Raw genomic sequence first — 121,896 nt, forward strand, 5'->3', positions numbered from 1 at the left:
GTGTGTTAAAATAGGTTGGTGTCTTTTAAGGAGTAGAGGTCCCTAAATCCCAGTAGAATGTTTAATAAGAGGAAGCCACATTGCTGGTATTATCCCCATATGATTTCAGGAACAGGTGATGTCTCTATAAAAGTGAATATTTAAAGGGTAATTTACAAACACCTACAAAAGTGCAGTTGCACTAAAATCAATGCAAATGATGCCATTAGTTATAGTTACTTGTGTGAAAATACATTTGCACCGAATAATGGGAAATGTGGTTCATACAGATGAATCGGGGTAAGATAGTGACATCATACTCACTCGCTTTAAAGCATTTTCTCTCCTTTTGGTTTCCTGCGTTGCTATTCATGGCCCTTAGAAAGATTCCTTTTAAAGGTTTACTAGATATAATTTACCATTTAAGCCCTGCTTCTTTGAAAAAGTCCATATCTATTGTAATGATTTTTCTTCTTTGCTTCTGTGTATGTGATCACATACTATATAACCCACAGCCTGCAAAAAAAATTGAACATTGACAGTACTAACATTATGGGAGCCCAGGGATGTAGCCACGGGGTGAGGCGCAATATTTGCTAAACACGCCAGTCTACAACAAAATCCATATATCCAAATAATTCTTAAACATATTTTACAGTGATATACATGAAGCTGTGCAGATTTGGCTTACAAAATGGATTGCATTAAATTCAATGTAATGATACATTTTTAAAGTACTGTGTTTCCGCTTGTTATGCTTATCTCTCTTCACTATCATAATCATAAGAATTATCAGGAACTGAAGGTCTGGTCCTAGGGCATCATGCCACCCAGTTACATCTGTATTTGCTCGTTCCTACAGACTCCTACATTTGTGTCTACTGGTGCCCATCTGTACTAGCGATGTGCATCAGTTTTATAATTGCACTCCCTCAGATTCAAAGCGAGTAGATTGTAGTAGAGTAGATTGCATACAGAAAGAAGCTGGGGGACTGCGGTATATAAAAAAAAAACGCATTGGTGTTCAGTGGAAATTAATTTATGTTCTTCTTCCTTGTTCTCGGCAATGACAGCTTCTTTGGGTGGATTCAGGTCTTTTCTGGGCTTCAGCTTTGGCTCCTTGACTTACGTATGATTTGATGTCGGCCCCAACACCCACCTACTCCTCCAAAAATACTCAGACAATCGTTATGGGTGAAAAGGCCGCAGCTTGTTTTATTGCTTTACCTTATTAAAATATCTCCCAAACAAAACCTCATTATTATTATCACCAAAATTGAGTAACCTGTTAACATGCATAAAAAACTAAAGGCTAAAGGCTGCATATATCAAAATAAATAACATGTTGATGAGTGTGAACTCTTAGCCACTGAAGGCTGCATATAACATTTCACAATAACTTGTAATAACCTACAGTATTCCTGTTAACCAACCCTTTTCTCTAGCCTAAGGCTAAGCCTTGATCACTTCCTTCCGAGCCTGCTGTGCCTAAGCCTAGCCCCAGGTCAATCTCACCTTAGCACTACAACGCCCTTTTGGCTACCCATTAGGGGAGCCCCACTACGCCTGAGCTGCGACTGATATCCCAACCCTCCTTGTCGGGCAGGTGGGAGTGAAACACCTTCCTCCTGCTGTTCCCCAGGTAAGACTCTTACTCCTTTATTTATAGCCTAAGCCCAACCCCATTGCAGCGCTTCCTCTATTCCTACAATCCCCATAGTGCCTAGCATTCAGTCCCCTTCTTTAGGCCTGCTCGTCCCTCAGTCATGCCCCTCTCTGCTTCACCTGTCCCAGGGGCGCTTTATGGGCTTCTTTAGCGGTTTCAGGTCTTTTCGTGGCTCCATTTGCAGCTTCTGGTCTACGGGTCTTCAGGACTGCGGATCTTCGGGTCTTTGGGTCTTCTGGGTTGCTGATCTTTGTGGATCTGAGGACTTTGGGTCGTCAGGACTTCTTCGTGGTTCTGGACTTTGGCGCTTTAATTCGGCGCTGTCAAGGGGGGCCAGCGCAGTGTGAGGGAAGGCATTTGGGGAGATTGGTCGGCGCAAAAACGAGGCGATTAGTCGCCAGGCGACCAAATTTCCCCAAAACGCCCAGTGTAGCCTGACCCTTAAGCCCTTTTTTTAGCCCTCTTCCTACCAACGGCTCAGCATTTCAGTCTAGACATTCAGCCATTGCTGTGTTACTTGAAAAAGAAAACTATATTTTCTACTTGATTCACTTAAGAGCACAGCAGTGGGAAAGGATAAGAGGCAAATAAATAAGCCTGTCCTGAAGCCCCTACATTAGCGGCTATTCTGTTGCTCATTACTACAGAGTCTTTCCCTTCTCTTTTCTTATTAATGATCTTTTGTACAAATGGCATTTGCCCACTAAAACCTCACCAGCAGAAATATGACATCACTGGAAAGCAATTTACGAGTTGGGTTTAAATGAATACAACTGGTAGCCCTTATGTGAACAAAATAAAGATTCCCATCATTTAAAGCAGTGGATAGCTGGAAGCCGTGCCAGTAATTGCTGAGTAATGTAATTTAAATGTTCATAAAATAGCACTTCTGACTTGTATTCTCACTGACTGCTGCTGAACTCAGCCAAACACTTTGCAGATTGTCATGCGATGGGATGTGGGCATTTCTTTTCCAGCAGCAGAAAGTACTTACAGTATATATATCAAATTAAAGGTGAAGTAAAGTCTAACTATGGATATCGCTACAAATACTGTATTTTATATATTAAACTTACTGTTACCAAAAAGGAGACCCAGCAGCCCTATAACAGTAATGATCCGGGCCTTCAAAGTTGATCACAGGAGCTCACCATATTGGCATCTTCTTTTAAATTCCAGTGACACTGTAAATGCTCCAGGGTGTTGTCCAGGCAGTTGTTGAGAAGATTAGGTAGATGTACCATTGAATCTGGGACCAACAAGGTCCAGTAAAGCTGTGCTGCCCTAGAGAGACCTTACCTTTAGTGAAAGTCAGGGAGCAGGGACCCTGGGAATGAGGCTTAGTCGGTGACAGGTTAAATATTGTAATAGCACTTTCTAGGAAAGTGACATAGAGAGATATTATAGGAAGAGCAATCTGTGCTCCAACAAGGATTCATTAGAAGGGTGTAGCTCTCTATTAAACTCTAGGGACTACATTTTTAAAGAGATTAAGGCATTGTCTTCCCCATGATGCATTTTGCAGTACGGGATCTGGACCAGCAATGGCATTGAAATCCTAGGGATGACCTTTTAACTTCCCTAGCTGTCTCTACATGGCATCACATTGAGCTGTCTTTACTTTTGAACACAGTAGACTAAAAGAGTTGCAGTTCAACTAAACCTCCCCTTAATATGGGAGAAGGCCCATAGTTTAGCCTCTATGAGGACAGAGGGTTAAAAACTGACTTGTTTGGAACACACACCCCAGAAACAGTGTTATGTTATTAGGCAGGTATTTCAGTTTATTAGAACTTCCACATTGGAGGTATAAGCAAATTCCAACTTACCCCCATGAGACACAGGAATGGTGCTACCCGAGACTTTTGAGTCTGCTGTTTTAGTTAAATAAATATCTGCTACTACATTGTTTCAGGAGTCAGAACAAGTAGAGCAGAGAATATAAGGGTGGTGGCACACATGGCTACTTGGGGAGATTAGTCGCCCAGCGACAAATCTCCTCTTCTTCGGGTGACTAATCCCCCTCAAATGCCTTCCCAAGGGCTTGGATGTAAATCCCCGGCATGATGGCACTCGGATCGCTTCGTTTTTCCGAAGTCGGCCGAAGTTGCTTTACAAGGAAACTTCGGGTGACTTCAGAAAACCGAAGTGATCTTAGTGCCATCCCGCCAGTGATTAACATTCTAGCCGGCGTGAAGGCATTAAGGGGAGATTATTCGCCCGAAGAAGAGGAGATTTGTCATTGGCCGACTAATCTCCCTGAGTAGCTATGTGTGCCACCACCCTAAACAGCCAGACAGATACTGATTTCAGGAGCAATTCCATTTACAAATCATTTTAAAACCACAGAAACATTTTAATGAATGTATAATGAAAAGTTGTTACAGTTTCGTCCATGATGCAAAAACTGGAATTCTCCTTTAACCATTGCAGCATGACACATAACACGTCAATTTCTTACACACGCAAATTGTTCATACAACATATGTTAATATTAATTAGACAGAACCCTCCCATCCCTCAGAAAGAGCAGGAAATACATTTTTTTCATATTACTGCTGCTTTTGGAAAGTGGATTGAGGGCATTAGTCATGGCAGTAATTAAGAAAAGTACATTACAGTATGATGAAATATCTCATAGATTTAGTCAACTTTTTTCCTTCAGATTGTAAATAAATCACTTACCCAATGAGTTTCTTTTACAGAAATAGTACTTTCCTGCAATTTACTGGTATTAGTAATTCACCCTTGCATTACAAAGGCCTTTCATGTCTTTTACTGGATATACAAACTTACAAATGTAGAATTATATGATTTGTATGTGTTCCCTACACCCCCCCCCCCATAGATGTAGCTTCAGGCAGAATAATGGTTACACAGAGGTCTTGTTGGAAACAGGTCTCCACTACAGGGGGACAGTGGCAGTGGTTATTTGGGTTGTATTGATGTCACTGACTGATGGTCAACTGAATTCCATTTTCCTATATTGCAGGCCTAGTGCTTTGGAAGAGAACCATTTGTGCAGTGTTATGGGGTATCTTTAGGATAGGAAACATTATAATATAGGAACACTATAGACAGGGAATTGTAGTCCAACATCAAACAGCAACTCACCAAGTAATGGAAGAGGCCCAGGTGCACGGGGAGCGGTCCAAAACAAAATAGTGTAGAGCAGGCACTCAAAAGAAGGCAGTCTTCCACCATTAAGTAAAAATGTATTATGTCAAGTAGGTGTAGCAGATTTTCCTAAAGTGCAAGCCTAGAGCTTTGGAAGAGGACCATTTGTCTAGTGTTATTGGGTATCTTTAGGACAAGAAACAATAGTCTTGTCTTGTCATGGAGCACAGGGATTGGTGCGTGAGAGCTAGCAAATCTTCTGCATGTCCCCAGTGCTTCCAAACCTATTGCGATTTGTCTAGGCGGCATGCTGTCCCTAAAATTCTGCTGCCCTAGGCCTGGTTGTAGAGTAGATGATTAGATCAGATACGTGAGCAAGCAGTAATGTTTAAAGCTCAAATGGTTCTGGGGAAGGGAAACTACCATATAGCAGACCCCACAGTCTAGGAGGTAGAGGCAGCTCCAGGGTTCTCCAGCGTCAATAGTCGTAGCAGCACCTGATTTAGAACAGCTTCAAGGAGTACTGCTCAACTACACGCAGGGTTGGACTGGGCCGGCGGGACACTGGGAAAAACCCGGTGGGCCCCTCCAGCCCAGATCCGCACTCTGCCTTCTTTTTCCTTTCTTTTCGACATAGTGAATACAGTGCGCTCGTATGCGCATGTGCGCTCACGCATATGCACATTCAGGCTTACTCGCATGCACATATGCGCATGCGTGCTCACTCGTACTCGCATACGTGTGGGTTATATGGGTTATATAGGTGTTTCACTCTGGGCTCTCTCTCTCTACATGTGAGCTTAGGACATTCCATCCATATGATAATAATATCAATTATCAGTAATTATTACTTGCTTAAGTGCTTGCAGTTTGCTTTGGGGAGTAACAATACAGACTTTTTTTTTTCTTTTTTGCACTTGAAATGTATAAAGGGTAGTTCCCCTTTGCATTAACTTTATAGGGGCACATTTACAAAGCTAGAGTGAAGGATTCGAATAAAAAAAACTTCGAATTTCGAAGTGTTTTTTGGGCTACTTCGACCATCGAATGGGCTACTTCGACCTTCGACTACTACTTCGACTTCGAATCGAACGATTCGAACTAAAAATCGTTCGACTATTCGACCATTCGATAGTCGAAGTACTGTCTCTTTAAGAAAAACTTCGACCCCCTACTTCGGCAGCTAAAAGCTACCGAAGTCAATGTTAGCCTATGGGGAAGGTCCCCATAGGCTTGCCTGAGATTTTTTGATCGAAGGATATTCGTTCGATCGTTGGATTAAAATCCTTCGATCGTTCGATCGCAGGATTTGCGCTAAATCGTTCGACTTCGATATTCGAAGTCGAACGATTTTAGTTCCTAGTCGAATATCGAGGGTTAATTAACCCTCGATATTCGACCCTTCATACATCTGCCCCTTAGTGTGATGTAAAGAGTGATATTCTGAAACAATTTCCATTTTTTTTTATTTTTTATTATTTGTGGTTTTTGTTTGTAGTTTTTTATTCAACAGCTCTCCAGTTTAGGCCGTCTGGTAGCTAGGGTTCAAATTACTCTAGCAACCATGTATTGAATTGATTAAGAGACCGTAATATGAATAGGAGAGGCCTTAATAGAAAGGTGAGTAATAAAACGTAGCAATAACAATACATATGTAGCCTTACAGAGCATTTGTTTTTTTTAGATGGGGTCAGTGACCCCCATTTGACAGCTGGAAAGAGTCAGAAGAAAAAGGCAAATAATTCAAAAACTACAAAAATAAATAATGAAGACCAATTTAAATATTACTTAGAACTGGCTATTCCACAACATTCTAAAAGTTAAATTAAAGATGAACCACCCCTTTCGTGGTCAGAAATAGTGATGAGCTAATTTTTTCATCAGCCATGGATCCACGGTGAAATTCTGAATTTTACCATAGGCAATTTTTTTTTTTTTTGCGAAACTGCGGCAAAAGTTCACCACGACAAAAAAGTCACCATAAGAAAAAACGCACGTTGACTTTAATGCATTTGGAACTAAAAAAATTGTCTCGCGCATAAAAAAATATTGACAGCCATTAACTTCAATGCGTTTCGCAATTTTTTTGCAGTTTTGTATATTTTTCAGCAAAGCGAAAAGGGGACAGATTCGCTCATCACTAGTCTTAAACTTTCATTAATTTTCATCAAACTATCATTACTGTTGGGAAGGAATACTGAAATACAGTCTCAATGTTTGCATGGTTTTAGGGCATCTTAATTTACTGCCCATCCATTGTGATGAAGCGCCAGATGTGGGCAGTTTATCTCCACGCTAACTATGCATCTACTTGACTGCAGATTAACTTGACTCGGATGTATAGAAATGTACATAGGCATGAGGGCACGGGATAATAAAGATTATAAAGTCCCAAGCTGAAAGATAAATCCCCGCCAGCCCACCAATAGATCTTATACTGCACATCATTTTAAATTTTCTGACAATATTCTATTACCTTTGCAGAAGATTTTATAAGTTTAACCTTCCGGCAGGTACTCCATAAAGCGCACAAATACAGGAATTCAAAAATACAAATAGCAGGTTTCCAAGTAACATGCAATTTATTCAAGCAAAATATAAGATAGTTTGGTGGCAGATTAACGAGTCTATTTGGAAGTCAGCAGGCAGTCCGGCTTGCCAGCTATTCAGATTGTTTCTGGGTAATTTGGCACATTTCTGCTTGGCAGTGCTATTTCCTCTTGATCGACTTAAAGATTTGATTGTTCCCAAATGCTCGGAGCCCAAACATGAGAAAATAATCATAAATGTTGACTTTAAAGAATATAATTGAGAGTTATTATTTAACAACCTTAAGAACACAGTAAGTGCCTCTGAAACAATTGTTTTGAATCCTCAACCCATTATTTTTTCATATCCAGTTCTTTATGACTCAAACATCGCCTCTTCTTCTCTGCAAAATACAGCAGTCACTAGATATAATTTGGCGGTGTTTAGGAATAACTGGACTTATATTTTGATCCTTTTCATTACATCTACAGGACTGTCAACTCTCCAGCCTCCCCATACCTCCCAAGTTTCCATCAACAATAAGAACCAGTCTCCTGCTTCCTCTAGTTTGCACACAAATTAATTTATAAACCTATAAACCCTCCCTCCCAAATGACTTACAATAGAAAAACTGTTGGGTAGAGCGGGCGTTACGGACATGGCCAAAATACAGAGTTAATGTCAGAACACACCATTTATTCAGTAACTTAATAAGGCAAACAGCATTTCTATTGGTGCTATTGTCAGAACAGACCCCATAGCAACACTGCATGGTGATACCTTCTGAGAAAAGACCCTCAGCATTCCAGAGAGAAAGTTGCACCACCAGTTCCATAACTTTCCAAACTGATCTTTAAACAAACAAGTTCCATACCCCTCCAAACATTACCACCCCAGCTGTTACCAGTAATGCCACCAGTTAAATGAACAGTCTACTCTGTGTGAACCCCTTCCCTGGAATGATGTCTCAAGGGTAAAAAGCAGGAAGGTCTTCATGATCTTCACTATTCAAACACAATCTCCTTTTTATCCTTACCATTTATTTTGTTGCAAAATAATTGAGCCTACCTTACTTTTTGAATGACTAAAAGCAACTGGGAGAAAGGGGAGTGTTAATAGTGAAGATAAGGGGGATAAACAAGTTATTGGTGACTGATGAGGTATAATTATAGGATACTGAATAGTAGGTTTGTGGGCTAATAGCATTTCCTATAGAGCGGGGCAAGTACAGCGTTGGACTGGGACACCAGGGGCCCACCCAAAAACCTTACACAAGGAGCCCACCAAAAAAACTTAGACAAAGGGGCCACCCAAAAAGCTTAGACCAGGGGCCCACTCTTAGTACTATTATTCTTCCTCTCCTCACTCAACCTCTATTCTCCTAGTCTCTTTTCTTTACATACTATAATCTATTATTCCCACTATTTAGGCTCTTTGTTCTTACAGAAATAGGGAATGGCCATGAAATATGCCAAATGTTGAGCAGCATAAGGGTCCACTGACACCTGGGCCCACCGGGAGTTTTCCAGGTCTCCCGGTGGGTCCGACACTGGACAAGTAGCACGGTATAAGGAGGACAGAATGCAGCCTGGTAGGCATGGTTGAACTAGGCCGGCAGGACACCAGGAAAAAACCTGGTGGGCCCAATCGACCCAGACCCACGCCATGCCAATTACCCTAGGTGCTGATCATTGACTTCCCCCACCAACCCTAGATCACACCATAATAAGAAAAAAACAAATATGTGTGCTAGGGAGGGGTGCCAGTGTATAGGGAATTTATGATGGTTGGGACCCCTGAGACGGAAACCCGATGGGCCCCAGACCCCCAGTCCCTCAGTCCGACGATGCTGGTAGGAGAGGATATAAGGGTCAGAGCATAGCAAATTATTGTTGGGAATCTGGAAAGAAGGTATTTAAAAAGGAAATGGTTATCAATGTAGAATAGAATATGATGAGAAAAAATGGCATAAGTGGGTCAGGAGAAAAAATGGTAGGAATGACACATGGAGGTTAAGGAGAAAAAGCATCTGTCTCACAAACCAGAGAAGTTAGGCTCCTGTGGATGACATACTGATCATTTGTAAATACATGCCATTATTGCTTTAAGCTTTGTGCAAATGGCTGGAATTACTGCAATTGAAAAAAAACCTCAATTACCAAGACATTATAGGAAAGGAAGGGTTGAGTCTCCCGCTTTGGAGCCAAGGTTTTAAACCATGTGTAAAGCATATTGCAATTTGAAAGCTTTTCATTTTCCATTTTTCTCAACTTGAATGTATCATTTATGAAATGATGAATTAAGGAGCTACACATTCGTCCCAGGCTCTTTCAAAGCTCATGAAATAAGAATCTATGGTGCACTTTTTTTCTAAGCCATAATGGCACCCTCCAAATTACAGAACAGCTTCTGACATGAGTAACTGTATAAGATTAGGCGCCCTTGAACAAGGATGGAAGTATTTTATGACCTGATATTTATGTGAAATAATCTTGGTTTCAGATATTGCGTGCTTAGTTTGTTAGATTGTTCTGGGGAGATAGAAGAAGGCAAGAAAAAATATTTGGCTGATATTTCTGTTATCCTACAAAACAAATTCACTTCTGCAAACTCCTTAAAAGATCCGGCTAAATGCAAGCAGTAATATTATGGATAACATGGCAGCAGTAGGCATAAATGTGTTGATTACTGGATAAATTCATATGACTAAGATCATTAAAAGATAAGTATAAACCCCAATGTTGTCATCTTAACCCATACACATAGGGGTTTATTTATCAAAGTACGTATTTATCTCAATATTTTCTGCTACAAACTCCAATCAAATCCGCTCTAGTTTTTTACGCTTATTTTTTATTATATTTTCCCCCAAAATGTGCTTTGCAGGAAAAAAATCATATTTTCATGTTTTTTTTGATTTTCATGATTTTTGCGTCTTTTTTTGTAATTTTAACCCAAAAACTTTGTGGTATTTGCCGAAAGTGCACATAAAAAAAATCATTGGGACTTCTCCCGTTGACTTAAGGTGGCCATACACGGATAGATCCGCTCATTTGGCGATGTCGCCAAACGAGCGGATCTCCCTCCGATATGCCCACCTTGAGGTGGGCAATATCGGGCTGATCCGATCGTGGGCCCTAGGGCCCAACGATCGGATCCTTCACGTTCGCAAACGGGCGGTCGGATCGCGGGACCGCATCAACGAACAGATGCGGCCGCGATCCAACGGGATTTTTAACCCCATCCGATCGAGATCTGGCCGACTTTCGGCCAGATCTCGATCGGGGAAGCCCGTCGGGGGCCCCCATACACGGGCCAATAAGCTGCCGACTCGGTCTGTCGGCAGCTTTTATCGGCCCGTGTATGGCCACCTTTATATGCAACCTCGACAGGTCTGAGATGCCAGATTTTCAGATTCTGACTTTTCCATCCTCGGAGTTTAATAAATTCCGGAAAATTTGTGATTTTTTGGGATTTTTGCATTGGGAGTTTAGTAAATAACCCATATAAACGATGCTGAATCTCACCATTGCATCATTACTCCCTTACTTTTTTCCCTGTCGATATAGTACAGGTATGGGACCTGTTATCCAGAATGCTCAGGACCTGGGGGTTTTCCGGATAACGAATCTTTCTATAATTTAGATCCTGATACCTTAATTTTACTAATGTAAACATCTAATAGGCTGGTTTTATTTCCAATAGAGATTAATTATATCTTAGTTGGGATCAAGTACAAGCTACTGTTTTATTATTACAGAGAAAATGGAAATCATTTTTTTAAAATTAGGATTAATTGGATACAATGGAGTCTATGGGAGACTGCCTTTCTGTAATTCGGAGCTTTCTGGATAACAGGTTTCCGGATAACGGATCTCATACCTGTATTCGGGTAGATGAGGTTGATATAATTCTTCCTTACCTTCCAGATCATCATTTTTTGCACAAAGGAAGTGAAAGAATCCTTCCTGACTCCATAATATTCATCTTTATTCATCATAACATTTGCATAAAGAAAGCATCAAGCAAATTTCATTTTAAGCCAACAATTTAGTATATACCAATAACACATTTTCAATGATTTGAAATTTTTTGGTAAATATAATTGCTGTTGAAAGCAGTACTTCAGTCATTTGCTGCATTGCTTGTTCTGACTACATGTACCATTGATACAAGTGTAACTGTTTTTCTAATATTGAAGTGTAAATTTTTCACCTTCTGAAGCAGCCCGGGGAGGGGGGTCGCCGACCCTGTAAACTGTTCTAAATTGATACATTTAGTTGTTATCTCTGCTGAGCAGAATCTCTGGGTTTCATTAAAGGCAGCTGTTAGAATTGATACAATAGTTGCTAATACTCCAGAGTTGCTAATACTGCTGAGAAATGTATCAACTCAATGTTGCAAAAAGTTGCAAAATTGTAACAGTTTAGAGTCTGAACCTGAATTACTGAGCTGCCAGAGACAGGGACATTCAACTTTTAACTTAGATTCTGGAAAAACAATAAAAAATAAATAGTTTTTATTTCTGGGGAACAATCTAAAAACAACTGAATTGAAAAAAGTGTTTGGAAGGAGAACAAACCCTTTAACTAAAAATTGTATCAGTATGAGAAATTCCTCATTATTCAAAAGAACATCAAGGGTTGATTCTATTGAGATTTTTTCGCCGATTTTTTTCAAGTTATTTTATTGATAAATAAGATAAAATCGTGGATGGGAGTTTAGTCGATCTTGGTTTAATAAAAAAAGTGAGATAAATTCGAGTCTTAGTATATAATTCCCCCAAATGTATTATCAAAGATAATCTGCTGGTATTAAGGGGCAAGGGTTGATTTTCGAATTGAAAAATTCGAATTCAAAAAGACCAACCGAAATGAAGTCGAAGTTTTTTTGGTCGAATAGGTCAGTTTTCGATTTAATAGGTCCATATTCGGCCAAATTTGAATAGTCGAAATTGAAGGAATAGCGCATTCAATTCAAAGTTTTTCACAGAAAAAAACTTTGATTTTTCAAAGTCCACCAATTGACTCCAAAGTCCACCAATAGGTTCTAGGAGGTCCTCCATAGGCTAAAACAGCAATTCGTCAGGTTTTAGATGGCGAATGGTTGAAGTCAAATTTTTAAAGAGACAGTACATGATAAATTTCAATATCTACATTTTTAAATCTGCCCCTTAGTGTGCTCAGTAATAGCGATGGGTGGGTGATAAATTTCAATATTCGAATTTTCAAATTTTTTGCAAAATTCTTATTGAATTTGGACTATTCCCTAGTCAAGTACACAAAAATAGCTCAAAATTTGATTTTTTTCAATTTGAAAATTCACCTCGACCTTTGATAAATCTGCCCCTAAATGTTACTTTCTTATTTCCAAATGTCTGGATGTGTGCAGATATCGGCACTAAAATATGTGTAGAAAATATGATGTCATTAAGGTTGGTTGATCGCAATACAACAGTTAGATCAACTATCCCAAGCATGAGATGCATTGCTGTGGGAGAGGACTCAGATATAATTATTGGCAAGGATGGATTAATGTATAGGCTCCCATAGTGGCCGAGTGTGATTAGAGGCCAATTAGATTTTTTCAGTAATTATATCTGTTTAGTTTTATTTCTTTATTTTTTTGCATTGCTGATTCTGGTCTGGAGCACCTGCTGGGAGAAGAGAGGCACCTGAACCGGACCCAGTGTAGAGATCTTGGGTGCTCACATGCCTGGATTTGCAACTGGACCCAGCAGTAGCCTAGAAGTGTGGGGGGGGCTGTGGATGAAGCATAGGGACCCCATATCTCGTTAATCCACCACTGATTATTGGTGTTAATCGGCTAAGGCTACAATGGCTGGACATAACGGTGGATGGTCCAATTTCTGGAATTCCAGGGATTTCCTGGAAAATATTTCCACATATTTCCTTAAAGGACAAGGAAGGGCCAGTGATTATAATCACTAACCTCAGAAGTACATTTCTTAATGACAAGCAGAGTTGCACTTAAAGGGATCCTGTCATCAGAAACATGTTTTTTTCAAAACGCATCAGTTAATAGTGCTGCTCCAGCAGACGTCTGCACTGAAATCCATTTCTCAAAAAAGCAAATAGATTTTTTTATATTCGGTTTTGAAATCTGACATGGGGCTAGACATTTTGTCAATTTCCCAGCTGCCCCCGGTCATGTGACTTATGCCTGCACTTTAGGAGAAAAATGCTGTCTGGCAGGCTGCTGTTATTCCTTCTCAATGAAACTGAATGTGTCTCAGTGAGACATGGGTTTTTACTATTGAGTGTTGTTCTTAGACCTACCAGGCAGCTGTTATCTTGTGTTAGGGAGCTGTTATCTGGTTACCTTACCATTGTTCTTTTGTTTGGCTGCTGAGGGGAAAAGGGAGGGGGGTGATATCACTCAACTTGCAGTACAGCAGTAAAGAGTGATTGAAGTATATCAGAGCACAAGTCACATGACTTGGGGCAGCTGGGAAATTGACAATATGTCTAGCCCCATGTCAGATTTCAAAATTGAATATAAAAAAATCTGTTTGTTCTTTTGAGATATGGATTTCAGTGTAGAGATTAACTGATTCATTTTGGAAAATGTTTTTTTCCCATGACAGTATTCCTTTAATGACTGCAGCAAGGGAACATCTTTCAAAGGGACCAATGGTGAGTAAAGCTCAGAAACCCTAACTAGCCAATAGTGCTACTGCAATTTTAATCCCTGGAGACTAAACTTCAGCCTCCTCAATCTAGCAACTACCCTGCCTAGCACTCACTTAAGTCCACAGTAGTTCCAAGCTATGCTCTCCCACCTGTACAATGAAGGGCAGACCAATGAGAACTTCAGCACCTACAGCTATAGGTTAAAAACAAACACTACACGTATGGGACCTGTTATCTAGAATGCTCTAGGTTTTCTAAATATCGGATCTTTCCACAATTTGGATCTTCATATATTAAGGGAGTTATTTAGTAACATCTGAATTTATCACATTGTCCCAATAAAAAAAACTCGACCAAACTCCCATGCCCGATTTTTGCCTTATATATTAAAAATGTACTCGATTTAATAAGATCGGTAAAAAAAATTTAGGGGGGTTATTTACTAAACTCCAAATGCAAAAATCATGAAAAATTTGTGATTCTTTTTTTTTATAAAATCTGATTTTTAAAAAATCTAATAAACCCCGAGGATGGAAAAGTCAGAATCTGAAAATCCGCAATCTCAGACCTGTCGAGGTTGCATATAAGTCAATGGGAGAAGTCCCAATGATTTTTTGATGTGCGCTGAGTTTTGTGCAATACCCCGAAGTTTTCACGCAAAAATCTGAGTTTTCAGATGAAAAATCCTAAAATATCATGAAAATCTTTTTTCCCGCAAAGCAAATTTTCGGGAAAATGTAATAATAAATAAGCGTAAAAAACCAGAGCGGATTTGAACGGGGTTTGTAGCAGAAAGAGATAAATTTGGACTTTGATAAATAATCCCTAGTTGTATGATGTTTTCAGACTTTTCTCCCGAAAAACGTTATTTTATTTTTTTTGAGTTTTGACCAAAAAATCCTGAAAAAAGTCGTATTTAAACTAGGGATGCACCGAATCCACTATTTGTGATTCGGCCGAATCCCTGAATCCTTGGTGAAAGATTCGGCCAAGTAACAAACCAAATCCGAACCCTAATTTGCATATGCAAATTAGGGGCAGAAAAGGAAAAAGTCGAAAAAATTCTTCTTTTGTGATGAAAAGTCATGTGAGTTCCCTTCCCACCTCTAATTTACATATGCAAATTAGGATTCGGATTCGGTTCGGCCAAACACAAGGATTCGGCCAATTTCCGAATCCTGCTAAAAAAGGCCGACTCCTGGCCGAATCCCGAACCGAATCCTGGATTCGGTGCATCCCTAATTTAAACTAATCGCTGCGCAGACCAGGATAACTTCAAATTAGGATAGGTGCCTCTTCCATTGACTTATAAAGGACCTCGACAGGTCTGAGATGAAGGATTTTGAGATTCGGGCTTTGAGCTGCATTCGAGTTTTTGCCCCAAAAAGCTCAGAAAAAATTGAGGTTTCATAAATAATCCCTTAAGTGTGAATGACTTTTCCAAAAGTTAAACATTTGACTGTATTAAATATTCCTCCATGTTATCAGACAAAGACAAGAGTATCCCATTCATTTAACAGCTCTATTAATAGGATGAAAAAAAGCATAATATTTATTTCCAGCATATGGAAATTAAAAAATATAACTTTCCCTAAGTCACCGGTTGTCTTCTGGCTTTAGATAAATCATCTCGAATTTGGATGCCAAAACCTGAGTCATAAGAGATTGTCCTGCTGAACAGACATAAATGTGTCAAGAAATATAAAACAGGGCAAGTTAATGAGAAACTAATCACACATCATTTTTCTGCAATCATGACACTGTTGATAAATAGTTTAATATCTGACCAAATATTATGTCAAATCATTATACATGAGCCGGCTCCATAAAGGATAAAACAGTGTGCTGGGCTGTGGAGCATGACAGCAATGAAAGGCAATACACTCGAACACTGTAGTCACAGAGATGCCAAACATTGATGCCTATTACACTTAGAAGGGTTGTTCCCCTTAAAAATCTTAGTATGATGTAGAGAGTGATATTCTGAGTCAATTTGCATTTGGTTTTCATTTTTTATTATCTGTGTTTTTTGTAGGGGGCTGATAGTTAGACACTGCACTATAGTACTGTGGAATTACTCTGGGTAGTTGTTAGGAGGTCAATTCTACCGGGAAGCAGGTAAAGAGCAAGAGATGCCAGAGAAAAGCCATGGTTTGAGATATATATATACACACTAGTCGTGGTTGAATAAATTCGCCATTCGCGAATTTGTGACAAATTTCCGCATTTCGCCTCCAGCTAATAAATTCACAAAACTGTTGAAAATATTCACTGGCGAAAAATCCGGGCTCGTGTCAGAATAGTCTCGCAAATAAAAATTGTTGTGCGGCCAAATTATTTAGACGCCCATTGACTGTAATACATTTGATTTGGACAAAATAGGCACACGTATAAAAATTGTTGCGGGTGTAGAAAATGACGTATGTCAAAATAATGTAACGCCCATTGACTTCAATGCGTTTCGCAAATTTTTAGCCGTTTCGCAAATTTCGCTGGAGATTCGCCAATTTTTCTGAGAAACAGGACAAATTCGCCCATCAACAATACACAAAATTTCGCGGGAGATTCGCCAATTTTTCTGAGAAACAGGACAAATTCACCCATCACTAATACACACACTTCCAATAACTATCTATCTATATATATATATAGATATATATTCAAGTATAAGCCGAATTTTTCAGCATCCAAAATGTGCTGAAAAAGTCTACCTCGGCTTATACTCGGGTCAGCGGGCAGTAGCTGAGATTGCAGTCACTTTTAATCATTCCTATACCAACAGTTCACTTGGGGAGAGACTGCAATATCCCACAATGCCCTCTGTTGGTTATATGAAAGAAGAACAGTGCGCCCTCTGTTGGTTATATCAAAGAATAACAGTGACTGCAATATCACACAGCACCCTCTGTTGGTTATATGAAAGATTAACAGTGCGCCCTCTGTTGGTTATATGAAAGAATAAAAGTGACTGCAATATCACACAGCACCCTCTGTTGGTTATATTAAAGAATAACAGTGACTGCAATATCACACAGCACCCTCTGTTGGTTATATGAAGGATTAACAGTGATGGCAATATCACACAGCGCCCTCTGTTGGTTATACGAAAGATTAACAGTGACTGCAATATCACACAGCACCCTCTGCACATGGTAGTGGGACAATGCACACAGTAATCCGTTTGGCAATTCTCTGTCACCATCAACTTTGCAAAGAAGTCCGGTTGGGGGGGTCGCTTTGGCAGAATGTGCGCTGCTGGTAGACAGGGCTGTAGTTGTGTCTAGGCTTATACTAGAGTCAATAAGTTTTCCCAGTTTTTGTAGGTAAAATTAGGTACCTCGGCTTATACTCGGGTCGGCTTATACTCGAGTATATACGATATATATATATATATATTTGGGTACATATGCAATAGCATTTATTATACTTATATATATACTTTAAAGCCTTTAGAGTGCTCCCACAACCCCCCTGTTTTGATATTGTATATTTAGCCAGGAGCTGTGGCATAGCTTCAGTGGTTGTAGCACCCCATACCCCCCCTTTAAACTAGTGGTGATCCTATGCTTTTAAAATTGGGCGTTTGTTTTGGGGATATCTCTCCTTTAAAAGCCTGATTGCTGGCTGGGGAGGATTTAGCCCTTAGTGAAAAAACAGCGTTCAATGGACATTGATTACAGGTAATGCTAAAATGCACATAAAATATAAAACAAGTTAGGGACCGCCATTCGGGGTTTACCTTGACGTGGTATGGTGGCTTATCAATTTTATGATCATAACTTTGTAACAAAATAACCCCTGTTTTGGGTACATATGCAATAGCATTTATTATACTTATATATATACTTTAAAGCCTTTAGAGTGCTCCCACAACCCCCCTGTTTTGATATTATATATATATATATATATATATACACACTAGTTATGGTCGAATAAATTCGTGAATTTGTGACGAATTTCTGCATTTCGCCTCCAGCTAATAAATTCACGAAACTGTTGAGAATATTCACTGGCGAAAAATCCGTGTTCGTGTCATTATTCGGACGCCCATTGACCGTAATGCATTTGGGCAAAATAGGCATGCGTGTAAAATTGTTGCGGGTGTAGAAAATGACGTACATCAAAATAATTTAACGCCCATTGACTTCAATGCGTTTCGCAAATTTTTAGCCATTTCGCGGGAGATTCGCCAATTTTTCTGAGAAACAGGACAAATTCGCCCATCACTAATACACACGCTTCCAATATCTATCTATAAATATATATATATATATATATATATATATATATATATATATATATATATATATATATAGATATAGATATAGATATATAGATAGATATAGATATATATAGATCTGTTGTGACGTATATAAATATAACCGGATGATTCACAAAAGTCTCAACGTTTTATTCTTCACTCTCTGATCGTGTGCAGTGTAAAACCTAACGATCCAGCGAAAAGTACAAATAAAACTTCGGTAATTAGGAATATGTATAACCATATTAAGGAATAGAATCTGCTCCCTGATTAACTGTTCTCATCATCCCATTTTTTTTTTTTTTTTATACAGCAAACTGCCTATTGTTCCTTTAAGACAAAATCTCATCAATTACCTAAATGGATATATCTATATCCGTGCCCTGTCTTGGGAGCTGAAAGGGAAAATTAAAATTTTCTATTACGACCCACTACGGGGTTTGCTATCATTGGAATACACGGTCCAGTACACATAGAGCTTTGTGCTACATTTAACAAGATTAAGCGATTACACGCCGTTTCATTTCAACTCTTTATTGGAAATCAGGAGACAGGCTTTTTTTTTTTGTTGCTGCAGCTTTCTCATTTTGTCTTTTTACCTGCTGTTAATTCCATCTGAGCTTTATAATCATTTTACATAGGCATTACAACAACAAAAAATATGTTTCTTTGTAGCCTTAAAGTGGACTTGTCACCTACACATAAAAAGCTGCATAGTGAAAGTCCTTTGCAAATTAAACATGAAACGCAAATTCTTTTTTTTCAATAAAACATCCATACCTGTTATAAAGGTGTTTAAATATCTGAGCTGTCAATCAAATATTATCTGCCCCGCCTCTATGCCTGAGGCTTTCACTTTCCATTCAGCATTTCCTACATGCTGCCTGCTTGGTGTAAAAGTGTAATTCCAAAAGTGAATAAAACATGAATAAATCATTATTTGATATAGTGACTAACCCCATTTAAATAACAGAAGCCTGTAAGGCTACACAGGGGCATATTTATCAAGGGACAAATTTCGAATTGAAAAAACTTCGAAATTCGAATTCAAAAAGACCACCCGAAAGTAAGTCGAAGTTTTTTTTGGGTCGACTAGGTCAGTTTTTGATCTAAAAGGTCCGTATTTTGGCCGAATTTGAATCGTACACGAATCGAAGTAATATCACATTCTATCGAATTCGATTCAAAGTTTTTCCCAAAAAAAAAAACGAAAGATTTTTCAAAGTCCACCAATTGACTCCAAATAGGTTCTAGGAGGTCCCCCATAGGCTAAAAAAGCAATTCGGCAGGTATTAGATGATGAATGGTCGAATTTGAATTGATAAAGAGATATTCTGAGACAATTTGCAATTTGTTTTCATTTTCTATTATGTATTTCAGTTATTTAGCTTTTTATTCAGCAGCTCTCCAGTTTGCCGTTTCAGCAATCTGGTTGCTAGGGTCCAAATTACCCTAGCAACCATGCATTGATTTGAATAAGAGACTGGAATAGGAGAGGGACTGAATAGAAAGATGAGTAATAAAAAGTAGCAATAACAATAAATGTGTAGCCTTACAGAGCATTTGTTTTTAGATGGGGTCAGTGACCCCATTTGAAAGCTGCAAAGATTCAGAAAAATACGGCAAATAATTCAAAAATTATTTTTTGCACAGGTCCACCTTCCTGCTTCAATACGTGAGTGCCTTTTTCTTTTTCCTTGTAGAATACTCCATATTCCAGGACCCAACAACAAGATTCTCTAATTAAATCTAAGAGGTAATGATGGGCAAATCTATGGCGTTTCGCTTCGGCTTAAAATTCTCAAATTTATTGAAAAATTTGCGAAACTGCAAAAAATTAATGAAACGCAGAGAGAGAGAGAGAGAGAGAGAGAGAGATTCACTTATTTAAAAAATAAAGTAACTACCAGAAAGCTCTGAACTACAGAAAGCCCGTCTCTCATAGACTCCATTTTATCCAAATAATCCAAATTTTTAAAAATTATTTCCTTTTTCTGTGTAATAATAAAACATTACCTTGTACTTGATCCCAACTAAGATATAATTAATCCTTATTGGAGGCAAAATCAGCCTATTGGGTTTGTATAATGTTTATATGATTTTCTAGTAGATTTAAAGATTCAAATTACAGAAAGATCCATTATCCAGAATACCTCAGGTCCTGAGCATTCAGGAAAACAGGTCCCATACCTGTACAAAAGAACTTCCCTAGCTTTTCTATAAATACATTTTATGGTGTTCATTTAAATATCCTGTTTGTTTATGATGTGACTCGTCCTGAGCTCTGTGCATCATACTTGGTATCGGCGCAGAATAAGGGTAAATAAAATCCAGAACACTCGCAGTGCATGCAAAATGCACATTAAGAAAGGTGAAATGAGAAGATGACATTTATTCATAAAATCAATCCTCCACAGTGACATGCTAGTGAAAACTATCAAGCAATAAATGTCAACTGACTCCGGAATCTCCCAGCATGATCACTGAACACTATACACATGATTAAACCCAATCATTTTAAACTTAGATCTCATACAGGAACATTTTTAACATGCTGCAGTCTTCTCAATGTGTTTAGAATTTCCAGCTTAGTATTAACCATTAGTTATACAATTAACAACTTTATTTTGCTGGGAGTTTTAGGGCCTGCGTTCCGTTTTTCTGCGTTCAGCCGCAGGGGGAGCGCAGGGATAGACGCATTACATTTTTTCCAATGGGGCTGTACTCACACAGGCGCGTGTAGGCGCAGAAGGCAGGTTGAGACGCAACATGCTGCATTTTTCCTGTGTTCGGCGCCTACACGCGCCTGTGTGAGTACAGCCCCATTGGAAAAAATGTAATGCGTCTATTCCTGCGCTCCCCTGCGGCTGAACGCAGAAAAACGGAAAGCAGGGGAGCGCAGGTAAAAACGCTCATCTGTAAGAGCCCTTAGGCATTCGGATAAAGGGGTGCTTGTTTTATATGAGTGCGGCCTTAATGGGTAAAAAAATGGTACAGTACATTTCATTGGAAGTGATGTTGTACTGATCAGGACCCACAGGTAGAGAAGATGGAGTACTTTGCAGTGCATTAGGGGCACACATTACAGCCTTCATCTAATGGGGTTTGATGGGAGCCGCAATGTAACGTCCTTGCCTGTTAGGAACCTTTAGCAGCCGTGGGTACACTCAGATGCACAGGGCACCCCTGCAGATTCCGGTGTTCACCGACACCCTTTTGGGGCCCACGGGCTTTCTGCTGCGGAACCAACAAGGAGTAAGTGCATGAAAAGGTAACAGTCCGTAAACAAGGTTCCGGCAAGGATTAGGCAAAAACGTGTTGAAGATCAGGCGGAAGGGTCAAGGAAGGCGGCAGGAATCAAAGTCAATAATCAGGCAGGAGTCAAAAACCAGGAATTTAAGCACAAAATAATGCTTTAGCAGTATCTGTAAACAGAAGCCAGCTTGGGCACTGTTAACAGGAAAAACAGGGCTTAAAAAGGAGAATTGGCAGCAATTTTCGAAATCTCGAGGCGCCTCGATGCTCTTCGACAAAAAGTGAGCGTCATGACGTGCACGGACGCCCGCAATGACTGGGACCGGGCGCCGGACACGCATGCACTGTGGGACACGAAGACGGAAACCCCGGGAAGTAAGGGAAGGCACTGATATCCCGGCGCGTCTTACATGCGCATAATGCTGATGCAAAAATGAATCATTTCCAACAGTTGTTGCACAATTTAATGTCTTTTTGTTTAAAGGGCAACTGTCGGACAAAAATATTATCCCCAACCAAAGTTGTAGACTAATAGAGCCCTCACTCCGGTTGGGGTTTACAGTAGTTTTTTTTTTTTTAATTGCCCCCTGCTAGCGCTAGGACACTCACACCTTACCATGTCGAAATAATCGGTGCATTCCACAGACTGTTGGGAAAAAATTGTTGTTTTAGCATTTTTAATAATACATATGCAAATTTCTGAGAATATCAGATAAATTAATGGATTAACAAGATTAATTCCTACTTAATTTTACTACTAAAATTATCAGATATCTAAAGACTCAGTATAATAAAGAATAATTAAGACCAATATGGTGCCTTTCAGCTACCGTCATTGGCAATATGACTTTACAAGCACACTACAAAAGATGATGGCATTGCCTCTCTTTTTAAATACAAATATAATATATATATATATATATATATATGGATTTTTATTGATTTATTGGTTAGCACCCGGCGAGTAATCCAATGATTGGTGAGTGCAGTTTGATCCCACATATAGATATATATAGATATATATATTTTAATGGGGTCATATATAATATATACTGGGACCTGTAATCCAAAATGCTCAGGACCAAGGGTTTTCCAGATAATGAATCTTCCCTTATTTTGGATCTTCATACCATAAGATACTAGAAAATCATGTAAACATTAAGGGGCAGATTTATTAAGGATTGAGTTGTGTTTTCGAGTTTTTAATGGTTATTTTTTACATTACATTTTTTTGGGTTAAAAAATACTAGAATTTTTTAAAAAAATGTAAAAAAACCCTCAAATTTATCAAGATGTATTATACCCCGACCCTGGAAATAGCTTGAATCTAAAAATACACCTTCTTAAACCTATTAAGGTCATGTAGGAGTTGTTAACCCTAAACTAGCTGATTTGCATTTTCTTCTATTCAAGTTTTTTTTAAATTAGAAACCGCCCAAATTGTGAGTTCTAGGCAGGCTAGGAAGGAGTGTTATTCGAAAGAGAGCTCTAAAGGACTGGAGAGGAAAAGAGAATCCCCTCCCAGGAGACAAGTGTGTCTTGAGTGTGCCTTGAGTGTGCCCAGAGAGGATTCTGGGATTTGTGGTCCACCAAAAGCCAGTGAGAGCTAAGGAAACCGTGAGTTACAGTTAACACCAGGGAGGGTGTGAATTGGGACTGTTAATGCTTATGTGAAGTGAATGTTATCCCCAATGTGAAGCCAGTGGGCTGAAGATTTGTATTTTTGCCAAATAAAAGTCAGCAAAGCTGCATTTAAACTTAAAGGCGATGTCAGTCTCCATTCTCTGTGCTGAAAACTGTGCCGGGGCCTTGGGGTTTCGCTACCTGAAGCTCACACCCCCTAAATAAGCTTTGCTTCCAATAAGGATTAATTATATCTTAGTTTGGATCAAGTACAAGATACGGTTTAATTATTACAGAGAAAAAGGAAATCATGTTTAAAAATGGGGATTACCTGGATAAAATGGAGTCTATGGGAGACGACCCTTCTGTAATTTGGAGCTTTCTTGATAATGGGTTTCCAGATAACATATCCCATACCCGTATTAATACCAGTAGACCTTTATTCGCTTACTCATTAAGAATTTGGCTATTATTGCCATTGAAAAAATGGCTAAAAGGTATCACCAAACTTTACAGTTTCTGCTATTCTTTCAAAGAATTGTATCAGCGTTTACAATTGCTTCTTAGAATGTCCTGCCAACCACAGTGTCAGCTCAGAGACAATATATATATATGTTTGTTAAATATGTAGGGAATGTGAAAATTCTGGGCATAAACACTGGCACCTTTACCATCTCTGATAGAATAAAGCAAACGTGACCACAGATTTATCTTCGCCGCTGCTCGGTTTTATTTTACTTTGTTAGACATCCAGGGGAAGGAAACAGATCATACATTTTATAACAAACAGCCCCTAGTAAATCTTCAGGAAAATCTCAGAATATGTTGAGCAGCTTTTTCCCACTGATAAATGAAAGTGTCCTTCGGAGTTTTTCATAGACAGAAGCACCAGCCTCGCCATCTATTTAATGGAGTCACAAGATGTATTTTCCAAAGGGGTGAAAGGGAAATGATCTTGTATGATGTAAATATTTCACCTATCTCATGGTTTGTATATCAAGTGGATTTAAGGGGAATACAATAAAAAAAACTCTAATACAGGCAGGGTCGCCATCAGAAATCGCAGGGTACGACAAAATTTCCTGGGCCCCCTGGGCTGCACCCACCGCAAGCCCCACCTACAGGTCCACCCTCCCCACCCCACAGGTCCGCCCACCACACAGTTAAAAAAAAAAAAATATTGGTGGCTAGGGTTCCCACATGAGAATAGAAAAATTGGTGGCCAGGGCCCCCCCCCCCCCACATTATGAGAAAATTGGTGGCCAGGGCTAATCAAGTAAGTGTGGCATGGCAGGGCCCCCCTTACCCTCGGGGCCCTCTACAACTCTCCCCCCTGTCCCCCCCTGATGGCTGCCCTGAATATAGGTATGGGACCAGTTATCCAGAATGTTCGGGACCTGGGGTTTTCCGGATAACGGATCTTTCCGTAATTTGGGTCTTCATGCCTTATGTCTACTAGAAATTCATTTAAACATTAAATAAACCCAATAGGCTGGTTTTGCTTGCAGTAAAGGTTAATTATTTCTTGGTTGGGATCAAGTACAAGCTACTGTTTTATTATTACAGAGAAAAAGGAAATCATTTTTAAAAATGGTTGAATGAGTCGCATGACTGGGCAGTAAATATCAGTGGCTATACTTTGTTTCGGAGGGACAGAGGCAATAGAAAAGGAGGAGGGGTATGTCTGTTTGTTAGGCAGGATTTAAAAGCTCATATAAAGGAGGAGGTTGTGTTAGAAAATGAGGGGCCAGAAGTCGTATGGGTGGAGTTCTTCACCAATTGTAAAGAATCCAGCAAATTAATTGTAGGAGTATGCTATAGACCCCCTAATGTAAGTGAGGAGGAAGAGACAAAGCTCCTAATGCAAATAGAAAAGGCTGCTAGTTTAGGTAAAGTAATGATAATGGGGGATTTCAATTACCCAGATATTGACTGGAGCAACGGTACTGCTAGATCAGTTAATGGGAACAAGTTTATAAACTTATTGCACGACAATTTTTTAGCACAGGTTGTTGAGGAGCCAACCAGAAAAAATGCTATTCTTGATTTAGTGATCTCAAATGATCCAGAACTTATAGCAAATGTGCAAGTCATTGAACCCCTGGGTAATAGTGACCATAATGTTATATCTTTTAATGTCTGGTGCAAAAAACAAAAATATACTGGGGCAACAAAAACCATGAATTTTGCCAAAGCTAATTTTAGTGCCTTGAGGGCTGCCCTACAGAGCATTGATTGGGGCATTAGGTTTTCAGCTAAAAACACAGAACAGAAATGGTTGTCCTTTAAAATGATATTAAATCATTACTGTTCTCAATTTATTCCCTTAAGGACTAAACGCAGAAGCTCTAAGAATCATCCTGTGTGGCTTAATACAGAGGTAAAGATGTTAATGGGAAAGAAGAGAAAGGCATTTAAAAACTACAAATCTGTAGGGACAGAAGCTGCATTTAATGAATATAAACACTGTAATAAATGTTGTAAATCAGCAATCCGGAAGGCTAAGAAAAGAAATGAAGAGTTAATTGCGGTGGAGGTGAAAACTAACCCTAAAAAGTTTTTTAAATATATTAATAGTAAAAAGATGCAGGTTGAGTGTTGCTCCATTAAATAATGGTACCAGTATGGTTGTAACAGATACAGATAAGGCAAATGTGTTAAATCAGTTCTTTTCTTCAGTGTACACAATAGAGGAGTCTGGGTTCCCAGGCTCACTTAATAACTGCACGAATGATCCAGCTCAATCTAGTCAGTGGCTGACTCAGGATATGATTCAAAAAGCTTTAATACAAATTAATGTAAACAAGGCTCCAGGGCCTGATGGCATACACCCCCGGGTTCTAAGAGAGCTTAGTTCAATTTTAGACCAGCCCTTATGTCTGATTTTCTCAGATTCACTGTCATCTGGTATGGTGCCTATGGATTGGAGAAAAGCTGATGTTATTCCAATATTTAAAAAGGGATTACGATCTCAGCCTGGCAATTATAGGCCAGTAAGCTTGACATCTGTGGTGGGCAAATTATTTGAAGGCTTGTTAAGGGATCACATTCAAAATTTTGTCCTAATGAATGGCATTATGAGCAACAATCAGCATGGCTTTATGAAGGATAGGTCATGTCAGACGAATTTGATTGCATTTTATGATGTGGTAAGTAAGATTCTGGATAGTGGGGGGGCAGTAGATGTGATCTATTTGGATTTTGCCAAAGCGTTTGATACTGTGCCCCACAAACGACTGCTTTCTAAACTAAGGTCTGTTGGGCTTAATGAAGTCGTTTGCACATGGATAGGAAACTGGCTACAGGATCGGGTACAGAGGGTGGTTGTTAATGGGACATTCTCTACTTGGAGTAAGGTTCTTAGTGGGGTCCCCCAGGGCTCAGTATTGGGTCCACTTTTATTTAACTTGTTCATTAATGACTTAGGGGAGGGTGTTGTAAGTAATGTATCAGTGTTTGCAGATGACACAAAATTATCCAGCCCAATTAATTCCATCCAGGATGTGGCATCCTTGCAACAGGATCTTGACAAACTGGCAATCTGGGCAGCTAAGTGGCAAATGAGATTCAATGTTGATAAATGTAAAGTCATGCACCTGGGATGTAAAAATATCCAAGCCACTTATACCCTTAATGAGATTGCACTAGGCAAATCCATTATGGAAAAGGACCTTGGAGTCCTTGTAGATGATAAACTTGTCTGTAGCAAGCAATGCCAGTCAGCAGCATCAAGGGCAAATAAGGTCTTGAGCTGTATTAAAAGGGGCATAGAGTCACGGGAGGAGGGGGTCATTCTTCCACTGTATAGAGCACTTGTAAGGCCCCATCTAGAATATGCCGTACAGTTTTGGTCTCCATCACTCAAACAGGACATTATTGTATTAGAGAGGGTACAGAGAAGGGCAACTAAGCTGGTAAAAGGTATTGAAAATCTTAGCTATGAGGAAAGACTGGCCAAATTGGGGATGTTCACGCTGGAGAAGAGGCGCTTAAGGGGAGATATGATGACTATGTATAAATATATAAGGGGATCATATAACAATCTCTCTAATGCTTTATTTACCAGTAGGTCTTTCCAGCTGACACGAGGTCACCCATTCCGATTAGAAGAAAAGAGGTTCCGCCTAAATATTCGGAAGGGGTTTTTTACAGTGAGAGCTGTGAAGATGTGGAATTCTCTCCCTGAATCAGTGGTACAGGCTGATACATTAGATAGCTTTAAGAAGGGGTTGGATGGCTTTTTAGCAAGTAAGGGAATACAGGGTTATGGGAAATAGCTCATAGTCCAAGTTGATCCAGGGACTAGTCTGATTGCCATTTTGGAGTCAGGAAGGAATTTTTCCCCCTCTAAAGCAAATTGGAGAGGCTTCAGATGGTTTTTTTTGCCTTCCTCTGGATCAACTGGCAGATAGGTAGTTAATAAACAAACAAAAAAAAAAAAAAAAAAAAAAAAAGGTTGAACTCGATGGACATGTGTCTTTTTTCAACCTTACTTACTATGTATGTTACTATGTTACTATGATTATTTGGATAAAATGGAGTCTATGGGAGTCCGTAATTCGGAGCTTTCTGGATATCGGGTTTCCAGATAAGAGATCCTATACCTGTACTGACAGCCAATGATATGGGTTGAGCTGCATGTAGACCATAAGTCACTGATGCTAAATGTTGTTCATGTGCAAATCAAAGTGCGAATGTAGTCTGTTCTAGTCAACTTTAGCATCCAAGCCTTTTAAATGTGTTTCACTCAAATCAAATACTAAGGGGCTGATTTATTGGCACTGGTATTTGGGTTTTTACCGTGACTTGTTTTTTTTGTGCTAAAACTCATGAAGTTCAATTATCAATAGTGATGGGCGAATAAATTCAGCAAGTGTGAATTGGCTCCGAATTTCTGCGTTTCAACCCCGGCAAATAAATTTGCAAAAATTTGCCAGCGTTAAAAATGTTTGGACGTGCATTGGAAAAGTCGCTCACGTCAAAACCGTCGTGCGTCAACATTATTCGGATGCCCATTGAATTTAACGTCGGTGTAAAAATTGACGCAAGCTTCAGAATTGGTGTGGGCATCAAAATTGATGCAGGCATCAAAATTCGTGTTTTGCTAATTTTTCGCCATTTCGCAAATTTCGTGCAAAATTCTGTAACTTTTTTCTCCGAAGCCAAACAGGACAAATTCGCCCATCAATAATTATCAAGTATTTATTAAGCTTAAAAAAAAACTTTAAGAGCTTCCAAGGTCATATAGAATGGGAGTTGTTCTAGGCAAAATTTAAATTCAAGTTTTTTTGTTAAAGATGCAATGTTTCTAAAACTTAATTAAATGAGACCTTTGGAAGAGAGAACAGAATACATAGCAGCTGCACTTAGATACATTTGTAACAATTTTAAGATAAGCAAAGATACAATTGTAACTATTTAAGATAAGCAGGTCTCTTGGGGAAACTGTGACTTGCAGCTGAAAGGGCAATTCACATTCATTAGCAAAACTGCAACAACACATAAGTCCTGACCCTAAAACCCCCAGAAATGTATTCAAACTTACCATAACCTGCCAAATTTTGTAAAATGGATGTGGCACAGTATTAAGGGGTTGTGGCCATAAAATGGGTGTGTTCAAATATTTTTGTCCCTCTTTCTATATTCCAAATGTTGAGAGGTATGTAAGGCCAATGATGACCTAGCCCTTCTTGGTAGAGCCCAAAAGCTGCTCAGCTAAACAGCCCTGAGCCTGATGGTCTCTCCTAGAAAGACCTATGACAGGAGATAGCTGTCACTTACTAAATCCTGAGCTAAGTTGGGGCTCCACTCCCTTCCTTTGGGGAAGCCTCTGGCAGAAAGCCCCTAGAACCGCATGACTTACCAATACAGTCACATGAAAAAGTTTGTGAACCCCTCTTAATTCTTTGGAGTTTTGTTTATCATTGGCTGAGCTTTCAAAGTAGCAACTTCCTTTTAATATATAACATGCCTTATGGAAACAGTAGTATTTCAGCAGTGACATAAAGTTTATTGGATTAACAGAAAATATACAATATGCATCATAACAAAATTAGACAGGTGCAGCACCTCAACAGAGATATTACATCAATACTTAGTTGAGCTCCGTTTGTAACAGCCTCTAGACACCTCCTATAGCCTTTGATGAGTGTCTAGATTCTGGATGGAGGTATTTTTTGACCATTCGTCCATACAAAATCTCTCTAGTTCAGTTAAATTTGATGGCTGCCGAGCATGGACAGTCTGCTTCAAATCATCCCATAGATTTTCCAAGATATTCAAGTCGGGGGACTGTGACGGCCATTACCAGAATATTGTACTTCTCCCTCTGCATAAATGTCTGTAGATTTCCAAGTGTGTTTAGGGTCATTGTCTTGTAGGAATATCCAACCCCTGTGTAACTTCTACTTTGTGACTGATGCTTGAACATTATCCTGAAGAATTTGTTGATATTGGGTTGAATTCATCCCACCCTCGACTTTAACAAGGGCCACAGTCCCTGAACTAGCCATATGACCCCACAGCATGATGGGAGCTCCACCAAATTTGACAGTAGGTAGCAGGTGTTTTTCTTGGAATGCGGTGTTCTTCTTCCACCATGCAAAGTGCTTTTTGTTATGACCAAATAACTACATTTTTGTCTCATCGGTCCAAAGCACTTTGCTCCAAAATGACTGTGGCTTGTCTGAATGAGCTTTTGCATCAACAAGCAACTCTGTTTGTGGCTTTCTCATCACCCTGCCATACGGTCGTTTGTGCAAATTTTGCTGAATTGTAGAACGATGTACAGATACACCATCTGCAGCAAGATGTTCTTGCAGGTCTTTGGAGGTGATCTTTGGGTTGTCTGTAACCATTCTCACAATCCTCCGCTCCTGTGTTTTTCTTGGCCTGCCAGACCTGGGATTTACATCAATTGTGCCGGTGGCCTTTCATTTCCTGATTACATTCCTTACAATTGAAACTGACAGTTTAAACCTCTGAGATAGCTTTTTGTAGCCTTCCCCTAAACCATGATACTGAACAATCTTTGTTTTCAGATCTTTTGAGAGTTGCTTTGAGGATCCCATGCTGTCACTCTTCAGAGGAGAGTCAAACAGAAGCACAACTTGCAATTGGCCACCTTAAATACCTTTTCTCATGATTGGACACACCTGCCTATGAAGCTCAAGGCTTAACGAGCCTTGAGAAGGATCTAGGGGTCTTTGTAGATAACACTTTGTCTAATTCTGGGCAGTGTCATTCTGTGGCTACTAAAGCAAATAAAGTTCTGTCTTGCATAAAAAAGGGCATTAACTCAAGGGATGAAAACATAATTCTGCCTCTTTATAGGTCCCTGGTGAGGCCTCATCTGGAGTATGCAGTGCAGTTTTGGACTCCAGTCCTTAAGAGGGATATACATAAGCTGGAGAGAGTGCAGAGACTAAGTGCAACTAAATTGGTTACAGGGACGGAAGACTTAAATTATGAGGGTAGACTCTCTGGAAAAAAGGCGCTTGCGAGGGGACATGATTACACTTTACAAGTACATTAGAGGACATTATAGACAAATAGGAGGGGACCTTTTTACCCATAAAGTGGATCACCGTACCAGAGGCCACCCCTTTAGACTAGAAGAAAAGAACTTTCATTTGAAGCAACGTAGGGGATTCTTCACAGTCAGGACAGTGAGGTTGTGGAATGCACTGCCGGGTGATGTTGTGATGCTGATTCAGTTAATGCCTTTAAGAATGGCTTGGATGATTTCTTGGACAGACATAATATCAAAGGCTATTGTGATACTAAGGTCTATACTTAGTAAAGGTATGGGTATATAGAATTTAATTAAAAGTAGGGAGGGGTATGTGTATTGATGCTGGGTTTTCATTTGGAGAGGTTGAACTTGATGGACTTTTTTCAACCCAATTTAACTATGTAACTAACTATGTAACACCCCAGTACTCAGATGTTCCTGCGAAATGTAAGACCGATTGCATAATAAATGGGGAAACGATTTATCAGTCCCCTACATTTTTATAAACTTATTCTACATAGTAATGACATGACAAAGTGAGACAGATCAGATAACCTTGCAATAACCTTGCAAACACACATACTATACTATGGGTGGACATATGGGGTGGACACAATTCAAACAGGAGCCATTTAAAGGGGACCTGTCACCCTAAGAAATAATTTCTTTTCTATCATGTTAGTTGAGCAAAATAAACTTTACTTACACTGTATTTATTATTTAAATTTTGTTTCCTTCTGTCTTGGAATTATACAATCACAGCAAGCAGGCAGCAGCCATTTTGTAAACACGGTTAATAAGGGAAATTGTGTATCACCCCAAAATCTTGTGTATGCACCAGAATGAGGGACCTAATGTCCATGTGCAGTGCCCTATACAATTACAGAGCCTGAGGAGGGAAGGGGGAATGTGAGGAGAGCAGTGACATGTAGGAAGTGCTGAATGGAAAGTAATTGACTGCCCCTCCTCTATGCCACGGGCATAGAGGCAGGGCAGGTAATATTTGATTGACAGTTTAGATATTTAAACACCTTTATAACAGGTATGGATATTTTAATGAAAACAATTTTTGGGGTTTCATATTTAATTTGCAAAGGACTTTCATTATGCAGCTTTTTATGTGGCTGTGACAGGTCCACTTTAATTGGCTTCTAATGTGACTCACACATTCCAGCATTCAGAACTTACATTTCGTTTCTGGATAGTATCATAGATGAAATGCCAGAGCCTTTATGAAATGAAATATGTAGTGGGACAAATGAAACCAGATGATTTGTGATGGTTTTCTGCAGCAAAAACATGGCCTACTATCTAATCACTTGAAATAAAGAAGAAAAGATAGCACACTGACATCTATTCCCAGGTTTTCTATGAGCTAATGGTTGAATGTGCACTCCTACTCACTGTGTGTTAACCACATGTCCAGACAGAAGATACATCTTTCAAATGAATGGCATCTATTGCTTGTTTATGTTTTCTCAGCTGTGAACTGTATAGATTTTCTTCTTTTGCTTCCTCGTCTTTCATTGTCAGAAGGGATGCAAACATTTGAAGGTACAAGTAAAGGATCCATTATCTGGAAACCCGTTATCCAAAAAGCTCCAAGTTACAGGAAGACCTTCTCCCATAGTGTCCATTTTAAGCAAATAATACTCATTTTTAAAAATGATTTCCTTTTTGATCTTAAATAATAAACCAGTACCTTGTACTCGATCCCAACTGAGTTATAGTTAATCCTAATTGGAGACAAAACACTCCTGTGGGTTTATTTATTGTTTAAATAATTTTTCTGTAGATTTATGGCATTGTGATCCAAATTACGGAAAGATCCCTTATCTGGAAAACCTACATTTGTGTAACAGTTCTGGTTTCTCCAACATACAAGTCTGAGCATTAGTGATGGGCGAATTTGTCCCGCTTCGCGAACTTACCTCGAGAACGGAAAAAAATTCACAAAAAGTATTGAAGTCAAAGGGCGTCAAAATAATTTTGATGCGCGTCAATTTTTATACGATCCCCTATTTTGTCCAAATGCATTAAAGTCAATGCCGGCAGCAAAACATGGACATTTGCCGCAAATTTGTGCTTGCCGAAATTTATTCGCTCATCACTACTGAGCATTACTCAATACAAAATGTTACTCCTCTTATGTTTTGGGGTTGAGTCTTTTGGATGAACCAGTTGTTGCCTCTGTGTGTTGCTGGTTGTAAAGCAGACTGGGACATAGTGTTTATTAAAGATCCTAATGTTTTTTGGACATCCCAGAAATATATGGGAAGACCAAGGTGGAGTTAATTTATCCTGTTTTCCACCTTCACCGGTACTTTTGGTGTTCTTTCTCCTTCTCCCGGTTTTAACAAAGGATCCAGTCTGGATGTCGTATGTCGTATGTCGTATGTTTTAAGGTCCCCTCTGAGGTGTTTCAACTCTTTTGACTGAGTCTCTGTGCTGGTGGGAATCGTGTCTGCTCTGTGTTGTAACCCACAGTTTGTGATCTAATGGAGGATGGGATTCAAACAGCAGCTATTTCCAGCTTTCCACCCTCTCTGACTCTTACCAAGCAGTCCAAAAAAGCCAGTGCATTGTCTTGCACATCTTCACCTGTCAACTTGTTATTGTTTAAACTGATTATGCTAATTGAAGTAAGATTCCAGGGTATAAAACCACAAATATTTTTGTACATGACAGTCTGAATTGAATTTTCTAGTCGGATGACTAGAAAAATGTCTTCACGGAAAAAGAAAACACAGCGAGTCCAGTTGATCTGACTCATTTCTATAGATATACCATGACCTGTATACCATGACCTGGATGAACGAGAACCTTCTCAGACACAAACCCATCTACATTTTGTAAAATCAAAGCATAAACTTGTTCACCGCAAGGAATATAGTATTTATATGAAGGCAGTGAGCACTCTTCTCTTTAACATTCTGAGAAAGTGGAAATATGAAATGAAAAAGAAGGAGGGAAACATACAGATTTGTAATTTCCCAGAAGAAGCAAAGTCGGAGATCTTGGCTGTGAATCTCAATGCACTTCAGCTGTCCGGTGCCATAAATGACATCACAAATCAACTTTCCCTTCATCTGGACTCTGAGGAAAATGAAAGAATTTCTCAATTTGACTTTATTTGCATAGAATCGCTAGCCTAAACGTTCTTATTGCTTCAACTGGTAAAATGAAAATAATACTGGATTTTTATGATACTTTATATTTCCATATCAACTGGCAGGGCTTCATGCAATTCAAAGATTATTACTTCTGTTTTTGTTTTATATCCAAAGATGAAACCTTTTATTCAGATCGCTCAGGACCTGGGATTTTCCGGATAACAAAATCCATAATTTGGATACCTTAAGTCTACTAGAAAATCATGTAAACATTAAATAAACCCAATTGGCTGGTTTTGCTTCCAATAAGAATTAATTATTAAAATATTTGGATACAATGGAGTCTAAGGGAGATGGCTTTTCCATAATTTTGAACTTTCTGGCTAACAGGATAACGGATCCTATATTTCTTGAGCCCTGGGTTCTGATGACCCAGAGATATCACTATATAACAGTAGCATTAAATTGATTGGAAATATTACACATTTTAGTTACATACTTACATTCATTTTCTTCCCAAAAGTGATGGTATATGAATATATTTATGAATTAAATATTGCCATTTCTAAAATGTATGTTTGCAGTCTAGCAGGCATGGGGATTCAGCTAAGGTACCGCTGAGCCCCAGTTAATTGACTCCCATGTCTGTCTTTGTGGCTTGCTGAAAAAACAAGATATCGAGATAAGAAATTGCTTTGCATTCACATTAAATTCTACTGACTTCAATCCAGGGGCAGCTGCTGCAAAGAAAAACTGTGATCAAATAAATGCAACAGGAAGACTGTCTTGTTGGACTTATATTAATTAGAGTTATGCCAGCGTATACATGGGTAGTGAGACCTTGTCTTGCTCCATGTAAGTTTATGAACAATAGTCCAAGGTTGGTCATTTTGGAGCATGATGGTGCCCCATGGACAGAGAAGAATGCAGAGAACTTTTCAGATTTTCCCACCAGTGTGAAACAAAATAATTGTAAATGTCCAGTAATGTCAATTAATACTAAACTTCATACTATCCTGAATCACTATAATGGTTTACCTGGAAGTGTGTTTTCCTCCTGCTCTGGCTGAAAGCATTACATGCACATTGAACACCTTCATCTGGCCTCAAAATGTCTCAAGAATTGAAAGAGAAAAATATCCCCAAAGTCTAAAGCTGGGGTCCCCAAAAATTTTTATCTGTGATTAAAATTCAGATTTAAAGAGAGTTGGGGAGCAACACAAGCATGAAAAATGTTCCTAGGGATGCGAAATAAGGGCTGTGATTGGCCATTTAGCAGCCCCTATGATGACTGGCAGCCTACAGGAGACTCTCTTTGGCAGTACATCTGGTATGTAACAACTTTCCTCCAAGCCAGGAATTCAAAAATAAACACCTGCTTTAAAGCCACTGGAAGCAACAACAAAGGGGTTGATGAACATGTTGCTCCCGAGGCACTGGTTGGGAATTAATGGTCTAAAGAATCCAACTAACATTGCCAAACCCTGTAAAATGTATCAGGTGTACCCCTTTAAACATGAGATGTTCCCATAGGAGTCTTGATCCTACTATTTTTAAGGGAGTGAAGGGTCACATACATACTTCATAGTGCCTCTGCACCTTATATGCAGTATTTGGCTGTTGCAGGTATTCTATTTTTATTGCGTTTGCTGTATAAATATAAACCTTTTATGAACCATTCACTAAATTTCTGTCCCTTATAAAGAATTATCACCCCACTAGGGACATTATCGAGGTGCGCTCAAGTGTAATGCAATATGAATGCAAAATAAATGTGATGCTCAGTGCAAAGTGTAAGTATGTAGCCTTAGGAAACCTGTCCGGATCACTGATCTTGCATGACAGGCATATCAGGGACGTTTCTTGCACTCATGCTACAAATCCATGGATGTCATCAGTAGCCTGGTTATGAGAAGCTCACCATGGTCATTGCTAGGTCTGAACTGGGATTCAAAATAGGCCCTGGCTTTTCAAGTACACAGAGGCCCAAACAGCCCCCCACCAGCCCACTATATAGTGACTGTCTATGGCACCTTACAGCAGCCCCTCTGGCATTTGCCAGAACCCACAGATTTCCAGTAATGCAACTGTATGGACCTATTATCCAGAATGCTTGGGACCTGGGGTTTTTTGGATAAGGGATCTTTGTTATATTTATCTCCTTAAGTCTATTATGAATCACTTAAACATTAGATTGTTTTGGCTCCAGTAGGGATTAATTATATCTTAGTTGGAAAAAAGTACAAGGTACTGTTTTATTAGTACAGAGAAAAAGGAAATCATTTTTAAAAATTGCAATTATTTTATTGATATGGAGTCTATAGGAGATGGTCTTTCTGTAATTTTGAGCTTTCTGGATAACAGGTTTCCAAAAAATGGATCTCACACCAGTACTTCTTTCATGCTGTCCTCTCCTGCTCCCTAACCTGCATGTCTGAATTAGGTCAGAGGATGGGTAATGGCTGGCAGGAGAAATGCCTACAATTCTCCCCAACAACCCATCCCTCATGAATACACAGGCAGCACTGTATTCAGTGAGACCTGCAGCAATTCTGCAATATACTGTAAGAACAAAGTGTATAAAGCACAAAAAAAGGGTATTAATTACATACTTTGAGTTGTGTTTGCTATAATTGTGCCCCATGCATCAAAGAAGATGCAATTGCACTAGTGTTTTGCTGCAAATTGTGTGCAAGTTGCATCAAGAATGTGTGGGGGTTCACCCCTGTAGCCCACTTTCCAAATCGTATTTGCATCTAATTTATTAGGGCAAGTCTTGTGTGTCTATTGACATATCTTGCTGTGGGAACCCTGGAGCTACAGGTTGAGGGTGGTGGCAACTCCAGGGTTTCCCAGGGTAAATAGGGGCAATTTCTTATCCTTCCTTAGAAGAGACAGAATGGAGGCATTGGGAAGCCTGCAGATATGTTTTAGACACTGGTACATTGAATGAGTTCAGTCAGAATACCCTCTCCATTGTGCCCATGATAAAGCCTTTGTGACTTTTGACTTCCAAGCTCTCTGTGAAGTAAAAGAGAATTTAGTGATTTATTTGGCACAGAATTTTGATCTACATAAATCCAAACAGCAGAGCTCGAGTGGAACCTAGACAGGTCAGGTCTAGTAAGAATAGGCTACTCAACTTTATAGGTCACGCTAGGAGTGACAGACAGTCAGATTATTTAGCTAAGCATCTTGAGGCTCCTACGAGGATTTTGAGTGGGATTAAGATCCTAGGTACTAAATTCCCAGAAGTAGGGACTAAGTGTACAGACCTATGGTAGAGTATTCCCCTCAGGTTTCACTTAGGGAAAAGGCTGAAAGATGGCTGTACCTCCTCAAGGCTGCATTCATTGTTCTCATTCCTGAGGGAACTTATAGTGACCAAAGTTGCTGTGAGTATTGCCTATCCATTGTAATGTATGATCCTGCAATGTTCTCTTTATGTACACTCCACTGAGGATTGTATGTTTATTAAATCTGTTCAATGGTTAAGTTATAAGAACCACTGGTGCCCAATTATTTGCACCCTGAATACAGTTACAGTTGCACTACCCCCTGCTTCCACATCGCTGCGAAGGCTCACTCCCTAGGATTTTAAGGAATCATCCGGAGCATATGTACTGGGAGTGGAGCATATAGTAGAGTAAGGTGCACTCAATTTACTATAGCGCTACAGAAGCATTCCACTTAATGTTCATTCCTCACCCTGCTAGAGCTGTCCAGCTGGAGACCCATGGGTAGAATATGGTCTTCCACTGTATTTTAATGGCCCTGTTACGAACGGAGTTCCAAACCCAGAACTAGCACCAAGGTCCCTGTCGTGGCTCACTCTTCCGCCTATAAAAACCACCTTTTGCTTCGGGAGGAGCCCTCCGCTACTCGAGTGCCGCCAGGTCTTAATGTGAGAAGACCAAGGAAAGAGTTCTGGGCAGGCAAGGGAACCGAATGTTATTACATAGTAACGGGACGGGCCAGGTCGATACCATTCGGAAGAGGCAGTACAGATTCAAGAGACAAGAGAGTAGTCAAACACACTAGTATCGCGATACAAAGCAGGATCCGAGAGACACGGCAAAGGTCAGGACAGGCAACAAACTGGACAAAGTCAGAGACACGCAGGGTCAGGAACAGATCAGACCACTAGAAATCACACCCAGGAACTACGAAAATAGACCTCGCATTAGGCAATAGGAAAACTTCCGCCAAAACATGATGTCGTCAGAGAACTAGCGGCAAAACCCGGAAGTGCACCAAGATCGCATGCAGAGAGGATCGGCACGCGAAGAACACTAATGCGGCGGGCATCCACGCAACATTCCGACTCCACCAGGTATCCTCAGAGGCCCTTTGCGTGCCCATGGACCTCCATACACTCGGTGGTGGAACTACTGAGGGAGCAGGGCCCATACCCCTATTGGAGCCTGAGGGGGTTTGTGTCAGGAGGAGGGTGGGGGCACGGCTGCATGGCTTGCACCCGGGCTAAGAGATGGATAGTTATGATACTGCATACACTGCTTTTATGGCATTATCATTTTAATATAATCCCACAAACATGTAGTATGGCAACTAACTGGGTCGCTACCTGGTAAGAGTTCTATTGTATTACCTTGGATAACCAATTAGTGTCCATGGTTTGGGTTATTGTGCAATCATTCAACACGATTCTATGGATAGACAGAGTTGAAACCCAACATATAACTTAAATTACCCGGTAATTTGTGTAAATATTGTTTGCATTCAAATTTTTATAGTCTATAACAATATTATTTACAACAGCTAACAGCAGTCACATCGCCTCTTGTATATCCCATTTATATGTACCAGAAACAATGAGCAACAGTTATATCCATATTCTGCAATGAAATTCCAATGAATGAGGAGCTCCGTCAAATACATCGAAACAAGTAATATCACGCTTCAGAACGGCAGCTAATAGCTTCTGTTTTCATGCAGTAAATGAAAATGTTAAAAATGCGTCGGTTTTTTGTTTTTTTTTGGTCTCCTGAATGCATTATTGTGTTTGTAAGTGCTGCGGAATGTTGGAAATGATTATGTTCATGAAAGCTACATTTTCCGAAAGAAGATAAATACTCAAATACATTTGAAACTCAATTTATAGTTGAATGATTAATGTCACTGGGGGTTTGCAATTACAACAGTTTGGATGTCACCCAGGGGGCTCAACCTGTCCGCATATTAGAAGTACATATATATCTTCTCAAAAAATACCCAACCTGAAGTGCTTTGTCAGCAGTGTTCAGGCTCCACCTATGGTTGGAATTTATGTATTAGAAATTACACTTTTTGAAAAAAAAACACACACACAAAACCCAAATTAGATTTCTGGAAAGGCAAGAGGAGTCTAATGGAAAGAGCTGAGGTTAGAGTAATTACCTACACTCCATGCAGCCAATCAGAGTGTAAGCTCTCTGCCTCCAGTGTCCTTCTTCTGGGATACCTGGGAATTATCCTGTATTTATCTTCATACTCCTCACATTTTACGCAACAACTTGTTTTGGTGGCATCTCATATTCATATTTATTTTATCTGTATCACAATAATACCATAAATATTATAATTATTCTTTTTATATATATATATCACTGGCATATTGTGCAGCGCTTTACAGAGTTCATGCGTCATTCCCATCAGTCCCTGCCCCAGTAGAGCTTACAATCTAAGGTCCCGATCACTTACACACACACACTATGGTCAGTTTTATCAGAAGCCAATTAACCTGTCTCTATGTTTTTGGAGTTTAGGAGGACACTAACGTACCTGGAAGAAATTAAAGCATAGTTATATAGTGGCACTTGTACCCACAGCCTTGCGCATGGGTCAAAACAAATATAAGGAATACTAAACACAGTGCTAAGAGATAACGGAGGTCCTTGCTCTATAGAGCTTACACTCAAAACAGGAAAATGCAGGCTTGCAACGGTCCGGATCCCAACAAATGTAAAGAGACCAGAAGCAGTTCTTGTAGTGTAAAATAAATGTAATTTATTGTCTCAAACAAACATTTCGTCCTGTAATTAAGTGCCTGTAAGTGGCATGAAACGCGTAAAATTATTATATATGATTGTGACTGTGAGCAGACGTGGCCAAAAGCTAATGTTCCAGATGACAGAAGCCACTGTGTGTGGACACACTACTGTATGAGTACAAGATACATTAAAGGAGACGATGTTCTATAGTTAATACAAAGCACATGGGGATAAATGGCTTCAACCATTGAAAATCATTTTTATTGGATTTTTTGATATCTCTAAAGGACCTGTGCATGAATCTGGGCTAATTTTCTCCCTTTTCTCTGAGTAAGTCGTTATATCAGAGATTTGATGGTGACATGGAGCACTTCCCATACCCTGCCCATGCACAGGCTGTCTTGAGTTGAACTTACACAGGCTAGGGGGTGAAGCATTGACTTTCTGTCTCTTCTAAAGAGCAAAATCTTCACACGTCAAAATAAAAACATTTTGCCTTCCCCCTAATGCATTACAGGGCCTCGTGTTTACTGACCTGCTGCTTCATGCTATAGATGCCACCGCCGCGTGCATTGCCTTCAGTTCCCATGTTAGGGTTGACAGAATGATAAATAACACTTTGGCATTTCCTTCATCCAATTTTCTTATTAAATAAAAAAAGTAAAAAAAACATTTAAATGTACTATTTTGCTACTGTAATTAATCTTAAATTGGAAAATTCAAATCACTACTTGCAAAAAAAATATAAGGACACTTAAAGGGGCAGATTTATCAAAATGTGAGTAGATTTTAATAAACAAAAACGTGCCCATGTTCTGTTCATTCCGCTTGTATTTTTGGAAGCATATCTATCAAATGGTGAGTTTGAACTTTCACCCATTGTTAAATATACTTCTATACTTCTGAGGGGCACATTTACTTAGGGTCGAATATCGAGGGTTAATTAACCCTCGATATTCGACGTTAAATCCTTCGACTTCGAATATCGAAGTTGAAGGATTAAGCGATATTCGTTCGATGGAAGGATCGAAGGAATAATCGTTCGATCGAACGATTCAAAGGATTTTAATCCATCGATCGAACGATTTTCCTTTGATCAGAAATTGCTAGGAAAGCCTATGGGGACCTTCCTCATAGGCTAACATTGATGCTCGGTAGGTTTTAGGTGGCGAAGTAGGTGGTCGAAGTTTTTTTAAAGAGACAGTACTTCGACTATCGAATGGTCGAATAGTCGAACGATTTTTAATTCGAATCGTTCGGTTCGCAGTCGAAATCGTAGTCGAAGGTCGAAGTAGCCAATTCGATGGCTGAAGAAGCCAAAAAAATACTTCAAAATTCGAAGTATTTTTTATTCTATTCCTTCAATCGAGCTAAGTAAATGTGCCCCTGAGTGTGCTGAGGATCACTTCAGAATGTCTAATCTCTTTTACTAGTAATGATGACCAATGATGTTGTATTATAATAGTCATGTCGAAGAACCTGTTGACTATATATAACTATATATGTTCTAAGCTTGTTCAACATCTCTTTATGAAACTGTTGGTATAAATATTAAGTTGGTCCTTAAAACAACTTTTAATCTTGGAAAGACTTTCCACTAGACAGCAACGTAACTGGTTGGTCCAAAAACGGGGACCTGGGGTTTTAACACCCGTGCCAGCTTGATGATCAGTGAGCCACTTTTGAAGTTTTGAGCATTTTTTTTCTGGTGCACTGAGTCTGCAGGCCCAAATTTGTGGACAGGCCACAAAGACTACAAATGGCCGGGTCTAGGGCAGAAAATTGCAGAGGACTGGGTGGGAAATTTTGACAGTTGTTTAAATCTCCTGCCCAGGGGCGTAACTATAGAGGAAGCAGACCCTGCGGTTGTAGGGGGCCCAGTGAGACCCTAATTTATTAGCAATTTTTCTTGGTAAAATAGGCCAACTTATAAATATTTTGGGGCCCTAAATTGAATTTGCTATGGGGCCCAGTAACAACTAGTTATGCCACTGCTCCTGCTCAACTGGTCCTAAGGAACTGTCCTGAAAGTAGGTGAGCGATGATGGTGCAGGGAAGGGGATTGCGAGCAGTGTACAATAGGGTCGGGGGCAGGGAGATGTGTGAACGGGTAGAGGAGGGGGGTGTGGGCAAGCAGGTTGGGAACAGGCAGGGGGGCGAGCGGGGAGGCATGCAAACAGTTAGGGGACAGGGGGTGTGTGCGAGAAGGTCAGGAACAGGTGGGGGAGTAGCGGGCTGGGGGGGAAGAGTCCATTTTTAAATCCGGCCGTGTGAATCTGGGGTCTTATACTCCTGGACAAGAGATCAGACTTGGTCAGCGTCATATAATTCTTATATTGATATTGGCACTTTGTTGCCACCAAATAGGAATCAAAGGTTTGCCAGGCCCATATACCCCTCCACCAAACTTTATAGTCAGCATTACACTATAAATAAGGTAGCTCACATCTGGCATCCCCAAAACCTAGATTTGTTCATCAGTCTGCCAGATGTATCACTCAACAGAAAACCTCTACTGCTCCCTAGATATAGACTATCGGTGGTAACCTTTACATGACTCCAGCTCCAGCTTGGCATTGAGCTTACTTATGTTAGGCTTGAGTGTGGATTTTTGCTCATAAAAACATGCTCCCAATGTATAGTTCTTGTGCTGATCATTTGGAACTCAACAATGAATCAAGTAGATTTGGGGTCAAAAGTAGTGATGGGCGTTTATATCCACCAAACACGGATTCATTTGCAAAACTGTGACGACAATTCTCCTGCGTCAAAAAAAAATTGACACGCGTCAAAATTATTCAGACGCCCATTGACTTTAATGCATTTTGAAAAAATAGTCACACATTTAAAAATCGGCGTTCGCATCAAAATGATGTGCCTCAAAATTATTGACGCCCATTGACTTCAATGCATTTCGGCACAGATTCGCCCATCACTAGTCAGAAGCTTATTGAATGGCTATTTCAGGAATTCTAAATTTTTAGCTCAAACTACATATCCATATAGTTATAACTTTATTGGGAGCTAAGGAACGGAAACCTGTATGTTCAACCACAAAAAGGGGAAAAACTAAAATGTCTGAAGACCTCTACTATACAACATGGTGAAAGATTGGGTGAATTTCTAGAATAGTGCCTCATTTATTTCTGGCAGATTTTGCTTAATGTAAATCTTTTCCATTCATTGTCAATTCTGTTTCTAAAAAAAAAAGACATAGATATTTCATATAGATTGAGAACGCATTACTGCACCAAGATAAGGTCATCACTTTTTAAGTGTAATGCAATTTCAGTAATAAAATACATTTTATAGTGCGCATAAAAGATTTTATGCGGATTAAATAGTTTTAATTAATTCTAGTGTTTTGCTGAACGAAATATATGTATATAAAGGGTATATCTGGGTAAAGTCAGAATGTATTTCATTTATTTAAGATTGCTTTTTAATAAGTATATTTCCCTTGAAGAAATACTAATTACTTATCAGCAGAAAGAGGACACTTGACTCCTTTAAATCATTTTCATTGCAGTGAACTCTGCTCTTTTAGCCTTTATTCAGTGAAGGTTGCTCAGCGATATATATTGCACTGGTACGGTTGGTAATCTGTGAAAGTGGATGAAACTCTTTATATATACATAGAATAGAGAGAAGAATGATCCTGTCCTCTGGGCTCAGTATGTAGGACATTATATTTAGCATTCTTATAGGTCATTAGCAAGGCTGGAATAACATAGACGTTGTAGACGGTGTCTTTTGGGGGACCCAGAGGTTTAGGGGTGACTCCAGATTATAAATGTAGAAGATAATACCTCTGTGCAGCAATGCAGAGGAAAGATGACCTGAAAAACTTTTATGGGCATATTTATCAAAGGTCGAATTTTGAGTTTATCTGAATTTTTTTTTTTTTACTCTAATAAATTCGAATATACTCACAACTCGAATGGGAGGTTATTTAAGGAAAAACTTGAACGTCTAAAACTCGAACGAATATTACCGACTCAAAAACTCGAAAAGAAATTCAAACGAATTTGAAAATTCGAGTTTTTACTCCGACCAAAAACTCTAAATGTCAGGAAGGCTATTCGCATCTTCCAATGGGTCACTGGACCTCTGCCATTGACTTCTACATGAGCAGGTTTTAGGTGGCGAATAGTCAAAGTCCAGTTGTTCCCAGGATCCAGGTATGATAAATCTCGAACTCGAGTTTGGATTATTATCAACTCGATTTTTTTGTGAGTTTTGACCAAAAAATCCAACTCGAAAATTTGATTTTGAATTTACAATTCGACCCTTAATAAACCTGCCCCTTCATGTGGAGTTCAGTAACCTCTGACACTTCTAGGTATAGGGCTTCTATTATCTAAATGTCGGTCTACTGGTGTAACTATAGAGGAAACAGACCCCCGTAGTTGTGGGGATGTCCTGAGGGACAGGGGTGGTCAGACTGCGGGGATCTGCTTCCTCTATAGTTATTATAAAGTCCCCTCTCCAACCTAAAGCAGCTTGAGCGGGCAAGGAGTGGGCACCTCTGAAGATTTTTTTGCATGAGGACCTGGTGTGTTGTAGTCACACCACTAAATATTGATATTATCCTAAATTTATAATCTGCTCTAATATCACATAAGTGCAAAATGCCATGGTGCAAAAGCAAGATGATTCAATCATGTAATTAAAAGGAATTAAAGTTACACATATATTAAACTGAAATAAGGATAGAACTTAAAGGAGTGGTTCGCCTTTAAGGTAACTTTTATTATATTATAGAACAGGCAAATTATTTATTTTTTATAGTTTTATAGTTATTTGTCTTTTTCTTCTGATTATTTGCAGCTTTCAAATGGGCGTTGCTGTCCCCTTCTTAAAAAAAAATAAATGCTCTGTAAGGGCTCTTACAAACGAGCATCTTTAGCTGCGCTCCCCTGCGTTCCGGTTTCATGCGTTCAGCCACAGGGGAGCGTAGAAGTAGACGCTCTGAATTCTTTTCAATGGGGTTGTACTCACACAGACGCATGTAAGCGACGAACGCAGGAAAAATGCATTATGTATTGTTATTGCTACTTTTTATTACTGATCCTTCTATTCAGACTATCTCCTATTCGTATTGCAGTCTCATGGTTGCTAGGGTAATTTGGGCCCTAGTTACCAGATTTGCTTAAAATGCAAATTGAAGAGCTACTAAATAACTCAAAAACCTTCAATAATAAAAAATGAAAACCAATTGCAAATTATCTCAGAATATCACTCTCTACATCATACTAAAAGATATCTGAAAGGTGAACAACCCCTTTAAGAATATAACTGTTTTATCAGACTATGGGTACAGTAGACCTCTGACAATAAAGATTCATACTTCCAAATTCCTCCAAAGCTTCATATCTTTACGGAATCTTTGTCTGTCCTGTGCTGGAGACATTATTGGGCATCTATAAACTGGGCAGACCCATAGCTTGTCCAATAAGCACCTTGAGATGAACTAGCTGCCTACACAAAGAGAGGGTTTAAAGCATCAGAAAGCAATAAGGGGCCATGTATTGTGTGTATGGTAGGGAGCACAGGACAGAGCAGGACAACTCTTCCAGGGCTCTACTCTTCTCACCAGATTCTTTCTCAATGCAAGGTTCACAGTCCAGCAAGATTTCAGATGTTACTACTTTTTAAATGAGCACAAATGGGTCTCAGTATATGACCCCTGTAGAGGTTTAAGCACATGGATCTTCACTGTACAAGAGGTTTTGTATCGCCATCCTGACACACTATTCCATCTGCATTTTGAGTTAATCCTTTGTCCTCCCATTGCAATAAACCAGCACTCAAACATGATGGCACCTGGTTGACTTGAACATCTGCAATCCTATCCTGTAATTTCAGCATAGTGTCTATAGCTGCCATCTAATCAGTATGTGCCTTGGATATGCTTTTTGTAAAACCCTTGTTTATCTGATTCCCTATTATGGAATATGCCAAATATATGACAAACATAACATGCAGAACTGCCGGTTTATCTCTTGAAAGGCAGAGCAGCCCTATGCATGCCAAATGGCTCTGTATGTGTAAGGGCAGCTTTAAACATGAAGCCATTCTTCTTGAAGGACAGTTCATACACTGCCAATGCCAACCATAGGGATGGTTCACTAAACTGCTCTTAAAGGAGAACTAACCCCCCTGCAGGCTTTATGATGGCAAACAGACCCAAAGAGGATACGAATGGACAGTGTCGAGGGACCCCGCTGCTCTGCTTCTTGCACTCAGGATTTCCAATTGGAGTATAATATACTGTAAGTAATACACTGTGCGGGGAGGGAGAGGTAAAGGGGGCAGATTGAGGGCAATTGAGGGGGCTGTTATATCTTTGGGGGTTTAGTTCACCTTTAAGCACAGGTATGGAACCTGTTATGCAGAATGCTTGGGACCTGGGCTTTTCAGGATAACAGATATTTCTGTAATTTAGTCTACTAGAAAATAATGTAAACCTTAAATAAACCCAATAGGCTGTTTGCATTATTTGATTATGATGGAGTCTATGGGAGATGGCCTTCTGTAATTCTGAGCTTTCTGAATAACGGATTTCAGAATAACGGATCCTATAGCTGTACAGCAACTAGCAGCTAAGAAAACCCCACAACTACTCCCCCCTCAACACTTCTTCCCCCTAAACAAGGTGATCAAAAAGAGTTCTACCTCCTATTATCCAAGCCATGCTGGGACTAGAATTGTCTGCACATACTGTATGTCTGAGCTGGTATTTTATATACGTTGACATATACTGTAGGTAGCCTTATATACACAGGCATTTGTATTTCTGAGTTTAGTACTTCTTTAATTAAAATCAGTTACATTTCCATTATGTCCATCATAAAACTCAGCTTCATAACTATAACAAGAGGCCCAGAACAATAAAAAGAGACTTTCAGAGCAGTCATCCAACCCAATTTTTCAGGGAATCTCCTATACAGATATACAGTATATTTATCAGGCTGGAGCAGAGCTGAGAGTGTGTTTGGAGCACAACAGGGCTTGTCCAGAGAATAATATTATCTTCTGAATATATCCTCACCAGCTTGGTGTCTCAAAGTCTACTAACCCATAGCAAACAATGAGATGTTAGCTTTCAAAGAGCAGATCTGGGAACGCTGCATGTTGATTGGTTACCATAGGTCCCTGAAGCTTAATTCCTAAGAGCATATTAGATTTCAAACTTGACAAAAAGTTAAGCCTACAGTGAATTGGGGTATTTTTCTTTAAGAAAGTATTTAAAGTCACAGGTGCCCTATTGTATCTAGTAAAGAATAAACTGAAGAATAAACAATATCTACATGTAGTACCAGCACCATAGAAAACATCATGCCATGTGGTCCAACGTGGGAAAATATGTCTTGTGCTTCTCAAATAGTTTGACAACAAGGGAAGAAATAAAGTGACAAGGGCAGAATATAGAAGTTGTGGGCACTGGCTGATTAACAACATAAATTTGTGAGCAGAAAGCCTACGTTCAAGGCCCTGTCATTAAATAAAACAGCAAATGTTAATTCATTACTGACCTTTCTCCAAGTGAAGCTTCTTTTTCCACTAGGGTCATTCTGTCAGCATCTATCATAGCTGATAAAAGCTCCGTCTATAAATCTGTGTGTGCAGTAACTCTTGGAGTAAAACAATTGAACAGGCATTAGGCTTTACAGCACTAACACAAAGAACATTGCAATGGAAAGTATTGATATTACATGACAGTGGTTTGGTGCGGATACAACCCTACACAAAACTTGACAAATTAAAGGGAAAGTACGGTTCAAATGAACTTTCAGTACAGTTTAGACAGTGGTATGCTATGAATTTTAAGGTTTTTATTGGCCATTATCAAAAGGTTGTAGCCTGTGAGTGATTGTCATTTGCCTGTTTTTCCTGTTGTAGTTTTGTAGTTTGGCTTAGCTTATCTTTTCATCTTCATCCTACTTATGAAAGGAATTCTAGCCTACTCATAGCAAAAAGCGGATGCTGTGTTTGGGAGACCCCAATTGTTACATCTGGTGAGCTTCTGGCACACCGATCAAAAGACATCATAGTCCCTATCCTTCACATCCCAGGTTAAATATCCCACAATTGTAAAAATAAAACGTGACTGCAAATATTTACATTGATGTCTGATAAGGAATAATTTAATATTTTACCACCCACCGGTGGCGAAACGTGGAAATTCGCTGTGAATTTGTGCCTGATGAATTTCTTCGCCCATCACTACTCCACAGCATTCATCCATAAAGGCCATTTGTTACGCTGTGTCCAGACGCTTGCTGTATACCTTCCCGCACTCCACAGTTACTCCCCAGGGGATTGTAGTAAACACTTAGAAGCAATAAGAGGTTTTAAAGTTCCACACAACTCTTTGTTGAACTCAGGAACGTCTCTTTCCACAGTGATACTTGCCACACACAATCTTCCCTAATATGTGTCAACCAGAATTAGGAGTCCCAAGCCACCAGGTCCCACTGGATGATGTTCAGCACTGGGGTCCAGTTTGCTTTGAGGTACTAGGCCCTGTCTACCCTTGTTTCCTCTGCTCTGGGTCCCTAATCTGGCGTGGTACCACCAGGACACTGGTCCTTCACTTTCTCTTCGTTGGAGCTCAGCTACTTGGCTACACAACTTACATCTGTCTCTCGACAACTACAATAAGCTCTACCAAGCTACCCTACCGCTAAATGACCTACCTAATGATATCTCCCTAGCACGTCTCTGAGGTGGCAGGCCTCAGACTCTCCAGCATCAAGAGTCAAGAGTGAGTTTATTGTCATTTCATCCATATACGTTTGTACAGTACACAGTGAAACGAAACAACATTCCTCTCGGACCATGGTGCTAAACACAACCATAGATGTATCGGACAACAGACAAAAAGTGCAAGTGCAAAAATTGCAAGACAGGACATCATAGTGCAGGGACAGGACAAGACAGTGCACACTCAGCAGATGTAAGTAAATAATGCTAAACGTCAGACATGATGGGTGTATCATTGTGATATGATAAAGAACATGATAAAGAACATGATAAAGTGCAGATGTGCACATAGAGAACAATTGTATCCAATGGCTATTAATTTATACAATGGCGTGTTGTGGTGTATAGTAAGGTCAGATGGAGTGTGAGTGTGAGAGAGATCTGTCGGGTCCCTGAGTATTCAGGAGCCTTATGGCTTGAGGGAAGAAACTGTTACACAGTCTGATAGTGAGGGCCCTAATATGTCTGTACCTTTTTCCAGATGGCAGGAGTGTGAACAGTGAGTGTGAGGGGTGTGTTGGATCAGCCACAATGCTACATCAGCCATAAAAAGAAGTTATGTCCTGATCTCTCCCTTATATAACACAGAGAATTCCCCTTACTCAACAACAAAAACCAACAATACTTACATAACAGAAATTATTAGTGAAGAGCTCTGTCCCGATTTGCTTCCTGAAAAAGTCCGAAAAGTGCGCTTCCTGAAAAATTTGAAACTGTGGAAAAATTCACGAAAGTGCAAAATTTTGAGAAACGCATTGAAGTCAGTGGGTGTTTTTACACGCGACCATTTTTTTACGAGCGTGACGATTTTTTTTGCTCCAAATGCATTAAAGTCAATGGGCATTTTTTCATATGGCGACTTTTTTGTCCTAATGCATTAAAGTCAATGGGCGTTTTTGCTTATGGTGACTTTTTTTCTCTAAATGCATTAGTCTATTGGGCATTTTTTCTTATGGGCGTTTTTTCTTGGTGAATTCACCCATGGTAAATTTTTGCAAAAAAATTCGTAGGTGGCACAATTCAGGATTTCGCCGTGAATCCATGTCTGGCAAATAGATTCACTCATCACTAAAAATGATATTACTACTTACACATTAGACATATATTCCAAAAGCTAGACACCAGTTGTATTAGGGGTTCCTTTTTCCGAGACCTCCATTACTGTTGAATATAAATACCAACCATTTATTAAAGTCATATTTCAAAATAACAGCACATTTGGTCCGCAGGCTGCATCTTTAAATTGTTTACATTAGAAGTGTAATAACCCCGTTCTTTTCAAGGGGAACTTACTGTATAGAGTTGTTTCTCTCTTAACCTCGAATAGTTTGTTTTTATTAAAGCTGTACATCTGTTGTGCTATTAAATGTTAAGAGAAAAATAGAACTTTCATTAAAGCAACCATCATTCAGGGTACACAGAGGGCCAGTAAAAATAAAGTAGGGAGATAATAGCTGGGTATGTTTACAATTGTTCATATTTTTACAGAAGCAATAAATGGCTGCGGAGTTGGCTCTGGGTAATAGAAGCGCCTGTTGGTTTTTCTAAATGTCAGCACATTAGTCTTGCATGCCTTTGAATACGGGCTTTGATATAGAGGTGTTCATATTGAAATGTGATAAATCCTTGGGGCTCTCCTTTATATACATAATGAGACACCGAGAGGCGATTATTCAGCCACTGTGTAGCATTTGGATAGGTCAATAAAAGAACAGGAACCTCATCTAAAAAAATCATTACATTTGCAGTAATTTTCAAGATCTTTCATTTGTAAAAGTCAAGAGCAGACGAGGATTAGAAACAACGACATCCACCCTGATACATAAAGCATTTGAGAGAGAGAGACTGGGAATTGGGGAACTTCATCAGACAACAGGGGATTAATAATAGGCTATATGTTATTTCCTATAATACGTCAGTTTCATTGAGTCAGTGACATCACTATGCAAGGTTCTAACTGATGACATCACTAGCCACAGTTAATGAGAACACTATAAACAGCATCCTAAATGATATCCTTATAAATGTTGCTTAATGATGTCATCTGGTGCTTGGCGATGTCATTTCTGTCACATGACACTTACGTATTATAATAAATGAAGTACCTTTGTGAAATAAGAGGATATTAGAAGTCCCAAGACCTGTATAAAAGCAGTCAGCCTTTGACCTTGTGCTTTTATATGGTCATAGAACTCTGTGACTTATAATATCTATTTATTTTACAACAGGGGTACTTTATTTATTATATATCGTACCAGTGGCGTAACTAGATGTTTCTGGGCCCCACAGCAAATACATTTTAGGGCCTCCAAAATATCACAGGATACCCAGCAGATAAGAAATAAGCTCTGTAGTATACAATGGAATTCTTCAGAACTCGTCTGTTATCTACTGTGTATCCTGTGCCTGAATGGTTGTCCCCATGGCTACACAGCAGCTTGTTTATATAAACTATAGTAGTCTCTCTAAAGCAAACACCAGTTTTACCAGTGCAGGGCAACTGCGCATTATATTGTCATGCCTTTCAAACAGAAAAAAAACTCAAAGGCATAAAAATTGTATTCTGCCCATTATGTTCAATAGGTCAACAAACTCTCAATAAAACAAAAAAAATTGAACAGCTCAGATTCAAAAATATTGCTTACATTTTGCCTACTTGAACTTGCATGTTTTATATTTGTGGTTTTTTTTTTAAAAAAATTTTTGCCCTTAATAAATATCAGACAGTCAATTTTTGGAAACATTAACTTGAATTCATGATTTTTAGTGCAAAAAAAATGTAAATTGTGTTAAAAATCCAAATCTAAGCGTTAATTATATGGATGCACCGAATCCAGGATTCGGTTCGGGATATGGCCAGGATTTGGATTTTTTCAGCAGGATTCGGATTCGGCCGAATCCTTCTGCTTGGCCAATCCGAATCCTAATTTGCATATGCAAATTAGGGACGGGGAGAGAAATCTTGTGACTTTTTGTCACAAAACAAGGAAGTAAACAATTTTTCCCCCTTCCCACCCCTAATCTGCATATGCAAATTAGGATTAGGATTCTGTTCAGTATTCGGCCAAATCTTTCGCAAAGGATTCGGGGGGTTGACCGAATCCAAAATAGTGAATTAGGTGCATCCCTAGTTAATTTATAAGCTCCATAGTGAACTGGGCCAATATTTGAAATAGTTAGCACTCTTTTAGTAACTGAGCCCTTCACTTCAGGCACCAAACTTAGTTAGTTAGTGGTATGGGCCAAAGACTCTGTGTGTGCATGAATACATTTGTGCCCAAAGATGCATTAGGACTGGAAATATCGAATTCACTGGGGGAGGGTGGGTGGCAGTATAAGTAGTCACAACCCAATGAATTAAAGCCCAGACCTTCTTTCTTTGAACTGGGGCTCCTCTTCTGGGAAAAGTGCACCGGCCAAGGGACCTTTCTAAGTGGCACAACACCATCTTACTAGTATTTTCCAGGTATTTCTTGTGCTCTAGCCAGACTTGCATATGCACATTATAGTAAAAAGGGGCCCTAGGAAACAGTTTATGACTTAATACAATGGAGGTGCTTAACTCATTAGCACCCATCAGTGTACAGCACCCAGTTTAGTATTGGAGAGTCAGGGCCCACCAGAAACTGTAGACTGACGGCCTACTCTTAAGTTCACTCTTTTCTATTCTCATAATCTTTTCTCCTTACATACTATCATCTATTCTTCCATTATCTGACCTCTTTGTTTTCATACAAAAATGAGCAAAGGACAACAAGCTGGTGAGCAGGAGGGCCCACTGACTGTTCCACACGGACAGAACCAGACCTAAGCAGTCTTATGCCCTTCTCACGTCTCTCATTCTTCCCACCCCAAAACATCCTTTGCTAGCCTCTACCCCTAGCAGGCAAACATAGGACATATACGCTAACAAAAGGGGTGCAGCCCAGATGTCCTGAAAGATAAGTAAACCTTTAAAATAAGCGAATGTAAAATTAATGAGAGTGCTATTCTAAACACTTTTGCAATGTACATTCATTATTTATTTTTAATTCCAAGATATTAAGGGGTACATGTACTGTTAGTATGAATGAATTTTGTCACAACAGCACCACCTGCTGGTCATTTTCTGCCCAGTCTGACCACCAAGTAGTCAAGGAAGTTGTCAGGAGTCAGAAAGAGGCTGCTCTGATGTTCTTCTGTTTAGTAAAAAATTAGAAACCTTTCTCAAATCTTTCCTAAGCAGAAGAACATCAGAGCAGCCTCTTTCTCCTGACAACTTCCTTGACTACTTGCTGGTCAGAATGGTTGGAAAATGACCAGCAGGTGGCACTGATATTAAAAAAAAAAAAAAAAAGTATTTTATATTAGCAGTACATAATGCCTTGGAAATAAAAAATAAATAAATAAATAATGACTGTACATTGCAAAAGTGTTTATACTAGCACCCTCATCAATTTTCCATTCATTATTTTAAAGGTTTACTTAGCGTTTAAGAAAATTTCACCTCTTCTAACAATGCTCCCTGCCTGGTTCCTCATCTGTCTGTCCCTAGTTCCAGCTCTGCCAGTGTATTAGGCTTTCCTTGTCCTTTAATTATTCATAGAGGTATAATAGTATAAATAAATGCTGAACGGGAGACACCAGCTTTTTCTTGTTTGTCAGTGGGGAGAGAGTATCAATGGTGAGCCACCATGAACCTGTTATGAAGGGAGACTTACATCAAGGAGGTACACACTCAGGATCACGTAGCACAGACTTTATTAACTGATCCCAAGAAAGACCATTAGCTGCTGACCACACGGTCTGTAACTACCAACAAGTATATCCTGCTAGTTCTTGCATAAGTTAAAACAGTGAGACCTCTAGTGGCCAGTTGTAACATATCATATTGCTACAGAACCAACTATAAGTGGGGCAAAGGAAGTGTTAATCCTGGCCAGAACAGCAGGGTCCTTCAGTCCAGTATATCACCCCTTGCCCGGCTCTGACAAATTAATACGGATTAACAGCGGAGATATTTTTAGCTGAAAGGGAGAAAAAAAAACTGGTTAAGGTCTTTTCCCTTCAAGCTTTCCGAGCTGAGAATAAGAATGACGAAAAGGGCACTTGGTGAGTATTAGCGCAGAGCTGGCCTATGTCGGAGACAGCCGTGATGTACAGTTCAATTTAATAGGCTCTCCGATCTATAAATCTGTTCGGCCGTGCAGCTCTTTGATGAGAATGTGATATATTCCTAAAGTTTCGCCAAATGTCACCCTGAAAAACTTGCCGTATTGAAGGAAATTTGCAACTGCCAATGTGCGATCGTCGGATCGATACCCGAGGCGTGGAAGATAGAGTAGCACTTCTTTAACGTCATTTTATGTAATGCTTTTTTTGGGGGATATGTATTGCATATGTTTCATGTGTAATTCAGGGCAGGATATACTAAACAACTGCTTACAACATATTGACTAATAAATCCATTGCTTCCAAATGTTCCTAACATTTTGTAGCGGAGTGCAACGTTTACGATCATGAGCACCCCCACTCCATGAATGGCATTCAAGTGAAAGTGACAGGGGTGATTTCTAGCTTTCTGTCTAATTGCAGATCAACCAAGCATTGCCCTATGTGCGTATTTTCTTATAGCACAGGTGCCCACCGAGTAGAGTTGCAATGAATGGTCTCATACATTCCATGTGCAGAATTCCTTATGCAATATGAATCACTCAAAGTTGACCATGACATTAAACCCAAGTTTGCAAGGTAATATGGCCCTTTAAAGGAAAAACAAATGCTATTTATACAGTTGTCCTCTGTTTTACAGAACTAGTGATGGGCAATAAATTTGCAAGGCGCGAATTTGCGGCAAATTTCCGCAATTATACTGCCAATGAATAAATTCGAGAAACTCCCACGAAAATTTGCCAGCATCAAAAAAATTTGGACACAAACGACAAAATTGACGTAGGTGTCAAAATTCTAGTTTTGAAAAATTTTCTCTGTTTCGCGAATTTCATGGGAAATTCATGAATTTTCCGGCGAAACGGGAGAAATTCGCCCATCACTGAACAGAACGGTGCTACAGGTGCTACATGAAAAGCACATTCCTTGACTAGCGATGCATCTCAGCTATAGTACCACCTGAAACCAGTGGCGTAACTATAGAAGTAGTAGACTCCATAGTCGCAAGGGAGCCAGAGGCAGGACGTGGATGGGTGGGGACGGGGACGGGAAGTGGATGGGAAGATGGGGATCGGAGTGCACCGGGCCCCAATGAAGATTTTTTTGCAGGCACTCTAGTTACACCACTGCCTGAAACCCTGAAATGTAGGTGCCATGCAGTGCCGAGCAAAGCGCCCAATACGGGAGCGCGAAAAGCCACCATTGTGCATCCGTGAAATGCGCAAAACAAATATTACACTCGTCGGCCAGAATGGGGACTGGACTAGGGGGAAGGAGAGGCACAGAAGGTGCGTGCCTGGCGCCCCTCCAGCTTTTCGCCCTAGGCATGTGCCTACTCTGCCAACCCCTAGTTCCGGCCCTGGTGCCATGATATTTTGCTTGCATACATCATTGGTAAGTAAAGGATAAATAATAACATAGTAAATTAGGTTAAAAAAAGACACACATGCATCAAGTTCAACTTTATTTATAACCTGCCTAACTGCCAGTGGATCCAGAGGAAGGAAAAAAAATTTGAAGCCTCTCCAATTTGCCTCAGACGGGGAAAATTCCTTCCTGATGGCAATCGGACCAGTCCCTGGATCTACTTGTACTATGAGCTATCTTCCACAACCCTGTATTCCCTCATCCATCCAACCCCTTATTAAAGGTATTTAATGTATCAGCATCAGGGTTAAAGGAGTAGTAACTAAAGGTTGTCAGTATGTCGGTTGAGACAAATATCTACCATTGCACCCCAGGCTGGAGCACATCTTCCATTAAACTCTGCACCGGCCTGGAGTTCTTTCTTGAATAGTTCCATGCCACAAATAACCCACACTTCCCAGTTTGGGAAGAAATATTGCAGAGCTGTCAATGCCCCTGATTTTTTAGGAGTTACCCAGATTTTGACTCTCTCACCCCCTCCAGTCTCCCATCACTCTACCGAATTCCCCTGACTTTTAAAGACCAGACAGATTGCCTTCTGAACTAACGGTTAAAATCTCTACTTTGATACTTTTAAGGTAATGCCAAGGTTGTAGTGTGAGGAATGGGAATACTTTCTTCTTTTAGCATGTTCCATGGGGAGGGGCAGTTTTTGGCTCCTTTTATGCCACCTCTTTGGATAAAACCTCTTCTTTAGGCACATTGCATCTCCATTGCATCTCCGTATAAATGACCATTATATGAACAACGCATCATAAAGATAAATATGATCACAATGAGCATCAAATGTAAAAAAGTGCAAGTGAGCATATTTCTAGTAAACAAATAAATTTTGTAATCTCACTGGGGATTCAATGTTTAATCACTTTATTTCTATTGATTTTGCTAAATATATAAACCTAAATGAAAAAGGTAAATGCATAGTAAATAAACAGGTGGAACCGAGAAAAAAAAAGAATGAAATAGTGCCATCTAGTGGAATAACATGTTCTTGCTGGGTTTTTGTTTATTTCTTGGTCGTGGGGGTTATACAGTTAATGATTGAAAACAAAAATAACAGATATATAACAAATATCAATTTATACTTATGATAATGAAACATGGCTTAGTATAGCAGCACTAACCCTTATAATGGATATATAGTGAATAAAGTACCCCCACTTATAAAATATAAGGATATTATAAATTACAGAGGAATCCCAGGAACATATAAAAGCACGAACTTGTATAGACTCAATGATGCGGAGCACTCACCTCCCCAAATCACACTTTTGTAGTGTCAGGTGCTGTACTGTGAGACCCACTCCTGTCACTGGGTCAAATCAATATCCAGAAAAAAAGCCAGCAGCACACCGAATCTGGTTGTAGTTGTGTTCAAAGATGAAAATTTATTTAGCCCATATGCAAAAAGGCAATGTTTCGAGCCTACCAGGCCCTTTATCAAGGGGCTTGATAAAGGGCCTGGTAGGCTCGAAACGTTGCCTTTTTGCATATGGGCTAAATACATTTTCATCTTTGAACACAACTACAACCAGATTCGGTGTGCTGCTGGCTTTTTTTCTGCATATAAAAGCACGAGGCCCGAAGGCCGAATGTTTTAATAAAGGTCATGGAACTCCGAGGTGACTTCTAATATCCTCATATTTTGCAACTGGGGGTACTTTATTTATTATAATGCACACTCAATGAGTCATGTGACAGAAATGACATCACTAAGCTCCGATTATAACTGATGACATCACTGAGCACCGTTTATGAGGATATAAATAACAGGATATTTGTGGCTCTTGTGTATTTAGAGTGAATGATGTCCTTATAAACAGTGCTTAGTGATGTCATCAGTTATAATCGTAGCTTAGTGATGTCATTTCTGTCACATGACTCATTGAAACGTGTATTATAATAAATAAAGTACCCCCTGCTGCTATTATATGGTGAAAATCAAAGTGCTTTTGTTGAAAATCACAGTGCTGTTGCTGGAAATCACAGTGCTGTTGCTGGAAATCAGCTTTTGCTGGAAATCAGCTGTTGCTGGAAATCACAGTGCTGTTGCTGGAAATCACAGTGCTATGTCTGGAAATCAGCTGTTGCTGGAAATCACAGTGCTATGTCTGGAAATCACAGTGCTGTTGCTGGAAATCACAGTGCTGTTGCTGGAAATTACAGTGCTGTTGCTGGAAATCACAGTGCTGTGTCTGGAAATCACAGTGCTGTTGCTGGAAATCACAGTGCTATTTTTGGAAATCACAGTGCTATGTTTAGAAATCACAGTGCTATGTTTGGAAATCATAGTGCTGTGTTTGGAAATCACAGTGCTATGTTTGGAAATCACAGTGCTGTTGCTGGAAATCACAGTGCTGTTGCTGGAAATCACAGTGCTATGTTTGGAAATCACAGTGCTATGTTTGGAAATCACAGTGCTATGTTTGGAAATCACAGTGCTGTTGCTGGAAATCACAGTGCTGTTGCTGGAAATCACAGTGCTATGTTTGGAAATCACAGTGCTATGTTTAGAAATCACAGTGCTATGTTTGGAAATCATAGTGCTATGTTTGGAAATCACAGTGCTATGTTTGGAAATCACAGTGCTGTTGCTGGAAATCACAGTGCTGTTGCTGGAAATCACAGTGCTATGTTTGGAAATCACAGTGCTATGTTTGGAAATCACAGTGCTATGTTTGGAAATCACAATGCTGTGTATAGAAATCACAGTGCTGTGTTTGAAAATCACAGTGCTGTTGCTGGAAATCACAGTGCTCTGTTTGGAAATCACAGTGTTGTTGCTGGAAATCACAGTGCTGTTGCTGGAAATCACAGTGCTGTTGCTGGAAATCACAGTGCTGTTGCTGGAAATCACAGTGCTATGTCTGGAAATCACAGTGCTATGTCTGGCAATCACAGTGCTATGTCTGGCAATCACAGTGCTATTTTATACTGAAGGTTGATGTGAGTCATAAGTGAAATTTCAGACACACATTGCCAAACTTTTTACCTGCAACAGAAAGTTTTTCTCTAATGTAATTGTGGCAGTGTGGGGAGTTATGCCTGCTGAAGGTGATCCTTATACAAGTTGTGGCTAGTGTTTTCAGAGTCGGGATTTTACAGGATTGTGAATAAAATATTAGCATGTGATTATTTTGGTGGAAATTTGGAACTAGCAACATGTCTCTGGGGCAATAGGTGCACTTGCACCATTCAGTAGAAGACACAATTGGCATATGGAAAAAATGTGATTCATGAACTTTAATTTTTTTTTTTTTACTGTTTTTAACGGGGAACGTTTTCTTCTTGTTTTAATAATAAAACAAAGTCTGTGAATCTGGGACTGGTTTGGACTGAGCTTTTGTGCGTTCGGTAGAATTACACATATTCTACTCTTTTATTGCGGTTGAATAAAATCAAGGTCAAGTCTTGCTTTTTATTCGCTCTGTAGCAGAAAACACAAGCGTTTGTTTAATCCCTGAAGTTCCGGGGATAATTCGGCTTTGAATAGCCCTGCAGCACAGAAAGATTAAAGATCAGTGCACCATTAAATAGCAACTCTAGGCTCTGACTCCACAACAGACCTTAAATAGGTCCCTCTGCGCCTGTCAGGCTCAGCCCTGTCTGTAGCCCATCATTGCTATTCACCCCTCACACTCTGGGCCCCTCAATCAGATTTCCAAACAAATGTCACCAGCCCCCCAAGCCACGATTATATCATTCCGGCAGCTTTTGTTTTATGCAAAAAGTTTCACTCACTGCAAAGTGGATCCTAATCCACCCTGTCACTGAAAGCTTTTGTCCCCAGAGGATTCCTCTTCACCAGACCACTACTACTACTTTTTGGCATAAATCCCTGTTAAAGGGGGTGTTCACCTTTAAATGAACTGTTAGTATGACATAGAGAGTGATATTCTGAGACAGTTTGTAATTGAGTTTTTTGAGAATTTGCAATTTGTGGTTGTTGAATTATTTAGCTTTTTATTCAGCAGTTCTCCAGTTTGCAATTTCTGCAATATGGTCACTAGGGTTATTTTAAGCCTAGCAACGAGATTGCTGATACTGCTGAATAAAAAGCTAAATAACTCAAAAACCACAAATAATAAAAAATGAAAACCAATTGCAAATTGTGCACTGATTTGAATAAGAGACTGGGATATAAATAGGAGAGGCCTGAATAGAAAGGTGAGTAATAAAAATAGTAGCAATAACAATAAATGTGTAGCATTACAGAGTTTGTTTTTTAGATGGGGTCAGTGACCCCCATTTGAAATAGGGAAAGAGTCAGTAGAAGAAGGCAAATAATTCAAAAACTATATATAAACTAATTGACGTTGTTTAGAATTCACAATTCTATAACATACTAAAAGTTAATGTAAAGTGTAACTCCCATCTGTTCCCATTTTTCGAGGGATTAGTCCCAATTTTGACAGCTCAGCCCGCAGTCCCGGATTATTACTGAAATTTACCGACTTTCTCTTTGATCTCCTGCGTTGATCAGCCAGAAAAAGATACAACATTTCTAACTTAATTGGCTTTTGGCAGAGAGCCTAGAATACGTGCCAGGTACACGTAGATACTTTTGTAACAATTTAAGATAAGCAAAGAGACAATTGTAACAATTTAAGATAATCAGGGCTCTTGTGGAAACTGATTTGCAATTCACCATCATTAGTAAAACACATAAAAATCACAGAAATGTGTTAAAACTTTTATAACCTTCCAAATTTTGTAAAATGTACATGGTAATTAGGAGGTTTGGTTACAAACATGGTTTAGACTAAGGGACCTATTTATCAAAGATCAGATTTTAGTGGTTTTAGAGGTGTGAAACCATGACTAAACTACAAACTCTAAAACTATGAATGTCATGACATTTATTTAAAAATCAGATTAAAAAAAGTACGAACGGAAAATGATGCTAAAAAATATGAAAACCTATATGTCTTTTGACAATTTCTGGCGAAAAAACCCCTGAAAACCTCTAGATGTCCGAATTGATATAAAGTGATCCAAAAGGATCGGAGCAATTGACTTCTATACGAACTTGACAACATTTACCTGGCAAAGTTAAATGTATTAGCGTTTTTTACACTTGAATCTCGAATTCTTAGAGCTTTTCAAAAAAACCACACATTTTTAGATATTTCTGGAAAGAATTGAAATTTGATTGTTAGTAAATGGGCCCCTTCAGGTATAAAGATCCAAATTAAGGAAAGATTTGTTATCTATGTAGGGGACTGGTAAATTAGTTCCCCAGTATTATTTAGCAGGCAGTTTCCCTAGTGTTATAGACACCTAACTGGGTCCTAAAATACAGTTAGGAGGGGGAACTGTTTCCTATTCCTGCTTTAAGCTATGCCCTTTGTTGTTCTCACAGTGACCAGTAGATGACACTGTGCTAAAGTATAAAACCCTTTGAAGCCATGCTTTCAGGGTCCATCTTGTGCTGGCTCTAGCCTGAGCAGGCAGACAGAGCTTGAGTGGAACCTAGACAGGTCAGGTCTAGCAAGGATAGGCTACTCACCTTCATAGGTTACTCTAGGAGTGACAAATAGACAGGATATTTAGCTGAGCAGCTTGAGGCTCCTCCGAGGATTGTGCGTGGGATTAAAATCCCGGGTACTAATTGCCCAGAAGTAGGGACTAAGTGTACAGACCTAGGAATGATAGTTTCTTCTTAGGTTCCACTTAGGGTAAAGGCTGAAAGCTGGGTGTACCTCCTCAAGGCTGCATACATTGTCCTTGTTCACGAGGGGCTTATATTGACCAAAGGTGTTGTGAGTATTGCCTATCCAATGTTGATGTATGATCCTGCATGCTATCCTTTATGTACACTCCACTGAGTATTGAATGTAGTCAATAAATCTGTTCAATGGTTACGTTTTAAGAACCACTGGCGCCCAATTATTTGCACCCTGAATACAGTTACAGTTGCACTACCCCCTGCTTTCACATCACTGCGAGGGCTTACTCTCTAAGATTTTAAAGTTTCATTCGGAGCACAATAGTGGGAGTGGAGCTCATAGTCCGAGAAAGGTGCACTCATTTTACTATAGCGCTACATCTAGAAAACCTCAGGTCCGAGCATTCTGAATAACAGGTCCCAAACCTGTGTGAGACGCCTTCTCTTGCATCTCCCTCTCTATAGAAGCCAACCCTCAGCTTTTGACTCAAGTAAGTCTAATAACCAGATACCCCATTTGCCTGGATTTTTGGATTTCAAGTAAAACAGGCAGAAACATTGATGATGATGCATCCAAATCTTTATTTTTACATTTTCACCTTTTTTGCCAAAGTTAATACATGAAAATATTAGATTTTTTTTTTACATTCAACACAAGACCATAAAAACTATACCAGCGTCACATCATCGTTCACTGACAACCAAACTCTACAATGAGCTGAAATCAGCTTTAAAAGTAATATTTCGTATGTTACAGATCAGGCTTATTCTAAGCAAAGTGAACTCCAACGTGCTGGTTCCGTTCTATGAAATCCAGGCAGCAGTTATTGCTTTCAACACTCATCCCTGAGTCATAAATCACAAATGTTCCCCTTGGACCAGTACTGTTTGGAAATAATTGCACCGGCCCAGGGATCTTACTTACAAAGCTCCGCCATATTTTTCTGTATTTCCCAAGACTGCTTTCAAGGCTTGTACATGCGTTTAGCATTCAGGAAAATATTACGTTCTCAGCTCCATGGCATTGTTTGTCTGATTAAGCTGAATACACATCCATTGAGGTAGTGAGATCTTTTTACAGGGATTTGCACCTTAAAATGTACATTATATATAGGGGTCTATTTATCATGCTGTGTAAAAAAAAATGGAGTGAAACATTACTGGTGATGTTGCTCATAGCAACCAATCAGATCTTTGCTTTTGATTTCTGTTAAAATGTGATTGGTTGCTCTGGGCAACATCACTCCCCATAAATTATGATTTGGGCTTTATCTTTTTGCTTTACTTTCAGATGGAGCACACGAGTCACTCGTCATCATTCGTCACAACGAAACATTGTTGTCTCCAATTTTATTTTATATTTCTTTTACTTTAAGGGCCCTCCAGTGATTAAACTGCCAACTGGCAGCTACAGTCATTGACTTGCATCCCAGGCTGCCTCGCAATGAATGTTTTGGGTTGTTTGAGTCACTAAAGCTAACAATCATATTTTCAATAAAAAATCTAAATAAAAAAAAAACTATAGAAAAGGAAACAGGAAGGGGAGAAACAAATCCTCTCAGAATATAAATTTCTGAAATACAGGAGAGGTTACTTTTCTGTATTACTTCCCCTTGGAACAAAACACCAGTCCCCATAGATCCCTGTGTTTAAATAACAACAAGAGTGAGCAGCTGCAGATCTTTGTTCCTGTAGAACACGCTCATATTCCCAAGGAACCAAAAATGACATTAAAAAACATTTCATTATTAAAATATGTGCTTTTTCTGTTTTTCGTCTTCATTATAAAGCCAATCAAATGCAAGGATTGTGGGTAAACTGATTTCAAACGAGAGACGATTGGTACAGCCGGCTGTGCGGTTATTGCTCAGTGTTTAAAGGCAACGTTGGTCGTATCACAGAATAAAGGGACCTCAACCTCTTTCTGCAACGTTAAAAAGATCTTTTGATTGGACGAATTTGCTTTGCGTTAATTGGTTTCGTCCCTGCCTTGGAGTATCTTGGCTTCTGATAACATCCGGGAGAAATGGCCTTTCTTCTGTATCAGCCGTTGTGGCTCCCCAAATTCTGCAACTTGGCCAGCATCCAGAACTAGCACTCTGTAAAATAAAAAGTGGGAGGGAGATATTTATTTATTTATTTATTTGTATCAATCAGCTAAACATAACATAGTAAAGGTATGGGATCTATTATCTGGAAACCCGTTATCCAGAAAGCTCTGAATTATGGGGAAGGACGTCTCCCATAGACTCCATCAAATAATTTTTTTGATTTCCTTTTTTTCTGTAATAAAAAAACAGTAGCTTGTACTTGATCCCAACTAAGATATAATTAATCCTTATTGGAAGCAAAACCAGCCTATTGAGTTTATTTGGAGGCCTATTTATCAAAGGTCGGACTTTAGTGGTTTTAGAACTTTTTGAAACTACGACAAACTCTGAAACTAGGAACGTCATGGAATTTATTTACAAGATCTGAATAAAAAAAATGTAAGGACGGTAAATAATGTGCTAAAATATAAAGCCTCTAAAAATTGAAAACCTGAATTGACTTAAAACGGTCCAATAGGATCAGGGCAGCTCCCATTGGCTTCTAAAGGACCTCGACAGCTTTTACCTGGAGAAGTTTTATGTTAGTGGTTTCCGTGTTTTTTTACAGTTAATAAATCTCACATTATTAGCGCTTTTTAAAATAAAATAGCAAAACTACAAATTTTTAGATAGTGGAAAAAAACTAAATTCGATTGTTAGTAAATGAGCTTCTTAGGCGGTTATTTATTAAGGATTGAGTTGTGTTTTCCACAAACATTCGAGTTTTCGAGTTGGTTTTTTTTTTTTAGATTTATTACCCCAACCCTGGAAATGGCTTGAATCTGAAAATACACCATCTGAAACCTGTCGAGGTCATGTAGGAGTTAATTGAAGAACATGTCTTTGCCCTGTCTTAAAGGAATAGTTCAGTGTGAAAATAAAAACTGTGTAAATAGATAGGCTGTGCAAAATAAAAAATGTTTCTAATATAGTTAGTTAGGCAAAAATGTAATGTATAAAGGCTGGAGTTACTGGATGTCTAATAAAACAGCCAGAATCCAACTTCCTGCTTTTCAGCTCTATAACTCTGAGTTAGTCAGCGACTTGAAGGGGGGCCACATGGTACATTTCTGTTCAGTGAGTTTGTAATTGATCCTCAGCATTCAGCTCAGATTCAAAAGCAACAGATATGACCCATGTGGCCCCCCCTCAAGTCTCTGATTGGTTACTGCCTGGTAACCAGGGTAACCAGTCAGTGTAAACCAAGAGAGCTGAAAAGCAGGAAGTAGTGATCTGACTGACAAGTTATACATCAAATCACTCCAGCCTTTATACATTATATTTTTAGCTAACTAACTATATTAGAAACATTTTTATTTTGCACAGCCTATCTATTTACCCAGTTTTTATTTTTACACTGAACAATTCCTTTAACACTATACATACATACATACATACATACATACATACATACATACATACATACATACATACATACATACATACATACATATAGATACATATACAAACACATATACATACATACATATAAGTGATTCAGATTAGGAAGGTAAGTCATTATTGCTCTGTGTATGAAATGATCAGGTAATACAGGCATATGAAAGTTTGGGAACCCCTCATGTTTCTTTGGAGTTTTGTTTATCATTGGCTGAGCTTTCAAAGTAGCAACTTCCTTTTAATATAAAACATGCCTTATGGAAACAGTAGTATTTCAGCAGTGACATAAAGTTTATTGGATTAACAGAAAATATGCAATATGCATCATAACACAAATAGACAGGTGCATAAATTTGGGCACCTCAACAGAGACATTACATCTTAGTTGAACCTCCTTTTGCAAATGTAACAGCCTCTAGACGCCTCCTATAGCCTTTGATAAGTGCCTGGATTCTGGATGGAGGTAATTTTTGACCATTCGTCCATACAAAATCTCTCCAGTTCCGTTAAATTTGATGGCTGCCGAGTATGGACTGCCTGCTTCAAATCATCCCATAGATTTTCCATGATATTCAAGTCAGGGGACTGTTGTCGTCTTGTTGGAATATCCAACCCCTGTGTAACTTCAACTTTGTGACTGATGCTTGAACATTATCCTGAAGAATTTGTTGATGTTGGGTTGAATTCATCCCACCCTCGACTTTAACAAGGGCATCAGTCCCTGAATTAGCCACACAGCCCCACAGCATGATGGGACCTCCACCAAATTTGACAGTAGATAGCAGGTGTTTTTCTTGCAATGCGGTGTTCTTCTTCCGCCATGGTCATATATGTTATGACCAAATAACTCAATTTTTGTCTCAAAAATGACTGTGGCTTGTCTAAATGAGCTTTTGCATAAAACAAGCGACTGTTTGTGGCGAGATTGCAGAAAGGGCTTCTTTCTCATCACCCTGCCATACAGATGTTCTTTTTGCAAATTGTGCTGAATTGTAGAACGATGTACAGATACACCATCTGCAGTAAGATGTTCCTGCAGGTCTTTGGAGATGATCTTTGGGTTGTCTGTTACCACTCACAATCCTCCGCATATGCCGCTCCTGTATTTTTCTTGGCCTGCCAGACCTGCGTTTTACAGCAACTGTGCCTGTGGCCTTCCATTTCCTCATTAAATTCCTTACAGTTGAAACTGACAGTTTAAACTTCTGAGATAGCTTTTTGTAGCCTTCCCCTAAACCATGATACTGAACAATTTTTGTTTTCAGATCTTTTGAGAGTTGCTTTGAGGATCCCATGCTGTCACTGTTCAGAGGAGAGTCAAATAGAAGCACAACTTGCAATTGGTCACCTTAAATACCCTTTCTCATGATTGGACACACCTGCCTATGAAGTTCAAGGTTCAAGGTTTGAGCTAATCCAACCAATTTGGTGCTGCCAGTAATCAGTATTGAGGAGTTACATGCATTCAAATTAGCAAAATTACAAGGGTACCCACATTTTTGCACAGCCAGTTTTTCACATTTGATTTAATTTCATACAGCTGAATACTGCTTCACTAAAAATCTTTGTTCAGAAAACACCCCAGTACTCAGATGTTCCTGGGAAATGAAAGACATACCACGCTTCTTTTTTGTTGAAAGTGGAGTAAATTATTATGCAGGCTGAGAGGGGTTCCCAAACTTTTTCATATGACTGTATATTTGAGATGAATAAAAACACACACAAACAGAAATTAGTTATTAAAATGTACCTTTCTGAATCCAGAATACTGTGCAGTCTGTGCGCTATGGTCAGGACGGTGCAGTCGGAGAACGCCTTGCGGATTGTGCCTTGAACCAGGTTGTCGGTCTCCATATCAATGGAGGCTGTAGCTTCATCTAAAACCAGTATTTTTGCTTTCCGCAGCAGGGCACGAGCAAGACAGATTAATTGCCTTTGTCCGACGCTGGAAAATAGATCCATAGCATTGTTAAAGGAATAGTTCCCCTTTATGTTAACTTTTAGCATGTTATACATAGTAGTGTAGTATTTTTATTATAAATCATCTGTCTTCTTCTTCTTTCCAGTTTCCAAAGGTGGATCATTGACCCCCCCCCCCCCCCAGCCAAAATAACGATTGCTTTGTAAGGCTACAATTTTATGGTTATTGTTACTTTTTATAACTCGTCTTTCCATTCAGACCCTCTCCTATTCATATTCCAGTCTCTTACTGAAATCACTACATGGTTGTTAGGGTAAACTGGACCCTAGCAACCAGATAGCTACTAAACAAAAAAAATAAATAATGAAAAACAAATAAAAGAAAATTAGCACGGTTACTGTTTATATCCGATTGAAAATACTGGTTACCAGATTTCAATATTCAGCTATTTAGGGACTGAGACTGAACCTTGCAAGTTTCTTCATGTTTATCAAAAGGAAAATTTCTGCTTCATAATTCAGTTCATTGATACAGGTATGGGACCTGTTATCCAGAATGCTCGGGACCTGGGGTTTCCCAGATAACAGATCTTTCTGTAATTTGGATCTTCATACCTTAAGTCTATTAGAAAATCATGTAAACATTAAATGAACCCAATAGGCTTGTTTTGCTTCCAATAAGGATTAACCCTTTAAGTGCCAGCAGAATTTCACATTTTGGTTACGCGAAATGCCAGCCGTGTTTGAAACATTTTGTGCTCTCTCACTTTAGGGGCATTTTCTGAGGGGAAACCTATAGTTTACCTAGGAAAACTATACATTGTTTTTTTCGGTAGAAACTGAGCTTTCTAAATCTGCCTGAGTTTTCATGTATTTCCACCTGTGCAAAAAAATTTATAGTGCTAAATACCAAAAAAAAATGAAAAATTACCATTTTTCATCGTATATCAATTTATACCAGAAAAATATTTCATTTTACGGATGAAAATCCAACTGATTTGGAAAGCCTTATGTCTCTCGAACGTGCCAATACCAGATATGTATAGTTTTAGGGAGATTTAGGATTTCTGTACAGCAAAAACTCCCGGCAGTATATTACCGAATTTTGAAAGCACTAAGGCAGAAAACGGCATGCTTTAGATTCCAAGGCAAAAAATCCTGAAACCGTAGGTTTACCCCAGAAAACCATACATTTTTGAAAAGTACACATTCTGCCAATTACAAAATGGGTAACTATGTCTCTCTACTCCCAACTACCAAACATAAAAGCTTGTCTGAACATAGCGGTTTTTCAACAAAAAATTCAAAATTCTGAAAAATCATTTCAAAGGTTTTATTTTGCTGCTCCGCATATCCCAAACTATATTAGGTACCAAGAAAAAGCACCTGAAATATGATTGCCAGGGGTCCACTGAACAATTTGATACCCATTATGCATAGGTTTACCAAAGTATCTGGCATTTAGAGACACCAATATGTAGTTAGCACATCCAAATTGTTCAGGACTTTACTTCAGCTACTGAGAAATCAACACATTGACTGCATTTTTTGTGGGGTAAAAACACAGAAATATATGTTTACCCCCCAAACCCATATATTTTTGGAAAGTACACATTCTACTAAATCTAAAATGGGTACCCATGCCTTTCTGCTCCAAACTACTGAGTCGCAAGGCTTTCCCACAATTGTCGGTTTTGGTGAAATATCTGAAAATTTCCTCAAAGCTTCAACTTCCCAGCACCATATCGCCCATGTATCATTACGTACTAAGAAAAAGCACCCTAAATATGATTGCCAGGGTTCCTCTGAACATTTTGGTGGTCATTGTTCATAAGTTTACCAAAGTATCTGGCATTTAGAGGCCCCAAAATGAAGTTAGCGCATACAAGCAGTCCCGTGGGTAACTTCAGCTAATGAAAGATCAACACATTGACTGCATTTTTGTGGGGTAAAAACACAGAAATATATGTTTACCCCCCAAAACCCATATATTTTTGGAAAGTACACATTCTACCGAATCTAAAAAGGGTACCCATGCCTTTCTGCTCCAAACTACTGAGTCGCAAGGGTTTCCCACAATTGTCGGTTTTGGTGAAATATCTGAAAATTGCCTCAAAGCTTCAACTTCCCAGCACCATATCACCCATGTATTGTTACGCACCAAGAAAAAGCACCCTAAATATGATTGCCAGGGTTCCTCCAAACAGTTTGGTGGCCATTGTTCATAGGTTTACCAAAGTATCTGGCATTTAGAGGCCTCAAAATGAAGTTAGCGCATACAAATAGTCCTGTGGGTAACTTCATCTAATGAAAAATCAACACATTGACTGCATTTTTGTGGGGTAAAAACACAGAAATATATGTTTACCCCTCAAACCCATATATTTTTGGAAAGTACACATTCTACTGAATCTAAAATGGGTACCCATGCCTTTCTGCTCCAAACTACTGAGTCGCAAGGCTTTCCCAAAGTTGTCGGTTTTGGTGAAATATCTGAAAATTGCCTCAAAGCTTCAACTTCCCAGCACCATATCACCCATGTGTCATTACGTACTAAGAAAAAGCACCCTAAATATGATTGCCAGGGTTCCTCTGAACATTTTGGTGGCCATTGTTCATAAGTTTACCAAAGTATCTGGCATTTAGAGGCCCCAAAATGATGTTAGCGCATACAAACAGTCCCGTGGGTAACTTCAGCTAATGAAAAATCAACACATTGACTGCATTTTTGTGGGGTAAAAACACAGAAATATATGTTTACCCCCCAAACCCATACATTTTTGGAAAGTACACATTCTACAGAATCTAAAATGGGTACCCATGCCTTATTGCTCCAAACTACTGAGTCGCAAGGCTTTCCCAAAGTTGTCGGTTTTGGTGAAATATCTGAAAATTGCCTCAAAGCTTCAACTTCCCAGCACCATATCACCCATGTGCCATTACGTACTAAGAAAAAGCACCCTAAATATGATTGCCAGGGTTCCTCTGAACATTTTGGTGGCCATTGTTCATAAGTTTACCAAAGCATCTGGCATTTAGAGGCCACAAAATGAAGTTAGCGCATACAAACAGTCCCGTGGGTAACTTCAGCTAATGGAAAATCAACACATTGACTGCATTTTTGTGGGGTAAAACACAGAAATATATGTTTACCCCCCAAAACCCATATATTTTTGGAAAGTACACATTCTACAGAATCTAAAATGGGTACCCATGCCTTTCTGCTCGAAACTACTGAGTCGCAAGGCTTTCCCACAATTGTCGGTTTTGGTGAAATATCTGAAAATTGCCTCAAAGCTTCAACTTCTCAGCACCATATCACCCATGTATCGTTATGCACCAAGAAAAAGCACCCTAAATATGATTGCCAGGGTTCCACTGAACAGTTTGGTGGCCATTGTTCATAGGTTTACCAAAGTATCTGGCATTTAGAGGCCCCAAAATGAAGTTAGCGCATACAAACAGTCCCGTGGGTAACTTCAGCTAATGAAAAATCAACACATTGACTGCATTTTTGTGGGGTAAAAACACAGAAATATATGTTTACCCCCCAAACCCATACATTTTTGGAAAGTACACATTCTACAGAATCTAAAATGGGTACCCATGCCTTATTGCTCCAAACTACTGAGTCGCAAGGCTTTCCCAAAGTTGTCGGTTTTGGTGAAATATCTGAAAATTGCCTCAAAGCTTCAACTTCCCAGTAGAGATGTCGCGAACTGTTCGCCGGCGAACTTGTTCGCGCGAACATCGGGTGTTCGCGCTCGCCGGAAGTTCGCGAACGTCGCGCGACGTTCGCCATTTTGGGTTCGCCATTGTTGGCGCTTTTTTTTGCCCTCTCACCCCAGACCAGCAGGTACATGGCAGCCAATCAGGAAGCTCTCCCCTGGACCACTCCCCTTCCCTATAAAAACCGAAGCCCTGCAGCGTTTTTTCACTCTGCCTGTGTGTGCTGAAGAGATAGTGTAGGGAGAGAGCTGCTGCCTGTTAGTGATTTCAGGGACAGTTGAAAGTTTGCTGGCTAGTAATCGTTTTGATACTGCTCTGTTATTGGAGGGACAGAAGTCTGCAGGGGTTTGAGGGACATTTTAGCTTAGGTAGCTTTGCTGGCTAGTAATCTACCTTCTACTGCAGTGCTCTGTATGTAGCTGCAGTGGGCAGCTGTCCTGCTTCTGATCTCATCTGCTGACTGCTGCAATAACAGTAGTCCTTGTAAGGACTGCTTTTATTTATTTTTTTGTTGTTTTACTACTACTACTACTACTACTACTATAAGAGCCCAGTGCTATTAGTCTAGCAGTGTTGGGGAGTGGGACTGGTGTGCTAATCTGCTGCTCCTAGTAGTTCAGCAGCACCAACTTTAATTTTTTTTTTTTAATATTCATTTTTTTTTATTTTACTTTTTTTTATTTTACTACCGCTGTAGTAGTGTATAAGTTGACCTTTTAGGCATTATTTGCCCTGTAGGCATTATTTGCACACTGTTTTCTTCAACCCGCCATCGAGCTGTGTGACCTTGTTCCCATTCTGTCTAAATATCCATAATATTACCGTCTCCAGAAAAAACACCGGAGTCACTTTTTTCAAGCAGCATTCATATATTTTACGTAATCCGTATCCACCGCTGTAGTAGTGTATACGTTGGCCTTGTAGGCATTATTTGCACACTGTTTTCTTCAACCCGCCATCGAGCTGTGTGACCTTGTTCCCATTCTGTCTAAATATCCATAATATTACCGTCTCCAGAAAAAACACCGGAGTCACTTTTTTCAAGCAGCATTCACATATTTTACGTAATCCGTATCCACCGCTGTAGTAGTGTATACGTTGACCTTGTAGGCATTGTTTGCCCAGTTTTTTTGGCCACAGCCACTGAAGCACAGAGGCCAGAAAAAATATGCCATATAAATGCTGAAAATAGTCATTTTTTGCCATACGTTGACTCAACGTATATGGCAAAAAATGACTATTTTCAGCATTTACGTGACATATTTTTTCTGGCAACTGTGCTTCAGTGGCTGCAACCAAAAAAACTGGGCAAACAATGTCTACAAGGTCAACGTATGGCGAAAAATTACTATTTTCAGCATTTATATGGCATATTTTTTCTGGCAACTGTGCTTCAGTGGCTGCGTCCAAAAAAACTGGGCAAACAATGTCTACAAGGTCAACGTATGGCGAAAAATGACTATTTTCAGCATTTATATGGCATATTTTTTCTGGCAACTGTGCTTCAGTGGCTGCGTCCAAAAAAACTGGGCAAACAATGCCTACAAGGTCAACGTATGGCAGTTGTTTAAAGAGAACAGTAGATTACTAGCCAGCAAAGCTACCTAAGCTAAAATGTCCCTCAAATCCCTGCAGACTTCTGTCCCTCCAATACAGAGCAGTATCAAGCAGATTACTAGCCAGCAAACTTACTATCATCTGTCCCTGAAATCACTAACAGCTCTCCCCCTACACTATCTCTTCCAAGCACACACAGGCAGATTTTTCAGATACATTTTTGCCCTTGATCCCCCTCTGGCATGCCACTGTCCAGGTCGTTGCACCCTTTAAACAACTTTAAAATCATTTTTCTGGCCAGAAATGTCTTTTCTAGATGTTAAAGTTCGCCTTCCCATTGAAGTCTATGGGGTTCGCGAACCGTTCGCGAACCGCTCGCATTTTTGCGCAAGTTCGCGAATATGTTCGCGAACTTTTTTTCCGACGTTCGCTACATCCCTACTTCCCAGCACCATATCACCCATGTGTCATTACGTACTAAGAAAAAGCACCCTAAATATGATTGCCAGGGTTTCTCTGAACATTTTGGTGGCCATTGTTCATAAGTTTACCAAAGTATCTGGCATTTAGAGGCCCCAAAATGAAGTTAGCGCATACAAACAGTCCCGTGGGTAACTTCAGCTAATGAAAAATCAACACATTGACTGCATTTTTGTGGGGTAAAACACAGAAATATATGTTTACCCCCCCAAAACCCATATATTTTTGGAAAGTACACATTCTACAGAATCTAAAATGGGTACCCATGCCTTTCTGCTCCAAACTACTGAGTCGCAAGGCTTTCCCACAATTGTCGGTTTTGGTAAGATATCTGAAAATTGCCTCAAAGCTTAAACTTCCCAGCACCATATCACCCATGTGTCATTACGTACTAAGAAAAAGCACCCTAAATATGATTGCCAGGGTTACTCTGAACATTTTGGTGGCCATTGTTCTTAAGTTTACCAAAGTATCTGGCATTTAGAGGCCCCAAAATGAAGTTAGCGCATACAAACAGTCCCGTGGGTAACTTCAGCTAATGAAAGATCAACAAATTGACTGCATTTTTGTGGGGTAAAACACAGAAATATATGTTTACCCCCCAAAACCCATATATTTTTGGAAAGTACACATTCTACAGAATCTAAAATGGGTACCCATGCCTTTCTGCTCCAAACTACTGAGACGCAAGGCTTTCCCACAATTGTCGGTTTTGGTGAAATATCTGAAAATTTCCTCAAAGCTTCAACTTCTCAGCACCATATCACCCATGTATCGTTATGCACCAAGAAAAAGCACCCTAAATATGATTGCCAGGGTTCCTCCGAACAGTTTGGTGGCCATTGTTCATAGGTTTACCAAAGTATCTGGCATTTAGAGGCCCCAAAATGAAGTTAGCGCATACAAACAGTCCCGTGGGTAACTTCAGCTAATGAAAAATCAACACATTGACTGCATTTTTGTGGGGTAAAAACACAGAAATATATGTTTACCCCCCAAACCCATACATTTTTGGAAAGTACACATTCTACAGAATCTAAAATGGGTACCCATGCCTTATTGCTCCAAACTACTGAGTCGCAAGGCTTTCCCAAAGTTGTCGGTTTTGGTGAAATATCTGAAAATTGCCTCAAAGCTTCAACTTCCCAGCACCATATCACCCATGTGTCATTACGTACTAAGAAAAAGCACCCTAAATATGATTGCCAGGGTTCCTCTGAACATTTTGGTGGCCATTGTTCATAAGTTTACCAAAGTATATGGCATTTAGAGGCCCCAAAATGAAGTTAGCACATACAAATTGTCCGGTGGGTAACTTCAGCTAATGAAAAATCAACACATTGACTGCATTTTTGTGGGGTAAAAACACAGAAATATATGTTTACCCCCCAACCCCATATATTTTTGGAAAGTACACATTCTACAGAATCTAAAATGGGTACCCATGCCTTTCTGCTCCAAACTACTGAGTCGCAAGGTTTTGCCAAATTTGGCGGTTTTGGTGAAATATCTGGAAATTGCCTCAAAGCTTCAACTTTCCAGCATCGTATTGTCCATGTATCATTACCAGCATAAAGCATCTTAAATATAAACATATGGGTCTACTAAACAGTTTGATACCCAATGTGCATAGATATACCAAACTATGTGGCGCACAGAGACCCCCAAATGACAATATGTATAGACATTTTCACGGCTGACGCGCTGGCTGCTGCAATATAACCACCCGGTGTGTGTATTATGCGACATTAGCCCACCTAACAGTACAGAGACCCCAGAAAACCATATATTTTCAGAAAGTACACATTCTGACGAATCCAATATGGGTAAATAAGTGTTTCTACTGCAAACTGCCAAACTGCAAAGCAATGCTGAACATAACGGTTTTTATCAAATTTCGGAAAATCGTCACAAAGCTTGAATTTTACCCCATTATATGCCCCACATTTCGTAACTTATCAGCATAAAACATCCTAAATATGAACGCCAGGAGTCTACTGAACACTTTGATGCCCAATATGCATAGATATACCAAACTATGTGGCGCACAGAGACCCCCAAATGACAATAGTGTATATACATTTTCACGGCTGACGCTCTGGCTGCTGCAATATGAGCACCTGGAGTGTGTATTATGCGACATTAGACCCCCCTAACAGTACAGAGACCCCAGAAAACCATATATTTTCAGAAAGTACACATTCTGACGAATCCAATATGGGTAAATAAGTGTTTCTACTGCAAACTGCCAAACTGCAAAGCAATGCTGAACATAACGGTTTTTATCAAATTTCTGAAAATCGTCACAAAGCTTGAATTCTACCCCATTACATGCCACACATTTCGTAACGTATCAGCATAAAACATCCTAAATATGAACGCCAGGGGTCTACTGAACACTTTGATGCCCAGTATGCATAGATATACCAAACTATGTGGCGTACAGAGACCCCCAAATGACAATAGTGTATATACATTTTCACGGCTGACGCGCTGGCTGCTGCAATATAAGCACCTGGTGTGTGTATTATGCAACATTAGACCCCCTAACAGTACAGAGACCCCAGAAAACCATATATTTTCAGAAAGTACACATTCTGACGAATCCGATATGGGTAAATAAGTGTTTCTACTGCAAACTGCAAAGCAATGCTGAACATAACGGTTTTTATCAAATTTCTGAAAATCGTCACAAAGCTTGAATTCTACCCCATTATATGCCACACATTTCGTAATGTATCAGCATAAAACATCCTAAATATGAACGCCAGGGGTCTACTGAACACTTTGATGCCCAGTATGCATAGATATACCAAACTATGTGGCGTACAGAGACCCCCAAATGACAATAGTGTATATACATTTTCACGGCTGACGCGCTGGCTGCTGCAATATAAGCACCTGGTGTGTGTATTATGCAACATTAGACCCCCCTAACAGTACAGAGACCCCAGAAAACCATATATTTTCAGAAAGTACACATTCTGACGAATCCAATATGGGTAAATAAGTGTTTCTACTGCAAACTGCCAAACTGCAAAGCAATGCTGAACATAACGGTTTTTATCAAATTTCTGAAAATCGTCACAAAGCTTGAATTTTACCCCATTATATGCCCCACATTTCGTAACTTATCAGCATAAAACATCCTAAATATGAACGCCAGGGGTCTACTGAACACTTTGATGCCCAATATGCATAGATATACCAAACTATGTGGCGCACAGAGACCCCCAAATGACAATAGTGTATATACATTTTCACGGCTGACGCTCTGGCTGCTGCAATTTGAGCACCTGGAGTGTGTATTATGCGACATTAGACCCCCCTAACAGTACAGAGACCCCAGAAAACCATATATTTTCAGAAAGTACACATTCTGACGAATCCAATATGGGTAAATAAGTGTTTCTACTGCAAACTGCCAAACTGCAAAGCAATGCTGAACATAACGGTTTTTATCAAATTTCTGAAAATCGTCACAAAGCTTGAATTTTACCCCATTATATGCCCCACATTTCGTAACGTATCAGCATAAAACATCCTAAATATGAACGCCAGGGGTCTACTGAACACTTTGATGCCCAATATGCATAGATATACCAAACTATGTGGCACACAGAGACCCCCAAATGACAATAGTGTATATACATTTTCACGGCTGACGCGCTGGCTGCTTCAATTTGAGCACCTGGTGTGTGTTTTATTGACATTAGACCCCCCTAACAGTACAGAGACCCCAGAAAACCATATATTTTCAGAAAGAACACATTCTGACGAATACAATATGGGTAAATAAATGTTTCTACTGTAAACTGCCAAACTGCAAAGCAATGCTGAACATAACGGTTTTTATGAAATTCCTGAAAATCGTCACAAAGCTTGAATTTTACCCCATTATATGCCCCACATTTCGTAACGTATCAGCATAAAACATCCTAAATATGAACGCCAGGGGTCTACTGAACACTTTGATGCCCAATACGCATAGATATACCAAACTATGTGGCGCACAGAGACCCCCAAATGACAATAGTGTATATACATTTTCACGGCTGACGCGCTGGCTGCTGCAATATAAGCACCTGGTGTGTGTATTATGCAACATTAGACCCCCCTAATAGTACAGAGACCCCAGAAAACCATATATTTTCAGAAAGTACACATTCTGACGAATCCAATATGGGTAAATAAGTGTTTCTACTGCAAACCGCCAAACTGCAAAGCAATGCTGAACATAACGGTTTTTATCAAATTTCTGAAAATCGTCACAAAGCTTGAATTCTACCGCATTATATGCCCCACATTTCGTAACTTATGAGCATAAAACATCCTAAATATGAACGCCAGGGGTCTACTGAACACTTTGATGCCCAATATGCATAGATATACCAAACTATGTGGCGCACAGAGACCCCCAAATGGATATATAGTAAATAAAATTTACAAGGCAAAACAAAATAAGGCAGTAAAGAGTGAAATGCAAAAAAATCCAATAAAACCACAAAAATCAATGTTTTTTTTCCAGACTAGTGTTATCGGCCGTCAGAATGACAGTTTGAATATTTTAGCTGGGCCAAACAGGTTATACGGCTAGAAACAAGTGAACACAACATACGCAGAGCTGAAAATGCAATAAAATGGCTAAAAATTCAATAAAATGGCTAAAAATGCACCAAAATACCCAAAATTGCAATATAATCACCGAAATAACATAAAAAAGATATTGCACAGTACGGTTAGCGAATACGCTATTCGTAATGGCAATAAAACATTTTTTTCAGCCAAAAAAAGAAACGATGCGATAAGAAAAAAAAAAAAAAGCCACAATGCCATGTATGTGCGTGTGCGTGTGTACAAATGGTAAATTACATGTTATGTGCGCGTGTGTGCGTGTGCACATGTGTGTAAGTGCAGTGAGTGTAAGTGACCCCCCCAATCCCCAAAAATGTATGTGTAAGTGTGTGTAAGTGTGAATCTAAGTGTGTATTACTGTAATAAGTGTGTGTTGGTGTGTTTGTGTGTGTAATTGTTGCACTAACCTGAAAAAGTCGCTGGAGACTGTTGCAGGCGATCTGGAAGGGCCCCAGGAAGAGATCTGCGACGTCCTCTGTGTGCCTGTGCTGTGGGGGCGGAGATATCCAGCGCGGTGTAGGCTGCAGCAGCAGGACACGTAAGTTACATGTGCCTGCTGCTGTTTTTGGGCCCCTGGGCGATCGCGCCCCAGGGGCCACTCGATCCCCTGCTCTGCTCGTTGCCTAGGGGCAGGGGATCGATGCGGAATGGAGCGAGCGGCTCTAACAGCCGCTCCTCCGCTCCAGAACCCGGAAGTGCTGCAGAACGTAGAATCTACGTTCTGTGGCATTTCAAGTTACTTTTCCACAGAACGTAGATTCTACGTTCTGTGGCACTTAAAGGGTTAATTATATCTTAGTTGGGATCAAGTACAAGGTACTGTTTTATTATTACAGAGAAAAAGGAAATAATTTTAAAAATTTGGATTATTTAATTATAGTGGAGTCTATAGGAGTCTTTCCGTAATTTGGAGCTTTCTGGATCACGGGTTTCCGGATAATGGATCCCTGTATTTGCTATTGTAATATTTATTGAATAATTTGCTGGCGAATGATCTCTTCCTCACCATGCAACTTTAATGGCATTGACAGATATTTGAATGGCTTGTTCCATGTTAATTTAAGCTACTTCAAGCTTGTTCCTTACACATGGACCAATGTTATGGAATATAGTGGGTGCTGTATAAATAGATTTATTTATATATATATATATATATAGCATAGCATAAATTAGTATGATGTAGACAGTGATATTCCTATTTGTTATTGGTTTTCATTTTTTATTATTTGTGGTTTTTGCGTTATTTTTTGTGGTTTTTGCGTTATTTAGCTTTTTATTCAGCAGCTTTCCAGTTTGCAATTTCAGCAGTCTAGTTGCTAGGATCCAAATGACCCTAGCAACCATGCATTGATTTGAATAAGAGACTGGAATATGAACAGGAGAGGCCTGAAAATAAAAGACGCGTAATAATAAGCAATAACGATAAATTTGTAGCCTTACAGAGCATTTGTTTTTAGATGGGGTCAGCGACCCCCGTTAGATAGCTCAGAAGAGTCAAAAGAAAACACATTAAAAAACTATACAAATAAATCATGAAACCCTATTGAAAATTTGCTTAGAATTGGCCATTCTACAACATAGTAAAAGTTAACTTAATGGTGAACCCCCGTTTTAAAGAAGGGGGTACTTAGAATATATGTTAATATTTCTATTGTTCTAGCATTGGAGCCGTGTATAGATGTCTCCAGCATTATACAATACACAGACACATGTATGTAACAGTAACTAGAAGAAGAGGCTCTGGGTTCTGTGCTGCTCTACAAGCCCATTACAAGCCACTGAAGTAGATAGAATGACTACGGCTTGAGTTGCTCCTTGTAATGAAGTGAGGAGCTAGGCCTGAAATATGTCAATTTCACCTGCAGTATAACTCCCAGTAACCCCAGCACCACCTGTCAGCTCTCTATTCATTGTATATTCTGGGGTTTCCCAAGCTGGTCCTAGTAATGTAGGCTCCAGCACCTGTAGGCTCCAGCACCTTTAGGCTCCAGCACCCAGACGAGAAAAGAAGGCAAGCAAGTATTACTTACCTTAGATTCTCACCACCTTCTGAAATCTCATGGTAAAGCCTTTTAGGAAGGGACTGCACAAACGGTTTCAGGTGACACATTTCCAGAGCTTCCCACAGCTCCGCATCAGAGTGTTGCTCTAGAGGATCCAGATTCATCTGGAGTGTCCCAGAAAACAAGACAGGGTCCTAGAAAACAAACATATCTCTGAGATCAAGGACCAAGAACCAGAAATTCAATTGATATAGAAAAAATACTATAAAATGAAAAGAATAAAATTCTGTAATGAGTTACAATCACAAAACATATGTCTAATATATATTATTTACGGCATAGTGGGGCTCATTTAAAAACACTGGGCAAATTTGCACCGGGACAGTAACCCGTGACAACCAATCAGATGATTGCTTTTAGTGTTTATCTTGCAGCTGGCTGAAAAAAAGCTAATCAATGATTGGTTGCTATAGGTTACTGCCCAGATTTGCTCACTGTTTATAAATGGGCCCCAGTATGTTTTGGGGCATATTTATTATGCTGTGTAAAACGGAATTCGCCAAAAAACGGTGTAAAATGCTGTGTAAAATAAATGGCAAACTTATTAAGGTGGGTGTAATTTGCTGCCGTTATTTTACATTGCTTTCGGCAGAAGTCAATCTAAGAAAAAAATGCATATGAATTGTACAACGTTTTACGCCTGGCGATGTCTGATGTATTCTACCACTGTTTGTTTACACAGCCTAATAAATATGCCTCTTAAAGGGGCCCATTTACTTAGTTCGAGTAAAGTAATAGAGGAAAAATAGTCAGAATTTCGAATGGTCGAATATGGCTACTTTGACCATCGAATGGGCTACTTCAACCTTCGACTACGACCTTTGACTTCAAATCGAACTAAAAATCGTTCGACTATTTGACCATTCATTAGTCGAAGTACTGTCTCTTTAAAAATTTCTTCGACCCCCTAGTTCGCCATCTAAAACCTACCGAGGCCAATGTTAGCCTATGGGGAAGGTCCCCATAGGCTTCCTAACAATTTCCTGATCGAAGAATATCATTCGGTCATAGGAATATCGCAAAATCCTTCGACTTCGACATTCGAAGTTGAAGGATTTTACTTCGACGGTTGAATATTGAGGGTTAATTAACCCTCAATATTCGACCCTAGGTAAATGTGCCCCTTAGTGTTGATCAAACGTGGGTAAAAACACAACTACTTTCTCCAATGTCCTGACTTTCAGTTTTTCACGCCCAACATTCCGGATGGAAATATTTGTGGATTTATGGCTACAACCTATGATTGCCTAAGCCAATCCCAGTTACTCCATGTCCTTGCCGGCCTCAAAGCTCCAGAGGGGTATTAGAGATACAAATAAAAGAGTAAAAAGCGACAGGCCATGAGTTTTTGGAACAGTTTACCTATGTAGCCCTGCATTCCATTTACTACAGGTATGGGACATGTTATCCAGAATGCTGGGCACTTGGAGTTTTCTAGATAACAGATCTTTCTGTAGTTTGGATCTCCATAGCTTAAGTCTACTGGAAAATCATGTAAATATGAAATAAACCCAAGGGTTTTACCTCCAATAAGGATTAATTATATGTTGGGATCAAGTACAAGGTCCTGTTTTATTATTACAGAGAAAAAGGAAATCATTTTTAAAAATTGTGTGGATAAAATGGAGTCATGGGAGACGTCCTTTATGTAATTAAGAGCTTTCTGGATAAAGGGTTTCCAGATATCGGATCCCATACCTATATAAGTATTCAAAAACAGACAATCCAAAAGTGGCAGGACTCTATATAACAATATGATTGTGTTTAATATCCGTTCAGTTCCTACATCAGCTGCTGAGTTACAATCCCAGGCCGGCTCACCTGAGGTATGATATTAAGTTTACTTCTCAAATCATGGAGTCCGATCGTCGCTATGTCAATCCCATCAATAGTGATCTTGCCTCCTGCGCCTTCGACTATTCGGAACAAGCAGTTTGTCAGGGTGGATTTACCAGCTCCAGTCCTTCCAACAATCCCCAGCTAAAGATGATATAAGCAAAGTACAGAAGAGAATGGGAGTGTAAAGACAATATCTCTACTAACTACTTTGTTTCAGCTTTTCATTTGTTTCCATCACACAGTTGTATGGACACATGGCAGTATACATTGGCACTTGTTTCTTTTTGCCTTTCCTATCCTCATGTTTTCCGTTGTGATCTAAAGCACAATTCATTCTTCTTTCAATGACAGAAAGTCATCGGCCCCTCCATTCTGTCCCACTATCTGTCAGCTATAAGGGAGAGGCCAGGTAACCAAACAGTGACATTGCACTGCAATTACATTTACAGAAACCAAAGAAAAATGATTGCCATGGGGAAATAATTAAATCGAAACAAATCCCCAATCGTGACTTTCTGTTATAAATAACTGTTCACGTTTAACAGTAGCGTGTGTGAATGTCACCTGCTGGTTGCTCTTTGCTAGAAAGCCATTCTAATTCTAGGCCTGGGGATTCGTTAGGGAGCCTTATGTTTGACATTTACCTTCTCTGTAGCATGCAGCCGGAAAGTTATATCCTGAAGGGCAAGCTCATGATCTTCCCTATACCGCGCCTTGTAATTAGCAAATTCTATCACTCCTTTGTCCGGCCAACAAGCAGGTGGTCTCTTGCCCATGATCCAGGGAGCCTGTAATGTAAAATTATATATATATATATATATATATATATATATATATATATATATATATATATATATATATATATATATATATATATATATATATTGTCGTATAAAATATTACTGTTATCAATGTCGGCGGTGAATAATTAAGTAGAAAAGTCTGCTCCTGCTGCATTGGTTTACAGTAAAATGAATCTCAATTAAATATTACTGCCTTGTGGGCAGCGTGCTTATTGGCTCAGCCCTGGGAGAAGGCAGTCTTTCTACAAATCAGAGGGAGGCATACATGCCCCTATATACAGTAAGGGGTTATTTACTAAACTCCGAATGCAAGTTTAGTATAAAATCAGTCTTTTAAAAAATCACGAATTTTTCGGAATTATTAAACCCAGAGGATGGAAAAGTCCAAATTAGAAAATCCGGCATCTCAGACCTGTCAAGGTTGCATATAAATCAATGGGAGAAGTCCCAATGATTTTTTTGATGTGCGCTGGGTTTTGTGCAAAAAAGCATACAAAATCTGAGTTTTTGGATGAAAAACCTGAAAAAATCATGAAAATCAGATTTTTTCCTGCAAAGCAAATTTTCGGGAAAATTTAATAATAAATATGCGTAAAAACCAAGCGGATTTGATCAGAGTTTGTAGCTGAAAATGTTGAGATAAAATCGGACTTTGATAAATAGCCCCCTAAGTGTTTCTACTAGGCTTCTAAACTGGTTTTATGGTGTTGTATCCACAAGGAAGATAAACTATATATCAAGCCAGTGAGCACATGTCTGTTTCTTCTAGTTAAACACTGATCTAGGTCATATATGTAGTATGTACATATAGGAACCATGAATGTCCTGTAAATTATATCCTAATAAACGCTGCTCAGTGATGTCATCGGTTATAATCAGAGCTTAGTGATGTCATTTCTGTCACATGACTCATTAAAACTTGTGTATTATAATAAACAAAGTACCCCCGTTGCAAAATATGAGGATATTAGTAGTCACCTACGAGTTCCGTGACCTGTATAAAAACTCTTTTATATGGTCATTGAACTCCTCTGTAACTTATAATATCCTTATATTTTACAAGAGGTGGTACTTTATTCACTATATATCTATGTATATTTATGTAGTGCTGTATATGCAGAACTGCACAATACAACAGAGTAATAGTTCAAACAGGGGGACAAACATTAACAAAAATAAACAGAGTAACAGATAAATATAAAGGTATGGGACCTATTATCCAAAATGCTCTGGACTTGGGGTTTTCTGTATAAGGAGTCTTTCTGTAATTTGGATCTCCATAGCTTAAGCCTGCTTAAAATTAATTTAAACATTAAATAAACCCAATAGGCTGGTTAAGGATTAATTATATCTTAGTTGGGATCAAGTACAAGCTACTGTTTTATTATTACAGAGAAATTATTTGATTAAAATGGAGTCTATGAGAGACGGCCTTCCCGTAATTCAGATCTTTCTGGATAACAGGTTTCCAAATAGCGGATCCTATACCTATACACAGCAACAAAGATTAAGTGGGCATGTTAAGAGACACAGGAGAAAGGAAGTACATGTCTGTATAGTTTAAAGTCAGGGTTGACTATAGTAGTTCTTGGCCACGCAACTGTGCATATTAAGCCCCAACGGGCACTGGAGTGTAAGAGTGAATGCCACGTTTGCAGCCTGACATTTTTCAGCATATAGTGCTATAATGCACCATTAAAGTCTGCTCCATCTGCAGAATGATTGACTTCAAATAGTGTGGCTTGGAAATCTGCCAGCGATGCCTCAAATACCATTCAACTGTACATGGAATATGCTGTTTGGGCATCTCTAAACACCTGAATTAGAGAGGGTACAGAGAAGGGCAACTAAGCTGGTAAAAGGTATTGAAAATCTTAGCTATGAGGAAAGACTGGCCAAATTGGGGATGTTCACGCTGGAGAAGAGGCGCTTAAGGGGTGATATGATAACTATGTATAAATATATAAGGGGATCATATAATAATCTCTCTAATACTTTATTTACCAGTAGGGCTTTTCAGCTGACACAAGGTCACCCATTCCGATTAGAAGAAAAGAGGTTCCGCCTAAATACTTGGAAGGATTTTTTACAGTGAGAGCTGTGAAGATGTGGAATTCTCTCCCTGAATCAGTTGTACTGGCTGATACATTAGATAGCTTTAAGAAGGGGTTGGATGGTGTTTAGCAAGTGAGGGAATACAGGGTTATGGAAGATAGCTCATAGTACAAGTTGATCCAGGGACTAGTCCCATTGACATCTTGGAGTCAGGAAGGATTTTTTTCCCATCTCTGAAGCAAATTGGATTGGCTTCCGATTGTTTTGTTTTTTTTTTTGCCTTCCTCTGGATCAACTGGCAGTTTAAAATAGAGTTCAAAGGTTGAACTTGATGGACGTGTGTCTTTTTTCAACCAAACTTACTATGTTACTATGTTACCTCCCACAATCTATACCTTCAAACTAATACATTTTTACTATTCCCATGACCTTTAATCAGACACCAGATCCCACAAACGTTACCTCTTTCTCCATTTCTTCATATTCACAAATCCTTTCGATAGCAACGCCGTTGGTTTCTATTTCACATGCCTTGCGAACCCAGAAATTTAAAGTCTGGGTGATCTGAGAAAAAAAAATAAGTCATTTTCATAAATGCGGATTATTTCAGTGATTCCAAACAAAAACACCAAAACCCTTGTCAACAGTAGTAATGGCCAAATGTATTCGCCAGGTGCGAATTCGCAGCGTCAGAATTGTCGAAAATTATTTTGACGCTGGAGTCAAAATTATGATTTTGCAAATTTTTCGCAGTTTTGGAAATTTATATTATTTAATGTTTATGTGATTTTCTAGTAGACTTAAGGTATGACAATCCAAACTATGGAAAGATCCCTTATCCGGAAAAACCCAGGTCCCGCGCATTCTAGATAACATGTCCCATACCTGTATGTGGATAATCTAGCAGGTTATACTGGGCGCATTAGAAATCAGTTTCAGAAAGAGTTGGTCATCAGCACAACATACAACAACAGTAGAAAGTGATGAAATATGGAGATTTGTACTAACTGTAAGCAAGACGTACAGCTGCAAAAATCACGTTATGACTGCAGGTGCTGCATACCAGAAATTGAAACGGTCAAAGGGGTGGTTCACCTTTAAATGAACTTTTAGTACCGTATATACTCGAGTATAAGCCGTCCCGAGTATAAGCCGAGGTACCTAATTTTACCTCCAAAAACTGGGAAAGCTTATTGACTCGAGTATAAGCCGAGGGTGAGAAATGCAGCAGTTTCTGGTAAGTTTCAATCAAAAAATTGAGGGTTTCTGCTCCCATCGGAGGTGCCGGCGTCTCGTTTTTGGATGCCGGCGACCATTCTTGGACGCTGGCGAATATTCTTGGAGACTGTTCTTGGACGCCGGCGACTATTCTTGGACGCCGGCGACTATTCTTGGACGCCGGCGACTATTCTTAGACGCCGGCGACCGTTTTTGCGCTTGACCAGAGTATAAGCCGAGGTAGAGTTTTTCAGCATATTTTGGGGGCTGAAAAACTCGCTTATACTCGAGAATATACGGTAAGTTATAAAATGGCTAATTTTAAGCAACTGTTAAATTGGCCTTCATTGTTTCTTTTTTGTAGTTTTTGAATGATTTGCCTTGTTCTCCTGACTCTTTCTAGTTTTCATATGGGGGTCACTGACCCCATCTAAAAAAACAAATGCTCTGTAAGGCTACAAATGTATTGTTATTGTTACTTTTTATTACTCATCTCCCGATTCGGGCCTCTCCTGTTTATATTCAAGTCTTTTATCCAAATAGGGGGGGACAGGGGGACCCGGTTCATGGGGTCTGCTTGTAGAAATTCCTGCTCCATGCCAGCTCTCAGGTAGGAGAGCGGGCAGCAATTTATTAACAAGCGGGCAGAGCGTGTGCAGGTGAAGGGAAGGAGGCTGTTAGGGTTTGCTACTCTGCGCCAGGCCCCTTATAAGATCTTTTTTTGCAAGGGGGAGTCTTCTGAATAAGAAAGAGAAATAACTCTAAAACCACAAATAATAAAAAAGGAAAACCAACTGCAAGTTGTCTCCGAATATCACGCTCTATGTCATACTAACAGTTGATTTAAAGGTGACAAGCCCTAATGGCAGAATTGCAGTAAGGGTCTTGATAATTACAGATTCATAAGTATGAGAAACCGAATACTCACATTTAGTGCGTATGTGATTGATAATCCCACTACGCCTGAATTCATTTTATCACCAGCCTGAACGGCAAATAACGCTGCAAAGAAAACCATCAAACTTCCAAGAAATTCCAGCCTCACAGCAAGCCACCTGTAAAGGAAGCAAAAATATATAGTCATGCAAACACATGTCCGACTGTTCTATATAGAGGGTTCTCTTAAATATACAGTAGATAGAAACCCAGAAGGCTGTTTTTGGACCTGGCCTCATTTTTAGTCAACCTGAAGGTTCCATGACAAATACACTTGTAGTTGGAGTCCTGCCTATAATTATACCAGCTGAAAACTTCATGTTTCCAAACATTGCAAAGGAGGAAGCAACAATATATTGTAAAACAGATCTTTCCTCCATGACAGATGTAGGTTACCTGTTGGATATGACATTATTGTAGTAGCAAACCAGGTTTTCATTCATCACGTCTTTGTTCTGATTGATGAACCTCTCCTGGTGTCCATACGCTCTGATAGTTGGTGCCCCCATCAAGGTTTCCCCAAAGTGGGAGATGACAGGGGAGCGAGAGGCACCATCAAGTCTTCTGATTTGCCGGGAACTAGAGATATAGTATCGCTGAGGTCAGGAAAGCAGAAAGGTCAGAATTAGGACGATGTTCACGTGACATGACGAGGTACTGGTGAGACACGTTTTGCACTATTCTGTGGATTATTGATATCGCTGGTGTAGGGCAAAGTGTCCAGGTCATAACACCTTCCAGAACCTTGTCTTTTCACAGCAAATTGATGATGTTTATTCTACTCTGCGATTGGTTTCTGTGTGATTTACAGGGTACTACATGCATGGACCATGATTTCAGCAGATGTAAGAACTAGTGATGTGCGGGTCGGGATTACCCTGACCCACACCCGACCCTAACCCGCCCTACCTTAGCCAGCGCTTGCCCGCATCAGACTTCTGGGTTGCTTTTATAGACCCGCGTCGACTATGGGCCGCCGATGACGTCACAAAAGGGGCGGGCGAGCAGGCGCAGCGTCTCTAAAAGACTAACCCGGAAGTCGGAAAGCTGGCATTTGACGATGGCAGCGGGGAGACCAGGAGAAGGGCCTGGTTGGCCGAACCCGCCCGACCCGCAGGTAAGCCCGTGGGTATCGGCCCGGCCCACACATCACTAGTAAGAACCCTAAGTAACAGCCTCATACTTGGCTCTGTTTAAGACAGGGGTACCAAAACTGTGGGACTGGCTCCCTCAGGGGCTTGAAGCAGCGGCAAAGAAGCTCAGCCTACACAGAAGTTATCTCAAAATATTTGGGATAAATGTCTATTTGCTCTCCTAGATACATGTGTGTGGAATCCATTTTGAAGATCAGTTAGGGGAAGATTTAGGATGAACATGTATTTGTTGTGTATGATATTCTTGAAATTGTGGATACAGCTTTGTCTCTAAACTAATGGGGGGCTCTGAGCAAAATGTGGACCTCCGGGGAAGAATTGAACTGGAAAAGTCCAACAACCAACGGTTTAAGGGAAGAGACGTGAAAAATTAAATTTTTATAGAGTGCATACTCTTATGTGTATGTTTAGCTTTTAACTTGGCAGCCAAAGGATTTATAGTGAATTATAATATTCAGTTATGATATTCAACACTTAAAGGGGTGGTTCTTCTTTCTCACCTTTCTATTCAGCCCCTCTCCTATTTATATTCCAGTCTCTTATTCAAATCAATGCATGTTTGGACCCTAGCAACCAAACTGCTGAAATTGCAAACTGGAGAGCTGCTGAATAAAAAGCGAAATAACCACATCTAATTAAAAAATGAAAACCAATTGCAAATAGTCTCAGAATGTCACTCTCTACATCTAACTCAACCCATTTAAGCTGGCCACACATGTCAATTTGGTCAACATCTTTCTATATACTGTATGGCCCCGTTTCTAAATGGACACGTTGAAAATTATTATTATTACCATCATTATGATCACTCTATAGTCTTCGTTCGCCAAAGAGGATATGGCTGATATTTGCCTCACAGCATGAGAACTACACATAATACTTATTAGTTCAAAGACGTGACTTGCTCTATGTGGCTTACTTGGATAAGCAGGTACAGGAATCCAAGAGGAACAACTGCAAGTATGAAAAGTGGAGTTGCGCACACAATTACAATGATGGTTCCAAGGACATCCAGCATGCAGTTCAACCAGGTGCGCAAGTAGTAATGGAAACGCTCGTCTATCACATACACATCCTGAAAAATAAGTCATTCATATGTTAATGATGGTTTTGAAAGAAAAAAATCTACAGTTGGAACACTAGGGGTCTATTTACTAAAACTCAAATTGATCTAGTTTTTTTATTAAAACAAACTCAACCTAACTCCCATCCACGTTTTTAACTCATTTATCAGATAATCAGCTCAAAAAAGTTGGATCGGGAAAAGACTCGACAAAATCAAGTGAAAATTTGAATCACTTGATTTTTTTCTGATTTGAAGCCCAAATCTTTTATGAGTTTTCAGATTATCAGATGCAGCCCAGAGCAGATGACAACATCTTCAAATTGTAAAAGGGACATCTGCCATTGACATGACCTCGACAGGTTTGAGATGGAGTATTATCGGATTTGGATTTTTAGCTTTGGGGTATGGGTATAAGACCTGTTATCCAGAATGCTCAGGACCTGGGGTTTTTTGGATAATATATCATTCTGTAATTTGGATCTTATTACTTTAAGTCTACTAAAAAATCAAGTAAACATTAAATAAACCCAATAGCCTGGTTTTGCTTCCAATAAGGATTAATTATATCTTAGTTTGGATCAAATACAATATACTGTTTTATTATTACAGAGGAAAATTAAATCTTTTTTCAACATTTTTGATTATTATGGAGTCTATAGGAGAAGGCATTTTTTGTAATTCGGAGCTTTCTGGATTTGTTTCCGGATAACGGATCCCATACTTGTATAATAGTATAACGTTTTTTTTCCCCACTAAAAATTCGAGTTTTTTTGGCAACCAGAAAAAAATGGAGGTTTAATAAATGGGCCCCTCAATAGAGTATCACACATAATTTTCATGCTTGATAAAGAGTCCTGTGTGACTCGAAACGTCGCATTATTTTGTCTACTGCAAATGAGCCAATAAATCACAAAGAAAATTTACTAAAACAGCGTGTCAGTGTGCTGCGGTCTGTTGGAGATTACATAATTTTCATGAATCTGCCAGCTTGGTGTTCATTCTAAGCAAGATAGCAACATACACTTATTGGCTTATGTTCATGGTCTATTCAGCCATTCAGCCAGGTGGTGCAAATAAAGACTACCGTGTGATACCAGTTTGAAAGAGACTACAGTTTCTTTGTGACTTGAAGGATATCCATGTGGTCTAAGCCTTGGTGCACTATGTTTCTCAGTTTCACTAGTGAAATTCTCAGTTATAATCCTCAATCCCTCAAAGGGCTTTATGTGGTGGGAAGTGGCACCTCAGCGGTACTAAAATATTCTATATAGCCACATTTCTTACCTTGGTGAATCTGTTAAGGACTTGTCCCATTGGTGTGGTTTCAAAGAACTGAAGGGGAAGGTGCAAAATATTGTCCAGCATTTGGTTGTGCAATGACCGCGATGCACAAATCGTTCCTCGAGTGACCACATAGGCGCCATAACATACCAAAACGCCTAGTGAAGTTGTAATAGAAATGAATTGACGTACCAGGAGTATAAAATGTTTCTCAAACAAATAATATTTGCATGGAAATAACAGCATTGTTCACTTTAACGAGAAACAAACACTGATATACCCAGGGGCGTAACTACAGAGTAATATTGGTAAAACAAGTCAACCTCTAAACCTCTGAAAATAACTTGTAATATCTAGTTACACCACTGGATATACCTGCCTGAAGGATAAAGGTGGCCATAGATTCAAAGATCCGCTCGTTTGGTGTCATCGCCAAACGAGCGGATCTTTCCCCGATATGCCATTAACGGCATGGCTATTTCGGGGGTAATTCAAACGTTCGGCCGTATGGTTGAGCGATCGAATTACGATACGCCAAGGGGCTCCGACGGGTCAGTCGATAAAAATCAAACCTTCACGATCGATATTGTGGCGAGATATTGATCGGGAAGCCCCCATACACGGGCAGATAAGCTGTCAAATTGGTCTATGACCGATATCGGCAGCTTTATCTGCCCGTGTATGGCCACCTTAACTTTGCCATTAGTAGAGAACTGGTGAACACTACATTATGTCGATAAAATCAGTAGTCCGCCATGAAAGCAGGGATATGTTTATATCATGGTTGCAAAGCTCTTCAGGGTGCCCTGAACCAAGATATTCTGAGTGATTTACAAATAGAGCGGAAAAATTAAAAAAAAGTATTTTCCCAGAATTTACTTTGGTGCCCAAATGCAAAACTCTTTGCTCTCTTGCAGGGCGGCCATTTGAAATCACAGGGTCCCATACAACAAAAATTTGCTCTCTCAATTGAATTGAGTTCTCGATTGGCGTTTTTCTGCAAAACCTTCCAAAGCAGGCTGTTCCCCTCTTCAAATGGTTTAGGGGACCTCTGCCACTGACTTCTACAGAACCTCTATAGGTTTTAAGTGGTGTGGTTTCGAACTATTTTCATGGCCAGGGTATAATACATCTTGAATATTTGAGGTTTTTTTTAAAGGTTTATTTTTAACCCGAACATGTGAGTTTCGAGCAAATCTCGAATTTTCAAGGAAAAAACTATTTGAACCTTAATAAATCTGGCCCTTGGTGTTGCAATAAATGGGATAAGCTCCCCAACTGCATACAGTAACTAGAGTGTGTGTGTGGCTCTGTATATTTTACAGTTTCAAGTTAGTTGCACCCATATCTACAGACTGTATAAAATCAAACATCATACATGCTTACCTTGCACAAATCCCAGAAGCCCATAGACCCCCAGTCTGTTGTTCCTGAGCTCTGTCCATTCACTCAATTCCTTTGTATCCTTGGCCTCCGTTGACCATCGGCTGAGCCACACGTTTTGTCCTACTGCCAATACATTCTGGCCAACATAGGCAATGACAGTAAACCATACCCAGTACCATCCAAATGCATGCAGGTACTTCATGACAACAGACATTTTCATCTACAAATAAAACAGAAGATAAAAAAAGCAATATGGTGAATCACTTGAGAAGCCGCACAGTCTTAGATCAGGATACTAATTATACAGTACAGGTTGGTCCCATATCCAGTGACTGAGCCTCACGATATTTGCAATTTATCTAGTTTATTCTTCTCTTATTCTAACACTTGGGGATTATAGTAGATTTTAGGGGCATTTTATTTTCATTGCTGTTATGATAAACACTGAGCATATGTAAATAACAGCTAATAACTTACATTTCCAGTGGCAACTTTCTCTTTCTTCATGCTTGGGAGCTTTGATACTTCTGTTAATGTCCTGGTAAAATATTAGAATAAGTGGTATATATGGAATACATCTTTAGGGGTAGATGCTAGAAGATAGTTAAAGAGCTACATATTGAATGTATTTGGAGTTAATGTACCCACATTAAAAGGGTTGTTCACAATTAAGTTAACTTTTAGTTAGGGATGCACCAAATCCAGTATTTTGGATTCTGCCGAACCCCCGAATCCTTCGGGTAAAGATTCAGCCGAATACTTAAACGAATACTAATTTGCATATGCAAATTAGGGTGGGAAGAGGAAAACATTTTTTACTTCCTTGTTTTGTGACAAAAAGTCACGCGATTTCCCTCCCCTTCCCTAATTTGCATATGCAAATTAGGGATTCAGTTTGGCCGGGCAGAAGCATTAGGCCGAATACTGCTGAAAAAGGCAGAATCCTGGCCAAATCCCAAACCAAATCCTGGATTCGGTGCATCCCTACTTTTAGTATGATGTAGAGAGTGATATTCTCAGACAATTTGCATTTGGTTTTTATTTTTATTATTTGGGGTTTTTGAGTTATTTAGCTTTTTATTCAGCAGCTCTCAAGTTCAGCAATCTGGCTGCTAGGATCCAAATTACCCTAGCAACCATGCATTGATTTGAATAAGAGACTGGAATATGAATAGGAGAGGGGCTGAATAGAAAGGCAAGTAGTAAAAAGTAAGAATAACAATACATTTGTAGCCTTACAGAGCATTTGCTTTATATATGGGGTCAGTTGCCCCCATCTGAAAGCTGGAAAGTGTCAAAAGAAAAAGGTAAATAATTTAAAAACTATAAAAAAAAAAGGAAAAGAAAATGAAGGCCAGTTGAAAAGTTGTGAAAATCTATTATGAGGTAGTAGCAGCACTCCCTTTAAAGGAGAACTAAACCCTAAAAATGAACATGTCTAAGTTTCAGCTTGTCAATAGCAGCAATGATCCAGGACTTGAAACTTGTCACAGGGGGTCACCATCTTGGAAAGTGTCTGTGACACTCACATGCTCAGTGGGCTCTGAGCAGCTGTTGAGAAGCTAAGCTTAGGGGTCGTCACTAATTATCCAGCAGAAAATGAGGTTGGTCTGTAATATAAGCTGATGCTACAGGGCTGATTATTAAATTCTGATGCTAATTGCACTGGTTTCTGTGCTGCCATGTAGTAATTATCTGTATTAATTACTAATCAGCCTTATACTGTGACATTTCTATTCTATGTTTACTGTATATTGACATGAGCTCATTCAGTTTGGCTTTTGTAAAGAAAAAAAAGGTGCATAAACATTTATTTTAGTAGCATTTCTTAAAGACTCACACCTGTGTGTTTATATAAGCATTTTAACTCTGATCTTTTACAGGCATTCACATCTGAGAATGTACATGTGAAATGTATGGGCCGGAGAACCAGTTAATGTGTTTGTTCCTTGCAGAGATATGTAAGAGTTAATACTGCATGAAGTCTAGGTCGGCTCCAGCATTTAATCATCGACTGCATCCTTATTCGTAGCCCAATAACCTACCTGTCCTTTTTAATAAATCCGTCTTCATATTGTGACTTAGTTCTCGGAAGAGCTCCAGGGTCTCTGAAGGCACCGGCTGCACAAAGGCCAGAAAATCTCTCAGTCAGTAGTAGTACATGTAATGTGAATTTAATATATTTCATCCACAGTGCACAGTCAATAAAGTAAACTTACTGTCTTGCAGCTCTCCAGTTTGAAAAGCAGAAAAAGCAGGAAATAAATATGTCATTGAAAACCAAAGTGACTCGGTCAGTTGCATGTTAAAGATACAAAAAGTCACCCTCTCTTTTAAAATGCACTGCAAGTAGTGATGATTCTGAGCAGAGATCACTCCTACTCTTGATATATTCTGTACGCTGCTGCAAGTTGGTTGGAATGGAGCTGTTTGAGAGCCAAGTGCAAGTGGATGTCACACACTGGTGGATTATTGGCTCATACAACACTTTTGCCACTGGAGCACAAGCAATTAGGCCACGCATGTAATTCACTTAATTGGAAAGATCTGACCATTCAGTCTCAAGGCTGGATTAAGAGAGAAGTAATAATATTTGCGCTCAGAGCTAATGATGAGCTAAAAATTAGCGAAACTGTGGAAAAACTTGCGAAGCACTTACATTTCGGGAAACGCGTCAAAGTCAATGGGCGTTTTTACACGCAACAAATTTTTACGCGCGCCACAATTTATCACGCTCCAAATGCATTAAACTCAATGGGCGTTTTTTCTTATGGTGATTTTTTTATCCTAATGCATTAAAGTCAATGGGCGTTTTTTCTTATGGTGATTTTTTTTATCCTAATGCATTAAAGTCAATGGGCGTTTTTTCTTATGGCGACCTTTTTATCCTAATGTATTAGGGTAAGGTCACACTGGGCGTTTCGGGGAGATTTAGTCACCTGGCGACTAATCACCTCGTCTTTGCGGTGACCAATCTCCCCTAACGCCTTCCCTCACTCTTGCGTTGGCTAAAATGAAAAATCGCCGGCCCTAAGCACACGCGGCAATTCATTTTCCGAAGTTGCCTCACGAGGAGACTTCGGGAAATTCATCGGTGCGTGTGCTTAGTGCTGGCGATTCTTCATTTTAGCCAACGCAAAACTAAGGGACCACGTTCGGGGATATTGGTCGCCGCAAAGAAAAGGCAATTAGTCGCCAGGTGACCAAATCTCCCCGAAACGCCCAGTGTGACCTTACCCTTAAAGTCAATGGGCGTTTTTTCTTATGGTGATCCTTTTTGTCCTAATGCATTAAAGTCAATGGGTGTTTTTTCTTATGGGCGTTTTTTTCTCCAAATGCATTAAAGTCAATGGGAGTTTTTTCTAATGGGTGTTTTTTCTCCAAATGCATTAAATTATGGGCATGTCCATGGCAAATTTTTGCCGCAGTTTCGCAAAAAATTTGCACGCGGTCCAATTCGTAATTTTGCCACGAATCCATGGCTGGCAAATAAATTCGCTCATCGCTAGAGCTGAATCATTTATTATGGAAGCAGGTTCCCTTCTGCTCCATTACCTAATGACTTTGCAGCTTCCAACGTAGGTCAATAGTCTGATGGTTCAAGCCCATCTCAAAATATAAGGACACAATGGTCCGTCCGTTATCCTGCCCTCATTTTATTGCAGCTTACATTCAGCATCTGACAATCACATCATTGGCAAAGCAAATAGCTTAAATCTGTATTGTCCATTATAGTGTAAGGAACCGTCGCTATTGCAGACAAACTCATTGAGATCTGACTCTTGGCCTGTAGGTTGACTGACTGGATTAGAATGTATGAGAATAAAAGGACTACCTGTGTCAGATAGATTCTCGCTTTCTGTTCCCTTGTTGAAAGTCTGAATCATATCTGCAAAGTTCTGACGTTTGGACATGAGCTCTCGATATGTTCCAATTTGAGCTGCTCTGCCTTCTTCCATCACGATGATAAGATCTGTCTGAGGAAGGACCGTCAGGCTGTGGGTCACCAGGATTCTTGTCTGCAAACAACAGAAACAAATCTAGTCAGTTCTCTGGGTATTAAGTAGCACCATCGTTTTAATCAGTTGCAATTGATATGGCCACAATGGTTGCACCCAAGGGTTTGCTATCAGCGTTGGACTGGGTTATGCAAGGCCCACTGGGGCTACTACTCCAGGGGCGACGACACCTCCTCAGGTTCCCCCGCTGCTTGCTAGCAGACCCACCCACTGTCAGCCCCTATCCCCCTTCTCCCAAGCCCACCTTATACTTACTTTGCTGCAGTTGTGGGAGGGAGGGCAGCAAGAGAGCGACAATATTGTAGGTGGGGATTGGGTCTGGGTCGTGGGGCCAGGGCCCATTGGGTTTTTTCCCAGAGTTTCTGAATAGTGTGATAAATCTACCGCACTCCTGCAGTTTACTTCTACTGCACTGTTGGTGCTGGCCTTCCGTTGACCCGGCAAGGTTCCTTAGCAACATCGAATTTTGTTAATGGATCTGCACACACAGGATTATCTGCAGTTGGGGAGCTTGCCCCTTTATTATATTACTAACAGTATTCTGTTGGTAAGGGGCAAGCTCCCCACCTGCAGATAATCGTGTGTGTGTGCGTATCGGTTAACAAAATTTACTGTTTTTTCCCAGCATCCCACTGGCCCAGTCGAACCCTGTCTGTCATAGTCAGAGGTAATCCAGAGTATAATCTAGGCAGTGAATGCTACACCAGAAGAACCAGATCTCCACTAACAGTAGATACTAGAGTTTAGTTGTGTCTAGTCCATTGCAACTCACTGACTGATACTTCAACATGAGGTATGAAGGGAAAACATTGGGAAAAGCCAGATTGGTTAGAACTACAGCAATGTTTTTGGCTCTTTGCTGGTATTAGCTCCCTGTTGTTATCAATAAAATTCAGCTCAAGAATTTCCATTGTTGTGATAAAATTCTTCATTCAGTGCTGTGATGTAGCAGAGATTCTGTAACAGTACCTTATTTTTTAATAATCCATTGGGTCCAATGAGTTTATCGAACAAGTGCTTTCCAACATGGACGTCGACTGCCGAAAGAGGGTCATCCAGTAACAAGATGTCGGCATTGCTGTAAACGGCTCTCGCCAAGCTAACTCTCTGCTTCTGCCCACCACTTAGGTTTACACCCTATGTTCAAATAAAATGTAAGTTATAATATTATTGCTACTGTACCTATGTGATCAATGCTATCTAACTGCAGCAACCAATAAGGCTATAGATTCATTTGCTGTCACATATCTCAAGGGGAAGGTCACAAACGTAAGGAGCTGTAGGCATGTTTGTGGTGACAATGGCTCTTGGTACGGATGCACCAAATTCACTATTTTGGGATTCATTCGAATCACGAATACTTCATGAAGATTCAGTGAATCCCGAACCGAATCTGAACTCTAATTTACATATTGGCCAGGAAGGCCAAAGAGAACTGTGACTGTTTGTGTTTTGAAAAGTCGTGATTTTAAGTATTTGGACTTAGTTCGACAAAGAGCTTGGATTCAGATGAACTCTACTGAAAAAGCTCGAGGCAAATTCTGGATTGCACAATAAAGCCGTGATTGTTGAAATAATTCAGGATTTGGGGATCTAAGTCCCCTATAGCCAATTATATAAATAAATAAAAAGTATTAGATTTGGCTTTGGATACTACTAGGGAGAAGATTACAATTTGTCTCACCCTTTCTCCAATTTCGGTATGATCCGCATTCGGCAGCAGCTCCAGATCAGGGAGCAAAGCGCAGGCTTCCAGGACCCGTTCATAGTGCTGCTTATTGAATGCCAACCCGAAGAGGATATTTTCTTGAAACCTAGCATTCTGTATCCACGCTTGCTGGGAAACATAGGCAACGGTACCCTAAATACAGATACAGGAACATGTCAGCCCTTAATGAATATCAGTATATTATTCATAATAGCAGTTAGCACTTTAGTACACAGGATATGGGGTGAATGGATACTTAGTGACTAATACAGTTTGGAGATACAGCTGGCAATAAAGGGCCCAGTCACCCTCATGTATTCCACCTGTGCTCATAAACTTACCTTTCTTTGAACCTTTCCATCAAGTGTGTTCATTTCCCCCAGGATGGCAGAAAGCAGTGACGATTTTCCAGAGCCAACTTGCCCTACGACAGCAACTAACGATCCTTCTGGAATCTTAAAGTTCAAACTGGGGAGGAAAAAGTGAGCATCAACTTTACCTTCTTGCCTCGCAGGGCTTCAAACCAACTCAACATTACACATAATTTCATATATTATATCATTTATATAATTATATATAAATTCCAACACTTAAAAAGTGCATACATTCTATAACTTTACTGAAGAAGGGACATGCGCCAGAAACGTTGCAACTTAATAAAAAAGAAAAGTTGCCAGAAAAGTTGCAACTTAATAAAAGTTAGCGGCTGGTCCCCCGTGGAACAGCTGTGTGCCAAGATTTATCTTAACCCTGTTAAGATGTATTATAGTGCATTATTATAGTGCATTATTATAGTGCATTATTATAGTGTATTATTATAGTGCATTAGTATAGTGCATTATTATAGTGCATTATTATAGTGTATTATTATAGTGCATTATTATAGTGTATTATTATAGTGCATTATTATAGTGTATTATTATAGTGCATTATTATAGTGTATTGTTATAGTGCATTATTATAGTACATAATTATAGTGTATTATTATAGTGCATTATTATAGTGTCTTATTATAGTGCATTGTTATAGTGTATTATTATAGTGCATTATTACAGTGCATTATTATAGTGTATTATTATAGTGCATTATTATAGTGTATTATTATAGTGCATTATTACAGTGCATTATTACAGTGCATTATTACAGTGCATTATTACAGAGCATTATTATAGTGCATTATTATAGTGCATTATTATAGTACATTATTATAGTGTATTATTACAGTGTATTATTATTATAGTGCATTATTATAGTGCATTATTATAGTGCATTATTATAGTGCATTATTATAGTGCATTATTATAGTGTATTATTATAGTGCATTATTATAGTGCATTATTATAGTGCATTATTATAGTGCATTATTATAGTGCATTATTATAGTGTATTATTATAGTGCATTATTATAGTGTATTATTATTATAGTGTATTATTATTATAGTGCATTATTATAGTGCATTATTATAGTGTATTACTATAGTGCATTATTATAGTGCATTAATATAGTGTATTAGTATAGTGTATTATTATAGTGCATTATTATAGTGTATTATTATTATAGTGCATTATTATAGTGCATTATTATAGTGTATTATTATTATAGTGCATTATTATAGTGCATTATTATAGTGCATTACTATAGTGTATTATTATAGTGTATTATTATTATTATAGTGTATAATTATTATAGTGCATTATTATAGTGCATTAGTATAGTGCATTAGTATAGTGCATTAGTATAGTGCATTAGTATAGTGCATTACTATAGTGTATTATTATAGTGTATTGTTGCTCAGCCTAAACAGGAAGCTATTCCTATCAGTAGAAGATAGGCTGTGCCATGTTGTACAGAGCTTAAAGCACTATTAAACTCTGCTCCACCTCTATGTAGAGCATAAAGCATAATATGCTGCATATAAATATCTTACTCTTTCAAGATGGAAGGTCCTGTTTTATCCCACTGAAAAGATGCACCGGAAAATCCCACAGCATGGCCTATAAAAGGAAGAACAAAAGTAGATAAGAATATCTCCAATTAACACATTATGGCAATGTAACAATGTAACAGCAAGCGGTCACTTACTTCCGCTATATTTGGTTTCAATGTTTTCTGTGTTGATTTCTTCGCCGCAGAAAAAGTTCTCTAAACGGCCGAGAGACACTCTGGTCTATAAAACATTCATTCATTCAAAGTCATTTTGTCTTGAATAAACAACCCCCAAACTTAATGCCTCAATTTACAATCTTAAAGGAACAGTTCAGTGTAAAAATAAAAACTGGTAAATAAAAAAAAAAATTCTAATATAGTTATTCAAAAATGTAATGTATAAAGGCTGGAGTGGCTGGATGTCTAACATAATAGCCAGAACACTACTTCCTGCCTTTCAGCTCTCTAACTCTGAGTTAGTCAGCGACTTGAAGGGGAGCCACATGGGACATAACTGTTCAGTGAGTTCAGCATTCAGCTCAGATTCAAAAGCAACAGATATGACCCATGTGCCCCTCCTCAAGTCACGGATTGGTTACTGCCTGGTGGAAAGCAAGAGAGCTGCAAAGCAGGAAGTAGTGTTCTGGCTATTATATGAGACATCCAGTCACTCCAGCCTTTATACATTGCCTTTTTGGCTAACTAACTATATTAGAAACATTTTTTATTTTGCACAGCCTATCTATTTACCCAGTTTTTATTTTTACACTGAACTGTTCCTTTAAACCACAGGCTTTGGGGTCATATGGTGCTATGAGCATGTTTAGTTTTCTCGAGTAACCCACCCACAGCAGCCAGTGGGCAGTTACATTTTAATGATCCCGTTCAATTAGAACTGTGCATTTCTTGCCCATTGTAAACCATAAACCCAATAATGGGCCTTATTAGATGGGAAAAACTACTCTGAAATTGGTACAAGAGAGAGATGCTTTCCATACACTTCAACAGGAAACCAAACAGTAACACATTTTTATGACCTCTAGGACTGGTTTTATTATGAGTATATGGTATATAATACACAAAAGCCATAATTATCCTGTAAATTATATCCTTATAAACGAGTAATACAAATAATGGTCGGCTGGTCCCTCACTCCAGCAGTATCAGGGCTCCATCAAACAGAGTCTGTGGCACCGTCCAAGCCACACAATAACCAAGGTGCAAGCAAAGTTCACTCTGGAGAGCCAATTCAATTCAATGTGACTGTGACTGAATAAAATACATTGAATTGAATTGGCTCTCCAGAGTGAACTTTGCTTGTATCCTTATAAACGGTGAGTTCTGATGTCATCAGTTATAAACGGTGAGTTCTGATGTCATTTCTGTCACATGACTCACTAAAACTTGTGTATTATAATAAATAAAGTACCCCCAGTTGTAAAATATGAGGATATTAGAAGTTACCTCGGAGTTCCATGACCTGTATAAAAACACTCGGCCTTCGGCCTCGTACTTTTATTTGGTCATGAAACTCCTCAGTAACTTATAATATCCTAATATTTTACAGGAGGGGGTACTTTATTCACTAATTATGGCGCATGACAGAGGGATGCCTTTGAAAAGTAAATTGGCAATTATTTTTTCCCCTGTCTGGTGTATTTTTTTCCTAAAAGAAATTTAGCATTTTGATTCATGGGGGGGAGGGTGTCTAACATATTGGACGGGAGAAGGCTTACAATAAACGTCAAAGTGCTTGGCTAATATTAGAACATTTTAGGAAATACAATTGTGATTTAAAAAGAAAAAACTGGGTTTTTTTCAGCTGTTCTTGGAGCAAAGCACACTGACCTGCACTACGGAGGAGATCACCATGGGTAAATCAAAGAGCGGCAGTCGCAAGATATTAAATAGAGATATGGTCGTAAAGACTTTGGATGCCGTCAGGACATTTGAATCATCCAATAAAAAGTACACTCCAAAGGAAGCCATGGAAACCTAAAGTATTACAAAAAAACAGGTTTAGAGCGCAGGATTGATATTTTTTTTGAGTGTAACATTTTTGGGAAGGTTGGGAACTGCAGCTCCCTTCGTTATTATGTACATTATCAGCGCTAACACGGAATGATACCTGTGCCAGAAGCAGAAGAATACCTCCCATTTATGCTACGCTACTGACCCTTTGCTAATATATTTAATACCCCTTGAAGTAATCCTGTGCCAAGCAGATCAAAAGTGACGAGCCACCAATGCAATGAAGAAAAAACCCTTAAATGTCTACAAGGTGACAGACCATTCCACTACAGGACAAGTTCTAAGTCTAACACACATTTATGTCTAAAGCCAGCATGCTTTCTTATATAAACATCTTTCTTTAGAGTTTTATCTGAGCATTGTCGGTGAGAGGCTGGGGCAAGCTCACCAGGAATGGAATGCAAGTTAAGGTCAGCATAGAGAAGGTGGTCAGGTAGCCTGAGGATTTCAATACGTCCATTTCACTCTCTCGAATATCAGCCACTTTCCTCTGGTACGAAGGCTCCCACGCATACAGTTTTAATATCTGTGAACACAGTAGTTATAAATAACATCAAAATCAGCCACAATTTACATGGAGACATCTGTGGTCTTAGTGCTTGGTGACAACCACAACACTGTTTCAGCTAAAACAACATGGGGAGGACATGAGCTTCAACTTTGAGAATTTAATATTATTCCATCTTCCCTTCTGTTCTACAGCTTCAGAGGCCTTTGAGAAAAATGATCTAAAACACAAGACAGTTCCAGCTCATTTTGATCTCTGTTTAGGGAAATGGAGATGCAGATCCTAGACAATGAATACTGTATATTTAGCTCTTCCAACTCAAACAATTGTTCTATCAATTTGTAACTGCCCTTAAGCACATTTACCTATAAGACTGTAAGCTTCATTTACAAAGGGCAGAGAAGCAGAATAGGTGTAGCCGCCATTTTTTTTGCACATTTGCAGCATAATGGAGTAAGCCTGTGTATTCCCCACGAATATGGTGTTGCCAGCATTCTGAAGAGGCAGCACTGTATTCATGATCACGTTCTTTACAGGCAGAACTGTATTCATGACCACATTCTGTAGAGGCAGCACTATATTCATGATCACATTCTGTAGAGGCAGCACTGTATTCATGACCGATTCTGTAGAGGCAGCACTGTATTCATGACCGATTCTGTAGAGGCAGCACTGTATTCATGACCGATTCTGTAAAGGCAGCACTATATTCATGATCGCATTCTGAAGAGGCAGAACTGTATTCATGACCACATTCTATAGAAGCAGCACTGAATTCATGATCACATTCTGTAGAGGCAGCACTGTATTCATGACTGATTCTGTAGAGGCAGCACTATATTCATGATCGCATTCTGAAGAGGCAGAACTGTATTCATGACCGCATTCTATAGAGGCAGCGCTGAATTCATGATCACATTCTGTAGAGGCAGCACTGTATTCATAATCGCATTCTGCAGAGGCAGCACTGCATTCATGATCATATTCTGAAGAGGCTGAACTGTATTCATGAGCGCATTCTGTAGAGGTAGCACTGTATTCATGATCGCATTCTGTAGAGGCAGCACACTATTCACAATTGCATTCTGTAGAGGCAGCATTATATTCATGGGCGGCATGTAGAGGGAGGCTGGATTCTGAACCAAACACAAGGTAGAGAGCGCAGTACTGCCTGTGCCACAAGTCCAAAATATATGAGCACAGAAGGGTAAGATTTTGTGCCCCTAAGCTACCAATCAGGTGAAGTTGTTAGCTGCTGTCTGCTGTGGGTTACTAGAACTGGATAAAAATTTGCACCAATTTATTCTCCTCCCCCTAATCCACTATTTTGATTATTTCTATAGGCTAATAATGCACTGCACTACTAACCAGTTATTATAACAAACCATAGAATTTACCTTTATTCCGTGTAAGATCTCATTCAGAAGCTTGATGCGTTGGTCTTTACTCCTCAAATGACTTTTCTGTATAAGAAAAAAAAACTTTCAGTATTTTGGTTCCAATCAAAAATAATCTAAATTTTTTTGTTCTCCCCTAAATCTTTCAGACCATAGTGCAAGTGAAAACTGCTCATATGTTACGTGTATTGAAGACATTCAGGAAGGTATTACTTTCTCACCTTGAGCTGTTTCACTTTGGAAGCGACATATGCGTTTATTGGAATGACCAGAATGAGCACGGCCACACCGGCAAGAACCGAAGCCCCCAACTCCTGCCACAGGAACACGACAGCCATCAGAATCTGGAACGGCGCCGACCAAAGAAGATTGAGGTTCACCGCCAGGTCCGAGAGTTGCTGAGCATCTGACGACATCAGGTTGACCATTTCCCCTGTTGTGAATTTCTTCCGAGATGAGTATGCCAATTGCAACGCCTGTAATCACCGGGAACATTCTCATTTGTGTTCATGGATCAGAGACATGTTTTAAAAAGGGGACTATCATTATACCAATGACCACAAGGTGGCCCTGTACAAAACAAAGGTACAGCTTTGTCCTGCAGAGTTTCTATAAGACTTTGATGCAAAGTGAAGCCCTCTGAAAACATTACTTGTCTCATGCCATACACATAGCACTGCCTAAATACCAAACATTTGAGTTTTAATTCTCCCATAAGGCATCATGGGCGGAGACATGCAAATCACTCCTTTATGTCCCTTTGGACAACTATGCATCCAGAACCAAGTAAATACCTTCTGCTTTCAGAAGGCTTCATGTTGCATGTAATTGCTTGTGAAGGGCTTTTTGGCTCATTATAAGACTTTGAGAAATAGAACTTGAATTCTAAACCAGTGCTCTCCAACTGGTTGTTCCTGATGCTATTTGAGCTTTGTGCTATTCTGTTTTGAACCTGTTTGATTCCTTTTGTGACCCCTGCCTGGCTTTTGACTATTCTGAGGGGACTGGAGGAGGACTCTCCCATGTGACTTATAGGGGAGAATGTGGTTATAGGGGATCTATATACCTGTGGGGTTTTAATTCATTAGACCCCCTCCAAACAGTTTGGTCTTTTTATATTATAAAATAGCACATCTAGGTCTGTGGCTTTAACAAAAGGTTTCCTATTTCCCACTGTGAGTCACAGTAACACGTGTGCACTTGAAACTTATATGTGATTATGTGATTGTGACACACTGGTGAACTCACTGACACATACACAGCCCTGAGCCGTATACCAGATTAGACTTCATTTAAAGGGGTTGTTCACCTTCCAAGCACGTTTGCAGTTCAGTTGTTTTCAGATTGTTCACCAGAAATAAAGATTTTTTTCAGTTACTTCCTGTTTTTAATTTTTTTTTCTGTTTTTCCAAAATCTAAATTTAATCTGGCAGCTCAGTAATTCAGGCGCAGACTCTAAACGGTTACAATTTTGCAACTTTTAGTTGATCCATTTCTCAGCAGCATCTCTGGAATATTTAGCAACTATTGTATCAATTCTAATGGCTGCCTGTAATGAAACTCAGGAATTCTGCTCAGCAGGGACAAAGATAAGAAATGGATCAACTAAATGTATCAATTTAGAACAGCTTACAGGGTCGGCGACCCCCCCCCCCTTACCAGAGCTGCTTTAGAAAGGTGAAAAATAAGACTTACACTTCAATATTAGAAAATAGAAAGTAATTGGAAAAAGTCTTTATTTCTGGTGAACAATCTGAAACCAACTGAACTGAAAAAAACTGTTGGAAGGTGAGCAACCCCTTTAGCTGATTATATGCTTTCAGGAATTTTTAAATTTTCTTGTGTCCAAATACGCTTTTTGCACTTCCGTATAGTTGTGGTAAATGCCATAGTGTCTGTCCTGGCTCTTCCACCGAATCATGCAAAGGTGACGACAGGGAACTATGGAACTGTCGCAACTCTACATATTCCATGGCTTCCTCGTTAGGAAGGGAACAAAAGAATCATGTGCTAATGCAGTTTTGACTTGCCTTCGAAGTGACTCAGACTCAGTCCCCTCCTCTGCAGGGCTGTCTATAGGTCCGGCTTTGCCCTAAGCAACAGAACTCATCTCTCCGCCCTTCTTCCATGGTTGGAGCAAGCATAAATGGCCTGTGGGCCGACCCCCTAAAGCTGACCCTCTAGGCACAGGCCCTCAGGTGCCAATATGGTACATACAGATCTCTCTCTCTCTCTCTCTCTCTCTCTCTCTCTCTCTCTCGCCACAACTTGCACTCTTCAGTTCACTTAACAGCAATTTATAGAAGCCAATGAAAAGCTAAGCAAGAGCATAAAATACCTAGAGGGTTATTTATCAAAGGTCGAATTTTAGTGTTTTTTTTATACCTTTAATGAACTCACAACTCAAATGGTTTCTAATTTAAGAAAAAATTTGAATGGAAATAACTCGAATCAGCAAGCTTGGGGTTAACAATGCAAAAACTCGAATAGAACGAGTTTTCGTTAAAAAAAAATGGAATCGATCGTGTTTTTTGGCCGAAACCCTCTGAAAAAAACATCATGAAGGCTATTAACATCTTTATATGGTTCAAGGGACCTCTGCCATCGCCTCCTATGTGACCTCAACAGGTTTTTGATGGTGTATTTTCTGATTTGAGCAGTTTCCAGGGTCTGGGTATCATAAATCTCGAAAAATTTTAGTTTTTCTTTTAACCCGCAGAATCGATTTTTGACTTGAAAAGCACATTTTTTGTGGAAAACTCGAATCTAAATAAATCTGCCCTCTAGTGTTTGTTTCTGAAAGATAAACCCACAAGGCTGATGAACCCAAGCACCACTGCACCTGCATTTCTGAGCAAACCAGTCCAGCCACTCTCAGATATCCCATGACACATATCTCTACCTATACTAGACAGGCCGTGCAATATAAGTGGGATATGTAGAAAATAATTGGCCGCGAGCATTGCTTACATTCATGTACATTTCTGAAAGTCAATGACGGGTCACTGGAATGACCTTATAAAGCAAGGCAGACGTTTAACAGAGAATTCCTTTCCTAGCAGATGAATTAGAGCTCACTTAAATAACTGATCCCAGCACAAACAAAATCTAACAAAATGCCTTTTGCGCAAATTCTGCATGTAGAGAGACATGGGGGCAAATTCACTAAGATTCGTAGTTGCGCCAGGCGTAACTTCGCCGCACTTCGCCGCACTTCGCCACACTTCGCCAGGCGTAGTTTCGCCAGCGCTTCGCAAATTCACTAAAATCCGAAGTTGCGCTCAGGGGAAGCGTAAGGTTGCGAAGTTGCGCTGATTCGCTAAGTAAAGCGAAGTTACGCTAGCGAAGGCTAATTTGCATACGGCGCCAAATTCAAATTTCAATGGAGGAATACGTATCAGCACTACAAATGCCTAGAAAACCTTCAAAACATCAAATAAAAAATTTATTTTGCCCTACACATGTGCCGACTGTATAGGTAAGTTGCCATGAGTCAGGAAATGTAGGGGGGAAGGAGGGGAGCCCCAAAAAATGTTTCGATCTTTTTCAGCCTATCACCCATAATGTAGAAAACACGCCAGCGTTTTTTGGGACTTAGAAAAAATTTTGACTTTTTTTGAAGCAATCCCTATCTACTCTATTGCGCTTCGCCTGGTCTGAGGTGGCGAAGGAAGTCTAGCGTAAAAGGTAGCGTTCAGTACACTGCGTGCGTTAGTGAATTTGCGTAGTTACGTCGCTAGCGAAACTTCGCCAGGCGTAAGGGTGCGAATTAACACTAGCGAAACTACGCCAGTGTTCGTTAGTGAATTTGCGCAGTAACGAAAATGCCAAACGCTAGCGAAGTAACGCTAGCGTTCGGCGCTTCGGTGCTTAGTGAATTTGCCCCATGATGTCTGGTGATTTTAATAGAGTGAGTTCAAATACATCTTCTAGGCAAAAGGAGCCCCCTATAAGATTTATTGTATCTAACTGTCAATGAATACCTGACACCCAACTCCTGCATGAATAGAGAATGAAGAGAAACAGATGCTAAGAGAGGAATAGTGAAGATAAACTTGATTATTTCAGAAACAGTACAGAATTTTTAATTGATTGTATTTAGAACGTTTCTTATTTCAGTATAAGGAAGCATATTCATTTTTCATTTTAACAATAGTTCCACTTTAATAAAATGTATTTGGTGTTTGTCTTACCTTTCTGTAAATCAGCCCAGTAACGGATGTCTTCATTTTCACGGCAGTGAGCATGTTAAAGCGTTGGTACAGTTGCAGGACAAGCGTCTGCGATAGAGTGATGAAGAAGAGAAGCAAAGCAAGGGCGTATCCAGTCCAGCCATCCTCTGGCCGCTCTTCAGCGAAAGCGATCATTTGCCTGGAAACAAAAAACCTTTGCTTTTATCATTTCTGCATGTTGGAGTTTGAAGACTTCACAATAAGATGATATCTGCTGGACCTTTAGCATATAGTAACCTGCACATGCTTGTAAATTAGCTACAGTAGGAATGCTTTGGGGAAACTGTCAGCTCTTCTAGTTTAAACTCATGCCTTCACTAAAATTGTGTCAACTCGCTTATGCAGTGTCGGACTGACCCACCAGGATACCAGGAAAACTCCCGGGGGGCCCAGGTGTCAGTGGACCCTCATGCTGCTTAACATTTGGCCTATTTCATGGCCATTTCCTATTTCTGTAAGAAAAGATACAAGGAGAATAGACGTTGAGTGAGGAGAGGAAGAATAATAGTACTAAGAGTGGGCCCTCTAAGTTTTTTTGGTGGGCCCCTTGTGTAAGGTTTTTGAGTGGGCCCCTGTTGTCCCAGTCCGACACTGCACTTCTGCTAAAGATGTGTTCACCTTTTTGGCAAGGGGACACTGTGTTCATGATTTATTTTTAACTCTGGTTGGGGAAGATACGTTTTAACATTAAGTGGCCCTTAAAGTGGACCTGTCACCCAGACACAAAAATCTGTATAATAAAAGTCCTTTTCAAATTAAACATGAAATCCAATTTCTATTTTTTATTAAAGCATTCATAGCTGTTGTAAACTCATTTAAAAATCTCAGCTGTCAATCAAATATTGTCTGCCCCTCCTCTATGCCATGGGCATAGAGGCGGGGCAGACAATTACTTTCACTTTCCATTCAGCACTTCCTAGATGTCACTGCTCTCCCCACATTCCCCCGTTTTCTTTACCATTTAATTGTGTAGCCAGGGCATGGGGATGGACATTAGGTCCCCCATTCTGGTGCACAAACAAGATTCTTTTCCGCAAGCAATAATTGAAAATGCGGGTCACAATGCAATTTCAGGAGACTTCGTAGGTTTTATCACCGCTGATTTAAATTATTGCCAGTGGAGAAGCATTGATTTGTTGCCCACAGTACGGCCAATTTATCGCTGGTGACATTGCCCTTACAGCGTATGTGCCAAGCATCTATCCACTGTAAATAATATCCTTATAATACACAAAAGCCATAAATATCTGGTAAATGATATCCTTATTAACAGTGAGTTCTGATGTCATCAGTTATAAACGGTGAGTTCTGATGTCATTTCTGTCACATGACTCACTGAAATTTGTGTATTATAATAAATAAAGTAACCCCCGTTGCAAAATATGAGAATATTAGAAGTTACCTCAGTTACCACAGCTCCTGTGCTTTGACTATGTTGGCTCACTAAGCCTTCCGCCGAGTGTTTTTATATGGTCATGAAACTCCTCGGTAACTGATAAAGGGCCGGAACTAGGGGTAGGCAGAGTAGGCGCCTGCCTAGGGCGCAATCATGGTAGGGGCGCACTTTTAAGGGGAATTTTTTCAGTTGATTTTAAACCCTGCTTTGCTTCGCCTTTAATAGTTTTTGAATTTTATAAACCGTCTGTTCCAAACCCCTCTTGCACGTGATTTGTACAGAGGGCAGAAGCACTACCCACCTCCCTCTTCGCTCCTGCTGGCGAAAGTACATATTTAGGGGAAATTTTGTGAATTTTTTTGGCTGCTGCTGGCACAGGTACAGATTGGAGGCAAAATGAGGGATTGGTTTTGCTGCTGACTCAGGTATATGGGACAATATGGTGGTTGCTAGCACAGGTACACATGTTTGGGGCAATATGATGGATTCTTGGCTACTGCTGATTGAAGCCCTTGCCTAGGGTGCCAAAACACCTTGGCCCGGCCCTGACTGATAATATCCTTGTAATCAGTTATAAACGGCACTTAGTGGTGTGATTTGTCTCACATGTCATAACAAATAATGTATCCACAGTTGTAAAATATCAGAATATTACCACGGGAACTTAGAGTTCCAAAACCTGTATACAAGCACTCGATCGTACTGTCATGGGAAAAAATTTTTTTTTGAAAACGCATCAGTTAACAGTGCTTCTCCAGCAGACTCTTTCTGAAAGCACATGACCAGGCAAAATGACCTGAGATTGCACCTACACACCAATATTACAACTTAAAAAATACACTTGCTGGTTCAGGAATGACATTTTTTATTGTAGAGTCAATTATTTGCAGTGTCAACAGTGTCATTTAGAAGTAAAAACTACATCATAAAAATCATGACAGAATCCCTTTAAGCTTTTATACAGTCATGGAACTCTTCAATGATGTATAATACCCTTAAATTTGATATACCCCTACAATATACACTGTATAATCTGTTGAGTTTCACCCCACAATCTTGGGACTGTACATATCTTATTACCTGACTCTCATTATAATAAAACAACATTGCCTAGCAATTAGTGTTCAATAAATCCATGTTAGCAGCTAATCAAAATGGTAAACAATTGTGCCTTGTCGCAGTGGAATCCTAGATTCAATTCCAAACTGGGAGCTATCTGCAAAGGGGTTTCTAAGTTCTTCTGTCTGTATGATTCTCAGGTTTCCTCCCACACTCCAAAAATGAACAGGCAAATGAATTGGCTCCTGATAAAACTGCACATAGTGTGTGTGTATGTGATAGGGACCATAGAATGTTAGCTCCACTGGGGCAGGGACTGATATCAATCTCTGTAAAGAGTGACACGAATGTGTTGTCACAATAGAAATAACATAATAAACACAATAACAAATAAAACATGTAGATTCATTTCTAGTCTTCCAATTCACAGATAAAAGCATTATCTGGAAAACAAGAGTACTTCACAATGTTCTTAACAAAAGACCCAATTTCTATATTGGCCTATAGATACTGTAATATAATTATACATAGAGGGTATGATAAGAACAATGATCAATGTGTAGCTACAGGTATGGGATCGGTTACCCGGAAATCCCTTATCCAGAAAGCTCCCATTGACTCCATTTTATCCAAACAATCCAAGAGCTGCTGTACTAGAAACCCACATAAGGATATAACTACAGGTCTGTATCCCTAATATTAACATATCCCTACACCAGCAACATGATTATGGGACATGTTATCCAGAATGCTCGAGGCCTGGGGTTTTCCAGACAATGGATCTTTCCATAGTTTGGATGGCAATCGATGCACTTAGTTTTCAGAAGTCACCCGAAATTGTCTCACGAGGAAACTGCGGACAACTTCGACAAACGAACCGCTCCAAGTGCCATCCCGCCGGCGATTTCGATTCTAGCCAGCAGGAGGCAGTTCGTGGAGATTAGTCGCTCAGAAGAAGAGTCGATTTATCGCCGGGCGACTAAATCTCCCCGGATCTGAGCTTGAAAATTCCAATCCTCTATAAACCAAAACAAAAGAAGAGGGTAACACCTACTTTAAAATCTGAGGACTTGAAAAGGCCAATATATCCGCTATCACCTTCATGAAAGCCACCTGGATGAGTGAGAACTTGAACGTGTTCCACAAGGAGCGCAACAGCGACACATTGTTGGACCCTGTGCCCTGTTATAAAAGCAAACCATGAAATGATCATTAAATTCTGTGCAGTGACTACCCCAATACAATACAATCTGTTTCCATCTCTGATAATAGAACTGTATGTTTTGACACAAACAATGAAAATATTAATTTGCCTTTTATCTCCATCAGTCATTATTTGTACAACCATGGTTTACAGGTGTAGCGAAAATACATTGTAAATAGATAAGGCAATGGCACATGGAGGGATTCCAAGCATTTTGTCCACCCGGCCAGTAGTTTACTGATCTGTCCGAAAAAATGATGCTTAATGCTAATGTTATCAATAGAGAAAAAAAGGTAGAAATATAGGAAAACTGGTATTTTTATCCAGAAAAGGTAAAAACCCTTGCCCTAATATGCCTGTCTGGAGCTAACACCATCAGGAGATTCTCATAATCTGGTCAATGAAAAGTGATTCTAGCCATTTTTATAAACATTACATTTTAGCCAGTCTCTCCTAGTAATAGAAAAATGGAAGATATTCACTTTCATCTGGCATGGTACCTATAGATTGGAGAAAAGCTGATGTAATTCCAATATTTAAAAAGGGATTACAATCTCAGCCTGGCAATTATAGGCCAGTAAGTTTGACATCTGTGGTGGGTACAATATTGGAAGGCTTGTTAAAGGAGAAGGAAACCCCCTGGGCGCAAAAATCCCTCCCCCCTCCCCTGTGTTGCCCCCCTCCCTCCTCCCCCCTGGCCTACCTGTCCCCCCAAGCAAATGCCCCTAACTTGTTACTTACCCCTCTGCGCAGGTCCTGTCCACGGAGTTCACAGGCGCCATCTTCTCCCGAGCAGTCTTCTACCTGCTTTGACCAGCGTTTTTGGTGCATGCGCAGTAGGAGCATTTACCGGTATGGATCTACTGCGCATGCGCCGAAAGTCACGAAGTTTGACTTTCGCCGCATGTGCAGTAGATTCGTACCTGTAAATGCTCCTACTGCGCATGCGCCAGAAGATGCCAATTAATCCAGGAAGAAGACCACTCGGGAGAAGATGGCGCCTGTGAACTCCGTGGACAGGACCTGCGCAGAGGGGTGAGTAACAAGTTAGGGGCATTTGCCCGGGGGGGACAAGTAGGTCTTGAGATCTACTGATCCCCAGCTAAAGGTCTACTGGTAAATCCTGATCTAACTTTTGGGCACCCCTGGGCTACAGGATCGGGTACAGAGGGTGGTTGTTAATGTTCTTTACTTGGAGAAAGGTTCTTAGTAGGGTCCCTCAGGGTTTTGGTATCGGGTCCACTTTTATTTAACTTGTTTATTAATGACTTAGGGGAGGGTATTGTGATTGTGAGTAATGTATCAGTGTTTGCAGATGAGAAAAAACTATCCAGCCCAATTAATTCCATCCAGGATGCGGCATCCTTGCAACAAGATCTTGACAGCTAAGTGGCAAATGAGATTCAATGTTGATAAATGTAAAGTCATGCACCTGGGATGTAAAAATAACCGAGCCACTTATACCCTTAATTTTTTTTAAACGGTTTCTCTGAGATTGATCTTTTGTTGGTCCTTCACCTGTGTGCCCTACACAGCGTACAGACCCAGTGAACTCATAAATAAACAGGTCTTTTACATTTGTATTGTAAGGGAGTTTTTAAAAAGGCTGGAAAAAGAGAGTCTATATGAATAAGGAATTCCAAAAATGTAGGTGCAGCCAGAGAGGACTTTTGGAGTTGATCATGGGAGGAGGTTATTGAGAAGGAGCAAAGGTCATGGGCAGCCTGCAAGGAGCAGTCAGGGCGATATTTCTAGACAAGGCAGCTGACCAGTAAATGCTTTCTGCTGATTGGTTGCTATAGGATACTAAACCAGCAACAGGATGTGTGTGTGTGGGGGGGAATGGCTACAACAACCACTTATCTACTGATATGGAGATCTTTGGTGATGGGATAATGGAAGGAGGAAAAAATGCACCACTATTAATTTAGTATGTCGGGGCCCCTGGACACAAGTTATTCTTAAGTCTTAGAACCCTGACGCTGGCCCATTAAGCATTCAGTAGTTTAAAAGCAAAATATACTCTAGAAAATAGAAGTAGGGTGGCTTCCTCACCTTCTTTTCCTGTCTTGTTGATTCATTCCTCCAGTTCTTCTCAAAGATTGGGATGACAGTGTAAGACGAATCGCTGTCATTTAGTTCAAAAAGATCTTCTCTTTCCAATGGCTTCTTGTAGCCAAGAGTTATTATACTGCAGTAAAACAGAACATCGGTAAAGTTATTTGAAACATTAGCTAGCTGAAAGCATATGTTTCCATGGGTAAGTGACCCTGTGTGGTTAATATAAAATATACACCGTGTATTGGAAGTCATAAAATATCTTTGATAGCAGCCCCCATGGTGAAGCCTTGTCTGATAACCCATTGCATGTAGTAAAGCTTATCTCAAATGGGATGCTTGATCTGCTTGATATACAGGTATGGGATCCTTTATCCGGAGAGCTCCGAATTACAGAAAGGCCATCTCCCATAGACTCCATCTTATCCAAATAGTACAATTTTTTTTAAATGATTCTCTTTTTCTCTGTAATAATAAAACAGTATATTGTACTTGATCCCAACTAAGAAACAATTAATCCTTATTGGAAGCAAAACCAACCTATTGGCTTTATTTAATGTTTATATGATGCACAAAATCTTCGGGACCTAGCAGTTCCTGCTTCCAGCTCCGGAATTTATAGACTTCCGTCTGCCCGCGCCCCGCTTGTGACGTCACTGCGGGTGGGCGTGGGTCTATAAATAGAGGGCAGCAGCGGGTCCGGGCCGGGGGCGGATTGGGAGGGGGCGGGTTAGGCTCGGGTGCTGGTCAAGATATTCTCGACCCACAAATCACTACCATGGGGGTAAGAAAGGTAATGTAAAAGCATCAGGTGAATACTTTTATGGCACAATTATAAATAGTATTCAAAGATAATGTTATGATGGATATAAAAAGGTTATTTTCTGGTGTCAGTATCTCTTTAAGGTATGAAGATCCAAATTATGGAAACATCCATTATCAGGAGCACTAGCAGGTCCCATGCCTGTACTGGTCACTGGCCATCAGAGACCCTGTGGTGTCCTTTTGGATAATAATAATGGGTTCAAAATGGAGACCCTGCACTGTTTCCCATTGATGTCATTTTTAAGCTACCTGTACTGATTAGCAGACATTTTGACCTATACTACTACAGGTATGGGATCCGTTATCCGGAAACCCGTTATCCAATTTTTTTAAAAAAAATATTCCTTTTTCTCTGTAATAATAAAACAATATCTTGTACCTGATCCCAACTAAGATATAATTAATCCTTACTGGAAGCAACACCAGTCTATTGGGTTTATTTAATGTTTACATGATTTCCTGGTAGACTTAAGGTATGAAGATCCAAATTACCATTATCCAGAAAGCCCCAGGTCCCGAGCATTCTGAGTAACAGGTTCCATACCTGTAGTAATAGTAGTAGGAGATATGACACACAACTAAAAAGATGGGGGAATCACAATGTTTAAGATATAAGATGTCTCTGGCACTGGCAGGTATAGTATGAAAGTAGCACGAGCCACTTTTCCCTTTCACTGCTACTGACTGGTGGAAATTAAGGGCTATGATTGGCAATTTACTAGCCCCTACAGGCAGCCTACAGGAGACTCTGTTTGGCAGTACACCTTGTTTTTATCCAACCAAAACTTGCCTGCAAGCATGGAATTCAAAAATAAGCACCTGCTTTGAGGTCACTGGGAGCAACATCCAAGGGGTTGGTGAGTAACATATACTGTAGTTCACGAGCCACTGCTTGGGGGATCACTGTATTATATTTGCATCATAGTATAAAAAGGAATCCACCAAAACCAGCAACTCGTCATTAAACCCTGTTTTAAATCTGGCACTGACTCCCAGGGGCAATAGGAAACTAACTGGAAGAAATGGCAATGTGAATCACAGGAGTCTCTGAGAACCTCATTAAATCAATGCTACTACCGAGCAACACCTGAACAACACATCCGCTTCCACACATGAAATATGTTTGTGCCAAGAACTATTGTGTTGCCAGGACAGCTACCAGGGAAAAACGTCAAGAGAGTAAACTGGCTGCAAACAAAGACATTCCAGCTCCTACTGTTATTATAGGCGTGAAACTGGTAAAATCCTATTTTCTTTGGAGATTGCTAACTACAAATATCTTCACAAAGTTCTCATCTTGTGGGCCCTGTGCCTTAAGGAATCTAACCCCAACTCTGCACAAAGCAATTTTTTTTTTTTTAATTCAAGTTGGTTGGACATATAACTCTGGTGATTTGTGAAGAATATTTTCTTCCTTTTTGACAAGTTTCTATTAAAATTTAACAAACAAGTTTCTCTAAAGATCAAATATCCACTTTTCACATTAAAGGGGAACTGCTCGGCAGGTACCTCTTAAATTGTCTTCTGCCTACCCCTATTCTGTTTTTGCAGCCCTCTTTGGTTTTCGCCTCCACCCATATTGCCCACCTCCCCTCAGTCGCTCTCCCACCTCTGTCCCCTGTCCTGCCGGCTGCACACTCACTAAATCATGGTCGCACATGCGTGTGGGAGGGGGTAGTGGGGTGGCCACCGGGCCAGTTTAGCCTGGCCCTGGCGGGGGCCTATGCTAATTCAAGTGCAGAAAAGCCCAGCACTCGGGACCTGGGGTTTGCCAGATAAGGGGTCTTTCTGTAATTTGGATCTTAAAAATGATTTAGACATTAAATAAACCCAATAGGTTTCTTTTGCCTCAAATAAGGATAAATTAACTGAGTTTGGATCAAGTACAAGGTACTATTTTATTTAAAAAAAAAAGGAAATATGTTTTAAAGTGTTTGTTTAAGATAGACTCTATGGGAGATGACCTTTCAAATCTTTCTGGATATCGGGTATCAGGATAATGGATCCCATACCTGTAACTATTTGAATGCTCCTGGTCTTTGACTGGGGAATATACAGTAAGCTATGAAAAGGCCCCTAAATATAATCAATTTTAGAAACAATGTGTTCACTGTATCATTTGAGAAATGCCCAGCATAATGGACAATGTGAGGTTACACATGGCACGCCAAAATTCCAAATCATTGATTCAAAACAATTCACGAGTTTCAACCTAGAAACATGAGGGGCACTCATCAGGAAACTGACTATTTTTGTTGTGCCCCTGGCAAAGCCTTTATGCTATTGCCAAAATCCATTGAGTTGCATTTAAAGAAGATCTAAACCTCTCCATAGAGAAAAGCCCCATCCACTACATGCCATTGTCCCCCCTCTCTGCTTCCTCCCCACATAGTCCATCATTGCAAAAAATGTCCCAGAATGTCACTCTGACTTAATCATGTAGAGTAGCCCAGCAGAGCTCATGGGCACCACCTTACATGTCTTATCTACGGTATCTACGGATCCTCTTCCTTCCCTTTGGCAATTTACACAGTTTTCAGGCACATGCACAGTGTTTAATATTTACCCCGAATTGTCTTAATTGTTGCCTACAGCACCCTAACATTACTTGTAGCTCAGCTTATAACTCTACAGCAAAGTATTAATCATACCACCCCCTCTATTAATTCTACCACTCATAGTATATATCTCATTAGATATTCATTATCATGACATGGTCATGAGTTAGCATGCAAACCACTTTTGTCTTTTGTCACCACCCACCACCAACCCACAGGCACCAAAGAGAATAAAAAAGTTTAGAGATTAGTTCCCCTTTAAACTTCCTGTTTTCTAATAAACAGATTTTCAGCACTTTTAGTGGGACAGAACTTGTGACGGTCGCTGATAGAACCTCAAGCAAAATGGCCCGGGAGCTTCCAGACTTACAATATAATTAGAGAGTCATTTTACAGCCAGTTTAACAACTGTTCAAAAGTGAACCCTTCCGGCAGGGTTTGGGAATTTCCCACATACAATGGAAGAATGTGCGATTCAGCCACAGATGTACTACTTTACATTTACTCAAACTAAGCCATTACAGGCACAGCATCCATTATCCAGAAATCTCCCAATTACAGGAAGGCCATCTCCCATAATCTTCATTTTAATCAAATAATTAAATTTTTTATAAATGATTTCCTTTTTCTCTTTTAATAATAAAACAGTATCTTGTACTTGATCCAAACTAAGATATAATTAATCCTTATTGGAGGCCAAACAATTCTGTTGGGTTTATTTAAAATGTAATTTTTTTTAATAGACTTCAAATATTGAGATCCTAATTACATAAAGACCCCTTATCCGGAAAAACCTAGGCCTTGAGCATTCTGTATAACAGGTCCCATATCTGTATAAGGGTGTGCACATGCACTGTATATTCCATTCAACCAGACGCACAGCTTGTAAAACACCATTTTTTGTACATAATCCCTATTTAGCCAGTATAAAATCCTAAAGGAAATTTAGGGGGTTATTTACTAATTTACCCCAAATTTATCTCATTATTTTATTACACACCAAACTCCCATTCCCGATTTGACCTTATTTATTATTAAAAAAAAAACAGAATAAATCGTACGGGGGAACAAACCCAATAAAATCGAGCGAAAACCCGAATCGTTCGTTTTGGTTTTTTTTTTACTTTTTCTCGAATCGCTAGATTTTTTTCTGGATTTTTGCCAGGAAACTCCGAATTTTTCATGGTATTGTGCTAAACCCAGCGCTAACCATGATATTTTCAAATTTAGATAGCCGCCTCTCCCATTGACTTTTACAGGACCTCGACGGCCTGAGATGGAGGATTTTCGGATTTAGGCTTTTTGCAGCATCTGGGTATAATAAATCTTGAAAAATGTGAGGGTTTTTTCCCCCAAATAATTCTAGTTTTTGCCCTAAAAAGCCCAGCCAGATAAATTAGAGGTTTAGTAAATAAACCCCTTAGTGTTGTGGAACCACAATATGTTAGTCACAAGCTAGTGGCATATTTACAAATCAGTCTAAAAGCAGAACAGCAGCACATGGGCAGTTTAGCAATCAGATTGCATTTGTTGCAAAACAAACAGGACTGGCCTTCTGGGTGTTGTGTTCCACAGGGTATCACAGGGAAGGGTGTGCTAAAATGACGAGCTTCTTTGTGTACACACACTACTTAATGCTGACAAGCTTATCAGTCCATCTACGGGCTGAACATTAAACTGAAATATAATGGTGATTTAACTGCGGAGAAGTGATATTTCCCATAAGGCACCAGCTACACATATTGTGGCAAATGGTTCACGTCTTGGGTTCAGCTCTGAACAATGCAGGGTGTTTGCTTTTAGCCACTTTTAGTCATTTAGCACTCACATGTCTTTGAAGGGGTGGTCCACCTTGAAGTTCATTTTAAGTATGTTATAGAACAGCTACTTCTAAGAAACTTTTCAATTGGTCTTCATTTTTTCCTTTTTATCGCTCTTGAATTGTTTGCCTTCTTCTTCTGACTCTTTCCAGAATATCACTCTCTACATCATACTCAAAGTTAATTTAAAGATGAACAACCCATTTAAAGACCCAGATATTCACTGGTTCTTGGCTCTTGGCTCTTTGGGTGATTCTGATGCTCTAGATCAGGGGTCCCCAACCTTGTTTTTACCCAAAATCAACATTCATATGTAAAAGAAGTTGGAGAGCAACATAAGCATGCAAACATTTCTTGGGGGTGCAAATATGATGTGATTGACTATTTGGTAGCCCCTATGTGGATGGCCAGCCTACAGGAGGTTCTATTTGGCAGTACACCAGTTTTTTATGCAACTGAAACTTGCCTCCAAGCCTGGAATTCAAAAAGAAGCTCCTGTTTTGAGGCCACTGGGAGCAACATCCAATGGGTTGATGAGTAACATGTTGCTTGCGAGCCACTGGTTGGGGATCACAACTCTAGATTTTTGGCCTGTTTATCCACTACTGATATTTGATTGTCGCCCAGCCCCAACAAGATTAGTGTACAACACATAGCTATCGTCACAGAGTTAACATTCTATGATTTTGAATAAAAGGCATAACGTTATTCAAAATTTGTGGAAATCCCCCTAAAGGAAAGGCTTGAAAGCTCTCTAATACATAAAGGCAAAGGAATAACAGGCTGCCATGGCCACAGTGGCTTCATCCTAAACCCCACTGACTACTACTAGTCCAACTCCCACAGCAATATACATTATAGCACTCTTTCCCCCAGAAACCAGGGTGTCCAGTCCCAAGTCTCGAGACATGAACTGGAAATAGAATTTTACAGTGACAAACAAATAACAGCATTTCACTGCGCCTCTAGGAAAGCGACACACGTACCTGCTGTACCAGGAATAGGTCAGCCGGCTGAGCAAAGAGGCATTTTTTTCAGGATTGTCTTTCTAGAAATAGAATGAGAAGAAAAGGAGTGTTAACAGTAGGTCAATGATTGAATAAAGAACAGTTAAAGATTTAATGATATAAAGGAAAAGTAACACCAAAAAATTAAAGTGTTTTAAAGGAATGACAAAATAATGTAGTGTTGCCCTGCACTGGTAAAACTGGTGTGTTTGTATTAGAAACACAACTATAGTTTATATAAACAAGCTGCTGTGTAGCCATGGGGGCAGCCATTCAAGCACAGGATACACAGTAGATAACAGTTCTGAAGAATCCCATTGTATACTACAGAGCTTTACTGGTATCTGCTGAGTATCCTGTGCTTTTTTCTCCATCTTGAATGGCTACTAGTGATGGGCGAATTTCTCCTGTTTAGATTCGCCGGAATATTCGTGAATTTCCCACGAAATTCGCAAAACGGCGAAAAATTTAAGAAACTCTAATTTTGACGCTCACGTCAATTTGCGTTAATTTTGACGCCAGCGTTAAAGTCAATGGGCGTCCAAATAGTATTGATGCATGCCGTTTTTGACGCGAACGACTTTTCCGACGCGCGTCAAAAAATTTTTTCACCCATCATTAATGGCTGCCCCCATGGCTACACATCAGCTTGTTTATATAAACTATAGTAGAGTTTCTGAAGCAATTGCGCAAGTTTTACCAGTACAGGGCAACAGTACGAGTGTGATGAGCGATAGTTAGTTAAACTAGAAGAACTTGAAAAGTTCATCCCTCAACTAATAGAGCACAGCAACGTCCCTACAGAAAAGCGTGAGCATTGCAAGTAAGAGCGACATCACAGACAGGAGCCTTTGAGTTAATGGTATCATGAGAAACCGCACAGGGTAACTAGATTACAGGATAACTTTTAGTATGTTATAGAATGGCAGATTCTAAGCGACTTTTCAATTAGTCTTCATTTATTTGTTATAGTTTTTAATTATTTCCCTTTTTCCAGCTTTCAAATGGGGGTCACTGGCCCAATGTAAACACAAATGCTCTGTAAGGCTACAAATATATTGCTATTGCTACTTTGTATGACTCATCTTTCTATTCAGGCCTCTCCTATTCATATTTCTGTCTCATATTCAATACAATGCTTGGTTGTTGGTGTATTTTGGACCCTAGAAACCGGGAGAGCTGCTGCATAAAAAGCACTATTAATAAAAAAAATTGCAAATTGTCTCAGAATATCACTCTCTACACCAGCAGTGGCCATACTTTACTAGTGCAGATTTGTACTGTTAGTGATGCTGTCCCATTATGATCTACATCCATAATATCCCTGTTGGAAAATATTACTTACATTTCATATTGATTTATAAGAGAATTTATATGACTATATTTAAAAAACAACTATTTCTTATGTAACATAATAAATATCCGAATGAAAAGCATGAAACAGGAGGGTGATTTAGACAAGCTGTTTGTTGACAGTGTCTTGAGATCTACTGATCACCAGCTAAAGATCTAGATCCTGATCTACATTTTGGACCCCCCCTGCTCTACATCATACTAAAAAGTTAATTTAAAGACAAACAACCCCTTTTATACAGAGCCATTTTTCTCCTCACTAGAAATAAGTGTTTACACTGAGAGAACATAATCCATTGTAAGACAATTCCCGTGTATGTAGCTCAACTGATTCCCACAATGACACAGAGAAAAAGGTTAATAATAAGCAATGATTTAGAGCATGCCATAAACCCACATGTACTTTACAGTCTCAAGGGCATCAGTGATATTGAACCTGTTGCTTTGTGGTGCATGCTGGGAGTTGTAGTTTGCCAGCAGCTGGCGAGAAGCCAGACACAGTTTATAAGAAATTCACACGAGGGGTTACCTTGCCGCTGCTAGAGATCCGTGCATAGGCAACTTTGCTTCCAATGAACGCTTTCAGCATTGTCTCTCGGGATAGTGCTGTTGTGCCCTCCTGCTCTGAGCTGCAGCAACTCCTTGTGGCACCAAAGATCCCTTAATGTTCAAGCTTGCCTACAGCTCAGCTGTGCCTCCTTTTCTGGGACACATAGCAGTAACCTTGCACACTTCTCTACAGGATCTGCATTAAATACCATCTGCTGCTGTTGCTGCTGCTGTAAGAATCACCTATAGCATCTCATTAGCTCCCTGTATATCCCAGTCCCACTTCCCTGCCCACCACACAAGGCACATTCCTTCCGGGTCTGTTCATTCAATCCTCATCAAACTGCACTGCTAGTGCCGCCTCCCTTCCTGATCAGCCAATCACAGGCTGGGACGGGGACACTGTACTTGTGTTGTTGTTCATGACACTGACAGCTTTGGAGCTTAAAGGGATATACACGTCCATTTTCACGTGGAAACTAAGGGCTAACAAAAATCAAATAAGTAGGTAGTGCAGATGAGTTGCACACTTGGAAACAGATTGGCTGTCTTGATAAAGGTCTGAATATGTGACTGCAACATTGATTTTGCAGAATAAAAATAATTTCTTTCATTTTTTTAAGGGGTTATTCTCCTTCAAACATCTAGCTGTTTTCAGATAGATCACCAATTTTCCAATTACTTTCTATTTTCTATGTGTCACCGTTTTTCTAATATTGAAGTGTAAAGTGTAATTTTTCACCTTCTAAAGCAGCTCTGGGAGGGGGGTCGCCGACCCTGTAAACTGTTCTAAATTGATACATTTAATTGATACATTTCTTACCTTTGTCCCTGCTGAGCAGAATCTCTGGGTTTCATTACAGGCAGCTGTTAGAATTGATACAATAGTTGCTAATACTCCAGAGACGCTGCTGAGAAATGTATCAACTCAATGTTGCAAAATTGTTACAGTTCAGAGTCTGCACCTGAATTACTGAGCTGCCAGACTCAAAGACCAGAGACACGAACATTCAACTTTAAACTTAGATTTTGGAAAAACAGTAAAAAATAAATAATGGAAAAAAGCCTTTATTGAACTGAACTGAAAAAAAAAAGTATTTGGAAGGTGAACAACCCATGTGAACAAGTCCTGTGAGAGCTGAGTCACTGCCAGGGGCTTAAAGGGGTTGTTCACCTTTGATTTAACTTTTAGTATGTTGTAGAGAGTGTATGTTGAGTCTGAGACAATTTGCAATTGGCTTTCATTTATTATTATTTGTGGTTTCGGAGTTATTTAGCTTTTTATTCAGATTGCAATTTCATCAATCTGGTTGCTAGGGTTCAAATTACCTTAGCAATCATGCTTCGATTTGAATAAGAGACTGGAATATTAATAAGAGAGGCCTGAATAGAACGATGAGTAACAAAAAGTGGCAATAACTTTAAATGTGTAGCCTTACAGATCATTTGTTTTGTATGGGGTCAGTGACCACCCCATTTGAAATCTGGAAAGAGTCAGAAGATAACCGGAAATAAGTCAGGGCCCAAGTTAGTGTGCCAAAACGTTGAAATAAAATTTTCTACTTTTTCACTATTTCAAGTCCTTTTTGTTTTGTATATAGTATATCGAGAGTGCACCACTATAGACTGTATATATATATATATATATATATATATAGATATATATTTACATGTGTTGTTTGTCCTTTCCTCTACCTAGAGGCATATCTGTGTGTACATGGTACACTTACAACACCCACAGGATAAGAACAATGGGACCTGCTGATAGAATTTCATCAGCCCTCCTCTCACAAACACATCAAGAAAGTGATACTGTTTTACTAATATTTATCTGGCTGTAAAGCTTCATACATGGCCAAAGGATAAACTCCTCCACTGCTCAGGAGGTCCCTTCATTCACCCAGGGATCTTGTGTCCCTAGTT

General features: G+C 39.6%; 1 protein-coding gene across 2 annotated transcripts; it reads right to left on the reverse strand.

Moving 5' to 3' along the window:
• Positions 1–61,289: 61,289 nt before the first annotated feature.
• Positions 61,290–120,308, reverse strand: abcc13.L. 2 transcript variants are annotated; one of them, XM_041581613.1, is made up of 29 exons: positions 119,954–120,308; positions 118,051–118,112; positions 111,859–111,994; positions 109,654–109,781; positions 106,106–106,283; positions 102,134–102,388; positions 101,913–101,978; positions 100,396–100,533; positions 99,825–99,971; positions 98,133–98,217; positions 97,978–98,044; positions 96,391–96,517; positions 96,026–96,202; positions 95,311–95,478; positions 94,158–94,341; positions 92,542–92,553; positions 92,368–92,443; positions 90,800–90,860; positions 90,323–90,542; positions 88,940–89,094; positions 87,509–87,664; positions 85,832–86,031; positions 85,428–85,554; positions 83,744–83,845; positions 81,068–81,211; positions 80,406–80,564; positions 78,552–78,718; positions 65,951–66,145; positions 61,290–62,811 (listed from the first exon to the last, which is right to left on the reverse strand). In XM_041581613.1, exons 1-29 carry the CDS (start codon positions 120,011–120,013, stop codon positions 62,682–62,684), a joined length of 3,882 nt encoding a protein of 1,293 aa, XP_041437547.1. In that variant the 5' UTR covers positions 120,014–120,308; the 3' UTR covers positions 61,290–62,681. The 2 variants fall into 2 exon arrangements, with proteins under 2 accessions (XP_041437547.1, XP_018101485.1); XM_018245996.2 differs by lacking the exon at positions 92,542–92,553.
• Positions 120,309–121,896: the final 1,588 nt, after the last annotated feature.

The sequence above is a fragment of the Xenopus laevis genome, chromosome 2L (assembly GCF_017654675.1).
Source record: "Xenopus laevis strain J_2021 chromosome 2L, Xenopus_laevis_v10.1, whole genome shotgun sequence".
Classification (NCBI taxonomy): Eukaryota; Metazoa; Chordata; class Amphibia; order Anura; family Pipidae; genus Xenopus; species Xenopus laevis.

Coding starts and splice junctions, on each gene's coding strand:
- abcc13.L (XM_041581613.1), bottom strand. CDS start 120,013: ATGCTGAAAGCGTTCATTGGAAGCAAAGTTGCCTATGCACGGATCTCT. Junction 87,665..88,939: donor TCCTTAACAGATTCACCAAG/GTAAGAAATGTG, acceptor CTTATTTTTCAG/GATGTGTATGTGATAGACGA. Junction 66,146..78,551: donor GAAGGTGGTGAGAATCTAAG/GTAAGTAATACT, acceptor TCTATTTTCCAG/CGTCGGACAAAGGCAATTAA.